At 55.8% G+C, this 133167-nt stretch overlaps 11 protein-coding genes across 18 annotated transcripts in view; 2 read left to right on the top strand and 9 right to left on the bottom strand.

The window, feature by feature from the left end:
* TFCP2 (transcription factor CP2) overlaps positions 1 to 4499 on the bottom strand; it is a 21468-nt gene extending 16969 nt beyond the window's left edge. The window contains exon 1 of one of the 2 annotated variants that reach the window (XM_051641419.1): positions 4049 to 4499. In XM_051641419.1, the coding sequence (XP_051497379.1) occupies positions 4049 to 4170 (122 nt within the window). In that variant the 5' untranslated portion in view covers positions 4171 to 4499. The remainder of the gene's footprint in view (positions 1 to 4048) is intronic. The other variant, XM_051641421.1, reaches the window with a different exon arrangement.
* A 1195-nt stretch (positions 4500 to 5694) lies between these two features.
* POU6F1 (POU class 6 homeobox 1) lies at positions 5695 to 32514 on the bottom strand. Of its 3 annotated transcripts, XM_051641412.1 has the most exons (15): positions 32295 to 32514; positions 31450 to 31586; positions 31290 to 31341; positions 30464 to 30687; positions 17737 to 17824; positions 15053 to 15149; positions 14089 to 14278; positions 10651 to 10772; positions 10041 to 10266; positions 9123 to 9355; positions 8644 to 8772; positions 8267 to 8482; positions 7618 to 7756; positions 7192 to 7366; positions 5695 to 6376 (listed from the first exon to the last, which is right to left on the bottom strand). In XM_051641412.1, exons 6-15 carry the CDS (start codon positions 15104 to 15106, stop codon positions 6031 to 6033), a joined length of 1830 nt encoding a protein of 609 aa, XP_051497372.1. In that variant the 5' UTR covers positions 15107 to 15149; positions 17737 to 17824; positions 30464 to 30687; positions 31290 to 31341; positions 31450 to 31586; positions 32295 to 32514; the 3' UTR covers positions 5695 to 6030. The 3 variants fall into 3 exon arrangements, with proteins under 3 accessions (XP_051497372.1, XP_051497373.1, XP_051497374.1); XM_051641413.1 differs by lacking the exons at positions 30464 to 30687; positions 31290 to 31341; positions 31450 to 31586; positions 32295 to 32514 and adding an exon at positions 25040 to 25156; XM_051641414.1 differs by lacking the exons at positions 30464 to 30687; positions 31290 to 31341; positions 31450 to 31586; positions 32295 to 32514 and adding an exon at positions 24973 to 25022.
* Positions 32515 to 33301: 787 nt separating this feature from the next.
* On the top strand, positions 33302 to 37040 carry DAZAP2 (DAZ associated protein 2). Its single transcript, XM_051641433.1, has 4 exons — positions 33302 to 33380; positions 35229 to 35350; positions 35829 to 36071; positions 36711 to 37040. The coding sequence occupies exons 1-4, from the start codon at positions 33368 to 33370 to the stop codon at positions 36837 to 36839; spliced, it is 507 nt and encodes a 168-aa protein (XP_051497393.1). The 5' UTR covers positions 33302 to 33367; the 3' UTR covers positions 36840 to 37040.
* Positions 37041 to 38850: 1810 nt separating this feature from the next.
* On the bottom strand, positions 38851 to 41728 carry SMAGP (small cell adhesion glycoprotein). 2 transcript variants are annotated; one of them, XM_051641442.1, is made up of 4 exons: positions 41692 to 41728; positions 39391 to 39463; positions 39152 to 39226; positions 38851 to 39050 (listed from the first exon to the last, which is right to left on the bottom strand). In XM_051641442.1, exons 2-4 carry the CDS (start codon positions 39419 to 39421, stop codon positions 38878 to 38880), a joined length of 279 nt encoding a protein of 92 aa, XP_051497402.1. In that variant the 5' UTR covers positions 39422 to 39463; positions 41692 to 41728; the 3' UTR covers positions 38851 to 38877. The 2 variants fall into 2 exon arrangements, with proteins under 2 accessions (XP_051497402.1, XP_051497400.1); XM_051641440.1 differs by lacking the exon at positions 41692 to 41728 and adding an exon at positions 40980 to 41040.
* A 511-nt stretch (positions 41729 to 42239) lies between these two features.
* BIN2 (bridging integrator 2) lies at positions 42240 to 60759 on the bottom strand. Of its 2 annotated transcripts, none has more exons than XM_051641416.1 (12): positions 60658 to 60759; positions 46413 to 46493; positions 46210 to 46264; positions 45896 to 45990; positions 45630 to 45725; positions 45443 to 45550; positions 45269 to 45354; positions 44627 to 44702; positions 43859 to 43941; positions 42827 to 43571; positions 42564 to 42644; positions 42240 to 42437 (listed from the first exon to the last, which is right to left on the bottom strand). In XM_051641416.1, exons 1-12 carry the CDS (start codon positions 60733 to 60735, stop codon positions 42324 to 42326), a joined length of 1698 nt encoding a protein of 565 aa, XP_051497376.1. In that variant the 5' UTR covers positions 60736 to 60759; the 3' UTR covers positions 42240 to 42323. The 2 variants fall into 2 exon arrangements, with proteins under 2 accessions (XP_051497376.1, XP_051497375.1); XM_051641415.1 differs by lacking the exon at positions 60658 to 60759 and adding an exon at positions 47561 to 47676.
* LOC127395038 (chymotrypsin-like elastase family member 1) lies at positions 48317 to 50248 on the bottom strand. The gene is made up of 8 exons (XM_051641444.1): positions 50209 to 50248; positions 50041 to 50123; positions 49841 to 49941; positions 49435 to 49560; positions 49214 to 49350; positions 48799 to 48944; positions 48566 to 48715; positions 48317 to 48453 (listed from the first exon to the last, which is right to left on the bottom strand). Exons 1-8 carry the CDS (start codon positions 50246 to 50248, stop codon positions 48436 to 48438), a joined length of 801 nt encoding a protein of 266 aa, XP_051497404.1. The 3' UTR covers positions 48317 to 48435.
* Positions 60760 to 64258: 3499 nt separating the features above from the next.
* Positions 64259 to 66065, bottom strand: LOC127395009 (chymotrypsin-like elastase family member 1). Its single transcript, XM_051641384.1, has 8 exons — positions 66018 to 66065; positions 65850 to 65932; positions 65650 to 65750; positions 65258 to 65383; positions 65037 to 65173; positions 64622 to 64767; positions 64389 to 64538; positions 64259 to 64276 (listed from the first exon to the last, which is right to left on the bottom strand). Exons 1-8 carry the CDS (start codon positions 66058 to 66060, stop codon positions 64259 to 64261), a joined length of 804 nt encoding a protein of 267 aa, XP_051497344.1. The 5' UTR covers positions 66061 to 66065.
* Positions 66066 to 67853: 1788 nt separating this feature from the next.
* On the bottom strand, positions 67854 to 74265 carry GALNT6 (polypeptide N-acetylgalactosaminyltransferase 6). Its single transcript, XM_051641411.1, has 10 exons — positions 73778 to 74265; positions 72751 to 72923; positions 71857 to 72006; positions 71532 to 71766; positions 70132 to 70249; positions 69841 to 70041; positions 69268 to 69399; positions 68432 to 68533; positions 68164 to 68316; positions 67854 to 68014 (listed from the first exon to the last, which is right to left on the bottom strand). Exons 1-10 carry the CDS (start codon positions 74263 to 74265, stop codon positions 67901 to 67903), a joined length of 1866 nt encoding a protein of 621 aa, XP_051497371.1. The 3' UTR covers positions 67854 to 67900.
* Positions 74266 to 88032: 13767 nt separating this feature from the next.
* SLC4A8 (solute carrier family 4 member 8) lies at positions 88033 to 112084 on the top strand. Its single transcript, XM_051641410.1, has 25 exons — positions 88033 to 88164; positions 93537 to 93618; positions 94817 to 94951; positions 95399 to 95534; positions 95746 to 95906; positions 96827 to 97012; positions 97209 to 97297; positions 97430 to 97587; positions 97944 to 98031; positions 98495 to 98641; positions 98801 to 98892; positions 101008 to 101182; positions 101298 to 101431; positions 102445 to 102690; positions 102783 to 102888; positions 103818 to 103979; positions 104710 to 104823; positions 105178 to 105339; positions 105888 to 106139; positions 106905 to 106973; positions 107506 to 107679; positions 107765 to 107902; positions 108312 to 108409; positions 109034 to 109138; positions 109339 to 112084. Exons 1-24 carry the CDS (start codon positions 88120 to 88122, stop codon positions 109119 to 109121), a joined length of 3237 nt encoding a protein of 1078 aa, XP_051497370.1. The 5' UTR covers positions 88033 to 88119; the 3' UTR covers positions 109122 to 109138; positions 109339 to 112084.
* Positions 112085 to 112771: 687 nt separating this feature from the next.
* LOC127395035 (exendin-3-like) lies at positions 112772 to 115657 on the bottom strand. 3 transcript variants are annotated; one of them, XM_051641437.1, is made up of 5 exons: positions 115623 to 115657; positions 114973 to 115081; positions 114090 to 114245; positions 113895 to 113966; positions 112772 to 113216 (listed from the first exon to the last, which is right to left on the bottom strand). In XM_051641437.1, exons 2-5 carry the CDS (start codon positions 115071 to 115073, stop codon positions 113207 to 113209), a joined length of 339 nt encoding a protein of 112 aa, XP_051497397.1. In that variant the 5' UTR covers positions 115074 to 115081; positions 115623 to 115657; the 3' UTR covers positions 112772 to 113206. The 3 variants fall into 3 exon arrangements, with proteins under 3 accessions (XP_051497397.1, XP_051497399.1, XP_051497398.1); XM_051641439.1 differs by having other exon boundaries at positions 113895 to 113963; XM_051641438.1 differs by having other exon boundaries at positions 114090 to 114242.
* Positions 115658 to 129413: 13756 nt separating this feature from the next.
* Positions 129414 to 132458, bottom strand: AQP5 (aquaporin 5). The gene is made up of 4 exons (XM_051641460.1): positions 132081 to 132458; positions 130529 to 130693; positions 130191 to 130274; positions 129414 to 129624 (listed from the first exon to the last, which is right to left on the bottom strand). The coding sequence occupies exons 1-4, from the start codon at positions 132441 to 132443 to the stop codon at positions 129439 to 129441; spliced, it is 798 nt and encodes a 265-aa protein (XP_051497420.1). The 5' UTR covers positions 132444 to 132458; the 3' UTR covers positions 129414 to 129438.
* Positions 132459 to 133167: the final 709 nt, after the last annotated feature.

Genomic DNA, 133167 nt, shown 5'->3' with positions numbered 1-133167 from the left:
GCCCCTTCCCCAGCTCCACTGCCCCTCTCTGGACACACTCCAGAAACTCAATGTCCTTCTTGTCAAGAGGGGCCAAAAACTGACCCCAGGATTCGAGGCACAGACTCACCAGTGCCAGCACAGGGGAAATCTGCACAGGACACAGGTAAGAGGATCAGCTTTACACACTGCAGAGCACAATAAAAGGTTAAATATTACTAGAGACAGTGTGGTTATAAAACAGCAAGGGAAAGCTCAGCAGGTCCTGGCTCTGGCATCTTCACAGCTGCTCCAGGAGGACAATCTCAGTTGCCTGCAAACAGCAGCCAAACGCTGCAGCCACTGCCACAGCCTGCCAGGAGCACATTGCCCTGTTGCTTCCTACTTGTCTCCCATCCTGCCACCCCTGCCAAGGGCAAGAGAAGCCGTTTTAAGGCTGTTTGGGGAGAGCCAGGAAGCTGTGAGCCCCTCAGGTACCCATGTCCCACCAGCAGCCCCTCGTGACGTCCCCGCGATGCCCAGCGGGGCCCAACCCAGCTGTCAACAGCAGAATTTTCTTTAGACAAACCCACCTGCTCCAAAGGCATCTGGAGCAGCTCCTGCAACTCCTGGGGACACACCTCCCTTGAAAAAACAAGGAATATTTCCCTGTGCCTTTTAACATATTTTGGGGAAAGGCACTTCCCTTAAGGCCTCTGGGTCTGGGGTGGGAGAAAAATCTCCTGGCAAAGATGGAATGAAGAGTCACAGAGCAGCTCTGGGGATGGAAACACTCAGCCAACACCTGATTATCACCCCCAAAGCTACCACCTAATTCCAGGGAACAACAGGAACATGAAAAAGTCCAGTTCATTTACAAACACAAAGCACAATCCTACCATGCAACTCCAAGGAGAAAAAGCTTCCAGCCCCAGCAACAACCCTCCTCATTCCTCCCCACACGCCAGCACTCCTTCCCCAGGCAGCAGAGTCCCTCTGCCATAAGGAGAAGGAATGAAAGAGGAAAACCCCCACCAGGCAAGCACAGAAAAGCCACAAACACACGCAAAAAAAGGTGCCTGTTGAAACCTTTCCCCTCTTCCCACGACACGGGAGAAAACATCAGGGCCAGGAAGGTCGGTGCTCATCTATGGGCACCCGCTCTGTTTACCGGCAGCACCAGTCAGAAGCCTTCTCAAAAGAGCATCGGGTTTCAGCAGTGGAGCAGAGCTCGGGGCGGGGGCAGCAGCAGCACAGCTCCCCCCCTGCTGACACGGAGCTCAGAGCCCCTTGGCACCAGCTCTACCCGCGTGGAAAAGCTGGGCAGGGGGGATCGGGGCAGGGGGGTCGGTCACAGCTCCAGGACACCCAGAGACGTGGCCTTGGGAAACCCCTGCTCGAAGCTCTGGGGTCCAAACCCTGTGCCCAGCTGGGTCAGTAAAAGGTGTGGATGCTGTGAAGCTCGTGGCTGCACCGTTTTCTTGTGCAATTAAAGCTCCAAGTCATGGCTGGTGGGTTTTAGCTTGACAGTCTGTACGTTAAGATGATCCACCACACCTTGGTTGCCCCTCTGAGCACAGCGTTTGCGCACGGGGCCTCTTCCCAACAGGAAGGGGAAAGGGGAGGGAAAGGAGCTTCAAAGCATCATGACTGCCTTGGACATCCCCTGCCCACGTGGAACTGAAAACTCATCCCCTCCATCACCCCATCAAAGGTAACATAGGAGGAATTTCTCCTCCAAAAAGCTGCCAGTTCCAGTGCCCAGTGTTGCCATTGCCAGAGAGCAGTGGGACACGCTCCCCCTGAGCTTGCACACCCCTGGGACACCCATGGATTGAGGGCTTTCTTTCCTCCAAGTGCTGCAATTACACAAACCCCAAAGGCTGTGACAGACCCCAGAGGTGGTCAGGGATAACTCTGTGAAGGTGCCAGGTCTCCTTGTCCCTGAATGCAGCAGACATGGAGGCTGGATGAGAAGAGCTCTTCCAGCTCCTTTGGAAAAGGGCAGCAGCCTGGAAGTTGCCTCCCAGCCTGTTCTACCGTGAGCAATCACCCAATGGATCATTTTTAATCCTGACATTTAGCATTTCCAACTGTAGATCCCTCTGAAAGCTCCAGTTTTGCATCAAGGTGTCCTCTCGCACAGGCAGGAGAGGCCAGGGACACCTCGGAATGTCTATTTGAACTCTTTCTGGAAGTAAAACCAGAGAAACTTCCTCCAGCTCCACCCATTCCCAGCATTCCCAGAGAATCTCAGCTGCCTTCTCTACTTGGCTCCCCAGCACTGCATCTCTCCTGCTTCTTCTCCTGGAGGTCTTAACCTCAGCTTCCATGTCCTTCCCCACCCACCTGTGTGCCCAGCTCCCCCTCAGGGCTGTGGGAAGGGATCCAGCTCACCCTCCCCTCTCACTTTGAGTCGAGGGGGAAGGCAGGGTGAAAACAAGCAGAAAAGAAACAGGGTTTGAATTAAAGCCCTCGCCCCAAACTACTCCCAAGGCAGCTCTTGCAGGCAACACCAGCCTGGGATGGAGCCAATTAATCAAGGGCAGCAGTGGGGAAATGTGTGGCCACACACAGACTTGGCATGTCCCATGTCCAGCCCAACACCTCATGACACCTCATCCAAGAGCTGCCAGAACCAGGTGCCAGGGGAGCAGGACCCGGTGCTGGGGAGTGAGGGAGGCAGCTGGGACCCATCTCTGGGGCACAGGCCACATCCTTGTGCCACAGGGTTTAAACATCCGACACCACCAGGTCCTGATCTCCATCGCTGCACTCGGGATGTTGGAGCCTGTGGGGATCCTGCTTCACACCTTAGCTCCAGGGTTAGCTCAGAGTCAGAAGCACAGCCGAAAAATACACACCAGCTTTCCTCTGGGAGGGTGGTTATTTAGGGCAAAGTGCTGCTCCTTGGCCATGGCTGCAGGCTGCATCAAACCAAAGCAACCAGCCACAGGCTCTTCACGCCAGGACTGGAGAATCACAGAATCACCCTGCTTGGAAGGGGCCTTGAAGATCATCAAGTCCAGCCATAACCTAATTCCCCCTACCATAACCTAATTTACCCGTTCAGTGCTTAAATCATGTCCCTAAGCACGATATCTACATATTTAAATACTTCCAGGGATGGTGACTTCACCACCTCCCTGGGCAGCCTGTTCCACTGTCCAACTGCTCTTTGGGTAAAGAAAATCTGAGGACATCAGGAGGCCAAAGCCCTGAGCAGTGCTGGGCTGGCACAGCCCCCTGCCCTCCTCCCCAAAACAGCTGCCCAGTGAGAGCCCCAGGGACCACGGGCTCTTTGTAGCCCCAGCCCAACCTCAAGTAGCCACCACTATGTCCCAGGGTTGGTACCAGAGCTGAGTGTCCTGTTCCCTCCTGCGTGACACGACGAACGCTGAACCCGCTGCCGAGCAGCACAGCCCCCCCATCTCACAGCACAGCCCCCCCAACTCACAGCACAGGCCCCCCCCAACTCACAGCACAGCACCCCCCCAACTCACAGCACGGTTTCCCCATCTCTCACCTCGGTCCCCCCCAACTCACAGCACGGTCCCCCCCAACTCACACCTCGGTCCCCCCATCTCACAGCACGCCCCCCCCAACTCACAGCACACCCCCCCCCAACTCACAGCACAGCCCATCTCTCACCTCGGTCCCCCCCAACTCACATCTTGGTCCCCCCATCTCACAGCACAGCCCCCCCCCAACTCACAGCATGGTCCCCCCCATCTCTCACCTCAGTCCCCCCCATCTCACAGCACGCCCCCCACAACTCACAGCACGGTCCCCCCCACTCTCACCTCGGTCCCCCCCAACTCACACCTCGGTCCCCTCATCTCACAGCACGGTCCCCCCCCCATCTCTCACCTCGGTCCCCCCCATCTCACAGCACGGTCCTCCCCCATCTCTCACCTCGGTCCCCCCATCTCACCCCTCGGTCCCCCCCATCTCACCCCTCGGTCCCCCCCATCTCACCCCTCGGTCCCCCCCATCTCACCCCTCGGTCCCCCCACCACCCCGAAGCTCCTCAGCCCAGCCCCCCGCCCAGCCGCAGGCCGGGCCCCTCGGGCGGCCGGAGCCCCCCTACCTCATGCTGTAGGCCCCGGCTCCCAGCTCCTGGCCGATGCCCGACAGGCTGGCGTCGAAGTCCTGCACCAGCCCCGACTCGATCACCTCGTCGGCCAGAGGCAGCTTCAGCGCCCAGGCCATGCTCCCCCGCGGGCCGGGCCCCGGGGGGCTCCTCGCCCCTCTCGGGGAGGGCTGAGCCGGCGCGGCTGCTCCCTCCCTCTCCCGGGGGCACTGAGCCCCCTGCCGCCCCTCGGGGTCCCCTCTCCCGGGAGGCTGAGCTGGGGACCCCCCAAACCCACCCCCGAGCCCTCAGGCCCCCAAGGGGCCACACGAGCCCCAAGACCTACACACGCCCCTCGGGGAGGGGGGGGGTGGGGTCTCAACCTCCGGGACCACCCCTTCCCTTAGTGCCCGGAGCAGCCCGGGGGGCTCCGAACCCAACTGACCCCCCAGGGGCTGCAACCCCAGACACCCCCCCCCAGCCCTACGGCCCCTCTCGAGGGGCTGCCCCCCGCGGGGAACCCCCAGGCCCGAGCGCCTGCCGACCCCCAAGCGGCCGCCCGAGCCCCAGACCCCCCTCAAAAGCCAAACCCCAGCAGGGGCTGCCCCGCAGCCACCCCCGGGGCCCCGCCGGCCCCGCTCCCGCCCCGCCCGGGCCGGGACCCCACAAGATGGAGGCGGCGGCGCCGCGGACCCCCCGCCCCCGCCGCCAGTGGGGAAGGCCCCGCCCCTCCGGCGCGTCCAGCCAATGGGAGCCGCGCTCCTCCTGCTGACGCAAGCGAGACACAGCCAATGGAAAGCGGGAATTGGGCTGGGGGGCGGGGCGTGAGGGCGCGGCGAGGGGCTCTGGAGTCCCTGCGGCTCCACCCTGGGGGCCGTGGGTTCGAGTCCCGGCCCCGGCTCATGCGTGCGCTGAGTTGCGCGGGTCTCAGCCGGCGGCGCGCCGAGGGGTGCTTTTGTCTCTCCCGGAGATGCAGGGGGGATGGAGGGAACGAAATGCCATTGGAGACGGCCCAGCTCCATCCTCGGAGCCACTTCCCCGAAAATCCGGGTGCAGGTAGCATGGGGAGCCACGGCAGGGTACCGAGAGCAGCCGCCCCACCCTGTGTCCCTCCGGGTTTAGAACGGGGCAAGACGAGTAGCGACCCCTCCCCCCCCCCCCTTCCTTCCAGAAAAATGGAGAAAGGAAAAGAAAAAAGAAAAATACTGTTTATTTCACACCACTACATCAAGTGCGTCAGTCTGCCGTGTCCCCGGAGAGGTGACCCGGCGTCCCCTCCCCAGCCCCCCCTGCAGCCCTCGCCTCTCCCCATCACTCCCAGGGCAACGGATGGAGCCCCCAACCCACCCAGCCCCCGGGCTCACGAGAGGAGAGGGAGGTGCTGCCTCTGTGATGGGCTTCACCCCCCAAAAAACCCTCTTGGGACGGTGGGGAGACCCTTGGAGCCCCCCCCCCCAGCATTGTCCCCACGGTGGAGGGTCGCACCGTGCAGCCCCTTGTGCGGGTGGGCTGGAGGTGAAGGACCACTCGAATCGAGGGGGGGTGAAATTAAATTGGGGGTCACCCCTAGCGAGCTGTGGTGCCATCTCAGAAACTAGGGAAAACGGCCCAAAAAGGAAAATCACTCTTTTTTTTTTGGGGGGGTGGGGTGGGGGTGGGGGTGGGGGGGTTATGCAACACTTGGGGGGCCAGGACAGGCAGCGTGTACAGGCAGAGGGTCTGTCGCCAGGCACGTCACAGGCGAGAGGAGCCACGAGGCAGGCGTGACACCCGACACGAACATGCTTAGGTCATGTGTGATGCAGAAGAAAAGGGGACAGACGGACACACGGACACACCTACAGGCACGGCGGGAGGGCGGAGACCCCCGCACCCACCGCAGGGCCGGGGGGACAGAGCCGGTGGCAAAAAAAGTGCTGATGGCAGGAGGTTCGGGGTGGGCAGCGGGGGTGAGGGGGGGGGTGGGGCACACACACACATCCCCATCCCTGCCCCCCCCTTCAGGGGATCTGAAAGACGTTGAGTTTACTGGTGTTCTTGAGGGTCTGGCGGCGGTTGCAGAACCAGACGCGAACGACTTCGCGGTCGTAGTTGAGCTCCTTGGCGATCTCGGTGATCTCCTGGCCCGTGGGCAGGGCGTTCTTCTCGAAGTAGGCGTTGAGGGCCTCGATGGCCTGGGGGGTGAAGGAGGTTCGGCGCTTCCTCTTCTTCGAGGGCTCCCCCCCCACGAATTCCATCAGGTTTTGCTGCCCCTCCTGGTTACGGAGCTCGGCTTCGCTCAACCACTTCTCCAGCACCGGTTTCAGCTTCTGGGCGCTCTTGGGGGTGATGTCCAACTTCTCGAACCTGCCGGGGGCACCACGAGACCCTCAGGGATGCAGCAAGGACCAGGGGACACCCTCTGAGGGGGTGTGGGACAAGTGCCACCTTCAGCAGGTGACACCACAGCGGGGAATTGACAAGTTTTGTGGGCAGTGACCGCACCCACCCTCCCTTACTCCCCTTTTCCTCTCTTTCCCTTATTTTCCTCCTTTTCTCCCATTTTTCTCCCTCTTCCCCCATTTTTCTCTCTTCTCCAATTCTCCCCTCTCCCTCCAGCTTTCCTCCCTTTCTCCAGTTTTCCTCCAGTTTCCCCTTTCCTCTAATTTTCCTCCTTTTCTCCCATTTCCCTCCCATATCTTCCTCCTCTTTCCCCACTTCCCACCTTTCCTCCAATTCTCCCCTCTTCCTCCAGCTTTCCTCCCTTTCTCCACTTTTCCTCCAATTTCCCCTTTCCTCTAATTTTCCTCCTTTTCTTCCATATCTTCCTCCTCTTTCCTCACTTCCCACCTTTCCTCTCATTTTTTCTTCCCTTTTCCCTCACATTCTCTAGTTCCTTTTCTCATTTTGCTCCTTTTCTCCCATCCCCCCCCATTTATTCCATTTCCCTTCCTCTGCTTCCATTTCTCTGATTCTCCTGCTTCTCTAACTTCCCTGTTTTTCTCCATTTCCCTTCATTTTCTCCAATATCCTTCCTTTCCTATTTCCCCTCCTTCTCTCCCATTTCCCTCCCTTTCTCTGCGTTTCCTCTGTTCCTTGATTTTTCCTCCCACTCCTGAATTTTCCTCCCCCCCGATTCCCAGCTGCAGTGACCCCGGGGGGCAGCCCCAGCCCCCCCATACCTGCAGATGGCCGACTGGCTGTAGGCAGGTCCCTCGGTGGCCGTCAGGGCCTGTCCCACCTGCGTCTGCGTCAGCCCCAGGGACAAGCGGCGGATCTTGAAGTTCTTGGCGAATTCCCGGATCTCCTCCAGGTTGATCCCGTCCTCCTCCGCGCTGCTGTTGGGAGCTGGGGGCTCTGCCAGCAGAGGGGACACGGGGGCTGCTGTCAAACACCCATGGAGCTGCCTCTCCCCCCCACCATAATGGGCATCCCCTTCGTTAGGCTCCCCAGCCAAGGCCGGGTGCTCGTGGTCGTCCCCAAGGATGCAGGGCGTGGGTGCGCAGCATCCTCCCCCCATCCCCACGGGGATTCCCAGACCACAGAAACCCTCTTCCCAGGGGATCCTAGTCCCTGGTGTCCCCCCAGTACCCCTCGCTGTGACTCACTGGAGACCAGCTGGCTGACCGTGGGGGTCTCGGTGCAGGTGATGGGGACGGGCACGGAGGAGGCCTTGGCCACCGGGGCAGGGTTTGCCATCACCACGGCCGGCTGGGAGAGGGCTGGAGCTGGCTGGATGGGCTGGACCTGGGACAGAGGAGGGGCTCAGCACCCTGAAGTTGGGGCTCCCCCCTTCCAGCACTGCGGCCAGGCTGCTCCCTGCCCACCAGCTCCAGCCCAGGAGAGCGGCCACCACGTTGTCTTTGCTGACAGAGGAGGCGAGAGGTGACATTGGAAACCACCCAGCTCCGTGCTGGCAAGGTGGAGGTGACAGTTCTGCACTGTGTTTGGGGTGTCCCGCCATGCAGGTTTGGGGGTGACCAGCACCTCTGCTCACGCCAAGGTGAGGCTTGGTCCTTCCCATCCCAGCTGGGAAATTTGGAGGACCCAGAGAGCCGGGAGGCTGGTGGGGCAGCAGTGTGAGGCAGCACGGTGGGGCAGACACGTCCCCAGGATGCCCATGGGCTCCCAAAGCAACGTGGCCAGGTCCCAAAGCCACGCAGCTGTGTCCCCCAAAGGTGCCCACACGCCCCCAAAAGAAAGGTGGCCAGGGATGCCCTCTGGCCACTGGGTGTCAGCCTGATGCCCCTCGCTCACCTCGTTCTTGACGGGGGGCTCAGGGGTGCTGGTTTTCTTGACGGTGGCCGCCTGGATGGTGCTGCTGGCCAGCGTGGCGATCACCTGGCCCTGGGCATTAAGCAGCAGCTGCGGCGTCACCGCCTGTACCTGCAGGTTCTGAGCTGGCAGAGCAGCCGGGGCAGGGGCAGCTGCCACCCCGGGGGGGTTCACCACCCACGGCAGGGTCCCAATCACCTGGGTGAAGGGAGGAGAGCCAGGGCTGGGGGGGTGGCTCCCGGCAAACACCCTTCCTCGGGGAGGGGGCTGCACAGCAGCTCCAGCTGCTCCTCCTTCCCCGGGAGAAACAACCCCGGGGGGGTCGTGCAGCCGGGCGGGCGGTGGGCGCGGGCAGGTACCTGGCCCTGGGCGTTGGTCAGGATCTGGCCCGTGATGCCCTGCACGCTGGAGATGGCGTTGGCGATCACGGGGGCGGCCGCCAAGGAGCCGAGGAGCTGGGCTTGGCCCCCCAGGGAGGCCGCGCTGATCTGCAGAGAACCGAAAGCCGGGGGTCAGAGCCGGCCCGGGCCCCCGCGACCCCCCGCGCACGGCCGGACCCCCCTGCCCCGCCGCCCTGAGTCCTGCCCCGCCGGCCCGAGGGGCTGCAGCGCCTCGAGTCCTGAAATCCGTCCTTCCGACTGCGCCGAAGGCAAAGCTGCCTGCTGGGTCAATCCTTGGTCACCGGGGATGGGGAAACTGAGGCTGGGATCTTGCGTGATCCCCCGGGAGGTGACGGCTGAATCAAAGCGCTTGGTCCCCAGGGAAGCCCGACTCCCCAAGCCCCGGGAGGCACCGGGAGCTCTCCCGGCTCCACGGCGCGGGCTGCCAGGCTCCTTACTATGCCGGGGTTAAAGGCAAATCCCGCAGGCTGGACGGTGATCTGGGTCTGCGGCTCCAAGGGCTTGGCCACGGGCGGCGCGGGCGCTGCTGCGGGCTGTGGCAGGATGGGGGGCTGGCCGGGAGCGGCGGGGAAGACGCCGGGGGGCTGGAGGGGGGCCCGGGGCTGGACCGCAGCCTGCAGCGGCGGGGCGGGCGGCACCGGAGCCGCGATGGCCGTGCTGAGCACGGCGGCTGCGGGGGAAAGAGACGGAGAGAGCGTGAGCCGGGGGCGACAGGGGCGACGGCCAGACCCTGAGCTCTGTGCCCAACCCCACTGCCGCTTCACAGAGGGAACCGGATCACCGGGTAATTCGTCTCTGCAGGGTCCCCCCAGCTCCCGTGGAACAGGCAGAGCTGAGACTCCCCAGTCCCAGACTCATCCTGCCCGGCTGGAGTGCTGGGTCCAACCCAAACCTGGTGCTGCCACCACAGAGGGTGAGGGGCACCTCCGGGGTCCCCTCACAGCTACAAATAACTCCTGGGACAGGCTCCTTCCCTCGCTGAAGCACAAGAGGAGACAACTCCCTCTCACAGGGAAGGGCATGAACCCTGCTCTGGCACCACTGGAGAGGCACCAACCCCCCTCTTCTTCCAGGTCTCCTCCTCGCTCAACCTCAGCTGCTGCAACAGGATGCCATATCCAGCCCCCAAATCTCATCCAGGCCTCACATCCCACCCCTGGGCTCTGCCTTCCTCCCCCCCATCCTCCCCCTGCCCTCCTCTCACACTCCTGGCACCTTTAGCACTTGAGGAGCCACAAACAAGTCCCCCAAATTAAAGGCCATTTCAGACCCCTCCTGGAGAGGACAGCCTGGATTTGGCTCGAGCTGGGGGAGGAGGAATTAAGGAGGCTGCAAAGCAGAAGAGCAGCAGTTACCTTGCAAATTGGCTATAGGTGGTTTGAAAATTCCCCCTGTAGGAGAAGCCGCCGTCAATCCGGGAAGGGCAGCGACCGTTGCTGTAGGAAATGTCCACACAGCCAGCCCCTGCTGACCTGCCACTTGACCTGCAATACTGATGGGGATAAGAAGAGGTTGAGTAACTGTCCCTGCTGGAACCATTACTCCTGTCACAACTGTTGCTAAGTTTTCCTGAGTCAAGACCTGCAAAAGCAAACAAGATTTAAAAAAGAACAGAAATCAACGCCACTGCAGACAGCATCAGCGGAGCTAAGTCCCGGGGGTCCCTCCCATCTCAGCAGCTGGGTCGCCAGCTCCGCGGAGCCCCTTCTCCGTGGGGAGATGGGGGGGATCCCCCCCCCATCAAACCACCCTCTGGCAGCTCCTCGGTGGCACGAGGCCCTTGGCGAGGGCGCCAAGCAGAGGGGAAACCGCCTCGGTTCGGGGTGTAGCTCCTACCCCCCGCGCCACCGGCAGCCGTCTCCGCCCTCGGGGTTTGCCTACAGCAAGCGGGTGCCTCCCGGGGGTCCCCAGCGTGTCCCCCACCCCAGCCCTCCCTCATCCCTGCTGCAGCTGCAGGGTAGTTACCTGCGGGGGGGCTTGCACGGCCAGCGGGGCCAAGGTCTGAGGGTGCTGGCTCGTGGGGTGGCTGAAGGTGCCGCCGGAGGGGATGGTGGAGGGGGAGGCTCTGGCTGCTGGTTTGGCTTTGCCTGGGGAAGGGCAGAGGAGACAGGTTGGACAGATGTTGGTGGTTGAGCAGCTCGTCCGCACCAGGGATGGGGGTGAGGGTGGGGGGGCACCCAAAGGATGCACAGCCAGGGGGTGAAACCCTTCCCATGGGTGTCCCAGGGGAGCCGCAGCCCCAGGGAGCTGCTGTGAAGCCCAGCAGGGGGTCCCCAGGGGGGGTCAGTGCCCAGTTACAGGGCACAGGGGAGGGCATGTTTTGGGGAGGAGGAAAAGGAGGTAGAATGGAGAGGTTTGGGTGATTTGGGAAGGAATAAGTGTGGGAAATAGTGGGGTCAGGGGACAAAAAGGAGAGGCTGGGCGTGAGCGGTTCCCTGGGCTGTGGGCACCTCTCTTGGGCTGTTGGATCCTATGGGAGATACTTTCCTCCACCAGCTGCTGGCTCCAAAATTAGCAGCAAGGAAAGTGGTGTCAGCCCCTGAACTGCTCCCCTGGGAAGGGGGAGCTGGAAGGGGAGGGGATCAAGATGGCCTGGCTAGAGGCTGGAAGAGGGGGAATCCCCTGTGGGCTGAGCTTTGTTTGGTGTCTTTTCACCTTCCACCCAAATTCACAGAATATATTCATATTTCTTATATTACCATGAAGATCCAAGCAAGAGGAGTCCTTGCTCCTAATCCATATTTATTACTTGCAAAAGACCTAAGCTTTTTGGGCAATCTCCTTTATTTATTCTGCTCAACTTCTAATAATGGCAACCCTTGAGTATAAAATCCACTTAACTCTCTTCTGTTTTTGTAAGAAGCAAAACTCCCTTTTCCTGCCTTTTCCTTTGGCAGAAAAAAAAAAAAGTTTTACCAAATAAATATTTTCCTCAGCTAAAAAGCAGGTGTTTCTTGGGTTTGGTTCCTTGCCCAGAAAGAACTACAGGTCTGGAAGATACGTAAAAGCCTTTTTTGTTTGTTGTAAACTGCCTCCCAAGCCCCAGCACGGATCACCCCCAGCACAGCCCCAGTTGCAGACCGTGCTACGGGCAGAGGTGCCACCAGGTCCCTGGGGTCTGCACAGCCTGTCCTGCTTTCCCCCTCCCCTCCAGGCCATGGCAGCAGGACCAGAGCACCCCCCAGCATGGAGGGGACACTCAGACAGTCACAGAGTGGTTGGAAGGGACCTCTGAAAATCATCCAGTCCAACCCCCTGCCAGAACAGGGTCACCTACAGTAGATCCCAAAGGAACAAATCCAGGTGGGTTTGGGATGTCTCCAGAGAAGGATCAGCCTGTCCCAGGCCTCTGTCACCCTTACAGGAAAGAAGCTTTTCCTTATGTTTAGCTTGACCCTCCTGTGTTTCAGTTTGTGCCCCTTGCCCCTGGGCACTGCTGGGAAGAGACTGGTCCCATCCTCCTGACACACCTGTAGGCATTGATCAGCACTGATGAGACCCCACCTCAGTCTCGTCCTCTCCAGGCTGAACAGCCCCAGCTCTCTCAGCCTTTCCTCGTAGGGCAGATGGTCCAGTCTCCTCATCATCTTGGTGGTCCTGTGCTAGACTCTCTCCAGTAGTTCCTTATCCTTTATGAACTGGGCAGCCCAGACCTGGGCCCAGTTCTCCAGAGGTGTCCCCCCCAGGGCAGAGCAGAGGGGCAGGAGAACCTCCCTGACCTGCTGCCCACATCCTCCTGATGCCCCCCAAGAGCCCATGGGCCTCCTTGGCCACCAGGGCCCGTTGCTGGTCACCCTGTTGGCCACCAGGACCCCCATCTCCTTGTCCCCAGAGCTGCTCTCCAGCAGGTCCCCCCCACCCTGTGCTGCTCCATGGGCTTGTTCCTCCCCAGATGCAGAACTTTACACTTGCCCCTGTGGACTCATCTCTTCCTTTTACCAACCAGCCTCAAACAAACTAAAATCCTGCCCATTTGTTGTTGGGTTTTTTGGTGGTTTTTTTGTTTTTTTTTTTGGAAAAGCGTAAGAATCTGGTTGTGTCCTGAGCACAGCCCAGAGGTGACAACCAGAGGACAGTGCTGTTAATAAACAAAGCACAAGGGTGGCAGGACGAGGGGACGGGGCAGGGGCCTTGCAGGCAGATTCAGGATGGATCTGCAGAAGGACTGGGGTGCTGGCCAAAGAGCAGTAAGGAATAAAGCAGGATGTCCCCAGAGGCCTGTTTCCAGAGCTGCATTCCCCTGGGAGAAGGGATGCACCCACAGCAAGCTCAGCACCCTGGGGTGAGGAGGGGAGGAAACCCAAGGCCCTGCTCAATGTGGCTGCAGGAAAACCCAGCTCCCCAGCAAAACTGCTCATTGACAAATGTCCTCTCTGTTTCAAGCCCGTGGTTGAGGGCTGTCCTGAATGCAGAAAGCTCTTTCTCATCAGTTCCCAGAGAAGGAACTGGTTTTGTTAACTCCTAAGCTAGGGATGGGGATGCTGCAGAGTGGGGTTTGGGTCTGCCTGCACTGATGGGCACAACTGGTCCCCTTGGCTCCAACCCTGTGGTCCAGAGCCCAACTTGGATGAACAGCCCAGGGCAGCCCAGGGAATGAATCACAGAATCCCAGAATCACCAAGGCTGGAAAAGACCTTAAAGACCATCAAGTCCAGCCTATGACCAACACCCCCACATCTCCAGACCATGGCACCAAGTGCCACCTCCAGCCTTTCCTTGAGCACCTCCAGGGATGGTGCCTCCACCACTGCCCTGGGCAGCCCATCCCAATGTCTGATCACTCTTTCCATGAGGAAGTGCTTCCTGATATTCAACCTAAACCTCCCCTGGAGCAGCTTCAGGCCAGGCCCTCTCCTCCTGTCACTGGTTTCCTGGGAGAAGAGCCCAGACCCCCCTGAGCACAACCTCCCTTCAGGTGGTTGTAGAGAGTGAGAAGGTCCCCTCTGAGTCTACTCTTCTCCAGGCTAAACACCCCCAGCTCCCTCAGCCTCTCCCTGTAAGACTTTCCCTCTGGTCCCTCCACCAGCCTCGTTGTCTCCCCTGAACCTGCTCCAGCACCTCCAGGTCCTTCTTGCAGGGAGGGGCCCAGAACCAGACACAGGACTCGAGCTGAGGCCTCCCCAGTGCTGAGCACAGGGGGGAGTCACATCCCTGCTCCTGCTGGCCACACCACTCCTGACACAAGCCAGGATGCCACTGGCCTTCGTGCTGGCTCATGTTTAACTGGTTGTCAACCAGTGCTCCCAGTTCTCTGCTCTGCTGGGCTGCTCTCCAGCCACTCTTCCCCAGTCTGTAGCACTGTCTGGGGTCCTTGTGACCAAAGTGCAGGACCCTGCACTTGGACTTGTTGAACTTCATCCCGTTGGCCTTGGCCATGAGCCCAGGGGAAGGACAATGTCTTACCAGGCACCTCCTCACTGCAGGGGCTCTGGGTGCTGGGCTCGGGCTCCGCTCTGCCCGCCGGGCTGGGCTCTCCCTGTGCCCCTTCCCCTGGGGGAATCTCCAAGGGTTTCTGGTCCTCCTCGGCGGGGAGCGGGGTGTCCACACCCACCTCCAGCACTCGGATAGTTTCGTGGCTGGACATGACAATAACCTGCAAATATGCCCCAAAATGTCCATCAGCTCCTGGCACCTGAACAACCCCCCCCCAAGCAGTGTCCCCTGGGCCACACAGCCCAGGGCAGAGTGAAGAGGGTGTCCCTGCCCCACGGGACAAAGCAAACCAGCCCCTCCAGCACCTCACTGCTCCAGGTCATCAGCAGTTCTGGGCTCTGGTACCCCCAGCTCTGCCTGTGCCAGCAGGTGACATCTGCAGCACTGCATGGCAGCTCTGGAGGGAGGGCCAGGGGGGAGACCTGGGGTCAGGCACACTCAGGATTTCCTCTGTGTGACATTACTTGGGGACACGGAGGGGTGGGGGGTGGGGGGCGAGTGATGAGCAGAGCTCCCTGCTCCTCCCCCAGCTCTGCCACGGCTGCCGGCAGCCAAAGCCCCGAGCAAAGATCTCTTGGGAGCAGCAGCCACAGCCCCAGCGGGACGAGAGGGCACGAGAGGACGAGAGGAGGAGACCTCCTGCCTGCTCTTCCTCATGAAAAAAGAAACACCCCAAGATGAGGCAGCCAAGCTCCAAAAGATGGAGCTGAACTTCTGTGTGCCCAGGTGTGTGGGCAAACAGGCTGGCTGGGAGTGTGGGGCAGGGACCAGGTGGTTTTCCACCCCAGGTGGTGGGGCAGGGACCAGGTGGTTTTCCACCACAGGTGGTGGGGCAGGGACCAGGTGGTTTTCCACCCCAGGTGGTGGGGCTGAGGCTGTTGCTGAGCCCCAGCTCCTCACTCCTCAGTGGGGATGGGGCCCATGATGCTCGTACCTGCTCGTTGACCGTCAGCGAAGCCTCCTGGGGCTGCACGGCTTCCGCGTCCATGGTGTCCAGGCACAGGTGGGAGAGGCCTCAGACCTTCCACATGCTGCAAGCAGGGGACACAAGGGGGTTTGCCACAGCTCCAGTGAGCAGCTCAGGGGTCACACACTGGCTCCACCCAGGGTGCAGAGCAAACCTGGCCTCTCACACCACCTCCCTGCTCCTCTCTAGCTCAACCACCAACCTCTCCCCCTCTGTGCTGGCCCCAGCTGTGACTCAGGGCAGTGCAGACCTTGCTAATGCCCTCCTGCCCCACACCACAGAGATGTGTCCTCCTCTCTGGGAGGCTGTGGCATCTCAGGTACCTCCCACCACCTCCCACCCTCTTGGCAAAAAGGTCACAACCATGGGGTAGAGTCATTCATGGGGTGAGCATCAAATGTACAAGCAGAGCAAGGAAAGGGTCATTCCAAGGGCCAAGCCCCCTCTTCTCTCCCTTTGGGAGTTGAGGAGACAATTCCTACAGCTGGCTTTGAAACCCCCCCCAAAAAACAGGCAAAGCCCACATGAGACCACCTGTGCTCCCCAGGTGAGGCCCAGAGCAGGTCCCCAAAGTCCCTGCGTGACACTTCACAACTCTTCCAAGCCCCTGACACTGGCCACAAGGAGAGCTGATTTGCTCTTAAATTGGTGGGGATACTTCATAAAGCTGGTGAAATGAGTCTTTCATGGAGGGAAGGGGCTCAGCCCACCTATTGGAAGGCAACTCTTCCTCTTCCAACACCCTTCATTAACTCGTTTGGTCAGGTACTGTCCCCTCACTGCCTTGCAGAGGCATCGTTGCCTTTACAAGAGGCTTATGAATCTTTCATTAGGAACGTCTCGGGGACACATTTAACCAGCCAGCCTGGATGACATTCAAAATGACTCGATGCATGTGTCAAGGTGTCCTTGTTTGTGTAACTGCTCAGGAGCCTGGGGCCTTGCTGGGAGATGCAGCCAGACCCCAGCTCTCCCTGCCTGAGCTGTCCCAAAACCCTGAGCACTGTCTGCTCACCTCAGCTGGTGCCCACCAGCCCTGTCTCTGCCCCACCAGGGCTGCTGGCACCACAGAGACCAGCCAGCTCAGCCCCCACAAGCTCTGCAAATCTGTGTGAAAGAGGCAGAGGTTGGGCAGAGCCTCCCTGGGCTCATAGCTCCTCCAAAAGAGCGTTTCAGTCCCAAACTTGTGTTACTGCATCTCATCCATCAGTTTTAACTGCTGCCAAGGAATCTGGCGTGGTGTGAGCATCCCTCTGCTCCACTCTGAAACATCAGCCCATCGTGTCAGCCCAGGAGGCACTTCCAGAATCCAGAAAACATTCCCCAGTGCTGTTTTACAAGCCCTTCATCATTTCTCTGCATCTCAGAAGCCACCAGGCTCCTGCTGAGGCCACTGAGCATATCCCAAGATGGAGCTGGCATTTGTATGCAATTAGCAAACATAGTTATTCGGATCCTGATGATCCAAGGGGGCCTAAATTGAATTAAGAGCCAAATTCTCATTTGAAACTCAACAGGGGCCGAGCATCTAATTCCCCTTGGCTGGCTTTTGTACACACCACTTGTTATTTATTGTCTGCAGCGAAGTGATGCTTGGGGCCCCAGCAGAGACAGGGGTACCCCCTTCACCAGCCACTCCCTCCAGCTCTCCCCTTGCTTGGCCCTGCCAGGCTCAACCCAAAAATCCACACAGGATCCAGGACTTTGCCCCTTGCCTGACTTTTAGAGCAGCCAGTGACTGATCTCCACTAGCTGCTGTGAATTCTTAGACCTGGCCTTAGCTTCAGAGCAGCCAAACACCTGGGGATGCTGGTGCACAGTTTAATTAACAATTTATTCTAGTGCAACACTGAACAGGGCAAGGGACAAGCGAGTGGCTCACGCAGGCAGCTGGCATTATTAAAAGTTAATGAGGTCTCCAGCAGCCAGAGCCCAGCAAACGGGGAGGAAGCCAGAGCAAGGGATAGTCCTGTTGCCTGTGAGGAGCAGGCAAAGCAAAGCAGCAAAACTGAGGTGCAAAGTGTCCTGCTGCAAGAAGAGCAAGGAAGGGAAGGGAAACGCTCCAGAGAGCAGCTGGCAAGAGGGAAGGATGTTGGGGACACAGGGGGGGGTGCACCCCATGGGGTACAATCCATGTGCTCCAGGTAGCTGCTGTGCATCACTTTATCTCCCCCTCGCACCACCAGACCACACTGGCCCAGATGTGCCCCACACAAGCAGAGCAGCCCTCAGGGCTTTGCTAACAAGGAGCAAACCTCCAGGGTCTCCTGGCAGCTTTTTCCTACACCTGAGCCTGGAAGAGGTGGGAAAGGTTCCTGCTCTCATCCAACCTAGGGATCCCTCCCCAGCTCCCCCTGTGCTTGTCATGTGGGGGTCTGCATTAGAGGGGGCAGCTGAGCCCAAACTGGGATCCCAGACCAGCAGGTGAGGGCACAGTGACCACAGCTGGTAGGGAAGGGGCTGTTTGGTCTGTGGAGACACCCTTCCTGCACACCTGAAACCACCCGTGGAGCCACCACAGAGCAGGGCCCGGAGCAGATGGGGATCACTGGGGCTGCTGCAGGGGGAATAGGGGGCTGAAATCCAGTGGGATCACTGCAGTGCCCTCCAGGGCAGTGTGGGAAGGGGCAGCAGCCCCCCTTCTCACTCACTGTTTGCTCTGGGGTGGAAGGACCCTCCTGGCAGGAGATGGGGCTGGGTTGCTGCGTCCCGCTCCTCGGCTGCGGCTCCGGGGTTGGGCTGTGGGGAAAGAAAAACCAGGCTGAGCTCTGCCTGCTCCTGCACTGCCCCAGAGCACTGAGGATCCCACATGCCAGCTCTGGGAGACAGGGGACAACTCCACAGCATCCCCATCCTTGCAACTTCATTCTCCCTTACTGCTCCTCATCACTGCCAGAGGGCAGAGGAGCTCTGGGAGCTCAAGTTGCTTGGTAAACTGTCCCCAGAGCCTGTGGTACCAAAAAGTTAATGCATGTGTGGGCTTTTCTCAGAGCCTCGGGGTCTGGTGGGGGCTCTGGTGACGTGGGGAGCACTGAACACCTCCCTGTCACACACCCACATCCATGCCCCAAAGTGGGGTCCATTACCACTCTGCAATGAGATATCTGCTTTTAATTCCTAACTGCACAGAGATGGGTGCTGGGGGGCAAGCCCCCAAGCAAGCTCACCCTGCTGAAACACAAGGGGACTCTCCTGGACACAGGAATATGCAGAATTACTTTATCTCTAATTATATGCTATCACTCCTGGACATGATTGGTTTACTAGTTCTTTGCTTCTACTTAAAGTGGCAGCCCTTAAAAATTTCACTACGCACGCCCAAAGGGTTGGGGGCTTTTTTTAGCAGGGGTGCCTCTAGCCTATGGGTGGGTATTTTAGTATGCTAATAGTATGTTAATAAGGCAAGTCCAATTAGTCAGAGTAGTCTATTATTTGCTTCTACTTCACACCAAGATAAGTTGTGGGAGTTCTCCCTCTCATCCCTTTCACCCTTCACGTTGGCCTGTTCTCAAGGACAGGTCATCGATTCCCAGGAACATTCCTTTTCCTCCAGTTCCCCTTATCTTGAGTGGTTTTGCAGATTCTGCTCTTACGCTGGGTGCTTCTGCTCTCTCTTAAGTGATTTTCCCAGCATTTTCCTTCTTTTAATTAGTAGCCTACATCACATCCACCCCAGCTGAAGTTCAGGAGCCTCTCCCAGAACCACAGATTTACTCGAGCGCATCCAAAGGCTGAAGGGGGGATGAGAACCCTGCCCCAACTGCTGCCTCTACCCCCACCTGAGCCACGGGTCCCTCCTGACCTGCCCCGTGGGAGAAGACTCAGATAACACCGAGAGAAGAGGAGAGAGATCTTTTTCTCAGTGCCGTGCAGAGACCAATTAGTGCCCTAGATGATTAAACAGACATTTCATGATGTCAGGCTCAGTGCAGCCGGGCAGCACGCTCGGAGTTGGGGAGGGAGCTGCTCCTCCTCCAGCAGACGTGGGGAGGGTCAGCACCAGCACCAGCATTTCGTACCATTTCCTTTCATTTCTTCACACTTTTCCTTTTTTCTTCTTTTTTTTTTTTTTTTGCAATTAATGGGACAAATAATTTGTCCAGATGGTGGTGTTAAGTGCACGCAGCAAGACGACAGCCATTTCGCAACAGATGGTGGCAAGGAAATGAAATGCACAAAATAATAATATAAAAAAAAAAATAAAAATAAAAGAAGGCGGGGGGGGGGGGGGGGGGGGGGGGGGGAAGGATAATTTAAGATGCTCCGAGTCTCACTGTGAATATAATTGCTGTGTTAATTACAAGTGTTGATGAGTCAGAGATGTAGCCACTTAGATCCCAAGTGGGTGGAAATCTAAGTTTGAACCAACTTGCTACAGGTAAGAAACCCTAAGAGGTTAATTAAAACCTGCTCCATGCAGAAGACACTTTGGACGTGGCTAATTACTTGCCATTGTTATCCTGGATTAATTCCTTTGTATGGACACTCCAATCCAAGGCTGAGGAGTCTGAAGGTGCCATGAGCAGACACCAGCTTCAGGTGGACGAGCTCTAAAAGCTGGTCCTGAGCCCCTGGTTCCTGCCCTGAGGTGGGTTTGAAGTCACAGCCCAACGAGGTGCAGACACCCCGAGACCTCCCAGCAAAGCCACCCCCGATGCAAAGGGGCACAGGTCTGGGCTGTGGCCCCACCTCCTGGGAGTGAAGCATTTGAGGAAGGTTGCAGCCCCAAGCAGCCCTCCCCACCATCTCACCAGCTCCCATGATTTTCTCTTTGCCACGTTCAGAAGGGAAAGATCCAGGGTGGAAATGGTGGCATCGGTGGGAATTACTTTTCAAAGCCTGGTTCCAGGTGTCACAGCAGTGGAGACCTGGACCCAAACACACTCCAGCAGTTTGCAAAGACTTCTCCCACTTCACAAATCAGCTTCCCTCTTCAAATGCCTTTTTACCCTTCTAAACTTGATTGCTTTTGAGACTTTATTGAGTTCACCGCTGGGGAAACCGAGGCAGGGGATGAGATGGGACAAGTTGCCACCAGCAGAGCTCAAAACCACCCACCCCTGGGCCTGCCTGGTGAGCTTCCCTGCACCGAGCTCACCTCCAACAGCCAGGAGGGAAAGGAAATGCAGGTGGGAGAGGAGGACACCCGGCCAGCCCCAGCCTCCAAATCCAGACCTTCACAACTAAGCAGCAAAAGGATGTAAATATAATTTCTACCTCATCGGAGTCCTGATAGACAGTAAATGATCCATGAGCCAGCAAAGGGCCCTTGTGGCCAAGAGGAGTAATGGAATCCTGGGGTGCATAAAGAAGAGTGTGGCCAGTGGGTCCAGGAAGGTCATTCTACCCCTCTGCTCTGCCCTGGTGAGGCCACAGCTGGAGAACTGGGTCCAGTTCTGGGCTCCTCAGTTCAAGAGAGACAGGGAACTGCTGGAGAGAGTCCAGAGGGGGGTGGTGAAGGTGACAGGGGGATTGGAGCATCTGTCTTATGAGGAAAGGCTGAAAGAGCTGGGGCTCTTTAGCCTGGAGATGAGAAGGCTGAGGGGAGACCTTATCAATGTATGCAAGTATCTAAAGGGCGGGTGCCAGGAAGATGGAGACAGGCTCTTCTCAGCAGTTCCCAGGGTCAGAACGAGGCGGAACAGGCACAAGCTGGAACATGGGAAGTTCCATTTAAACCTAAGAAAAAGCTTCTTTCCAATGAGAGTGACAAAGGCCTGGGACAGGCTGCCCAGGGGGGCTGTGGAGTCTCCATCTCTGATATTGAAACCCACCCGGATGCAGCCCTGTGTGAAGTGCTCCAGGTGATCCTGCTTCAGCAGGGGAGTTGCACTAGATGATCTCTAGAGGTCCCTTCCAACTCTTAACAATTCTGTGATTTTTCCCCATTGTTTTTAAAATGCCCCAGCGTGGGAGGGCTTCACATCCAGGCACAGGACTGCAGGCAGGAGATGCAGAGCCCTGCTGAGCACAGCTTTACAGCCAGCTGTGCCTGGGGAGGTCATGGAACAGATCCTCCTAGAAGACATGCTAAGGCACGTGGAGGACAGGGAGGTGATCCAGGACAGCCAGCAGGGCTTTACCAGGGGCAAATCCTGCCTGATTTACCAGGGGCAAAGCCAGCCTAGTGGCTTTCTACAACAAAGTGACTACATCAGTTGACCAGGGAGAAGCAGTGGATGTCATCTGTCTGGACTTCTGCAAGTCCTTTGGCATGGTCCCCCACAACATCCTTCTCACTAAATTGGAGAGATATGGGTTTGATGGGTGGACTGTTCACTGGTTAGATGGTTGTATTCAGAGGGTAGTGGTCAACAGCTCTAAGTCCAGATGGGAAACAGTGACAAATGGTGCCCCTCATGGGTCAGTGCTGGGCCCAGTGTTGTTTAATATCTTCATTAACCAAATTGGCAGTGGCATTGAGAGCACCCTCAGCAATTTGCTGATGACACCAAGCTGGGTGGTGTGGCTGATACACCAGAGGGATGGGATGCCAGCCAGAGGGACCTGGACAAGCTGGAGAAGTGGGCCCAGATGAACCTCATGAGGTTCAACAAGGCCAAGTGCAGGGTCCTGCACCTGGGCCCAGGTAACCCAAGATATGAACACAGGCTGGGGGAGGTCACACTTGAGAGCAGCTGTGTGGAAAAGGACCTGGGGGTCCTAGTGGATCAAGAGCTGGACAAGAGCCACCAATGTGGAGTTCCAGCCCATAAGGCCAACTCCATCCTAGGCTGTATCAACAGAAGCGTGGCCAGAAGATGGAGAGAGGTGATTCTGCCCCTCTACTCTGCCTTGGTGAGACCTCACCTAGAACACTGCATCCAGCTCTGGTGCCCCCAGCACAAGAAAGATGTGGAGCTGTTGGAACGTGTCCAGAGAAGGGCCATGAAAATGATCTGAGGGCTGGAGCAGCTCTCTGATGAGGACAGGCTGAGGGAGCTGGGGGTGTTCAGCCTGGAGAAGAGAAAGCTCTGGGGGGGCCTCATAGTGGCCTTCCAGTACCTGAAGGGGCTACAGGAAAGCTGGGGAGGGTCTTTTTAGAGGGGCTTGCAGTAAGAGGACAAGGGTTAATGGTTTTAAGCTGAAAGAAGAGAGATTTAGGTTAGAGATCAGGCGTAAATTCTTCAGTGTGAGGGTGGTGAGACACTAGAACAGGCTGCCCAGAGATGTTGTGGGGGCTCCATCCCTGGGGGTGTTGAAGGGCAGGTTGGATGGGGCTTGGAGCAGCCTGGGCTGGTGGGAGGTGTCCCTGCCCATGCAGGGGGGTTGGAGCTCAATGATCCTTAAGGTCTCTTCCAAATCCAAAAATTCTGTGATCAGGGCTGCAAAGGAAAGATGGCAGCATCTGTATCACAGGATGGCAAAATCTTTTTCTAGAATTTGTTGTGGTTTGTTTTGGTTTTTTTCCACTGGGGAGGCTTTTTGAGGAGCCATGGCTGCTCCCCAGCATTCCTCACCCACAGTGCTGAGTCAGCTTCATGCCTGGAAAACCCTTTGCCAGGGCTGGGGCAGCCAAATCCCAAAGAAGAGGCCAGGAAAACTCATCTACCAGCCCAACTCATCTCTGAAGGGCAGCAAAAAGGCACAGCTGAGGCCACTCGGGGATGATCACAAATTTTATCAAGCAAACCAAGGGGCTGGGCCTGGACTCATGGCCACGGGGAGCCTGGCAGGACGGGAACCAGCTCGGGAATTTGCATCAATGGAGAACCTGGAGACACAGCAAGAACTTCCCTGCCTGGATTATCGTGCTTGAGGGATGCAAAGACACAAGAGCAGGAGGTGGAGAGGTTGGTTGGCATCAGTTTGGCCCCAGCCTGTGTAAAGCTGCCAGGGATGAGCCCCGGCTCACGCGCAGCTCCCGCCGGCACCTCGATCCCGAGCAGAAAAAAGGGGGAACCCTGAATCCCTTCCACAGAACATCTGCTGCCCCAGCAAGGGAGGGGAAATACCCAGCAGAGAGTCCCGAAACCTGCTTGAAAAATGGGGGGAAAACCTGAAACCAGTTGGGTCCCTGCCAGTTGGGTGGTGTCACTCAGTTATCTGGAAAATCCTCTTTGCACCAGGAAAGAGCCACGTTTTCCTCCAGGCCATGGGGTGTTTGTCATGAACAGGAAGAGGAGCCCAGGGGGCTCCATCCTGGGTTGAGTCTCTTCATCTTTGCTTTGCTTCCCACCTTCACAGGGTTCCTGGGGCAAAAGCCTGATCCCAAATAAAGCCCCCCTGCCTGGGTGGCTGAGGGTGCTGGGGTTCCCCTCTTGGCTGCCTGTTTGCAATGCAAACCCCAGCCAGCTCGTCCCAACAGCCGGATCAGCTTACGGTGACTTCCCAGGAATCTGCTCCTTTCTCAGGACAGACAGGAAAGTATTTTTATTCCCACTCCATGCAGAGGGAGGAGATGACTGGGATTAAGTTGGCCTGCCAAGGTCATGCCAGAGGAGTGTGGCAAAACCAGGAGCAGACTTCAGATCTCTCAAGCTGGTGCAGTCAGAAGTCCCATCTGTCTCCCCTAAACCAGCACCCACAGCATCAATCTCTCTCTGTCCTGCCAGGGTCCTGGGTCTGGAAGCCACCTCAATGGCCCAGGATATCTCAGAGGGACATCACAGTCAGTCTGGGGGGCACAGAACCCTCCCCCACAGAGCCTACAGCCCTGCGAAATTCAATGGAGGGGGCAGTGTCTGCCCCTCGAAGGAGGGTTCATCAGGTGGAGACCAACCCTGACCCCAAGATGGCAGCAGCAGGCGCTGGGGGGGACACCACAGTGCCCCTCCACTCCCCCAGAGAACGAGCAAACGCAGCCCCCGACCCCCGATTGCATTTCTCAGCCCCCCGGGCAGTCGGACCCACTGTCCCCCGTACAGACCCCCCACCCTGCACGCTCGGACCCTGCCAGGCAGGGCTCTGCAGCCCCCCCCCCCCCAAATGCACACAGCAGGGCTCAGAGTGGCTGAGGGAGTTGCCCCCCAGAGCAGTGACCCCCCCCTGCAGGTGTCCACAGCCCCTTCCAAACCCTCACAACACCCCATGCCCTGCCCCACACTGTGTCAGGGTACCCCAAAATGCCTTTGTACCCTCCCAGTCCTACTCTCTACCCAACCCCCAGCTGCAGCAGCGCCCCCCCCCCCCGAAAGCCTGGGCACCCTCATCCCTGCCTGGCACCTGCCCCAACCAACCAGCACCCCCATCCCCGGGGCAGGGACACTCCCTCGCCCCCCACCCCGGCAGGTCCTTTGCCCTCCCCAGGCAGGACCCCAACACTGTCCTCCTCTCCTGCCTCCCGCCCCCCCCCAAGCACTGTTTGTCCCCAGCCTTGTTCCTCCTCTCCCGCACCCCTAAAAACCCATCTCCCACAGTCCCCAATTCCTCCTGCCCCCACCCCCCGAGCCCCCCCCCAGGGCAGTCACCTCCTTTCCCTGCCCCAGCACTTGCCAGCCCCCACTTTCCCCCTTTCCTGGACACCCCCAGCTGCGGAGCCCCCCCAAGGACCCCCATTTAGCCGTGGTCTCCCTCGGCATCCCCTAATCCTAACACCCCCCATTCTGGTGCCCCCGATCCGCATCCCCAATGGGAAAGTGCATTTCCCCCCCCACTTCTTCCTGATTGACCACCCTCCAAAACCCCAGCGACCCCCTTCCAAGTCCCACTCACCCCGTAATCCTGACGCCCCCCCCCCTCCCCAAACCCCATCGACTTGCCTTTCCCCCCCCCCAAAAAAAAAAATAAATTCCAGGCAGCCCCCTCCAAAATCCTGTTCCTCCCCCGCCCCCCCAAAAAGCGCTGCACCCCGCTCTTCAAACGCTTTCCCCTCCGCGCCCGTTCTTCTTCCACCCCCCCCCCCCGCCATCACTCTTTATCATAAATATATAAATTATGCTAATTACGACATTGCATATTCACCGCGGCGGGTCCGCCGCCCCCCGCCCGGCCCCGCTCCGGCCCCGCACTCACCGCGCCGCGGGGCCGGGCGCCCGCCGGGGGTGCGGGGGCAGCGGACGGGGGGTCCGCGCCGCTCCGCGCTGCTCCGCGCTGCTCCGCGCCTTCCCCTCTGCCGGGGAATAATTAAAAATTCATCTCACAGCGGCGGCGGCACAAAGGGGGAGGGAGGCAGGAGGGAGGCGGGAGGCGGGGAGCGGCCCCGGGACCCCCGAGCCGGGGGAGGGGGGGGGGGGGACCCCCTCGTGGGGAAGGTTTTGTTTTGGGGGGGAGGAGGTGCAGGACGGGGGGTTGTGGGGTGGGTTGTTTTGTGTTGATTTTTTATTTTTTTTTTCCGTGGGGTTGAGTGTTGGGTTTGGTGTTGGTTTTATTTTTTTTTTTCCTCCTCCGGGGGGATTTTTTAGCTGCTGCGTCATGAACATAATTTATGCGCAGGCCTTTGCCGCATCCGCGGGGCTGCCGCGCTGCCCGCAGCCACCGGGGGCGCACCGGGCCCCCCCAGCCACGGACCCCCCGAAAAACAGGGACCCCAGCCCCAAGATCCCTCCCAGCTCCGAGACCCGCGAGCTACAGACACCCCTCCTCCCAAACACCAGAGCCCCCAGCCCTGAGATCCCCAAAACCAGGGGCCCACACACACCCCAAAGCCTGAGTTCTCAACCCCCAGGACCCCCAAATCAGAGACTCCACCCCTCCCCCTCCAGCCTTGAGACCCCCTAGCCAGAGCCCCCAGTCCCAAGACCCCCAAATCAGAGTTTCTGAGCACTGTGACCCCCAAACTAGACCGACCTCCAGGCCCCAGCCCTGAGACCCCCAAATCAGAACCCCTCCGGGCCTCAAAGTCAGAGCCTCCTCCCCCGATCCCCAAACCAGGGCTCTTTCCAAACCCCAACATTGGAGCCCTCAAGCTCTGACAACCTGCAACCAGACCCCCTGAAGTCCCCAGGCCCCAAAACCAAGAACTCCCTGAGACCCCAAAAGTCAGAACTCTACAGCTCGGGACTCCCCAAAACCAGAACAGCCCCCCCCGCCAAATCAGAGCCTTCCCAAATCCCAGACTCCCCAAAACAAAAAGTACCCCAAGCCTGTAGATCCCTCAGATTCCCTCCAGCCCAGATACACCCTCAAACCCAGTCTAGAGCCCCCTGTAACAGAAGTACCTCCCAGTTTGGAGACCTCCCAACCCAGGACTGCACAAATCCAGAACACCCCCAAACCCAGACACTCGCCCCCCAACAACCTAGAACTCCCCCAAACTGAGCCAAAATCCCAGACATCTCCACTCCTGTATTTAAAACCCAAAAGCTCCCCAAAGCTGGAGTCCAAATCACTGCCCTCCTCCAAAAGCCAGAGCACCCCCAAATCCCAGACCCCCAGAAGACTCAGATCTCCTAAAACCCAGAGCCATCCAACTCCAGAGTCCCCTAAAAACCCAGACCCCAACGTGCAAGGACACCCCAAACCCCAGAGTTCTTCCACCACCAACATTCCCACAAAGCTCAGACCCCAAAATCCCATACTCCCCCAAACCCCAGCCCCCCAGCTTTGGGGTCACCCTCGCCAGCCCCCAAGCAGCCGTGTCCCCAGGGTGGGTGTCGAGGGGAGCCCCCAAATTCGCATCACCCCACAAGGTCATGCCCGGAGCAGCCCTCCTGACCTCGGCTCCGAGCCAGCTCATCAAAACCCTAGTACAGCATTTCATCATCATAAATTAATACATTAATCATCACATTTACGTGAACCACCCCGGGGCAGCACAAAGGATTTAATTTGTTCCCTTTCACCCCCCCCGCCCCGTTATCCGCTTTCCTCCGGGGCCGCGGGTCGGGATCGAGCCCTGGTGCTGAACCCGGCACCTGCCAGGGCTCGGGGCTCTTTGTGAAGCGATCAAACCGCCCCAAAGCCCTTCCCGAGGCTCTCGAGCCGGGCTGGAGGCAGGAGGCTGGGCGGGCGCAGCGCCTGCCTGTGCCGGGGAAGCCACAGTAATAATTCAAGAGGCTCCATCTTCCCGGCATCGCATTAGCGCCAGATCCAGCCCCCGGCGGAATATGCAGGAGCCTGCGAGCTGCGCTGCACGCCCCGGCGCAGATCCCCGTGTTCCTGGACCCTGTATCCCCGATCCCTGCGGCCCCGGTCCCTGTATCCCTGATTCCCATGTCCCCGATCCCCGATCCCTGCGGCCCCGGTCCCTGTATCCCTGATTCCTGTGTCCCCGATCCCTGTATCCCTGAGTCCCCCATCCCCGTGGCCCCGATCCCTGCGGCCCCGATCCTTGTATCCCTGATTCCTGTGTCCCTGATCCCCATGTCCCCGATCCCTGTATCCCCGATCCCCGTGGCCCGCGATCCCTGTGTCCCTGATTCCTGTGTCCCTGATCCCCGTGGCCCCCAATCCCTGTATCCCCTATCTCTGTGTCCCCGATCCCTGTGTCCCCGATCTCTGTATCCCTGATTCCCATGTCCCCGAACCCCGTGCCCCTGATCCCTGCAGCCCCAATCCCTGTGTCCCCGATCCCCGCGGCTTCGATCCCTGTATCTCTGATCCCTGCGTCCCTGATCCCTGCAGCCCCCCCTGGGGCTCCACATCCCGCAGCCACGGGCTCCTGCCCCCTCTGGGCTCCCAAGAGTCTTGGGGCTTCCGACCCCACACTTAGAGCTGGTTGATTTGTAAGGGGAGCTCACAGCGCCCTGCCCAGCACCCACAGCAACCCGGGACAGCCCTGCAGTGCCAAAGGGGAAGCTGCCCGCAGCCACCAGCCCCTGCCGTGTCCGCAGCAGCACCTTCCTGCAGGGACAACGGGACACAGGGAACGGCAGGGACCGCACCGGCCGCTTGTGGCTGCTCTCAGCGCGGGGCCAAGCTCGGGAGGCTGCCCGGGGGCGAAGCAGGGAACAGTGACAGGGCACAGGACGACGATGTGAAGCACCTCTGGGTGTCTCCAAGAGGGAATATGCTACTGGAGGCCCTCCAGAGCCTCCTGGTAATATTAATTTCCCAGTTTGATGGCACAAGCTCATGCAGGGCTGCTCCAGATTCTTCCTGGTCCCTGGGATGTGCCTGCCAGCTCAGAGGGGCTTTTTTTTGTGGACTGGGTGAAGGAGTGAGGAAGTGGGTGCCACAAAGAGAACTCAGGTGCAACTTTAACCTCGTCACTACATAATTAAAAGAAGGAAGAAAACTATTCCTGTAATTGCAAAGCTCCTTAGAAGTGCAGGTGCAATTCTGTGGCTTTTCAAGCCAACTTATGGACCAATTATAGCTTGTTTGGAATCATTAAAAGGAAAGGAAGCTGATTATACTATTATCTTGCATTCTGTATCTTTTACAATTTTAAAATTGTAGCTTCCGTCTTATGTCCTGGCAGGAAAAAAAGGAGGAAAATAAAGGACAAAAACTCCAACATAACATCTCAGTTATTGGCACCTCTTAAAAACAGGCACGACTTGAACAAGCCAAATTATTTTTGCTCCCATCCCTAGTACCTGGAAAGAACCTCACCATCCAGCTTTACCTGCAGGAAAAGCTAAGGACCTGATTTCAAGCTCTTGCCTCACAACACACCTCCCGTGGAGCTCACCAGAAGACTCACAACCCGCACCCCCAGGGGGGCCCCAGGGGTGCTGGGACCACCAGGAGCGGGGCTGCCCAGGCTGAGCCCACCCCACACCCTCTCCTGCTGCACGGGGAGGTTTCTGGAACTAACGTCACTTAGACAAGCCTGGCCTTAGTCCCAATTTAATATGCTAATATCCAGCGCCGATTAGCACCTCCCCCTGCAGCCTACGCTCAGATCCAGCAGGAATTAAGCCCCGAACGCCGGGCTGAGGTGAACGCCGAGGCACAAACATGAACGAGCACACTGACCACTTTCTCATTAATAATCCAATTAGACACCTTAAAGCATCTTTGCCCAGGTACAGCTGTTACTTGTGACTGCAGCACAATTCTGCTGAGAGCCTGGTGTGCACATGCTGTACTGTGATTATGAATATTTAAATACTTCCATCTAGTTGAATTTCAGGCTCATTTGCATACATTGGCATAATGGTTAATAGAATGCATATGGGGAAAAGGGTGCACGGTGCATTTTTAATTTTTCTTGAAGAGGACTTGATTTTATCAGTGCTGGAAAGCTTTTTTTCTTTAGGAAAAGAACTGGTTTGGAAGAGGATTTTAATTAACCCTTTGACAGGAAGAGCTGGCAAAACTAAAATGCTGCCTGCAAGGATGTGTCTTGCTCTGCCACTCAGAACTCTTGGTAGGTGACAAATGAACATCACAGCTTTCTTGACCATGCATCTTTTGCTGACTTGGCTGCTCTCATCACACACAGCAACAGGTCAGAGTAGGGTCTGCACCTGACCCTGTGGTTTCTGGCCCATCTAATTGCCACAGAAAGATTTCCAGCCTTGCAAGGAACATATATGCCACAAAACAGCTCCTTACACGTGTTCTAAGAACTTAAATAGCTGAAAGTGCAGCAAAAAGGGAGCTGGGACTTTATTTTGGCTCCTGTGCTGCAAAGGACTCTGGTTGCTCACAAACTTCCCTGAACCTGAGCTGAAGTGTGTGTTTTTTGAAGCTGCAGGGGGTTAATGCAGGTTTCTTGGTGCCAGGATAGATCTGACCTCTGTCTCACTTTCCCCCTTGAAGCTGGAAACAGGCTCTAGAATTTCCACAGGATTTTTCAGGCCACTTTGTAGTACTGGGTGAAGCCCAGACCTGGCAAAGCCAAGGACAGAACCCCCTCGATTTCCCTGGTGGCAGAAGGAAGGTGAGCATATTCCCGAGGGGGAAGAGCCCATCCAGTAATTAACAACTGCTTTTTCATTATTTTCATGTAATTATAGCCCTACACCCATAGGGTGCTCAGTGCCTCCAAGTACTTCTCAATTCTGACTCACAAGACCAAAGTTTCACCAACATGTGCCTGCTCTGGAGGTCACAGATACCAGCTGATTTTTTTTTTACTGCTACTTTATTTTTGCTTCCCCTTCCTTCTTGCTACATTAAGTAGCAAACACCGAGTGTGACCCCAGCCAGCTCTGCTCCTCATCAGGGTGCAGTAACTCTGTGTTGTGTAAATAAGAATCACATAATATTAGGGGTTGGAAGAGACCTCTGAAGATCGAGTCCAACCCCCCTGCCAGGGCAGGACCAAAACCAGGGCAGGTCACTCAGAAAGGCATCCAGACAGGTCTTGAAAGTCTTCAGAGATGGAGACTCCACAGCCTCTCTGGGCAGCCTGTCCCAGGGCTCTGTCACCCTCACAGTGAAGAAGTTCTTCCTCATCTTGAGGTGGAACTTCCTGGGCTCCAGTTTGAATCCATTGCCCCTCGTCCTGTCTCAGGGCACAAGTGACAAGAGCTTGTTCCTGCCTCCTTGATGCCCTCATGTATTTATAGACTTAAAAACTTTCAGTGTGGGTCCTTCACTCACCCAAAAATGCAGGCTGGGCCATTTCACCTTTCTCCTGCTCTCTGACGTTGCAGATTGTCCCTCGTGGCTCTTCAGGAGCAAAGTCCAGTGGCCCACAGCCAGGAGCTGCCTGGCCTGCTCCAGGTTGCCCCGCTGGGGACACAAGACGAACTCATGGGCTGATTTTTCAGAGCTTTTGACGTTTACTGGAGGGTTTTTTTCCTCTTGGGGAGTCCCAAGAGGCCCTTAAAGGAGGTAAATCAGTGATAAAAACACAAATAAAACCAATGCCAAGGGATTTGAAGGCAGGTGCCTTCTGAGGAGCCCAGCTCCACCAAACAGAAACCCCCTTCCTGCCTTTCCAACTTGCAGAGCTTTTCCACTCTTCCCTTGCAAGGAAGTTTCTGTGGAATAATAACAGAAGAGTGGAAAAAGGTGGTTTGATTAGAACAAATCAGGGTCTGAAGCCAGGAGCTGCTGACCAGGTTTAACCCTGAGCAGTTCAACTGAGCTCCAGGGCTTTGCGGGGTTTAGTTTCTGAAGACATCTGGGCTCAGTCCTTCTGAAATCACCTTTCCCCTCCCAGAGCTGCTTTCCCCTTCACTTACTTTCCCCCCATTTCACTACACCCCACCTCCCTCCTCATGGGCAGGTTTCAAACCCTCTTTTCTCCCATTTTAAAGGGTAAATATATATATATATATATATATATAATTTTTACTGTTCCTGTACAGTTGCAAGGTGAAGAACATTTTCTAGGCATGAATTATTGATGAAGCCCTCCCAGGCACACCAGCCAGTGTGCATATTCATCAGGCAGGCAGTCCATTATTCATGAGAAACTCACTTAAATAGGGATGAGAACAATGATATTCTTGATTGAGATGCCTGAAAATGAGCTTGAGAAAGAGAGTTGTGCCATTGGACTCTGGCCAAAATGCAGCCAGAAAGTTTTATCAGAATCACAGAAAATAAAGGGGAATTCTACACTCTAAGGGGGTCCTTACCATGGTCCTTTCATTGCCAGCCATATGGCAATGCTATTCTTAAAATAAAACTTGACACAGAATTGCATCACAGCTTCTTCATGCCCAGCTCCAGACCTCTGGCTGCACCTTCTGCTGGGGGATTCAGCAGCCACTACCTGCAACAGATTTATAACAGCATTTAGGCCCCATAGCTCATCCCAGATTCATTGAAGATTACCAGGAGAAACCTCTCTCCTCCTTTAACCACACAGTGTTTTTAGGCCCAGATGCCAGAGCTTTGCTGAACAGAGCTGATACTAAGAGTGGGGACTGCCTGCTTTTGGAAATGCAGCTCTAATTACAAGGCAAAAGAGTGCTGGAATGGAAGAGGGAGTTTATTTCCATAAATCTCCTGAGGTCTCTCTTGTGCTGCTGCTGGATGAAGGGAAATGGGGGCAGAACAAGCCTGAGAGGTGCACATGCCTGATGGCAGCTTCAGCTTCTTGGCAGTGTTTTGGCCAAGGGGAGACCATGGTCACTTTGGAGAGGAACCTGCTCTTTACACACCCCACGTGTGCCAGGGGAGGGAGGCCTTGCTGATGCCAGTGGGTCCCACAGCAGGATGTTGGCCCCCACAAGGAGGGTTTCTGGGGGGTCCCTGCCATGGGGAAGTATGAAAAGGGGTCCTGGGGAAGGCCCCAGGAAGGACTCAAGGCTTGTAACAACAATCACAAGGACACAGTTTAGAAGAACCAACATAACCTGGAGCTCAGGCTGCAGCCACCAACTGTGTTAGCACAGTCACTGTGCTAATGAGTAGCTCTGCCTGCTTCACACAGTCCTTAAGGCTTAATTAAGCTTAACAATATTTGGAGGTTACTAACCATTTCCATTGATCTTTTATGCATGAACTCGGAGGAGGCTTCTTTTGCTGGGTGCAATTCAGGAAGAAGCAGGGAGAGCACCAGGGACTCCCTCGCCCACCAGTTTCCCCAGTGCTGGGGGAAACTCAGCCCTGGGAATGCTCTGGCCTGACTGGGTCACCCCACATTGCCCCTGGGCCTTGCTGTGGGACACCCACCTCACCTATGGGTCTGGAAGGGCACCCCCCCTTGCCTTGGACCCTGCTGAGGATTCCCCTGCTCAGTGCTGTGTGAGAACGTCCCCCACTCCCCACCAGGCCCTGCCCGTGGTCCCCTCTCATGTCTGAAACCCTCATCCCCCTCCCCAGCCCTGCTCAAGGCCCCCTCAGCCCTGAGGCCTCCCTGGGGACCCCACCAGGCCCATGGAGGGACCCCCACCCAGGCCCTGCTCAAGGTCCTCCTCAACCCTTGCTCCTGCGGGTCCCCCCACAGGGCCTGTCCCGGGACCCCCTGGGCCCTGCTCAGGGTCCCCCATCAACTCTCAGCCCTCTCTGCTCCTCACTCCTGCCTGGCTACCCTCCCTCCAACTCCAGGAGGAATTTACCACCAGGAAGTTCCACCTCAAGATGAGGAAGAACTTCTGTCCTGTGAGGGTGGCAGAGCCCTGGGACAGGCTGCCCAGAGAGGCTGTGGAGCCTCCTTCTCTGGAGACTTTCCAGACCTGTCTGGATGCTTTTCTGAGCGACCTGCCCTGGTTTTGGGGCCTGCCCTGGCAGGGGGGTTGGACTCGATGACCTTTGGGGGTCCCTTCCAGCCCGGAACACTCTGGGATTCACCCCCAGGGCCTCCCAAGGACTCCAGGCCCCGCTGGGGACCCTCCCCCCACCCCGGGACCCCCCCCCCAACCCCACCCCCACCTCAGGCTGAGCACCCACCTCCCCACCGGGCCCATCCCTCGCGCGGCCCCTTTAAGAGCGCGCGGCCCCGCGCCTGCGCGCGCCCGCCGCTCCCGCCCCGCCCCCCGCGGTGACACCGAGCAGGAAGCGCGCGGCGCGGGCAGAGCGGGAGCGGCCGCCGGAGCCAGCGCCGCCGCCATGAACGGCAAAGGCAAGGACCGGACCGGACCGGGCCGGACCGGACCGGACCGGACCGGGCGGGGCGGGGCGGGGCTGGGCTGGGCTGGGCTGGGCTGGGCTGGGCTGGGCTGGGCTGGGCTGGGCTGGGCCGGGCGGGACCCCCCGGGACCCCTCGCCCCCCCCCCCCCCCCCCCGGCAGCGCCCCCCGGGACGCGGCGCCTTTAAGGGCGGCGCCGCAGCGCGTGACCGCGCGAGCGGGCCGGGGCCGCGCGGCCAATGGGAGCGTTGGGGGGGGGGGGGGGGTGGGGCGGGAGCGCGGGTCGCCATGGCAACGGGCGCCTCGGCTCGGGCTTAACCCTGTGAGCGCCGGGGAGCGGGACACGGGGCCCGCCCCGTGACGTGGGGGGGAACCCACGCGTGACGTCACGTGTCGTCATTCGGTGCAGGGAGGGCGAGCTGAGGGGGGGGAGATCCCCCCCCCCTGCTGGCGTGTGGGATCCCCCCGGTGGCATAAGGGGCCCCCCGTAGGTTTCAGGGGGAGCTGGAGTGGAAGAGACCCTCCCCCCACGAGGCAAGGAGGACCCCGTTAGATATGGGGGCCGTTCAGGTGGGGGAGACCCCCCCCTTGTGTGACGTAGGGGATCCCTCGGCTGACGTCAGAAGGGACCCATTGTATGGCAGGGTGTGGAGACCCCCTGGGTCATGTAACGGGGGGAACCCCCCCCCCGGGGAGGGGGGGCCTGTGGGGGAGACCCCCTGTGCCACGGGGGGGGACGCTGCTGCTCGTGGGGCAGCGGGGGTGTCCCTGGGGGACGGCAGGGACCCCCTGGGTGACACTGGAGCCCACGGGGGGCGAAACCCCTTCGTTACAGGAGGGGGACCCCGAGGTGGGACCCCCCTGCACTTAGGACTTGGATCAGGGGCACCCCCCGGGGAGACCCCCCGTGGGCAGCCAGAGGGGTTGGGACCCCCAGAAAGGCCCAGGCTGGGGGGGCACGTTGTGGCGGGGGGGGGGGGGATCGTGGGACAAACGCTCCCGGTGCTGCCTCAGTTTGTCCCCAAAACCCCGAGAGGCCCCGGGCGGGGTCGGGTCCGGGGCTGGTTTGTTTTGGTTTCGGTTTAAGAACCGAGGCTCGGGCCTCGCAGCGCCGGGCGCGCGCTTTCCTGCCGGGCACGCGCGTTTTCCTGCCGGGCACGCGCTTTCCTGCCGCCCCGGGGGGTTGGAGCTGCGGGCTCGAGGCCCGAGGGGGTCACTGAAAGGTTTAGAGGTGAAGCCGTATGAGGAGCAGGGCCTGGAGGAGACTGAGGGGAGACCTCATGGCAGCCACTGCTTCCTCGGCAGGGAAGGAGGAGGAGGAGGCACTGACCTCTTCTCTCTGGTGACCAACGATAGGACTCGAGGGAATGGCAGGAAGATGAGCAGGGGGAGGTTCAGGTTGGACATTAGGAAGGGATTCTTCACCCGGAGGGGTGGAGCACTGGAAGAGGCTCCCCAGGAGGCAGGAATGGCACCGGGGTGACAATATTCAAGAAGCCTTTGGACAACACCCTCAGGGACGTGGTGTGAACTTTGGGGTTGTCCCGTTCTGGGGCTGGAGTTGGACTCGGTGATCCAGGCTGTCAGGGGAGGTGGTTGAGCCACCATCCCCGGAGACATCTGGACAGACAGATGTGGTGCCAGGGGACAGGGTTTAGTGGTGGACGTGGCAGAGCTGGGGTGGTGGTTGGACTTGATGATCTTGAAGGTCCTTTCCAACCGGAGCGATCCTGTGAACTGCGCACGGCTCCAGGGGCAGGTACCCCCTTCTGCTCACGTGATAATTAGCAATGGGGGCTTTCCAAAGAGGCCCTGCCAGGGCTGAGCTCTCCTCTCCTGCAGGACAATATCCCACCCAGCCGTCCTTCCCAGTCCAGTCTCCAGCCAACGCCGCCGTCTACCCCCAGACGATGCCGCTTCCGCAGCCTCCGCCCTACACCGACGCACCTCCTGCCTACTCTGAGGTAGGCAGGATGCTTTGCTGAAGGTTTCATTTTCTTCTGGGGTCCCTCCCAAATTAAAAAAAAATCTCCGATGAAGTTGATAGCTGCAGGGTTGTTGTGTTCCTGGAGGTCAGCAGGTCTGTTGGTCAGCAGTGGATCCCCAGATTCTCTTTCCTGAGATCTGCATCATCCACTCAAAGTGGATCATTGTTCAAAGCTTCCCCTTGAGTTCAGGTGACGAATGTTGCTCACCTGCAGCCCTAAGACACAGCTATGACAATGTCTCTGTGTTGAAGTGGGGGAAAACTGTCCCCAGCAGTGGGGAAAAATGTCCTTTCACTGTGTGCCAGCATAAACACTTGGGAGGGGATTCCCTTGTGCGAGCAGGAGGGGGAAAGTCTGCGTTGGGGCTGGTGCTTAGGCAAATAATATGGAATAACCACCTGGGGGCAGGGAATGACAAGTCTCTCAACTGGCTCCCACGGCTTTTCTCCCCCAGCTTTACCGCCCCAGCTTCGTGCCTCTGGGCGCTGCCACCGTTCCCACCATGTCTGCGGCCTACCCGGGCGCCTCCGTCTTCCTGCCCGTGGCCCAGTCGGTGGCCGTGGGCCCCATCGGCTCCTCGGTCCCCATGGCCTATTATCCCGTGGGACCGGTTTATCCCCCGGGCTCGACAGTCCTTGTGGAAGGAGGCTTTGATGCTGGAGCAAGGTTTGGGGCTGGTGGAACCCCCAGCATCCCTGTAAGTATAAACGGATCCTCAGACCCCACGTGCTTCAGCCTCAGAGCTCTGCAGACTGTTGTGGGGGAGAAGTTGTGCTTTGTTTTCTGAGGAAAACGTGTTTCTTACCCAGGGGTCCATCACCTGGGAGCAGAGCGGGCTCTTCCAGGCACGGAGGGTTTGCTGTCCCTGCCTGCCTGTGGCTCTGGGCTGGGCTGGCAGGTGGTTCTGGCTCACAGCAAAACCCCCTGTGAGCCCCGATTCAGCCTGGGGGCCGTGGGGTGACGGGCAGTGGGACTGCTCGGGGACCTGGCCCCAAACACAGCCTTGGCCTCTTCCCATGCTCGGGTGGAGCTGTGGAAGGTTCCTACTTCCCTGGACTTTCCAGGGCCAAGTGAAGACCTTGTTCCCTAGCTCATGGGCTCCCTCTGCACGGGCAAAGAGCCAGGGGGGCTGTGGGCTCTGAGCAGAGAGGGCAGGGACGGGGAACCCAGCATTTCCCATTAGCTCCGGGATCCTCAGGCTTTGCTGGGTGGCAAGGTGACAGGGACATCGACTGGGAGGTTCCTGGGACCCTGCAGCCCCACCGTGGCTTTGTGCCAGCTCCCATCCTGGCACTGCCCTCAGCTAATCCCCCCCATTCTCCCTTCTGTCCTGCAGCCCCCCCCTCCTGGCTGTCCCCCCAACGCTGCCCAGCTGGCTGTCATGCAGGGAGCCAACGTCCTGGTGACGCAGCGGAAGGGAAACTTCTTCCTGGGAGGCTCAGACGGCGGCTACACTATCTGGTGAAGGAGGAAGGCGAGGGGGGGAGAGGGGGGGGCTACCTTTGTGTAAGGACAGACATCACACACTGTCAGCACTTCTCACCATGTCACTGCTTTCGTCCATATTAACCTGAAGCTGCAGCTGAAGCCCACGGTGAGGAGGTGTCTTCCTGGTTTGGTGCCCAGCCCTGCAGGCGCTTCCAAGGGAAACAAGGAACCCTGTTAGTGGCAGGTGCCTCTGCTCAAACTAGGGGGGGGGGGGGGTTAATTCACAAAATGAAGGTGAGCTCAGCAGCCCTGCCTCTTCCTTTCATTTCACTGGAGTAATAAAACCACAGCGCTGAGCTGTTACTAACACCCAGACACTGGCTTGGGGAGGGGGAGGGAGCGGATCTGCTGCCTCCTCCCCAGCCTGACCCAGATCCACAAACCACCCGGGTTCCCCCAGCAGAGGTGCTGGTTAGAGGAGCAAGGCAAACTTTGCCTCCCGGCGTGGGGAGGGCACCTTGGTGTTCTTCTTCCTGACCTCACTCTGGAAGGGATCCCTGGAAGCACTCCGTGCTCACATCCGCCCCTCGTTTTCCCCCAGGAAGGTGTGTAGCTGGTGTGTCTCATGGGCTTTTTTTTTATACACTCCAAGTAATCTTGGATTTCTTTGCACATTAGATCTGATCAAAGCCATGCTTTGGTGCCAGAAACACAATGCAACTCATGTTGGAACATTTCATTTGATGCTAATGAGGCTTTTAGAATGATGCTTAATAAACAAACTTCTCTTTTTTTGGGTGGGTTTTTTTTTTTAAAGTCAGCCTGGTGTCTTGACACCAAAACTCCTTAAGGTTGTTGTTCAAACAGAGCGGCTGGTTCCCATCTGTCCAAGGGTGTGTTTCATCCATCAATCAACACACAAATTAACTTGGTTAATGGGTTGTTTCATGAACACATACTTTAAAAATGACTTGGGTATAATGAAGTCTTATTAGGGTTAAGAAGAATATTTCAGGGATCCTCAATGTTTTGGGTATTTTGTTTTGTTTTATGAAGAAAAAGATCAGATTCAAATATATTTTATCTTGAGGTTTCAGTTTGATCTAAATCTGTGTCTTGTCTATGTTGTGTTTAACCATACAACTGACTGTTAAGTCCAGCATTATGTCTCTCTCTGTATACACTGTGGTGCACTTAACTTGTGGATTTTTTTATACTAAAAAAAAAAAAAAAAAGTAGAATAAAGACTATTTTGAAAATTTGAATAAAGTGGTAAATTTGCGTTAGACCTCAAATAAAACCCCTTGGCTCCTCCCCATCACAAGCCGTAGGGGTTTCTTCGCTTACTTCCTCTTCGCTGCTGGTTTGTCAACTTCCTCCTGGGGGGAGGGTTCTTTTTTTTTTTAGGTTTGATTTAAAGGTGATAGGGGCCAGGAGGGGTGGCTGGAGCTGCTCCTCACCCTGCCCTTGTGCTCGGCAAAAGCAGAGGAGAACTGGGGGCTGTTCCTGTGCTAAACCCGGCTCTGCAGACAGAACAAACCTGCTCCACGTTCCCCCCAGGTCAGGTGCCTCTGGGGGCAGGGATGAGCTTCCTCCCCCCCCCCAACTTCATAGGGTACAATGGGCCTTTTTGTCACTTGCATAAGCTTCTTTTGCATGCACGCTTAACCTTAGCCTCCCAATTACCCATGCTAATTACCCCACCCCTAAATCAGCAGAAGAATAACTGGATTGTTTTGTGCGATAAGGAAGGAAGAAAACAAGAGCGACTTTTCAAGCCTTTGTCACTGGGCTGTATTGGAAAGCACTGGAGGGAGGAGGGGGAGGGGGCAGGGGGCTCGGGCAGCCCTGGGGGGCCCTGCCTGCTCCCCTACACCCTGCCCAGGGTCTGCTCCAGGCAGCGACGGGCCTTAAACCTCTGACACACACCTCTTCAGTTTTTCTTCCATGGTTGGCTTAATAAATTAAGGAGAAAAAAGGAAAGAAAAAAAAAGCAGCTTGTAGGTTCCCAACTCCAGGAGGTTTAGGCTCTGTCGACCTGAGTGCACCAGGTGGTGTGTGAGGGTCCTGCTGGCTCAGATAAAATACTCTTCCTTCTCTTTGGATGGAGCCTCCTCCATCTGCATCGACATGTCGGTCTCTGCTGCCGGCTGCTCATAGGTGAGGTAGCTGCCTTTGTTTCTGTACAGGTAGAAGATGATCACAACCAGGACTGTGAGCAAGGTGAGGAACACCAGGGTGATGACAACTAGTGAGAGAAGACAGAGAGAGGAGCAGGGTTTAGCTCCCAGTAGTTGGTACCAGCCTGTCCTCAGTGAATGGGGTGGATCCAGCAAGGAGAGCCCCTACCTGCAATGACCACAGTGTTGGCATCTTCATGGAGAGGTGGGGTGTGAGCCTTCTTCAGCAGAGGGGTTGTCAGCTCTTCATCAGGCACCAGGAAGAGAGAGAGGAGAAGGTGAGTGTGGCTGGTCCCAGCCCAGCTCTGAGCCAGGCTCAGCTGGCCAGGGCATGTGGTGGCCCCGGGCAAGGTCTTGGCAAGGATTGTTCAGCATGACCAGCCTTGGGAAGCTGTCCCGGGTGCTCACCTGCAGTCCGAGGGGGCTGACCTCCTTCCATCGCATCAGCGCCTTCCAGGGCAAGGTCTGGGTTCCTTCAGAACTATCAAAAAGAGGAATAAGAGTGAGAAATTCACACGGAACACCCTGAAGGGCCGAGCGGTGAGGAGGGGGTGCCGGCAGCGCCCAGTGCTAATCACAGTGAGGAGAGCGCTGGGGAGGGCCAGAGAGAGCAGGGAGAAACCAGGAAAAACCAGGAAAAAGCGGCCATGGGCTCTGCAATTGCCTTTCAGATTTCAGGAGCTTCAAATTGCCTGTAAATCCTTGCACATCCCCCGCTCAGGGGCTGAGGTCGATGCTGCAGCCGTAAAGTTTCACCTGCAAAGAGCAGCGGGAGCAGCAGCAGCTGATCCAGCGCCCGGGGCAGGGGGACAGCCCTGTCACCCCCAAAACCCTCTGCAGCAGCTCTGGGGCCCGAGTGACTCAGCAGCTCCGCAGAGACGTGCCACTAGATGTCAGGAGCAAATAAAATGATATTTTAATTTAATTTAATTTTTAAAGAAGAAGTTGAACCAGGGTGGGAGCCGGGAGCGCGGCCGCGCTGCCAGGAGGCACCTCATGGGGCTGGGGGGCTGCAAACCCCTGCCCACGACCTCCTGGGTTTTGGAGAGCAGGATGAATCTCTCAAGATCCTGCCTTGCCCTGCTTTTCCCCCAGTGCCCTTGTGGGTCAAAGCTCTGTCGGGTGTTTGCAAAACATCCCTCCCAACAGCAGGTCTTGCTGCTGAGAGCAGCCAGAGCGCAAAGCTCCCGGCTCACAGAGTCACAGGAATTTTAGGAAACAATTTCCACCCTTCCCAGCAGTGTGCATGGGGTGTTGTGGGACACACCTCCCCGGCCAGGGACTAGGATTCCAAGTCTCCAGCAGCTCCCCGTGAGCACAACACTGTCCCCCCAGGCCCAAGCTTAGGCTGGCACAAACTGCTGACTCATTGAACCCGGTTTTGCTTTAAACCTGCTTTGCTTTAACCTCATTTAGCTTTAAACACAGCCTTGCTTTAAACTCAGCTTTGCTTTAAAGCTCATTGGGCTCCTCCAGGAGTGATGTCGGGGCGTTGGGAAGCTACCCACACTTCCCAAAGCCAACTACAGCCTTCCCATGGAGCAGCAGTGGATGCTTGGGTGGTTTCGGATTAAAAAAATGGGTAAAATTTCCCCCAAACCATAAGATTAGGATTTAAAGGAGAAGAGAGGGTGCTGCTTCATGGAAAGCAGCTGGTGCAAGGCAGGGGAAAGGGAATGCTTGGGAAGAATTTGTCATTGCCAGTGGGAAACACAAACCAGTTCCGCACCCACAGCACCAACAAAATTGAGTCCTGGAACCCACCACAGGTTTACACCAAATTGCAGCTGAGGGAAAGAGGCTTCAGCATCAAAACATCAGTGCTCATGAAGGCGAAGCTCCCTGAGCTGCATCCCCAGGGAGGGATGCTCTACCCAGTGCCCCCTCACCACTCCTGCCTTGGGATCCCGGGAAGGAACTTGCCAAAATTAAGTGGGAAGCAGCCCTGTGCTCCACGGCAGGGAAAGCCACGGGGTGTTTTGCAGTGCCAGGGTTACCTCGTCAGGCCAGGATCCAGAGGAGACTCCGGTGTCCACAGCGGCTGTGCCGGGGGCTGACGGGGTGGGGGTGACTCATCCCCAGCATGCTGGATCCCTACGGATCTCCATGTGGTTTTTAAAGTGACCCAGGGGTTGTAAAAAACGCAACAACCCCTCATCTTCCTCATTCTTGCTCTTAGACCAAGTTGCTCAAGAGCTGTAGCCACAGTGAAACCCTTCCTGCCCTGCAGTTTTGCTCCTAAAAACTCCACCGAGTGCAGCCTGCTGCCAGGGATGCTCAGCCCCCTGTTCCCGTTCCCATTCCCATTCCCATTCCCATTCCCATTCCCATTCCCATCCCTGGCAGATGGAGGACAGGATGAGCAAAGCCTCCCCACAGCCTGCTCTGCCCCGCTCCTCCTCCCTCTGGGATGGATCCCCTGTTTTGTTCTCTCTGTTCCAGCTTTCCCACTGGGCTCTCTGCTTTCCTGCCTCTCCCCGTGGCAGGATCCAGCCTTTCCCCTTCCTGCCTGAGATCTGACTGGAAAACACCCGGCCAAGAGCCTTCTCCCCACAACCACCTGTGCTTTGGCATCCTTTGTGGCACGACTCTGTTGCCTCCACAAATCCATGTGCCCCATGGAGCCAAACCCCTCCCAGCCCCCCCGGGGCAGTGGGAATTTGGGGGGGGGTCACCCCAGGAGCCACGTCCTCCCACCCCAGCTCTCACCTGCGCCCACTGTGCTGGGGAGAGCGGCTGCCGGCACCATGTGAAGCTGGAGCTGGATCCCAAGGCGTTGCCCTTTTCCTGCCTCACCTTTCCAGTCTGGCGGCAGCTCTGGTGCAACCCCAAAGCTACCCCCTCTGTTAACCCCTCGCTGGCTGAGCCAGCCCATCACCGGGGCATCGGGGCAGCCACAGCAGCTCTTGCACCCAGGCAGCCACTGCCCTTGGGGTTTTGCTTCAACGTGGGGGAATTTTGCAGCATGGAGGGTGGGGGGTGGGGACCCGACTAAAATCTGTTTGGTTTCTCTTTCTTTTTTCTCGTTTTTTGCCTGGCAGCACATTTTTCCAGAGCCAGCAAAACCGGCTCGACGCCTTTTTCCTGAGTCACAGCAGTTGGGTGCTGGGGAAGGGTGACAAATCCCTCCTGCACCCTATTGGGTTGCCCTAAACCTGCAGGTTCAGGTGCTCGTGCCCTCCCTCCCAGTGATGGGCTTTTGCAGGATTTTTTTTCACTCTCCTCTCACAACCTTTATTCCAGATGGGATGGGGGGTGGGAAGCGCGTTACAGCCTCGATGAAACAACATGATTTGCCTGTGGCACCAGAAAACTCCTGTTCCCTGCTCCAGGTGCTGAGCTCACAGGGAGGTGAGGGTCTCAGTGGGGTCCTGGGAAGACTTTGCTGCTGGTGGGGGGTCCTGGCTCATGTCCTGTTTTGTGTTCTGCTCCGGCGTCCCAGGACAGCCTTGCTCCTGGGAGAGACATAGAGGTGACTCTGAGCTGGAGACTTTGCATTTCCATTAAATGGGACCCAGGGAGGATCGAGTCTGGCCGGGGGGTCAGGTCAGTGTCTGTCCCCCTGGCACTGCTGCACCCACCTCGGCTGTGGAGCTGGAGGGGGAACTGCTGTCCCCAGGGCAGCCACTTGATGCCACATCAGGGGTGAGGTCCAGCACCATCTGCCAGCAGAGCAGTGTCACACGGGGCTGGATTTGTCCCATGGACACCCCCAGTCCTGTGTCCCCACATCCTCACAGGATGCCCCCCAGCAAGGGTTGGGGCCCCCAGCAGGCTGGGCATCCCCCTCCCTGCTACCCACACCGTGCTGTATGGTCCCCTCCTGCCACCAGAACTTCCTCACCTGAATTTTGGCCACCTTTGGCTCCATGTCCACCACCTCCACGCTCTCCTCAGAGTCGCTCAGCTCGCCCGCAGCCCTGCTGAGCTGGGGTAGCTCCAGCCCCCCGCCCCGGGACGGACACACCAACGACTCTTCTGTGGGGCTGGGGGCATCCTGGGGGACAGCCGGGGCTGGGGATGGTTCCTGACCCTCCCTGCTGGTGGCCGTGCCGTCCGGCTGGTGGGCATCCCCGGTGGCAGCCGCAGCTTCGCTGTCCCCCAGCCCAGCCGTGGGCTCTTCCAGCTCCAGAGGCGCAGTTTTGGTGGCCTGGGCAATCGCCTTGGAGAGAATCAGGGAGGCCAGGGAGGCAGCGATGGCCTCGGCCCCCTGCTGCTCCCCGCCAGCAGCCCCTGCCAGCTGCAGACCAGCCCCGGGGCAGCGGGTGCCCGGCTCCACGGCTGCCACCCGTGTCCCCTGCCCGTGGGACGGAGCTTCGGCGCTGGGATCAGGCTCCAGGGCCTCCTCGCTGGACACCGACGCCGTCTCTGACAGGGACCCGGCGCTGGCAGGTGAAGCCGGTGGCGGGCTGGGGATGGTGGCATCCAGCTCCCTGCTGGCAACGGTGTCGGCGGCACTGCTGCCCACCCCAGGGGACCCTGCTGTCACCTCTGCCTCCTCCGTGGGCGGCCAGTCTGGCGCCTTCCCTGGGCAGGGGAACATGGCTGGGGGGCTCACGGGTGAGGAGATGACCAGAGAGCGCCGGTTGCTGTGGGGAGGACAGAGGGAGTTAAGCCCAACTCCAGCATGTCCCACAAGTGTTACCCTTGGGGACACACGGCACCACGGTGTCACCACCTCAGCTTGCAGGTGATGTTTCCTCAGCCAGTGGGATTGGTAAATGACCCCAAATTATTAACCCAGCACCCTGAACCCTGCGTCGGGAGCTGCTCGCTCATCCCAGCACTGGGGGCTGCGACACTCACCCACTGGGGTGGGGGAGCAATTTGGCCACTTGGACCCCCCCACCTTGCTGAACCTCACTCACTTCTTTACCTGGAGATGCCTTTAACAATGAAGACTTTGCTGGAGTGCTGCTTGTCCAGTTTGCTCATCACCTCGTAGAGGTCACGGTTGAGCTGCAAGGGGGGGAGAGAAATGCATCCTAGGTGACCACCCTGGTGCCACCCATCACCCAGCAGCACCATAAACATCACAGAATCATAGAACTATTCAGGTTGGAAAAGCCCCTTGGGATCACCGGGTCCGACCATCATCCCTGCTCTACAAAGTTCTCCCCTAACCCATCTCCACCAACACCACATCCAAACAACCCTTAAACACACCCAGGGATGGTGACTCCACCACCTCCCTGGGCAGCCTGTTCCAGTGTCTGACCACTCTTGCTGAGAAAACTTGTCCATCATGTCCAGTCTGAACCTGCCCTGTCACAGCTTGAAGCCCTTCCCTCCTGCTCTGTCACTAATTACCTGTGAGAAGAGACCAGCACCAACCTCTCTACAATGACCTTTCAGGTAGTTGTAGAGACTGATGAGGTCTCCCCTCAGCCTCCTCTTCCTCAAACTAAACATTCCCAGCTCCTTTAAGTGTTCTTCATCAGATTGATTCTCTAGGCCCTTCACCAGCTTCGTTGCCCTCCTCGAGGGCAATCCTCAAGCTGCTGCAAATTATTAAATTAAACTAAGAGCAGTGAGGGTTTGAAGTGGGTGGGTGGCACTGGCACAGGCAGAGCACCTGGGGATGGCTGCAAGACTGCTGGGGGGTGAGGGGAGAGGTGTTGTGGGGTGCTGCCTTTGCCCTCACCTTGCTCATCTCCTTGTAGAAGACATCACGGAGGTTGGAGATGTTCTGGAAGATGGTCACGTAGCAGGCGATGCGGCTGCAGGAGGGAAATCAGGGTGGGAGGTACCTGGGGTGGCTCAGGGGTGCTGACCTGGGGGTTCCCATGCGGTTCTGGGTGCTAAGCACCCAGCCAGGGAGCTCCCAGCCCCTGGGGTCACCGTGGGAAATGGTGAATAAACCCTCAGGGTGTGGACAAAGCGGCCCTGGACATCTGTCCCTGGGGCTGCGTCACTTCAGCGGTGCTGCAGCCTCCTGGCTGCCACAGCCATCTGTGGCCAAGGTCTCCCGGGGCCACCATTGTGTCTCCACCGTGGAGAAAACCCCACTTCACCCCTGCCACAGAAGGGAAAAGAGCTCCCACCCACCAGCGTCTGCACCCAGCGCCTGTCCCGGGGCTCAGTGACCCGTTCTTTGGGACCTTTTTCTCAGAGGATGCTTTCTCAAGGGGACCCTGAAGGGGATGGGAAGGGGCAGCCTTCTCCTTCACCCTTTGCAAGCTGGGGGGACTGTGGTTGCCACCAGCTTCTGGGCAGGACCATCCCTCAGGGCCACCCACACTCCCCAGCCCGTCATGTCCCCCAGCCCCTACGACACCCCTAGTACCTGCCATACAGAACCGGCAGCTCCTCCCGGAGGTCCCTGTTCAGGTCTTCAAACACCGCTTGGGCTTTATTAAACTCTTCCTCAGCCTGTGGGGAGGGAAGGGGGGGCCCGTGGCTTTGCTGGCACGGCTGGGGCACGGGGGCTGCACAGGGGGAGTCCCACGGGAGGCTCAACCTTGGCGATTTTTGCCTCGTCCTTTTTCTTGGCACTTTGCAGAGCTTCCAGGTGATGCCGGGTGCTGTCGTAGTCTACCAGCTTACGGCCCCTCTTGGCGATGCGCTCCTGCACGGGGTGGGGGGCAAAGTGAGCCAGGGTCCAGTGCCGTGCCCCCCTCACCCCCCCCCCCGTGTACAGGGTGCACCTTAAAGTCCCCAAACTGAGCCAGGTAGTTCTCCATCAGCCGCAGGGCTTGGTCGGCCAGCTTCGCCTCGTAGTCATCCCACAGGAGGTCATTGCTCTGTGGGGAGGAAAAATCTGGGTGTAACGCCCCGATTCCCACCCTCTCCCCTCCCCTCCGGTCATACGTGCTGGGCTGCATCCACAGGGACACCCCTGGCTCAACTCGCCAGCCCTGCTGATGCTCGAAGGGGACCCCTGGGGACAGCAGGGGCACGTCAAGGGGCTCACAGCTGCGATGGCTTTTAGCTCCTCGTGACCATCCCAGTCAGGGCTGTAAATCTCCTGCAGCGTCTCAGCCACTTTCCGGGAGCTCTCATGCATCACTGCCAGGGCGGTGCAGAAATGTTATGCATTAGCATACACGATTATCTGTCAGCATGTCTTATATTTTAAATTATTAATTATTTAGTATTATTGTCTTTTTAAAAAAGGAACAAATTATCTTTCTGGGTGAGAAAGCACAGTGATGCTCAGCCCTCTCCCAGCTCCTCCGTGGTGCCCATGGAGTTTTCTCTGCACATTTACAGAGACAGGGAACATACCTCTCACCGCCCCCAGGAAACCCTTGAGATCTTTGTAGAGTTTATTGCCTTCGTTCTGCAAAGCAACACGGTGACAGGACAGGTCAGGGTCGTGCCTGGGATCACGGGGATTTCCACAGGATGGTGGGCCCCCAGGAGACAGGGGGCCAAGTGGTGGTGTTGGGGTGTCCCCGTCCACCCCCACCCCTGCTCCCTGGTGCAACCTGCTGCAGCTGGAAGTTGTACGCGCTCTGCTCAAACTGCTCGTCTTTGGTTTCCACCGTTTTGCCCAATTTTTGCAAAACCTGGGATGGAGAGAGATGGAGACATGGGAAAAGCTGCCGGCCCTGAGCGCGGCACTGCCCACGGGGCTCGACCTGCTGGCCAGGAGCAGGGTCTGCCCCGGGGAAAGCTCCTCTCAGGGTGATGCTGAGGATCCAGCAAAGCCAATGCCGAGCAAGGACATGGATGGGGGATGCAAAATTTTGGCACCTCCCTTGGTGCTTTTATTTTTTAGAAGAAAACAGGGACTTTTTGGGTGCTAACGTATCACCGTACCATGTCAAACCCCGCAGGTGCAGCCCTATGCACACCAGAACATCCTGCACCTGACTCTGTGCAGGCGAAACCCTGGGTGTTGCCTCAAGAGGCACTGGAGACACTGTGCTGGGGATGAGGATGGTCTGCAGCCAAAGGCTGTCCCCAGAACCACCAGTGCAGGAGCACAGCGAGGCCATGGCCGCACCGGAGGGAGCTTTGGGGTGTCCAGGAAGAGCATGACAAGGATGGAGCCTGGCCCTGGCTGATACAGCCACAGGGGAGCTGAATTTAGCTCTGAGGCCCAGACAGGAAACCCGGGAGAAGATGGGTTTGGTGGGAGAAGCCTTTGCATCGCCCCCAGATGTCACTGCTGGATTTTGGAGGCAGAGAAAGGGAAAGAGATGCCCCCGAACAGCCGCAAAACAGCCAAGAGCCACCCCGTTTCTGCCTGCTTCCGGTGCTCTTCTCCCTCACATCCAGTGTGGCCAGTGTGGGCTACGCTGGTGTTCCTGGGACCATCTGTGTGCCAGGTCCTGCTGGGGACTCTCATCTCCAGCCAGCCCGAGGGACCCCCTGCCAGCAGGGCATGGTGCCCCCGTAACCCAGCAGCTGCCAAAGCAGTGTGGGTGGCTTTGGAGAGATGCCATCAAGCCCAAACCCTTGGAGCAATGGTGATGTAGACCTAGAATCGCCCAAATGAACACCCCACGAGCACCCTCGGGTGCTGAGTGGTGCCCGTTGTGCCACCCTGTCAGGACCACAGTGGGAAGAAATCCCAGAGCAAGCGAGGAGAAGGCTGGCTGGGGTTGGCGTGGCGGGCGTGGCGCCGTACCTTCTCCTGCGCCCGGCTGAAGCGTTTCTGGACCTGCTTGGCGAAGAGCCCGGCTCCCCCGCTCCTGCCCTCGGCCATGGCTGCAGTCGGTTCCTGCTGGCAGCCGCGCGGGCGCTGCGGGTTGATGTTTGCTGCGGAGGAAGTTGGGGGCGAGGCAGCTGCCGGCATCCGCCGAGCAGCCGGCACCCCCGGAAAGGCTCCCCTGTGCCCCCAGTGCTGTGGGTGGGCCCAAGGGGGGATGGGGAACCAGCACCTGCCCCTTAATTATTGTGTGAGTGTCTGGCTTGGGGATTGAATTTGGCTTCTTGTGCAATTTTGGTGCTGGTATTTTATCCCTGTGCTGGGCGTGGCACAGTCGGCTCTCCAGGATGCGGCCCCGGGCGAGGTGGTAACAGGCACCAAACCCAACGTCTCTTGTTGCAAAGGAGGTTGCTCTTGGAAGGGAAATGGAGCTTAGCAGCAGGGGAAAATCCCGACTGGATCCCCTGAGTCCCTGTGTATCCCCCCATCCATGAGGAGCTGCGTTGCAGCCCATGAAGGGGATTTGCAGCATTTCGCTCTTTTCCATTATCCCAAGAACTTTCGGGCTGCCCCCAAATCCTGGAGCCCGTTGCTTTTCACTGCCGCTGTTTCCAAAGCAAGGGAAGAGGAGGGATGTGGCCAGAGGGACACCCTGGAAGATGGGAAGGGAAAAGGACGCGGAGAGTTGGGGGAGAAAGGATTGTGAGGCTGTGGGGCAAAGCATCCACCAGCACAGAGAGAGGAACAGATTTTATTGACTCCAACTGTGGGTTTGAAAGCCCCCCGACCTAAACCAAACGGGAAGATGAGGTCCATCGCCCAAGCTGGGGACAGGACGCTTCTCCTGCTGCTGCTCAGTTCTGGGCCATCACCTGGAAGGAGATGAAAGGCAAGGGTTGAGCCCAGCTGGGAAAGAGCTGGTGCGTGGATGCAATGATTGCACCAGGTCTCAGCCCCCAGCCACCCCAGCCCCCACGGCCTTACGTTATAAATCCAGGAGATGTAGTTGGAGACGCGGGTGAAGACGGTGGGTTTGTTCTTGATGTTGCAGCCCTGACTGGAGACGAAGCTGGTGACGCCGTGGACCTGGTACTCCCCGTTCACTGCGCAGTGGAGGGGACCGCCCGAATCGCCCTGTGGGAGCAAGGAACCTGGGTGAGATGGGAGGAGCGGGGGCACCGGGGGATGCGGGGGGAAAGCAGGAAATGCGGCTGTACCTGGCAGCCAGAGCGGACGCCGTCACCACCGGCACAGACCATGGTGCTCCTGACTGTGGAGCCCCAGTAGGAGGGGCTGGAGCAGATCTGGTAGTCCACCACGGGCAGGTAGGCCTGCATCAGGACGCTGGAGAGCTGCCCGTTGGCTGCACACAACCGAGTGCCCGTTAATGCTGCGCAGGCAAAGACCCGCGAGACCCGCGGCCAGAAACACGGCAACCCACCCCGAGCCGAGCAGAGCCAGTGGCCGCCGAGGGTCCCCCCCAAAGCAGCCCCGTTTTGGGCATCTCCCTGCTGGGAGAGAAGCCCTGTCTGATGCCTCTTGGCATCTCCACGGGCTTGAGAAGATCCCCCAGCTCCCCATGCTCCCCCATTTGCTGGTGACTGAGGGCCGGGACGCCCCGTGGGCACTCACTGCGGGTCAGACCCCATCCTGAGATGTAGCAGGGGTAGTTGTTGGGCAGGATGGTTCCCTCCCTGGGCAGCACGGCCAGCTGCACGTAGCTGTTCAGGGTGGCATAGCCAGACAGGCGGAGGAGGGCGATGTCGTAGCTGGTGAGAGGAGGGAGAAGATGTTGCAGGGACACCCCATTCCCAGCCATGCTCCCCCCACATCTCCCTCTCCACGTGCCTTACCCGCCAGCGATGTTGTTGGTGTTGTAGTAGGGATGGATAATGATCTTGCTCACACCGAAGATCTGCTCGCTGCCATCGTTTGCGTTGAGGTTGTGTTCACCAGCCACGACACGGAAGTTCATTTGACTGCCAGAAAGGTGAAAAAACACAAATTCAAGCCACAAATTATTACCATTATTATTAAGTGTGGGCTGGTATGGAAAGGATCCATGCCAGAAGAAGATGCTCCATGGTCTGGGTGAGGGCCATGTGAGGTGGTCCATGTAAACCCTTAATGTAGGACCAGCAAAGACCTTCAAGGACTGTTGCTCTTTGGGCTGGGCCAGTCAACATTTCTCCTTGGAAAGGTTTTTGGCAGAAAACAGCTTTTCCAGAAGAGGAGGGTGGGGTCCCTGCTCCTGCTCACCGAGTCACGCAATGGGCTGCTGTCATCACCCAATTTCTGTCGATGAGGGACCCTCCGCAGGTGTGATACCAGTTGCCACCGGAGGCATACTGGAGGGAGATCTAGGGAGAGGGAGAAGCGAGTCAGGGGGGATCTCCCTGCATGATCCGCGGGGATGAGGCCCCCACGGGATTCACTGGCTGACCCGGAGAAGGACCCACCTGGGAGGGCCAGGCGTGCGAGCGTGCCTCGGTCCCACCGACCACCCGTTGCATCCCATCGAGGTCCTGCTCGGAGCAGCGCCCTGTGGGAGAGAGACTGGGGCTGTGAGTCACAGCCCGGGGGTCGTCCCCAGGGAAGGGGGCCGAGGGCTGCGCCGGAGGACGCACCGCAGAGGGCAAGGGCGGCGAGGAGCACAAGCTGCAGCATCATCCTGGACCACGGCGACGCGTTGTCTGCAGCGGGGCTGCCCCGCCGGCGGCTTTAAAGGGGACGGAGAAGGAGGGATGGGAAGAAAAGCAGGTGCCACGGCCGTATCGAGCAGCCTTGGTGCCTCTTCCAAAACACACATGGCTTTGAAGGTCAGGGCTGAAAACCCCTGGGTGCACTCCATGTCTCCCTTAGCTTTGGACACGCAGCCCAAAGTCCCAGGGGGCAATTCCCTGCTCTTGCATGTTCTGCAGATCTCGGGCAGCGTTGCCATGAGTTTCTCCTGGTCTCGAGCCCCAGGGATGCCCCAGACATGGCTCTGCCATTGCATTTATCTCCAGGATGTCTCCAAGAGCCTTGTCTCACACATGAAGTAATTCACCTCGGGGATGGGGAAATGGAGGCAAATTCAGGGCAAGACCTTCACACCCTCCAGGAAACCCCACCCAGGACAGGTGGCTCTGGAGCAGGGACTGGATGGGACCTACACGGGGCATTCTGAGCTTGAATGAAACATCAGCATGGTGTGTGATAAAAACCTGATTTGTGGCCAAAACAGGTTTATTCCCCCTCCCTCCTCTGAAAAGAAATTGTGGCCGTTTTGGGGGTAAACAGCATTTGTGATAGTGGTGAATATCGATTCACCGAGTTCAGGAAAAAAAAAAAAAGGAAAGAAAAAACCCACCTGCAGCATTTCTGCTCTTATCTCTATGGAAAGCCCAAGATTTTATGAGTAGAATGGTCTCCAAATAAGCACTGAAGTGCTTTATCAGTGCAGAAGGGAACACAGTGAAGGACAGCAGCAAAGCCTCTGCCCTGGCAACACTTCATCCCAAATTTGACGTCTCATTGGAAAAGTGGTTTAGAATCCCCATTTGGGCTGCAAAAGGGAATTTCTAGGTCAGAAGAGGGAAGGAAATGAAAAGAGAGGAGGGGTGGGAGCTTGGAGGAAGCCAGAGACAGGATGTCCGTAAAATAAATCGTCTCTTTATTTGAGGTCAGGTATCCAAAGACAGATTGTCCCACCTCCACACCACTGCCAGGAGGGGTTTTCCGTCCTCACAGTAAATGAAATGGAACAAAAGTGGCAGCTACAGGAGTCTGACTTGGAAATAAAACAGGAGAGGGAGGAGATCCCATGCCTGGGTTCAGGTAGAGCCTCCCCAGGAGCACAGTGGAGGGAGTTTGAGCCGTGCAGTCCTGAGAAGGCCTTTCTCCAGATCAGCACAAGCTGAATCGTCACACCAAGGAATCGTCCTCATAAAATAATTAAAAAAAGGTAAACATCTAATTTCTGCCCCAAATCAAGCCTGGTACCTAAGGCAAACAGACAGGCTTCTCCCATCGCGGTGGCCACGATTCTGGATGCCGTGCTATGGTGGGCAGGGGTGGGTCCCTAGAAGAGCTGGGGGTCCCCCACCCACCCCGGGCCACGACAAGCCACGCTCCACCCTCCCAGGGGACGAGTCACCTGTCCTCATCACTGGCAGGAGTTTGCCCCCAGCTTCCAGGTGTGGGGCGGCACAGCTGTGGTTTTAAATGCCCGATAGGAATTTACGACTCTCTGGCTGGAGCTGGGGAGGAGGAGAAGGAGCAGCAGCCGGTTCCAAAGAGCATCCGCAGGCGCCTCCGTGACCGACGGGTTTTGGGCTCTGCTGGACGAACTCGGCTCTCCAGGCTTCCCCTTTCCAAAGGCACGGGACTGAGTTCAAGGCAACCATGACGTGCAGCATATTTAAGGCTTTTGCTTCTTAAATTCAAAAAGAGAAGTTTTTTTGGATTCTGGTTTCCTGAGCACAGTTGGGGTGGCCGGGGGCTCGGGCTGCTCTGCTCCCCGCCTAGGTGAAGGACCAGAGCTGGTGGGGGTCAGCGCGGTCGCAGAGAACCAGCGCCGGGTGCTTCCCGCGTGCTGTCAAGCACATCCCAGAGGTCGGGTTTTTAATCAGCCCGTCCTGCCGGAAAACAAAGACGGCATCAGCCCAGCAGTCCCGGCGGGATGAAGGGAGGATGCGAGCGAGGGGAAGGGCAGAGAAGCATCACCATGGGAGGCTGGTGCCACCATCCCTTGGGTGATTCCCGGGATGGAGATGCGGCTCCTCACCTGTGCCAGGTCCCACTCCTCGCTGGCCGGCACCCGGCCCGGCTTCCCTCGGTACTGGCAGTCCCCCAGCTCGGCCGAGCCCGAGCCCGCCCGCAGGCAGAGCTCCTTCCCAATGTTGTGCCGCAGCTCCCGCTGGCTCGTGTACTCAAAATACTGGGGGTGAGACCAGAGAGGGGATGTTGTGCTGCTGTGCCCTGAGACAGTCACCCCCAGAGGATGAGCAGGGGGTGTGCGTGAGGGGAAATGCTGGGGGTTGATGAGTGCCCACCTGGTTGCCCCCCATCCCGTGGCAGGGGTACGTGATGAGGGGTTTCCCACCGTGGTTGTTCTCCCCGACGTCCAGGCAGGTCTTGGTGCCCTCGTTTTTTATCTGCAGGGGGGACAAGAGTGGCAGGGGCTGAACTGGGCTCTGAGGTCCCAGGATATGGAGCCGCCTGGTCTTTGGGCTTTGCGGGGCGCTTAGTTATCACTGTACAAACACGATCCCGGTACCAGGTGCTGTGTCCGGGTCCTTGTCCTTTCCAGGACACGAGGAACGCCCTCCGTCCCTCTGAGTCAGAGGCGAGAGCCGTGCGGGACGAGGTTTCAGGAAAGAAAAGGAATGAAAACCTGGCGGGGAGCCAGGGCTCGGCCCTGGCCGCATCCAGCCCAGCCCAGGAGGGTGGCACTCAGCCCCCAGCCCGGCTGTGAGGAAAGGGGCTTTTGTGGCAGCTCCATCCTCGGGGACGGAGCCGGCGCTCCGCGTTCTGCCCGTGCCCAGCTCGGTTCTTGAAGCCCAGCCTGTGCTGCCGAAGCCGGCACGGTGCTCGCGGAAGCTTTCAGCACTTTTGCCCAGTTTACCCAGTGCCATGTCCTTGTGGGTTCTTACCATAGAATCATAGAATGTTTAAGGTTTGAAGGCACCTTAAAGATCATCAGGTTCCAACTTCCCTGCCAGGAGCAGGGAACCCTCCTACCAGACCAGGCTGCACAAGACTCATCCAACCTGCTCTTCAACACCTCCAGGGTTGGGGCAGCCCCAGCCTTCCTGGGTAACCTGTTCCAGTGCCTTCCTGCTCTCATGGTGAAGAATTTCTTCCTGATGTCTAACATAAATCTCCCCTCTTTCAGTTTAAAACCATCACCCCTTATCCTATCACTGCCCTCTCTGATGAAAAGTCCCTCCCCAGCTTTCCTGGACCCCCTTCAGGGACTGCAAGCTGCTCTAAGGTCTCCCTGGAGCCTCTTCTTCTCCTGGCTGGACACCCCAACTGCCTCAGCCTGTCTCCAGAGCAGAGCTGCTCCAGCCCTTTGATCACCTTTGTGACCCTTCTCTGGACTCTCTCCAACAGTTCCATGTCTCTCCTGTGGTGAGGGCTTCAGGGCTGTACATGGTACTCCAGGTGGTATCTCACCAGAGCAGAGTAGAGGGGCAGAATCACCTCCCTGACCCAAGGTTCCAAGGTTTGGTAAATGGAAGTTTTAAAACAACTCTGAGCAAACACAGACACGTTAGCCTGCATTTGATGGAGAAGGTGAAGCCAAAAAGCCATGACAGCTGGTACAGATGGCAGAGCACATTTCTGCCCTCACGTGACCCCACTTGCTGCAGAAAACTTCTTGCCAGCAGCAGGACCAAGGTTCCACTGACACTGGTCAGCCCGGACCTGCAGTTTCAGTGCACCCGCCCCAGCCCCGCTGCTTACCGAGGACGGGGCCCTGCCTGGCCATCAGCTTCTGGAGGAGCTCACCCTGCTTGGTGCACAGGTCCTGCAGCCTGGCCACCTCCTCACACAGCTGGAGGAACAGCTCTTCCATCTCCATTGCACCTGGGCAGGAGAAAAGCAAGAGGAAACCCCTGGCTGGGTGGTACCCAAGGGCAGCGAGGAGCCGCCAGGGTTACCCCGAGCTGTGGGACAGGGAGGCCCAGGCCAGGTGATGCTGCAGGATCCCTGGAGATCCCACGTGCTCGTGTGCCCAGGACTGCAAAGAAAGCAGCACTCCCAGTTCTCTTGCAATTTACACAGAAACTACGAAAGGGAAGTGATTCTGTCCAAGGCAGGGGAAAACTGAAGGGCCCAGCCAGGCTTTTCCACCCCTCAGCTGCTGCGAGCTCGGCTCCAAACAACCAAAATGTCCCAGTTGCTGAAAATTCTACCTGGGAAAAGTTGCATTTCCTATTCCCAAAGCTCTGCAAGCCATCTAGGATGTACATTTCAATTTGGAAGATGTGAGACGCAAACCGGCTCTGCTTCCCGTCAGATTTTCCAGGTTCGCTGCCGCTCAGCTCTGCAAGGTTGTTGAACCTGAGAACACAAAAATCCTGGGAAATCAGACGCTCGGGACCCCCCGGGCGACTCGGAGGGGCAGGACCTGCCTCCAGCCGCCTCCGCCCTCGGTGCCGGGGAACGGGGCTGGTTCAAGGCGATGAAAAGCTCGCTCCCACCCTGTCCCCCGCGATCCAGCCCGGCGGGGACCCCGGGAAGCCAAAAAAGCTCCGTTTCCCACAGGAACGCACTTACTCTGGCGGGGGAGCCTCCTTCCCCCGGCCGGGCGGCTGCGGCGCCGCATCGGGCTCGGCGAGTCGCAGCTGCACAAAACTTGAGCAGCAGCAGCAGCAAAGTTTGGGGTCTCCAGTGGCCCCCGTGTCTCCCGCACCCCAGTCCAGGCCCTGGTGCCCCCCCTGGCCCCTCCAGGCTCGGTCCCGCACCGGCAGCTCGCGCCGCAGCTCGTTGCAAACCCCACCTTTTCTGGGGGTTTTATTTTGGTTTTTGCTTGTTGGGCAGGGACTGGGGAGAATCTGCGTGGCCAGAGCCCCCCGGGAAGCTGCGGCCCCGCTGTTGGGCACTGATCCTGGTGCTGCCCCCGGGGTTATTAACACACTAACGAGCGCGCTTCATTAACGCGGTCATAGCAGCGCGGCAGGAAAGAGACTCTCGGAGACACGAGGAGATACTGGAAATGGGCTTGTCCTCCCCAGAACGGGTTGCTCCTTGCTGCTCCCCTCCTCGCATGGCAGCGCGTTCTGCTGTGCAATGAAGGCGTCAGGGCTCAGGGGCACGGGTGGGCTGGGAGCATCTTTGCTCGGATACCAGCAGAAAACGGAGCGGATTCATTTTTTTTTCTCTCCCGAGAGGGGTCCAAGTTCAAAGGGAAATAGAAGTGGAGCAGGAGTGGGATGTCACAGAGTGTTGGCAGGGCATCGAATGGAGTGAGGGCTGAAAAACACGTGTTTTGTTTTGTTTTTTTCCTAATTTTTGTCCTCTTGGGGTCGGTTTCAATGGCAATGCTAAAAGCCAGCAGTGGCTCTTGGTGTCTCCACATACCTGCTCATGGCCGGGGGGCTCCAGCATCTCCCCCTCCTTCCCCTCCCTCCCTCTTTCATTCCAGCCGCCTCCAGTAATCGGACTTTTTCTTTTCTCAGCCGAGTGGAACAGCCTCAGACCCTGCTGGGGTGGGGGGAGAAGGAAGCAACACAAGCTCCAGAGGTTTCCCCGCCTGCCCTTGAGCCCTGGGCAGTGGGATTAAAGCTGCGCCCCCATCTCCCCCCCACCCATCTCCCCCCCATCTCCCGCCCATCTCCCCCCCACCTCCCCCCCATTTCCCCCTCCATCTCCCCCCCATCTCCCCCCCATCTCCTCGCTATCCCCCCCCAAGCCCCCCCTTCATTTCCCCTCCATCTCCCCCCTTCATTTCCCCCCATCTCTCCCCTTCATTTCCCCTACCAACCCCCCCTCCATCTCCCCCCCATCTCTCCCCCAACATGCCCCCCATCTCCCCCCCATCTCCCCCCATCTCCCCCCAGACCTGCCCCCCTCATTTCCCCCCCATCTCCTCCCTCCATCTCCCTCCCCATCTCCCCCCCATCTCTCCCCCCATCTCCCCCCAGACCTGCCCCCCCATCTCCCCCCAGACCTGCCCCCCCATCTCCCTCCCATCTCCCCCCAATCTCCCTCCCATCTCCCCCCCTCATTTCCCCTCCATCTCCTCCCTCTGTCTCCCGCCCCACCTCCCCCCCATCTCCCCCCACCTCCCCCCCATTTCCCCCCCCATCTCCCCCCATCTCCCCCCATGTCTCCCCCCATGTCCCGCCGGGTTCCGCCGGGCCGCTAGGGGGCGCTCTAGACCGGGGAGCGGCGGCCCAGCCCCCCCCCCGAGGGAGCGCGCGCGGCCCGGCCAAGATGGCGGCGGGCGGGGCGGCCCGGGCCGGGCCCGGCGGAGCCAAAGCCCAGAGCCCTTCGGCACCGACCGGTCTGCAGCCCGGACCGCTCTCTGGGGAAGTCTGCTGCCTCCCTGGGGCCCGGGTACAGAACTCGGGGGAAAACGGGGAGTTTCTGGGCCCCGGCAGGAGGGGCTGGGCCCTCGAGGGGGCGACGAGGACGTCAGGAGGCGGTGCGGGGAGAAAACGGGAAGGGCCAAAGCCCAACGGGAGCTGAGTCTGTTACATGCAACAAGAAATGCTGCTGCAGATGTAGTAGCGACAAACATCCTTTACTAGATGCAGGGGGGAGCGTCGTGATCGAGGATGAGGAGGAGACTGAGGCACTCGAAGCCTTTGCCTCGGGTGCTGCCCAGAGCTGAGCCCCTGAGCTGGCAGGGGGGGGTGGGGATCCAGTTTTCCCCCAGCGGGACAGCCCAGCCCCCGCCAGGAGGCGGCACTGCCACCCAGGCCGTCTCGGACTCCCAGGGCTCATCCCAGCCAGCGCGAGGCCAGCAGCTGGGCGGTGGGGAGCCCCATGGGACCCCCCTTTCTCCTGAGCAGCACCCCCCTTCCCCTCACCCCCCCCGGCACCCCCAGGTCCTAGACCCAGGCTGTGCCGCCGAGCCCCGGCACCAGGAGCTGAACGTCGCGGCAGCACCCCTGGGTTTTCAGCACAGCCAGCGAGGAAACCGGCTTTTCCCCAGCGCAGGCGGCGGGGGGTGTGGGGATGGGGCAGGATTGCTCCCCGCTTCCCACCGCTGGCTTCCTGCAGTCCTGGCTGCTCCCGGCGTCGCCGTCGTGGCCGCCAGCTCAGTGCCACGTGGAGCGCGAGGCCACGTCGGCCGCGGCGCCAGCTCGGCCTTGGTTTGCTTGGATTTATCTTGGATTTTGATGTATCTTCCCCTTTCTCAGGGGCAGCCTCTCTCGGTTCCTGCCTCTCCCAAGATTCTTCCCTCCTGCACCAGGGAAGATGATCTGGCTGCCACCAAATTCCCACCAAACCCTCTTTTCCCCTCTTCCCAACTCGATGGGTGCCTCCGGGTAATTTTGGCGTTGTTTTCCTGGGTGGGTGAGCAGGGCAGGGTGAGCGCCATCCCAGGGTGGGATTTTTGGGACGGGCTGGATGAGACGGAGCAGCGTCGACACCGCGTGTTTGCAGGGCTGGTGGGGGAGAGCACAAGCGTGCTGGGAGCTCCCACTGAAAGTCGTTGCAACGCCTGCCCAGACACCTTTGGGGGAGATTTTTGAGGTTTTGTTTTGCTTTTTGTTTATCTGGGCAGGGGCTGGGGTGGGGGCTCAGTGACGGAGCCCCCTCGGGAGCTGTGGCCCCACTGTTGGGCACTACCCTGTGGCCTCTCCCTGCGTGCCCCAGTGCTGCCCTGGGCTCACTAATGTGCTAACGAGCGTGCTTCATGAAAGTGGTCACGGCAACGTGACTCTTGGGGAGGTGTGGAGAAACTGGAAATGGGATTTTCCTCCCCAGGAGGGGCTGCTTTTTGCTGCTCGCCTCCTTGCGAGGCAGCGGCTTGTGCGCCGCAGGCGTCAGGGCTCGGGGCACAGGTGGGACGGGAGCATCTTTGCTCAGATACGAGCAGAAGCTGGGGCGGCTGCATCTTTTTCCCTTGACTCTGCTTCCCCCCTCCTCCTCCGTGGGGCCGGTGCCGCCCGGTCCCGCCGCGACTCGCAGCCCTTGGCAGCGGAGCGTGGTCCGGCCGCCGGCTTTGATCCCCGCGGCGCTGAGAGCGGTGACCCCGGGACCGCCTCGTCCCTCCTCCTCCAGCAGCCGAAGCCTCCTCGCCCTTGAAGTTGCTGGCAGGTGCCGGGCTCCGCTCTGGGGCCGCCCCATTGCCAAGGCAATCAAAAGCAAAGGCAAAGCGAAAGAAAGGAGGGGGGACCCCGAGGAGGAGGTGGAGATGCCGGTGAATGGCTCCCGCTGAGCTTGTCCATGCTCCGGCGGCAGCGGCTCACAAAGAGCAGCCGCGGGAGGTTTGCGGGCAGTGGGAAAGCCGGGGCGGTCGCGGGGCTTTGGCGGGTCCCGGGGGGGCTTTGCAGCCGGTGCTGAGCTCTCGGTGCTGAGCTCTCGGTGCTGAGCTCTCTGCTCACGTTTTCCTTCCCAGGGACGCTGCAGGCAGGAAAAGCAGCCGGGGAAAGGCTCCTCCCGTGCGGCCAGAAACATTTCGGCCGATGTTGCGGGTTGGTCTCAGCTCCGTGGCACTGGTGGCGGGGCCGGGGCAGGGGCAGCGGGGTCAGTTGCAGCAGAAGCTGCTGGGGATGCCCCGCACGAGGTGGCCGGAGGCAGCACATCCCGCAGCATCTGTCCAACCTCACCTTTTCCTGACATTTTATTTGCTGTGTGGATTTCTGGGGCGGGGGGGAGAGGATTGCAGGAGCCTGGTTTGCAGGGAGTGAACTTTGTATTAATATCTCATTAATATTGTTTGAATATTGAGGGGATGTGCCCGGAGTGCATCCAGTGGGTGAACTGACCTGCGGGTGTTTCTCCTCCGACCCAGGTTAGTGGAGCAGAGCAGATCATAATGAAGCAGCCCAAGACCCTGCTTCCTGATTTCTGCCACAGCGTGAAGTGGGATTTCTGAGAAAACTAAAAAAAAATTGCACATTATTTCAAGGGCCAACTCTCTGTGCAATTCAGTGGTCATGCCAGTCCAGAAAACAACTGGACCCAATATTATGGCTGTGCCCAGTACTGTGATTTTATCAGCCATGCTACAAGCAGCCACACCCCCTCCGTGGCAGCACTGGATGTCAGGGCTCTGTTATGTTCTTTAGGGTCCATTTGCAGCAGGAGGATAAAGAGATGTTTGCTTTCACCTTGGACAGTGGACAGACCTTGAAGGCTCCACGGGGTAATAAACATTCACCTGCTGCTCTTGCTGACCTTTGACACTCTCAAGGTGTGAAACGATACCAATGTGTGGATGATTTTTGAATCGAAGGGACCTCCCTGGAAAAAGTGGGAGAAGCAGCAGCAGAGCAGCAGGCACTGCATAAAGCAGAAGTTCCACCTGAAAAATGTCAAGGACAAAGCAGAGAAGTAAAATTTTGAGGTACTTGGTGGACTGTAGGTAGTGCAGCAATGCCACTGGACACCTGAGGTAAGATAGAGCAATGGCAGATGTCCCAGTCTAGGAAGGAATTACAGCAGCTCGTGGGTGCTTTAGGGTACGGGGGGAAACATGTACCTGGATTTTTGATCCTTGCTCGCCCACTGGACTCACTTTGACAGAAGTGACGACTGTGGAGATGGAGCACAGAGCCAACAAAACCCTTATCAAGAATTAAAGGCCTGTCAGTCCCTGGGGCCAGGACAGCCCCACCACCCTGTTACAGCAGAATGGGGTTACTTACTGCAACCACAGAATTGCTTTTGTTGGAAAAGACCTTTAAGATCATCGAGTCCAGCTGTTAACCCAACTCTACCCAGTCTGGTGCTACACTGTGTCCCTCAGCATCACATCGACACAACTTCTGAACACCTCCAGGGATGAGGATTCAGCCACCTCCTTGGGCAGCCTGTGCCAGTGTTTAATTACCTTTTCCGTGAAGAAGTTTCTTCTAATATCTCATCTAAACCTCCCCTGGAACAACTTGATGTCATTTCCTCTTGTCATGTCAATGTATTCCAGACCAGGCCAAGCAGGCAAAACCGTCCTTGAACGTCTATCCCGGGAAAGAGATGCACCCCAAAACAGCAGAGAATCGCCCGGTTTCTGCCTGCTTCCCATGCCCTTCTCCCTCACATCCAGTGTGGCCAGTGTGGGCTACGCTGGTGTTCCTGGGACCATCTGTGTGCCAGGTCCTACTGGGGACTCTCATCTCCAGCCAGCCCGAGGGACCCCCTGCCAGCAGGGCATGGTGCCCCTGTAACCCAGCAGCTGCCAAAGATGCCACCTTTGGAGAGGAGACTTTGAAGAGATGCCATCAAGCCCAAACCCTTGGAGCAATGGTGATGTAGACCTAGAATCGCCCAAATGAACACCCCACGAGCACCCTTGGGTGCTGAGTGGTGCCCGTTGTGCCACCCTGTCAGGACCACAGTGGGAAGAAATCCCAGAGCAAGCGAGGAGAAGGCTGGTTGGGGTTGGCGTGGCGGGCGTGGCGCCGTACCTTCTCCTGCGCCCGGCTGAAGCGTTTCTGGACCTGCTTGGCGAAGAGCCCGGCTCCCCCGCTCCTGCCCTCGGCCATGGCTGCAGTCGGTTCCTGCTGGCAGCCGCGCGGGCGCTGCGGGTTGATGTTTGCTGCGGAGGAAGTTGGGGGCGAGGCAGCTGCCGGCATCCGCCGAGCAGCCGGCACCCCCGGAAAGGCTCCCCTGTGCCCCCAGTGCCGTGGGTGGGCCCAAGGGGGGATGGGGAACCAGCACCTGCCCCTTGATTATTGTGTGAGTGTCTGGCTGGGGGGCTGAATTTGGCTTTTTGTGCCAAACTTTTGTGGATGGCTCTGTGCTTTTTAGGAAAGATCGGTCGGTGAAGCGAGGTGGTGGAGTTGCTCTTTATGTGAGAGAGCAACTAGAATGTATCGCGTTTTGTGCAGGGGCTGATGAGGGGCAAGTTGAAAGTCTGTGGGTAAGAATTAAAGGGCAGGGTGGTATGGGTGATACAGTTGTGGGGGTCTACTACAGACCTCCTGATCAAGATGAGGAAGTTGATGAGGCTTTTTACAGGCAGCTGAAAGCAGCCTCACAACTACAGTCCTTGGTCCTCATGGGAGATTTTAACTACCCCAATATCTGCTGGAAGACTTACACAGCCAGCCTTGCACAGTCTAGGAGGTTCCTCCAGTGCATTGATGACAACTTCTTAATGCAAATGGTGGACAAGCCGACTAGAAGAGGAGCGCTGCTGGATCTTGTACTCGCCAACAAGGAGGGCCTTGTTGAAGCAGTGGTGGTCAATGGCAGCCTTGGCTGCAGTGACCACGAGATGGTGGAGTTCAGGATCCTGTGTGGGAGGAACAAAATACCCAGCAGGACCAGAACCCTGGACTTCTACAGAGCAAACTTTGGCCTCCTTAATCAATTGTTAAGGGAAGTCCCATGGGACAGGGTGCTAGAAGGTAAAGGGGCTCAAGATAGCTGGTCAACATTCAAGGACCACTTCTTGCAAGCACAGGATCAGAGCATCCCAAGGGTTAGGAAATCTAGTAAGGGAGCTAGGAGACCAGCATGGTTAAAAAAGGAACTGCTGGGCAAACTCAAGTGGAAAAGGAAAATCTATAGATCATGGAAGGAGGGGCTGGTCACTTGGGAGGAATATAGGACTGTTGTCAGAGGATGTAGGGAGGCAACTAGGAAAGCTAAGGCCTCCTTGGAACTTAACCTTGCAAGTCGGGTTAAGGACAATAGAAAGGGCTTTTTCAAATATGTAGCCGACAAAACTAACACCAGAGGCAATATAGGCCCACTGTTGAATGAGGCGGGTGCCCTGGTGACAGAGGATATAAAGAAGGCAGAGGTGCTGAATGCCTTCTTTGCCTCTGTCTTTACTCCTGCAGGCTTTCCCCATGAGCCCCAGATTCATATAGCCCCAGTAGAAGTCAAGATAAAGGAGGAGTTTGCCCAGGTAGATGAGGATTGGGTTAGGGATCAGTTGAGCAATCTGGACATCCATAAATCGATGGGTCTGGACGGAATGCACCCAAGGGTGCTGAGGGAGCTGGCAGAGGTCATTGCTAGTCCACTCTCCATCATCTTCAGTAAGTCATGGGTAACAGAAGAGGTGCCTGAGGACTGGAGGATAGCAAATGTCACTCTAGTTTACAAAAAGGGCAAGAAGGAGGACCCGGGTAACTATAGACCGGTCAGCCTCACCTCCATCCCTGGAAAGGTGATGGAACAACTTGTCCTTGGCACTATCTCTAGACATATCAAGGACATGGGGGTCATCAAGAGTAGTCAACATGGTTTTACCAAGGGTAAGTCATGTTTGACTAACCTTATAGCCTTCTATGAGGAAATTACTAGGTGGATAGATGATGGTAGAGTGGTAGATGTGGTTTATCTTGATTTCAGTAAAGCATTTGACACTGTCTCCCACAGCATCCTTGTAGATAAGTTGATCGAGTACGGGTTTGATGATCAGACAGTGAGGTGGATCAAGAACTGGTTGAAAGGAAGAAGTCAGAGAGTTGTAGTCAATGGGGCAGAATCTAGTTGGAGGCCTGTGACTAGTGGAGTCCCTCAGGGGTCAGTACTGGGACCGGTGTTGTTCAACATCTTCATCAACGACCTGGATGAGGGTACAGAATGTACCCTCAGCAAGTTTGCTGATGACACCAAGCTGGGAGGAGTGGCTGACACACCAGAAGGCTGTGCTGCCATTCAGAGAGACCTAGACAGGCGGGAGACTTGGGCGGGGAAAAACCTGATGAAGTTCAACAAGGGCAAGTGTAGAGTTTTACATTTGGGGAAGAAAAACGCCGTGTACCAGTACAGGTTGGGGGCTGAGCTGCTGGAGAGCAGGGTAGGTGAAAGGGACCTGGGGGTCCTGGTAGACAGGAGGATGACCATGAGCCAGCAATGTGCCCTTGTGGCTAAGAAGGCCAATGGATCCTGGGGTGCATTAGAAAGGGGGTGGTTAGTCGGTCAAGAGAGGTTCTCCTCCCCCTCTATTCTGCCTTGGTGAGGCCACATCTGGAGTATTGTGTCCAGTTCTGGGCCCCTCAGTTCAGGAAGGACAGGGAACTGCTTGAAAGACTCCAGCGCAGAACCACAAAGATGATTAAGGGAGTGGAACATCTCCCTTATGAGGAAAGGCTGAGGGAGCTGGGTCTCTTTAGTTTGGAGAAAAGGAGACTGAGGGGTGACCTCATCAATGTTTACAAATACATAAAGGGTGAGTGTGAAGAAGATGGAGTTAAGCTTTTTTCAGTGATGAACAGTGATAGGACAAGGAGTAATGGTTGCGAATTGGAGCATAGGAGGTTTAAGGTGAATATCAGAATTTTTTTTTTTACTGTGAGAGTGACAGAGCCCTGGAACAGGCTGCCCAGAGAGGTTGTGGAGTCTCCTTCCCTGGAGACATTCAAAACCAGCCTGGACACGTTCTTGTGTGATGTACTCTAGGTGACCCTGCTCTGGCGGGGGGGTTGGACTAGATGATCTTTCGAGGTCCCTTCCAACCCCCAGGATTCTATGATTCTATGATTCTGTGATTTTGGTGCTGGTATTTTATCCCCATGCTGGGCGTGGCACAGTCAGCTCTCCAGGATGCAGCCCCGGGCGAGGTGGTAACAGGCACCAAACCCAACGTCTCTTGTTGCAAAGGAGGTTGCTCTTGGAAGGGAAATGGAGCTTAGCAGCAGGGGAAAATCCCGACTGGATCCCCTGAGTCCCTGTGTATCCCCCCATCCATGAGGAGCTGCGTTGCAGCCCATGAAGGGGATTTGCAGCATTTCGCCCTTTTCCATTATCCCAAGAACTTTCGGGCTGCCCCCAAATCCTGGAGCCCGTTGCTTTTCACTGCCGCTGTTTCCAAAGCAAGGGAAGAGGAGGGATGTGGTCAGAGGGACACCCTGGAAGATGGGAAGGGAAAAGGACGCGGAGAGTTGGGGGAGAAAGGATTGTGGGGCTGCGGGGCAAAGCATCCACCAGCACAGAGAGAGGAACAGATTTTATTGACTCCAACTGTGGGTTTGAAAGCCCCCCGACCTAAACCAAACAGGAAGATGAGGTCTATCGCCCAAGCTGGGGACAGGACGCTTCTGCTGCTGCTCAGTTCTGGGCCATCACCTGGAAGGAGATGAAAGGCAAGGGTTGAGCTGAGCTGGGAAAGAGCCGGTGCATGGATGCAATGATAGCACCAGGTCTCAGCCCCCAGCCACCCCAGCCCCCATGGCCTTACATTCGACATCCAGGAGATGTAGTTGGAGACACGGGTGAAGACGGTGGGTTTGTTCTTGACGTTGCAGCCCTGACTGGAGACGAAGCTGGTGACGCCGTGGACCTGGTACTGCCCGTTCACTGCGCAGTGGAGGGGACCGCCCGAATCGCCCTGTGGGAGCAAGGAACCTGGGTGAGATGGAAGGAGCGGGGGCGCCGGGGGATGCGGGGGGAAAGCAGGAACTGCGGCTGTACCTGGCAGCCAGAGCGGATGCCATCACCACCGGCACAGACCATGGTGCTCCTGACTGTGGAGCCCCAGTAGGAGGGGCTGGAGCAGATCTGGTAGTCCACCACGGGCAGGTAGGCCTGCATCAGGACGCTGGAGAGCTGCCCGTTGGCTGCACACAACCGAGTGCCCGTTAATGCTGCGCAGGCAAAGACCCGCGAGACCCGCGGCCAGAAACGCGGCAACCCACCCCGAGCCGAGCAGAGCCGGCGGCCGCCGAGGGTCCCCCCCAAAGCAGCCCCGTTTTGGGCATCTCCCTGCTGGGAGAGAAGCCCTGTCTGATGCCTCTTGGCATCTCCACGGGCTTGAGAAGATCCCCCAGCTCCCCATGCTCCCCCATTTGCTGGTGACTGAGGGCCGGGACGCCCCGTGGGCACTCACTGCGGGTCAGACCCCATCCTGAGATGTAGCAGGGGTAGTTGTTGGGCAGGATGGTTCCCTCCCTGGGCAGCACGGCCAGCTGCACGTAGCTGTTCAGGGTGGCATAGCCAGACAGGCGGAGGAGGGCGATGTCGTAGCTGGTGAGAGGAGGGAGAAGATGTTGCAGGGACACCCCATTCCCAGCCATGCTCCCCCCACATCTCCCTCTCCACGTGCCTTACCCGCCACCAGGGTTGTTGCTGTTCCAGTAGGGATGGATAATGATCCTGCTCACACCGAAGATCTGCTCGCTGCCATCGTTTGCGTTGAGGTTGTGTTCACCAGCCACGACACGGAAGTTCATTTGACTGCCAGAAAGGTGAAAAAACACAAATTCAAGCCACAAATTATTACCATTATTATTAAGTGTGGGCTGGTATGGAAAGGATCCATGCCAGAAGAAGATGCTCCATGGTCTGGGTGAGGGCCATGTGAGGTGGTCCATGTAAACCCTTAATGTAGGACCAGCAAAGACCTTCAAGGACTGTTGCTCTTTGGGCTGGGCCAGTCAACATTTCTCCTTGGAAGGAAAGCTTTTCCAGAAGAGGAGGGTGGGGTCCCTGCTCCTGCTTACCGATCCACGCAATGGGCTGCTGTCATCACCCAGTTTCTCTGGATGAGGGACCCTCCGCAGGTGTGATACCAGTTGCCACCGGAGGCATACTGGAGGGAGATCTAGGGAGAGGGAGAAGCGAGTCAGGGGGGATCTCCCTGCATGATCCGCGGGGATGAGGCCCCCACGGGATTCACTGGCTGACCCGGAGAAGGACCCACCTGGGAGGGCCAGGCGTGCGAGCGTGCCTCGGTCCCACCGACCACCCGTTGCATCCCATCGAGGTCCTGCTCGGAGCAGCGCCCTGTGGGAGAGAGACTGGGGCTGTGAGTCACAGCCCGGGGGTCGTCCCCAGGGAAGGAGGCCGAGGGCTGCACCGGAGGACGCACCGCAGAGGGCAAGGGCGGCGAGGAGCACAAGCTGCAGCATCATCCTGGACCACGGCGACGCGTTGTCTGCAGCGGGGCTGCCCCACCGGCGGCTTTAAAGGGGACGGAGAAGGAGGGATGGGAAGAAAAGCAGGTGCCACGGCCGTATCGAGCAGCCTTGGTGCCTCTTCCAAAACACACATGGCTTTGAAGGTCAGGGCTGAAAACCCCTGGGTGCACTCCATGTCTCCCTTGGCTTTGGACGCGCAGCCCAAAGTCCCAGGGGGCAATTCCCTGCTCTTGCATGTTCTGCAGATCTCGGGCAGCGTTGTCATGAGTTTCTCCTGGTCTCGAGCCCCAGGGATGCCCCAGACATGGCTCTGCCATTGCATTTATCTCCAGGATGTCTCCAAGAGCCTTGTCTCACACATGAAGTAATTCACCCCGGGGATGGGGAAATGGAGGCAAATGCAGGGCAAGACTTTCACACCCTCCAGGAAACCCCACCCCACCCAGGACAGGTGGCTCTGGAGCAGGGACTGGACGGGACCTACACAGGGCATTCTGAGCTTGAATGAAACATCAGCATGGTGTGTGATAAAAACCTGATTTGTGGCCAAAACAGGTTTATTCCCCCTCCCTCCTCTGAAAAGAAACTGAGGCTGTTTTTGGGGGTAAACAGCATTTGTGATAGTGGTGAATATCGATTCACCGAGTTCAGGAAAAAAAAAAACAAAACCAAAAAACCCACCTGCAGCATTTCTGCTCTTATCTCTATGGAAAGCCCAAGATTTTATGAGTAGAATGGTCTCCAAATAAGCACTGAAGTGCTTTATCAGTGCAGAAGGGAACACAGTGAAGGACAGCAGCAAAGCCTCTGCCCTGGCAACACTTCATCCCAAATTTGACGTCTCATTGGAAAAGTGGTTTAGAATCCCCATTTGGGCTGCAAAAGGGAATTTCTAGGTCAGAAGAGGGAAGGAAATGAAAAGAGAGGAGGGGTGGGAGCTTGGAGGAAGCCAGAGACAGGATGTCCGTAAAATAAATCGTCTCTTTATTTGAGGTCAGGTATCCAAAGACAGATTGTCCCACCTCCACACCACTGCCAGGAGGGGTTTTCCGTCCTCACAGTAAATGAAATGGAACAAAAGTGGCAGCTACAGGAGTCTGACTTGGAAATAAAACAGGAGAGGGAGGAGATCCCATGCCTGGGTTCAGGTAGAGCCTCCCCAGGAGCACAGTGGAGGGAGTTTGAGCCGTGCAGTCCTGAGAAGGCCTTTCTCCAGATCAGCACAAGCTGAATCGTCACACCAAGGAATCGTCCTCATAAAATAATTAAAAAAAAGGTAAACATCTAATTTCTGCCCCAAATCAAGCCTGGTACCTAAGGCAGACAGACAGGCTTCTCCCATCGCGGTGGCCACGATTCTGGATGCCGTGCTATGGTGGGCAGGGGTGGGTCCCTAGAAGAGCCGGGGGTCCCCCACCCACCCCGGGCCATGACAAGCCACGCTCCACCCTCCCAGGGGACGAGTCACCTGTCCTCATCACTGGCAGGAGTTTGCCCCCAGCTTCCAGGTGTGGGGCGGCACAGCTGTGGTTTTAAATGCCCGATAGGAATTTACGAGTCTCTGGCTGGAGCTGGGGAGGAGGAGAAGGAGCAGCAGCCGGTTCCAAAGAGCATCCGCAGGCGCCTCCGTGACCGACGGGTTTTGGGCTCTGCTGGACGAACTCGGCTCTCCAGGCTTCCCCTTTCCAAAGGCACGGGACTGAGTTCAAGGCAACCATGACATGCAGCATATTTAAGGCTTTGCTTCTTAAATTCAAAAAGAGAAGTTTTTTTGGATTCTGGTTTCCTGAGCGCAGTTGGGGTGGCCGGGGGCTCGGGCTGCTCTGCTGCCCGCCTAGGTGAAGGACCAGAGCTGGTGGGGGTCAGCGCGGTCGCAGAGAACCAGCGCCGGGTGCTTCCCGCGTGCTGTCAAGCACATCCCAGAGGTCGGGTTTTTAATCAGCCCGTCCTGCCGGAAAACAAAGACGGCATCAGCCCAGCAGTCCCGGCGGGATGAAGGGAGGATGCGAGCGAGGGGAAGGGCAGAGAAGCATCACCATGGGAGGCTGGTGCCACCATCCCTTGGGTGATTCCCGGGATGGAGATGCGGCTCCTCACCTGTGCCAGGTCCCACTCCTCGCTGGCCGGCACCCGGCCCGGCTTCCCTCGGTACTGGCAGTCCCCCAGCTCGGCCAAGCCCGAGCCCGCCTGCAGGCAGAGCTCCTTCCCAATGTTGTGCCGCAGCTCCCGCTGGCTCGTGTACTCAAAATACTGGGGGTGAGACCAGAGAGGGGATGTTGTGCTGCTGTGCCCTGAGACAGTCACCCCCAGAGGACGAGCAGGGGGTGTGCGTGAGGGGAAACGCTGGGGGTTGATGAGTGCCCACCTGGTTGCCCCCCATCCCGTGGCAGGGGTACATGATGAGGGGTTTCCCACCGTGGTTGTTCTCCCCGACGTCCAGGCAGGTCTTGGTGCCCTCGTTTTTTATCTGCAGGGGGGACAAGAGTGGCAGGGGCTGAACTGGGCTCTGAGGTCCCAGGATATGGAGCCGCCTGGTCTTTGGGCTTTGCGGGGCGCTTAGTTATCACTGTACAAACACGATCCCGGTACCAGGTGCTGTGTCCGGGTCCTTGTCCTTTCCAGGACACGAGGAACGCCCTCCGTCCCTCTGAGTCAGAGGCGAGAGCCGTGCGGGACGAGGTTTCAGGAAAGAAAAGGAATGAAAACCTGGCGGGGAGCCAGGGCTCAGCCCTGGCCGCATCCAGCCCGGCCCAGGAGGGTGGCACTCAGCCCCCAGCCCGGCTGTGAGGAAAGGGGCTTTTGTGGCAGCTCCATCCTCGGGAATGGAGCCGGCGCTCCGCGTTCTGCCCGTGCCCAGCTCGGTTCTTGAAGCCCAGCCTGTGCTGCCAAAGCCGGCACGGTGCTTGCGGAAGCTTTCAGCACTTTTGCCCAGTTTACCCAGTGCCATGTCCTTGCAGTCCCCCACCCCGTAAGTCATCACAAACCAGCTCTGCCAGATTCCAGCTCTTTCACTGTCAGCCCGAGCGCGAGCATGACAGACGTGCTGATGGATGCAGCTGCACCAAAACCCTCCAACACACCCATTCGGGCTCGTTTAAATGCAACGCCCTCCAGACCCAACCTTTTGGGGGCTTCACTGTTGTGGCTGTTTCTAGCCAAGTACCAAGCCCACCAGGATTCTCTGGGCACCCTCGTTCTTACCGCTCCATAAAAAGCTGGGGTCAGGTCAGGGACAAACATCTCCGGGTAGACAGTCTGGAGGTACCAGGTGAAGTTCTTGCAGTGGAGCTGCTCCCTTAGCTTGCGCCGCTCTGTAATGTCACCATACGTCTTCTATCGACAAAGCCACGCGAGAAAATTAAACTAACCTCTGATGCCAGCAAGGAAACAACAAAAACCACCCTCCCCAGCTGGGGCTCAGAGCTGAGGGGTTCTCCTGGGTTTGTCATCCTCCATCACTGTGTGACCAGGACCAAGACTGGTGCTGGGGTCTTGCAAGACACCCCTGGTCCTGGCATGTGCCCTCAGGCTCTGCTGTTCACTGAGCATTTTGGCACAACGTTTGGAGGTGTAAAAGTATTTTTAAAAATTAAATGTGTTTCTACTTGAGAACAGTATGGCCAAATAGAAAAAAGAAAAATAAAGCTTTGACTACATCTTTCCACCTGCATTCACTTTCTGAGCTCCAGGATGAGCCCACCTCCTCCCTCTGCTCAGGCTCCCAGCAGGATCAGAGCCCCAGAAGAACCAGAAGCCCACTGGTGTGGCTGGTACCTCTTTGGCCATCTGTGCAGCTTGCTGGTTCCTTCGGTAGAAGATCTCCTTGTAGTCATCCATCCAGACTTCAGCCAGGCGGACCTGATTCCTGGAGATGACCTGGGTGCCCTTGGGGAAGGTGTGGGGACTCTTGGAGCGGAAGACATGACCCACAACAGAGCAAGGGATGATCTCAACTTGACCCCCACACTGCCAGACCTACGGGGAGGCAATGCCTGAGACATGGGGCTTCAACCCCCCCTGTGCCCCTGAAGATGCCCTTTGAAGATGGCACCAACACATCCTTACCCTGAAGGACATTTCCACATTCTCACCCCCCCAGATCTCCATCTGATCATCATAGGAGCCGATATGCTCAAAGTAGGACCTAGAGATGGCAAAGAGGCCACCGGCGAAGGTCGGGGACCTACAGAGAGGAGGGAAAAGGGAGCAAAATAGCGTTAAAATAAAAAACAAAAAGCAGAAGTCTGAGGTTTGGGGACATCGTGGCCCTCATGGTAGGTGTGAGCACTTTGCAGCTGTGTCCCCCCATCTCCTTGCCCCTCCAGCTGTGCCCCAGATGTGATGGCTTTGGCAGAGGAGCTGGACCCAGGTGCCAGGAGGGGACAGAGGTGGCGATGGCAGGGTGACAATGAGGGGCTTTGCACTCCAAGCTAATGGGGGGTATAGTTACCTATTGCTGAAAAGAAGGGGAGGCAGAGCTCAGTGGCAGGTGCCTGGATCACCCTCCTGGTGTCCCTAATCTTTTCCATCTGATCTTTACAAGAGGCCGAGACAGAAACTTGCTTTTATTCAGGATTTTTTTTTTAAAAAAAAGGTTCACTGAGCTGCTGCGTTCCTGCCGAGCACAGATGAGATGGTGCCGGGAGCCAAGCTGCCAGCTCATGGTAAAAGGGACCTTTATTGGGATGGGGACATCTCCCAGGTGACCTCTGCACAAAGACAGTCCCGCTGCTGGGCAGGGGATGGGATGCAGACAAGCCAGGCAGGGTGTCCGGTATCTCCTGGTGGGAGAAGCCGGTTATTGTGGGGCACCAACAGAGGTGCAGGGGGAAAAACCATTCAGGGTTTCTCTGCATGCAAAATAGGGGGTAAGAATAGGGGGTTGGGTGAAATTTGACCCAAAAGTGACATCCTCTTGCTGTTGTGCCAGCACAGGTGCCCACCCTATGCCCAAGCAGGGGTTATCCAAGAGCAAGATAAAAGCAATTAAACCCTTAACAAGAGACTCTGCAGGAGCAGAGATGGCTGGAGGCGATTCAAAGATGTTTTTGCAAAAGGTTCATGTCCCCAAAGCCAAGGGGAGGTTTCTCCTCTGCTAGCCCCACAGCTCTGACCACGCCCAAGCATTCTCTTCTGGGCACAAACCAACCGAGATAGCTCAAGCCAAGCATTCCAAAAGGGAAGTTCTGCTGGGAAGGGAGAGTATTACCTGCCCGGAAGCACCAAAACCAACAGAGAAAGCACCAACTCGTTTGAAAAAGGACTGAAAACAACTGGATGAAGGGGCAGTTCCCTGGCAGAGGGCACTCAGCTCTTTGCCACCCCTGCCTGTCTCTCCCTAAGCACACTCAGCAGTTCTTTCTGCAGAACTTTGGGTCCAAAAATGGGTTTTCCGGCACTCCTTCATCCTTTGCTACCATCACACCAGCTCCAAAGTGGGTAACCTCACCCCTGCCATGGCTTACTTGATAGGGAAGGTCTCATCCTTCCTCTGCTGCCGCTGCCGGAGTGGGACAGTCTCCCAGCCAAAGGTCAGGCTCCAGTCGAAGTTGCCCCGGCTGTGCTGCTTGCCGTTCTGGACAGGCCTGGAGAACTCGAAGGTGTTGAGATCGATGGTGGCGATGTCGGGGCTCACAACGGCCGTGGGCTCCTCGGCGATGCGGGATAAAAGCGGCTCCAGCCAGCCATGGAAACACTCACCTGGGACACAGGGAAGGGTTGGCCACTGAGTGGAGACAACATCAACCCCCACAGGTCCCTGGGGACCTCTGGGACGAGGCAGGTACTCACAGTGGGCATCCAGGAAGGTCAGGACCTCCCCGCTGGCCACGCTGGCCCCCAGCAGCCGCGCTGTGATCAGCCCCTTCCGCTCCTCCTGCCGCACGACCCGCACGATCTGGAGCTGCTCCAGGTAGCGATCCAGTTCATCCTTCAGGTATTCTGGGAGGAGGAAAGAGCAACCGGCTCTGTTGGAGCAGGGAGAAGCTGGTCCCTGCATCGCCCCAGCCCACCGTGCAGCCCCCACCCCATTCCTGCCCCTCCAGGACCTGCTGCCCAGACCCTGTCCCCAGGCTTGGATCCGGAGACACACAGAGCCTCCTGTCCCCAAACCCAGAAGTGTTGGTGGCTAAAGAAAGGGGGGTTTGCAAAGGAACCGGCCACTTGTCCCGTGTGGAGCCTCAGGAGCTCCCAGCTTGTGTCCCCAAGCTGCTGGGCCATGGGGCCCTTGCACCACCCGAGGCTTCTGCTCCTTGGGAGCCTGTGCAGGCACCGTGGGCAGAAGGGGAACGTTTCTCTGCAGGGTGAAGGGAAAATCTGACCTCTCCAGAACCCCAACACTGAACCCAGCTGCTCTGGGTGAAGCTCATGAGGGCAGCAGCCTGGGGGGCACAGCAGTTTGCAGGATGCAGGAGGTACCCCGGTTTTCTCCAGGGCTGTACTAACACCCCCAGGGTGCTCCCAGGTGGATGCAAAACACGTGAAAGAGCTGTCTGGTGCATCCTGGGCTGCTTGGAGACTCAGCAGCAGCCGCTTCTCCTGTGACAGGCTCAGAACCCGAGGGCTGCTCCAAGGGATGGAAAGATGCTCGGCATGCCCCCACAGCCCACCACAGCCCCCATGCCCCACCACGGCCCCCACGGCCCACCATGGCCCTCACGTCCCACCACAGCCCCCACGGCCCACCATCCGTGCTGGCGTCGTCCACCAGGATGATCTCCTTCAGCAGCAGGGCCGGGGAGCTGTGCAGGACGCTGTACACCGTCCGCAGCAGTGTCGACCAGGCTTCGTTATGGAAGACGATGACGACGCTGGTGGTGGGCAGGGGGGGACACCGCTTGAATTTCTGATCGATGCACCTCCGAGAGGGAAAAGCAGTGGTCTAAGCAAGACAGGGGGCAGGACAGAAAAAAACCAGCCCTCTTCCTCCCCAAACCCCACAGCAGGAGGGCAGCTCCCGGCCTCAGTGGCTCTCGGCTCATCGCAGCTTTGATTTCAATCAATTTCTATGCACCCCCCCCATCCCTGCCGTCTGAGTGAATCACATTCCTGCCTCCCACACGACCCCGTGTCCCCCCATTGTCACTGCTACACCTCCTAAGCACAGAGAATTGCCTGACAGCTGGGGGGGGGGGGGGCTATTTCCGTGCCAACTCTGGGTTTCTAACTCCTAGTCAAGCCTTTTTCCACCCCAGAATCCCCCCCAGGTCTCCTTCAGCCCACCCCCCTCAAGCAGGCAGGGTCTCGGGGTGGGGGGGGTGGGGGTGGCAGCTTTAATCCCACTGCCCAGGGCCCAAGGGCAGGCGGGGAAACCTCTGGAGCTTGTGTTGCTTCCTTCTCCCCCCACCCCAGCAGGGTCTGAGGCTGTTCCACTCGGCTGAGAAAAGAAAAAGTCCGATTACTGGAGGCGGCTGGAATGAAAGAGGGAGGGAGGGGAAGGAGGGGGAGATGCTGGAGCCCCCCGGCCATGAGCAGGTATGTGGAGACACCAAGAGCCACTGCTGGCTTTTAGCATTGCCATTGAAACCGACCCCAAGAGGACAAAAATTAGGAAAAAAACCCCATGAACCCATGCATTTTTCAGCCCTCACTCCATTCGATGCCCTGCCAACACTCCGTGACATCCCACTCCTGCTCTGCTGCTGTTTCCTTTTCAACTTGCCCAACCCGGCAGCGATTGGACCCCGGGGCTCTTTGGGTGAGGGCTCCTTACTCTGGGGGGCGGCTGTCGGGTCCCAGAGCTCGCTGCAGGGAGATGCGGTCACTGGCGAAGGCGTTGAAGCAATGCTTCTCGTAACCTCGCTCCTTCTCCTTCGTCTCCTCAGGCGTCCATTGGTCCTTCTTGAAGGCTTTGCCATCAGCTCCAGGGCTGGCGGGGTCCTGGGGGGGTCTCTCCATCAGCGGTCGCAGCTCCGCTGCCGTGTAGACGCCTGGCAGGCAGGAGCGAGCGCTGGGCAGTGGCTCCTCCTGCCGAACCGGCGCGCCGATCTGCAGCTTTGGCATCGAGTCTCGGATGTTGTTGACCGCCCCCAGCATCAGGTCGAGGACTTGGTCCTTCCCCTGGACAATGTTCTTCAACCATTGTTCCTCCCTTGGGTCCTTTTTCCCCACATCCTTCTGTAGGATGAAGACGAAGAGGACAAAGATGGCACCGGCCAAAGCCACCTTCAAGGGGCTGTAGCGTCTCCGCAAGAGCCTCATTTTTTTCTCTAGGTCGTTTCCAGATGGTCCTCCCAGCCGTGGTGGGTGTTTCAGGGACACGGGGTCTTGGGCTGCTTCATTATGATCTGCTCTGCTCCACTAACCTGGGTCGGAGGAGAAACACCCGCAGGTCAGTTCACCCACTGGATGCACTCCGGGCACATCCCCTCAATATTCAAACAATATTAATGAGATATTAATACAAAGTTCACTCCCTGCAAGCCAGGCTCCTGCAATCCTCTCCCCCCCGCCCCAGAAATCCACACAGCAAATAAAATGTCAGGAAAAGGTGAGGTTGGACAGATGCTGCGGGATGTGCTGCCTCCGGCCACCTCGTGCGGGGCATCCCCAGCAGCTTCTGCTGCAACTGACCCCGCTGCCCCTGCCCCGGCCCCGCCACCAGCGCCACGGAGCTGAGACCAACCCGCAACATCGGCCGAAATGTTTCTGGCCGCACGGGAGGAGCCTTTCCCCGGCTGCTTTTCCTGCCTGCAGCGTCCCTGGGAAGGAAAACGTGAGCAGAGAGCTCAGCACCGAGAGCTCAGCACCGGCTGCAAAGCCCCCCCGGGACCCGCCAAAGCCCCGCGACCGCCCCGGCTTTCCCACTGCCCGCAAACCTCCCGCGGCTGCTCTTTGTGAGCCGCTGCCGCCGGAGCATGGACAAGCTCAGCGGGAGCCATTCACCGGCATCTCCACCTCCTCCTCGGGGTCCCCCCTCCTTTCTTTCGCTTTGCCTTTGCTTTTGATTGCCTTGGCAATGGGGCGGCCCCAGAGCGGAGCCCGGCACCTGCCAGCAACTTCAAGGGCGAGGAGGCTTCGGCTGCTGGAGGAGGAGGGACGAGGCGGTCCCGGGGTCACCGCTCTCAGCGCCGCGGGGATCAAAGCCGGCGGCCGGACCACGCTCCGCTGCCAAGGGCTGCGAGTCGCGGCGGGACCGGGCGGCACCGGCCCCACGGAGGAGGAGGGGGAAAGCAGAGTCAAGGGGGAAAGATGCAGCCGCCCCAGCTTCTGCTCGTATCTGGGCAAAGATGCTCCCGTCCCACCTGTGCCCCTGAGCCCTGACGCTTGCGGCGCACAAGCCGCTGCCTCGCAAGGAGGCGAGCAGCAAAAAGCAGCCCCTCCTGGGGAGGAAAATCCCATTTCCAGTTTCTCCACACCTCCCCAAGAGTCACGTTGCCGTGACCACTTTCATGAAGCACGCTCGTTAGCACATTAGTGAGCCCAGGGCAGCACTGGGGCACGCAGGGAGAGGCCACAGGGTAGTGCCCAACAGTGGGGCCACAGCTCCCGAGGGGGCTCCGTCACTGAGCCCCCACCCCAGCCCCTGCCCAGATAAACAAAAAGCAAAACAAAACCTCAAAAATCTCCCCACAAGGTGTCTGGGCAGGCGCTGCAACGACTTTCAGTGGGAGCTCCCAGCACGCTTGTGCTCTCCCCCACCAGCCCTGCAAACACGCGGTGTCGACGCTGCTCCGTCTCATCCAGCCCGTCCCAAAAATCCCACCCTGGGATGGCGCTCACCCTGCCCTGCTCACCCACCCAGGAAAACAACGCCAAAATTACCCGGAGGCACCCATCGAGTTGGGAAGAGGGGAAAAGAGGGTTTGGTGGGAATTTGGTGGCAGCCAGATCATCTTCCCTGGTGCAGGAGGGAAGAATCTTGGGAGAGGCAGGAACCGAGAGAGGCTGCCCCTGAGAAAGGGGAAGATACATCAAAATCCAAGATAAATCCAAGCAAACCAAGGCCGAGCTGGCGCCGCGGCCGACGTGGCCTCGCGCTCCACGTGGCACTGAGCTGGCGGCCACGACGGCGACGCCGGGAGCAGCCAGGACTGCAGGAAGCCAGCGGTGGGAAGCGAGGAGCAATCCTGCCCCATCCCCACACCCCCCGCCGCCTGCGCTGGGGAAAAGCCGGTTTCCTCGCTGGCTGTGCTGAAAACCCAGGGGTGCTGCCGCGACGTTCAGCTCCTGGTGCCGGGGCTCGGCGGCACAGCCTGGGTCTAGGACCTGGGGGTGCCGGGGGGGGTGAGGGGAAGGGGGGTGCTGCTCAGGAGAAAGGGGGGTCCCATGGGGCTCCCCACCGCCCAGCTGCTGGCCTCGCGCTGGCTGGGATGAGCCCTGGGAGTCCGAGACGGCCTGGGTGGCAGTGCCGCCTCCTGGCGGGGGCTGGGCTGTCCCGTTGGGGGAAAACTGGACCCAGCCCGGGTCCTGCCCACCCCTGTGGGTGCGTGGAGCCCCGCAGCACCGGGGACCCGATGAGCTGCCCCGGGGGGTCCAGCCCAGGACCCCAGACCCTTTTCTCGGAAGGAGGGCGGGACTCCGCCCCGGGACCCTTCTGCCCCCCATTCTTTCGTGGTGTGTGTGGGGGGGAAACGGCACCGGGAACTCCGGCTCCCCCTTCCCCAAGGAACTCGGTCCGTTGATCCCCCGGCCCCTTACCCGAGGGGGCTCCATTCGGCACCTCCGGACCGTGCTCCGCAGCGGGACCCCCCCGACCCCCTTCCCCGGGGCGGGGGAGCTGGGCTGGGTACCGGCCACCACTTCCCCGGGGGCCCCGCACCGGTCCCCACCCCAGCGCGCACGAACCCGCCCGGTGCTGCGGTTCCGCAGCGGGCCCGGGACGGGAGAGACGAGAGAGACCAGAGCACCCAGCCCAGCCCCCCCACTCCGGTAACCCCCCCCTCCCGGTCCCGCTCCCCCCCCTCACCCGCTCCACGGCGGCGCGCGCTGCCCGCAGGTGCCTCCGGGCGGGGCGGGGGGCGGGGCTGGCGCGCGAGGGGGCGGGGCCGGGGGGCGGGGCCTCCGCTGCCACCTGCCGCCCCCCGGGACAGGTGAGTGGGGCGGGCGCCGACCCGGGGGGGGGGGGGTGAGGGGAGGTGGCGGCCGGGTATGGGATTGGGACGGGGGTGTCCTGAGTGGGAGCGGCCTCGGGGGGCTACAGGGACCGGAACCGGCGGGGAGCGGGGTCTGCGGAGACCAGAAGCACCACAGGGGGTACCAGGGCCTGGCACTGGGGTGCTGGAGCCACAAGGCCTGCAGGGGACACCGGGGCCTGATGACAGGTGTGCTGGGGACCTGTCCAGTGCCGGCACTGGGGGTGCTGTCAGGAGCTGCAGGGCTCACACTGCCCAGCTGCCGTGGGAGAAGTTGAGCCCGCTGTGAAGGCCCTTCCTGCTGTGCTTCTGCCTTGGCTCACGCCACATTTGCTGTTATTATTCTTAATTATTCATCGTTCCGTGGGTGCTGCGCAGCCTCCTGAGCTTGCTGGCTCTGGGGGCACCAGTTCCCTGTGGCAGGGAGTTAATTCACTGTCAGTTTTACCAGGATGCCTTCATCACTGCTAATATTTTTTGTGAGTGCACTGGTTGCTATAAATAGACTGTCACCTTGGGAACTTGCTAATTATTCCCATCCCTCTGTGTCATCCCTTATCAGCCTGGATCTTCCCCTCAACCAGCTGATCCCACCAGCTTGCTGCCCTGCACCAGCACCCTGAGCCCACCCCTGGGGCTGCAATCCCCACAGGGACAGACCCCGCTGCCCGTGCCCCATTGCCCCCCTCCTCTAGCACCTGTTTAGCATGAGATGGTGGGATCTTCACGGAGCTTCGGTCTGAGGATCAGCAGCTGCTCGACACAGACACTCCCAGGAAGAGCCAGGTGAGATGGTGGTGGGGTAACAGAGCTGCTCCAAACCCCCTGAGGGATGATGAGACAGGTCCAAGCCCTTCAGCAGGGGATTCCTGCACTTGCAAGGAAGGCCATGAGCAGCCCTCCAGCCCTGGCTTCTCCAGGATAGCAGAGGGATGAGACGTGGGCAGGGCTGAATAGTCCAGCAAAGGGTTTTGCTTTGGCTCCTGCATCCTACGTAGGATTTGGGAGATTTGAGCTGGGACAGAGTGAGTATTAATCTGGATTAATGGGATATTAGCTTGACTATTAGCTGCCTGACAGGGGATAAGTCGGGCAGGGGTGCAGAGCACAGCAGGTGCATAAATACCCAGGAGCCTCCATGTTAAAGCACTAACCGGTCGCTAGAGAAAGGCGGGGGGAAACTGAGTCACAGAGAAGGCAGCTGCCTCCCCCGGCTCGGCACAGAGAGGAGCCAACACTCACCTGCCGTGAGACCTTTGTAACCATCTCCTGCGCTTTTCAGAGCTCAATTTACAGCCTGGGTTTGTGCAGCGGCTGCTGTAACTCACGGCCGCTGTGTTTCCTGCCCTGTCGCCCTGCAGAGGTTTCGCTCTTAGCACGAAAGCTGAAGGGGAAATTCCCTGCCCAAACTTTGCTGCTGCTGCTCAAGTTTTGTGCAGCTGCGACTCGCCGAGCCCGATGCGGCGCCGCAGCCGCCCGGCCGGGGGAAGGAGGCTCCCCCGCCAGAGTAAGTGCGTTCCTGTGGGAAACGGAGCTTTTTTGGCTTCCCGGGGTCCCCGCCGGGCTGGATCGCGGGGGACAGGGTGGGAGCGAGCTTTTCATCGCCTTGAACCAGCCCCCTTCCCCGGCACCGGGGGCGGAGGCGGCTGGAGGCAGGTCCTGCCCCTCCGAGTCGCCCGGGGGGTCCCGAGCGTCTGATTTCCCAGGATTTTTGTGTTCTCAGGTTGCTTCTGCTAATTGCCATTGGGGAGATGCTGTTCAGGTTACACAGGAGATGAAAATCTCCTGGTGCACGGTCCTCCTAGTGTCATGGAGGTAATGTGGGGAAAATGAAGAAGCAGTTGCCTCCTGAAAAAACCAGCAGGGATCACTCAAAGTCAGTACAGGCTTGTTGGGGATGGCAGCTTCGAACCATCCACTTCTTCATAATTACTTGGCATGGTTATATCTAACTCTCAGACAAAATATATCCACTTAATCTTGAATTAGATGTCAGCTATGGATCTAGCTGCTTTGGAGTGTCAGTGGAGCCCAAACAGCCACAAATAGGATGCAGTTACAGTCACAGCTGGTTTGTGGTGTGAGAAGTACAGAAATACCTGCACTGGGAGCAAACCTTACCCCTGGGTCTGCAGTTGTCCTTGCACTGGGTGTGTTTCCCTCGGGCTGGTCAGGATTTCTGCCCTTCATCCCTACTGGGGGATCTGTTCTGCCCTGAGGGTCCGAGGAGGCTCCATTAAACACATCAGCCAAGCCCCTAATTACAGAGTCCGAACTGAAATGTACAGTGCTGAGCAGCAGCAAACCTGGAAAATATGACAGGAAGCAAAGCCCATTTGCATATTTCACATCTTTCAAATTAAAACATACGTTGCAGATAGCTTGAAGAGCTTTGGCTTTTTTTATTATCTTTCAGTCTGGTAGTAATTGGTGCAATATGGTAAAACTGGGAAGTCTGATCCACAACAGAGCTGTTAAAGCAAGGAGAAATGTGTCGGACACAATGCAGAGAGGTTTGTCCTTGCAGTAACAATATTTGGTTACCACCTACTGTGTGGGATGAGCTCGATTTCGATCTGCAGTGTTTGTGAGAGCAGCTCAGGGCTGAGCATCTCAAGAAAGGGGAATTGTACCCCCACGCTTGGATGTCCTTCCCCATTTGAATTTGTTGCTGGCAGTTTGTTTGCTCCCACACCACTGCACAAAAGATTAGATTCCTTGGTACTAAGGGAATGGGAAATGCAACTTTTCCCAGGTAGAATTTTCAGCAACTGGGACATTTTGGTTGTTTGGAGCCGAGCTCGCAGCAGCTGAGGGGTGGAAAAGCCCGGCTGGGCCCTTCAGTTTTCCCCTGCCTTGGACAGAATCACTTCCCTTTCGTAGTTTCTGTGTAAATTGCAAGAGAACTGGGAGTGCTGCTTTCTTTGCAGTCCTGGGCACACGAGCACGTGGGATCTCCAGGGATCCTGCAGCATCACCTGGCCTGGGCCTCCCTGTCCCACAGCTTGGGGTAACCCTGGCGGCTCCTCGCTGCCCTTGGGTACCACCCAGCCAGGGGTTTCCTCTTGCTTTTCTCCTGCCCAGGTGCAATGGAGATGGAAGAGCTGTTCCTCCAGCTGTGTGAGGAGGTGGCCAGGCTGCAGGACCTGTGCACCAAGCAGGGTGAGCTCCTCCAGAAGCTGATGGCCAGGCAGGGCCCCGTCCTCGGTAAGCAGCGGGGCTGGGGCGGGTGCACTGAAACTGCAGGTCCGGGCTGACCAGTGTCAGTGGAACCTTGGTCCTGCTGCTGGCAAGGAGTTTTCTGCAGCAAGTGGGGTCACGTGAGGGCAGAAATGTGCTCTGCCATCTGTACCAGCTGTCATGGCTTTTTGGCTTCACCTTCTCCATCAAATGCAGCGTCTGCTTGGGGTCATGCTAGAAGCCCCGCAGTTGTGCTGCTGCTTGCAGACACATCTTGCCCCTGGGAAGAGGGGGAAGGAGTGTGGGGCAGATGGTCCCCATTGCCTAGAGTGGTTTTGGGGAGCAGGGGTGGTAGTGAAGCTTCCACAGACTGGATTTACCTGAGGAACTGTTCTCGTTCTCCCCAGCAGCCTGCTTGCTTTTCCAGGAAATATCCCTCCTGGTCCCCTGGCTGTGGTCCATGTGCTTCTCTGTGTCCCCCCGCAGTGCCATCACTCCCACAGGGTCTGGCATCCTGTTCCCCACCCTAAAGGCTGTTTCTGTGCTCAGAAGGGACTGTCTGGGGACAGCAGCTGCCCTGTCCTGTGAGCCCAGCTGCTGGCAGGCTCTGGTGCTCCCCAGCCCTGTGTTTGCATCCTTTCCCTGCAGCTCTTCTGTCTGTCTGTCCTTCCTGGGGCTGGTCCAAATCCAAGTCTCCAAATGGGACCCAAACCAGAGCCATCACTGGTGTCAGCCCAGCTCCTGGGGACTCAGCTGTGTCTCAATGTCTCCTCAGGTAGCTAATCCTTCCCTGACTCACATCCCTCTCTGGCTGTCTTTGGATACTCTTTCTTTGCTGGTCCAGCCTGGTATTTAATGGGGTATCAGGGCCAGGTGAGCTTTGCCAGCCAGGAGGCAGTGCCCAGTTGTTTCACAAGTGCAGGAGAAGGAGGCACTGGGAAGGCACAAACACCGTCCCTGGGCCAGGACTGACCACTCTGGCTTGCTTTCTTTCCAAGATATCCCCGTGTCGCTGCCCATCCAGTGCACAGAGGATATGGTCACGGAGGAAGGGCGAGGGCCACGGGACAGTGCCCAGAACAGCTCAGAGGCTGCAGCCCCAGCAGGTTCTGCTCATCCCCTGGCTCAGCTGCTGCCCAGCTCCCACCGCAAGGACCAGCCGAGTGGCACCACCAGCAGCGTCTGCGGCGGCGGAGCTGGAGGAGTGGCCCTGGCTTTGGGCAGCAGCAAGGCAGAGAGGAGCCAGGGGGTAGATGTAGACCCATGGCTGAAAACCTGTCGGATGTTTCCAGCCCTCCAAACCCTGCAGGAAGAAGTGAGAGCTTGCTGCAGCCTGCAGGAGCCTGCAGAGCCAACCCCCGCTGGTGGAGACTCCTTCCCGGCTCTTGTGGAGCTCTGTGAAGCCCCAGAAACCCTTCAGAGAGAAGATGCTCCCAGTGAAAGTGCTTTGCCTGCTGAGGCCAAAGGCCCAGTAGAGATCCGAGGACCCATGAAGGTAAATGATAAGGCTGATGGAGGTTTTTGTCTGTGAGTTGTGTGCTCTTCCCAGTCTAATGACATCTGTCAGGCTTCAGCATCCTGTCCATCAGCCTCACTGTAACTTGTGGGAAGCTGTGGCAGGGTGGAGGTTTAGGGGTATGTCCCAGAAAAGTCTCTAGGCTCCCAAATCTTTGGTTCCCAGGGGAACCAGGTACATAAAAGCCCCTGGGATCTAGCTGCCAAGCAGCACCTGATGCACTTTGGGAGAAATCCCTCCCATGATCCTTACATCTTAAATAGAGATAATCCAACTCTTAAATATTTCCTGTCTTCCCTCGGATTTATATGCCCCCAGGATGATTTCTAAAGACAATCTCAGCTCTGGCCCCTCACTCCTCCTGGGAAGCCTTCACACCAACCCTGCACTTACTGCTGAGGGTCCCTATAGTGCCAAGCCCATTTCCTTTCATTCCTTGCCCCAAATGAGATCCTTAAAGATTATTTCAGGGCTGCCGTGGCTACATATTCATGCAGAGGGCTAATGATTGTCAGCCCGTGCTACATTTAGAAGCTAGCTTCTTTTTAAGAAGAAGAGAAAGAAAGCAAAGCAGTGGAAGGAGACTGTGCCTGATAAAGGCCTAGTGTGCCCTATCAGCACTGAAATGATAATGGCACAAAAAGGAAATGACAGATTCTCTCCAGTGTGCTCCTTACAACAGCTCCTTTCTCCTGCCCTGGCTTGGATAGTGATTGTAGCTCCTGAGGGATGTGGGATGGGGGCTGCTCAGGTGCCATCTGGAGACAGGATCCTCTGGAGGATTTTGGCAAGGATGAAGTGAGGGGGACTTGAGCTCTCCCAGCCTCCAGCCCGGGGGAGCAGCCCTTAGCCCACCATTTCTGGAGGCACAAAGTGCAGTGTGTGCCTGTAGAGGCTGCGCTCCGGCGTGGCAGAGCCCGGGGTGGCAGCTGGATGCAGCTCGGGGTGTGCAAGGAGGCTGTGGCTGCTGCTCCCACTGACCCCTTTTCCTTTTGGCTCCTGGCAGACGTCCTGGACACCGGGCTGGATGCTGGAGGATGGTTCACTTGGGCAAGGCACCCTCCTCACCTCCCAGGATGCTCAGGCTTGTGACATTTGCCAGGAGATCTTCCCATCAGATGCAGCAGGCCAAGAGGACTATTTAAAGCACGTCTTGGCCCATATGAAGTAGGACTTGTCCTCACCACTGGAATCTGCATACCTGCACCTCAACCCATGTGATGGGCTCTGGACCTTCATGAGATCCTGCCATTGGCTTTGAGCAGGACCAGCTCTGGTGGCAGTCCCTGCCATGTGACCCAGTGGCCTCCCATTTTTGTCCCTCAATGGGCTGGTTAAGAGCTCTGGGGGTTTTGGCTTGTTGAGCTTGGTGGGTATCAAAGCAGCTTCTGTCCTGGGGTCTGGACTTGTGTGGGGCTGAGCAGTTGAGCTGTAACTCAATGGGAGATGGAAATTGCTCAAAATTCCCCTTGAACTGAATGGAAATGAATTTTCCATAAACAGATGGAGGTGTTTGAAAAGTCTCATTGGCTTTTTCCACGAACATGGAAGGTTGGGTGAAGGAGTCACAAAGTTTTCATGGTCACTAAAGCTGAATTGGCCTTTTGAGTGGGACTGGATTGCACCTTCCAGGTGAGTCTTGGGAAGGGCAGGACTGAGAGCTCTTCTCACTCCTGTTAAGTGACTGGGGGGATGCAGAGGATGCAGCTTCTGGTTCTGGGGCTGGTTCTTCAGCAAAGCCTGGGTGAATCTCACCAGGCTGTGGTTTGGCCTCAAGCAAGGTTTTGATCTTGCCCTGAGTAAGAGGAGCAAGTTGCCACCCCTGCAACCTGAATTAAGATGATATTCAAACTGACCCTGCGGTTTGAGTGTCCTGTAGCCCTCCCCATCAGTGGGTGTCTGGTGTTTTGCAAAGGAATTCACCTGCAGAGGTGGGGAAACTGAGGCACGAAGCGCCCATTAGCTCTGAATACCCAAATGGGCCTTTTATTTTTTTAAAATCCTCATCTCAGGCCTTTGTGTTTAGCAAGTTTGCAAGTGCAAACACAGGGTTTGGCATTCCCTGTTTGAGGCAGTTTGCACCAAAATCAATAGCTGGGTGCTCCTCTGCTCCCATGGATCGGGACTCACGGGGGTTGTAGCTCCAGCCTCTCTCCTTGGCAGCGCAGGTGATGGTCACCAGTCAAGTCTCTTCCCAGAAATTAAGCCACATTTATGAATTTGCTGCTGCCAAACAAAATCGACATGGTTGGAAAGGACCTCTAAGATCACCTCACCAGCTTGGTAGCTCCTCTGGACACGCTCCAGCACCTCAATGTCCTTCTTATACAGAGGGGCCCAGAACTGATCCCAGTGCAGGCTCACCAGTGCCCAGCACAGGGGCACAATCACCTCCCTACTCCTGCTGGCCACGCTACTCCTGATGCAGGCCAGGATGCTGGTGGCCTTCTTGGCCACCTGAGCACCAGCACTGCTGGCTCATGTTCAATTGGCAACAAGCACTACAGGTTCCTTTTCTGCTGGGCAGCTCTCCAGCCACTCTTCTCCAAGCCTGTAGTGTTGCCTGGGGTTGTTGTGACCAAAATGCAGGACCTGGTGCTTGATCTTATTGACTCTGACACAACTGGCCTTGGCCCATGGATCCAGCCTGTCCAGGACCCTCTCTAGATCCTTCCTACCCTCAAGCAGATCAACACTCTCACCCAATTTGGTGTCATCTGCAAACTGAGTGAGGGTGCACTCTGTCCCCTCATCCAGATCATTGATAAAGGTATTGAACAGAACTGACCCCAACACTGAGCCCTGAGGGACACCCCTGGTGACTGGCCACCAACTAGATTTGACTCTGTTTACCACAACTCTCTGGTAAACATCTGCATGTCCTGAGGTTCTTGTCCTTTCAGGCAGGGCAGGGATGGGTGGTGATGCTCCATGGTCCCTGGCTAACCTGGGCTGTGTGGGGGGCTCCATTCCTCCATGGACTGATTTCAAAGACAAATCCTGCAGCCTCTTCCCTTAGAGCCACAGCTTTGAGCTTGGTTCCTCCATCTGTGCAGATGTTGGACCTTCTTTCTGCCCTGGGCAGAGTCAGGACCTTTATTTTGCTGAAGGTCAAGGTGTGTTTTCTCATGTCACCGTGCAACTTTCCCATTGGCATCTCCATCTCCACGTTTCCCCCTGTGGCTTCTTGAATTAATTAGGCAGTGGATAATTTTAGACTGTTTTGTGCTCTTCTAGAGGGCCTGGAAGAAAATGTCATTTCCCGGCGTGTTGAGTTACTGGAAGTGCCAGATGAGAAAGTGACCTGGAGCAAGAAAACCCATAACTTTATTTGGTATAAAATTGTAGCAGCCATCCAGAATTTGCTGGAAGGAAGAAAACCAGCCCTCTGCTTCTTGCTTTGAGAGCATATCTGGTAAATTTAATTTAAAAATCACAAGCATGGATGGCTTTTCTGCAGAGTCCAAGCAGCTGTGGCACAGCAGTGGCCACAAGTGGCCGTGCTGCATGCACGAGGCTCTGCATTGCCCGAAGCAATGTGAAGAATCACCCCAGGCGTTTTTTGGGGGCACCTGTGCTGAAATTCTGCCCTGATGCTCCATTCCTGGTGCCTCAGGATGATCGAGCAGCTGAAGTTCAACAAACTTAACTTCCCTGCTTGGCCTTTCTCAGCGTGTCTCGTTGTATTTTTAGATGCTGTGTCGCGCGGTGCCGTTAGTCACCCCCTGCCCGGGCAGGTGGCCCACGAGGACACAGGAGCTTCTTTTTTTAATCCAGCACTTTGCATTGGCCTGAATGTGCCTCTGCTTCCTAAATAACCTTAACTACAGGGTGCTTGTCTCAACCGCTGGGAGTGGGTGGGATGTTACTGTTTTTGCCCAGGTTTGGCTCAGCAGTGGGTGTCATTTCGGAAAAGGCAAGAGCTGGGTGAGGGCACCTTCCCGTAAGGAGAAATGGGAAATTCAAGCCTCAATGTGCTGGATTGAACCTGCTTTAATTCTGGCTGCTGGGTGTGTGTGTCGGGCAAACCCAGGAGCACGGTCTCCTCCCTCAGCTCGTTTCAAACCAAGGCTTGAAAAAGCTGGAGCTGGCAATAGTGCTCCTGGTGAGACCCAAGCCTGCAAAAATGCAGCAGAAAAGCGGATTTGGGTGGAAAATGTTCAATTGCTGAGTTTCCTAAGAAAGGATCCTGGGATAGGGCATGGGAGAAAGGGCTGCCCAGGAGCTGGGGGGAGCGTGGTTGTCCTGGCAATGCACACGTGCCCATCCACATGTACGTGCACACGTGCTCTGGGCACCCCCTGTGCAAAAACACCCCCTGCTCCCCTGTCAGAATTGTCTGGGGCCGCATTTTCAGAGGAGCCAAAAGAAAGGGGGATCCCACAGGGCAGAAGGGGGAGATTTAATCTCCCTGCGGGGAGAGTGATGAAACATTCAAATTTCCTGTAGCAAGAACAGTATTTCCTGAAGGAGAAACTCCAGCTGCTGCAGTTGTCCCTGGTCTCTTGATCGTTCTGGGAATGGTTATCGGAACTAAAGGATCATCTCCCTCCCAGGGGCAGCAAGAACCTGTCTGTGCCACCAGCAGAGACAGGGATGCTGGCTCTGTATGTGAGAGCTGACCCTTTAGTTTCATCTGCCAGTAGTGGAAGAGAAATGTTTCTTGATCCTGTTTCATTCAAACACGAGCTTGAGGAGGCTGGAGCTGGAAGCTGGAGCAAAGGATCTCCAATCCCAAGCAATTCCACCATGTTCTAGTGGTGTTGGTAGCAGAGCTGGGGCTGACAGCAAGAGCTTGGGCTGCTGCTTTCGGGAGAGGATTTTATGTTTAATTGAAGATTTTTGCCACAGGCCTTTCTGGGGGAAAAAATGGGCAACTAGGGCTGGTGGGAAGGGCTGAGGGGCGATGGCGGTTGAGGGGCAGCCTCACTGCCCCCCTGGCAGAGCTTGCAGAGGGGTTTTGAGCTCAGTTTCTCTTGAAAATGTTAAATGCATTTGGGGTTGTGGAGGACACACAGTTGGAGCAGTCAGGCCTGTCCAAGTCTCTCAAGTGCTTGGGGCACAGCAGCGTTTCAAGTGTTTGCCAGGACTCTTGTAAAATGTCCCTTGGAGGGGAAACCACATGTGCACACACACACACACACACACACACACACACATCCCATTTCTGACCCTTTCCTGCTGGAGCAAGGGGACCTTTGGAGGAGCCAAGAGCCAGGTTTGGCCTGAGCTGGATGGTGGTGGTGTGGGGAGAACGCGGCTGCAGGGGCAGGTTGGGTGGGAGGAGGCCAGGAGGGGATCAAGAGCCCACAGGATGGGAAGGACATAGAGCTCCCTGTGCGAGTCCAGGGGAGGGTGACATAGATGATGGGAGGGCAGGAGCACCTTCCCTGTGAAGATGGGAGTTGGGGTGGTTCAGCCTGGAGAAGAGGAGGGTCCGTGGTGACCTCAGAGCAACTTTCCAATGTCTGAAGGGGGCCTACAAGAAAGCTGGGGTGGGGCTTTTTACATGGGTGTGTAGTGAGAGGACAAGGAGGAAGGGTTTAAAACTTGAAGAGAGGAGATTTAGGTTAGACATTGGGAGGAAACTCTTTGCTGTGAGGGTGGAGAGACCCTGGCCCAGGTTGCCCAGGGAAGCTGTGGCTGCCCCATCCCTGGGGGTGTTGAAGGGCAGGTTGGATGGGGCTTGGAGCAACCTGGGCTGGTGGGAGGTGTCCCTGCCCATGCAGGGGGGTTGGAAATAGATGATCATTAAGGTCCTTTTCAAAACAAACCTTTCTATGATTCTACGATTCCATGAAGAGGTGCTGGGGAGGGAATTAGAGGGTGCTGTGGGGGAGCTGAGGGGATGCTGGGGGGGGAGCTGGGGGGTTATAGGGTGGTACCTAGCAGGGGAGCTGGGGTGTGCTGGGGTGAGGGGAAGCTGGGGGGCTGCTGGGGAGGACCTGGAGGGGACATGGGAGGGATGGGGATCTGAGGTGATGCTGAGGTAGGATCAGGGGGAGACGCTGGAGGTAATTGGGCCGGGGGGTGAGGACCCTGGGGGGGTCCGGGGGGGGCTGGCGAGGAGGGGCCGTAGGAGGCCGGCCGGGCGCTGCCCCCAGACCCCCCCCCCCGCGACCCCCCGTCCCTGCCTCCTCCCCCCGCCCCCGCCCCCCGGCCTGGGCGGGGTTTGGGCCCCGGCTCCGGGAGATGGAGCCGGTGTGAGCGGGCGCGGGGCTGCAGCGGCGGCGGCCCCCCCTGGCCCCAGCCCCGGGGGGGAGCCCGGGCCCTCCCGGCCCAGCCATGCCCGCCGGCAGCAACGAGCCCGCGGGGCTCCTCAGCTACCAGGTGCGGGCAGCGGCCGCGGGGGGGATGCCCGGGACCCCCGGGCCGGGCGGAGGATGCTCCGTGGCTGCTTCACTGCGGCATTTCCGAGGGCGGGGGGAGCTGGGGGGGGGGGTGGGGGGCTGGGGGAGGCAGGGGGTCTGCAAGGGGGGTGGGGAGGAGCGGCGATAGCAAGAGGGGGGGCGAGGCGGTTGTGAGGGCGTGCGGAGGGGGGTGAAGGGCATCTGCAAGGTGAGAGGGTGGGAGGGAGCGGCAGGTGTCTGTAAAATGGGGTGCGAGGGGGGGGGCCAGGCCTCCGCAGGGGGGTGCGAGGCGTCCGCGGGGCATCCGCAAGGCCGGGGGTCGGGAGCGCAGCGGGGGGCGCGGGGGGCCCGCGGTGGGTGCGGGGGGGGATGCGAGGCAGGGAGGGAGGCACCTGCGCGGTGCCTGTTGGGGGGGTCCCCGCTGCCCCCCCTTTGTCCCCTTCTCCGCATCTCGGTGTGAGCCCTGGTGATGCTGCGGCCCCTCGGAGGGGGCACAAAGGCAGAGCCCCTCGCCAGCCGGGGGGGTGCTCAGCTATTGTCCCCGCCAGGCGTTTGCAGGGATGTGCCCGAGCTGGGTGCGGGCAGGAGGCAGCGGGGTGGTTCCCCCTCTTTCAGCATCTCTTTGCTCCGGGGGGCCTGTCCGACCCCCTGCTGCACCCATCGGCCGCAGGATGGCAACGGGAGGGGGGGAATTACTGACCCTGCCCCGCAGTGAGAGCTCAGGGGAAAGACCAGAAGGAATTTCCATCTCCGCCAGCAAGGGATGACAGTCACAGCCTGGTGGTGCTCGGCCATGACCTGCATCCCGCCTTGCAGCCCCACTTTGTCCTCTCCTGCTGCCAGCAGGGTCCAGTCCCTGTCACAGCTCAACCCCTGGCCCAGGAGCTGGAGGGGTCCCCGTGGGGGGACGATGCTGACCCACCTGATAGTGAAGGACAGAGCTGTGGGGAGAGGGGCTTCGTCTGGGTGGGATGGAGATGATGATGGGCAGGGAGGGGTCTGCTGCTCCACCACCAGAGCAGCTGCCTGGTTTGTCCCCATGCATGCTGTTACCTTCTTCCTGTAGAACATCAGGGTCAATGTTATTAATTGCACTTTGGGTGCGATTAATTACATTAATCCTCCTTCCTGCTGCCAGTGGCTTGTCCTGCTTGTGTGTGAGAGGCCAGGGGGGACAGGACATGAGATTTGCTGCCTTGTACGATGCCTTTGGCCTCCTCCAGTGCCAGGAGGACTCAAAGTCAGAACTGAACCTTTGCTTTGTGTTCTTCCTTGTCCTCAATTACACCAAAGCTTCCCCAAGGAAAATTTTTTTTTACTTAACCAGAGGAGTTGCACTGAGACAAGTGAACTGAGGCAGGACTCTAAAAAATCCTTGCTGGGACAAAAAACAAATGCAGCAAAATAAATTTGGAGCAGTTTTCTGGAGACAGATGCAGGGCAAGGATGCACTGAGCGTGTGCCATGAAGGGGTTCACTGCAGCCATGTCGAAACAGGCTTTACTCCTTTGCTCCAGCAATTTCTGATTTCATTTTTACAAGCAGTAATTACTTTCAGCCTCCTGACAAAACCAGCTTTGAAGCAGCCAGCCGGAGCTTTTTACTTAGAAAATAGCGAAGTGGAACAGCTCTGGCTGCTCCAGCACTCAGAAGTGACTGATGCAAAACTTGGCAGCCCCTTTCCCAGCCCAGTTCCGAGGATTTGATGTTTTCCAGGCTCCTGTTGGCAGCAGAGAAGGACCGAGAGGGGAGGGCAAAGTGTCTGCAAGTGCTGGTGCCCCTCCTGGGATGGGGTAATTCACTTTCCAGCGGCATCTCTCCTTCTGGCTCCATCCCACCCCAAGACCACAGACCCACAAATCCCATAGACCTATTAAATCCTTACATCCTCCTGCAATTTCCTCAGTGAAATAACCACTTGGGTCCATCTCAGTGGCTTAACTGAGACGGAATGAGTGTTGAGTGGTTCCTTCAGTGGCATCTCTGTGCAGGTCTTGCCATGAATTCAGGAATGCTGCAATGGTTGGGAAGGGCAATGGGATGCTTGGAGCATCTTGCTGCAGACCCAGAGGTGCCCACTTGTTCTGTTTCCTCCTGGTTTTGCTCTTGAAGGTTTAATACTGAGTAATAGAAAAGCAGCAGGGATCCTAGCTTGGATGAGGATGGGCTTTTAACTGATGAGACCTCGGTGTCACCTTCCTTCGCTGCATTATTTTACACCCCGTGTCACCTTTCAGGGCAAGCTGGGCAGTTAACCTTTGTGCCCAGCAGCACCAGGGAGGAAGTTCATTAGAGCAAATGAATTTGCAGAGTGGAAATGATGGATGGGCTCAGCTTGGAAAATCAAGCAGAGCTGGAGATTGCTGGAGGAACGGAGGGGGGTAAAAAATGTCATTTCTCTGGACGTGGTCTGGCTAACAAGGATTTATTGATACACCAAAGGGATAGAGACAAAGCAAGACCTTCCTGAAATGCCCTGATTTTTGTAGGAAATGTTGACGAAAATCGGTGCCACCCTGTAACGTTTTCCCAGTGGTTTCCACCTCCCTTGTATTTTGGCAGCTTGTGCTGCCCAAACGCTGCTTATGTCTCTCACCCCACAGGATGTGACATTTCCACCCTGTTTCTCTATCCTGGAGAGCTTTTGCTCAAAGCAGAGCTGGTTTCTCTCCATCCACTAAGTTTTCCAAGCTGGAAGAGTCCTGGGGTGCATGGCTTTAAATAACTGCCTGATTCCATGGCTCAGCGGTTCCATGGCTCAAGGATTCCATGGCTCTGTTGTCACCTTTTGTGTACCTGGCGCTGGTGCACACTGGGTGCCCCTGAGCAATCTGGGTGCCCCTGAGCTCCTGTCAGTGAGGGCTGAATCGGTCCCACTCATTGATCTGGAGGTTCAATTATCCCCCACGAACCAGTGACTGATGTGAGGATTGACCAGAATGCAAGTTCCCAACATAACACTTCTGGGAGAGTGACAGGAAAGATGGCCGAGTCCCAGCGCATCCCCCTGACAGTGAGAACATTTTCCCCCATATCCCCTTGGCGTGCAGCAGGATGGTCCGTGGGACATGATTGGCACCAAGGAGGGCTGTGGGGGCATCACTGGTAGGAGCACGGAGGCAAAATGGTTTATAGAGAGGAGGAGACTTTTCCTATGTGGCCTGAGGGGCTTGGAAAGAAGCGTCTCCCAGATTGCTCCATTTATTCCCACTCCAACCCCTGCCTAACACGCTCGAGCTTGTGATTTTATCTGAGTTGTGATTTTTATCTAAATCATTATTTTATTTAAATTGCAATTTAAAGCAGATTTATTAGCCCTTTCATCTGGCACCTGTGCTGAGGTTGAGGTTTGGGTTGTTTCTGGCAAATCCGGAGGGGAGCAGGATGTGTTGCTAAGAGGGGAGGGAGAGTGGCGGAGGTTGTCACTGGGAAGAGGACGGGGAAGCCACAGGCGCGTGATGACCCGGCTGCCGGGAAACGTGGGCGAGTCCTGGGAGCTGGTGGGGAGGGAGCAACAAGTCGGCTCTGAAATTAGTACTCGGGGAGCAGCAAACTCATTTCCAGACAGGTGTGGTTGTTCCTCTTGCTCATCCAAGGAACTGGTGCCTGGGAGGCATGTGCTTTCCCGAGCATCGGTGGTGCCGCTCAGTCCAACCAGGAATTTGGGGGTTGAAAAGCAGATTTCACCTTAGTGTTTGCAGTTTGAATCATCGTAAGTTCTTTATTCTCTAGTTTTTCAATAAATCTTCATGGTTGATGCAGCATTATTAGGACAAGGGGCTGTGAATGCCAGCACAGCATGGGCAGCTTCACTTGACAGTTACAGCTTTGGTTGTTTTGGGCTGTGTCCCAATGCACAGTGTAGCTCTGGCCTCTTGAATTTCATCCAACAGCCTCTTCCTTCAGGTTTATCAGTATTTTGCTCTTCTTCAAACTTCAGGTTCAGAAATGGAGAAACTGGGCGTGAATCCCAGCGTTGTTCTGATTTTCTGTTTTGTTTTGTTTCTTAACAGTTTTTTGGGTGCTTTGATGACAGCAACGGGCTTGCAAAGAACCTCAGCAATTCAATAGTCCCAAACCATCCCCTTTGTGCCTTTAATAAAGGAATAATTGGAGAACTCATGAAAACTGAAGGGTATTTGGTCACTGCAGAGACTTTCTTTGGGTGGCTGAACAGATTTGGGTTTGCTTGGATGAGTTATTGTCCGTGCATACAAGGAAGGAGAAACCCAGCAGTGCTGATGTATTTTCTTCAGTATTTAAGGCATTCATAGCAATCAAAAGACAAAGTGCAGCCTCAAGAGGGGAAAGAGAGATCAAGTGTCTCGAGGAGGCCCTTTCAAAGCTGCAGTTGTGACTGCAGCATGAGATGTGGTTGGGTTTTTATTTCTTTGAATGCTCCATTCTCCTTCTCCGGCCCTGGTGGCAACGGGAAAAGAGAAATAAAAATATGTATTTCTGTTTGCTCCTGTGGTTCTCCTTTGGCTTTTAAGGCCCAGAGGCTCATCCTGCAGCACTGGCAGTGGCGTTTCAGCTGGGGAGGGCATTAGCTCTCAGCCGTTTGCTTTCCCAAGGGGAAGAATCCCGTTTTCCCTGGAAATCACGCTTGCACCAGGGGCAGCCCGAGCCTGGCTGAAGCCGAAGCTTTGCCCTTGTAGGTTCTTGGGAGCCTTTGGAGGTTGTTGGTGGTCACGTCCTGTGGCCAAGTGCCATCTAGTGAGCCCTGCGGGTATCACGTTTGGAGGCTGAAACTCGTTTGGGTTTTTTTTCAGTTTGGAAATGCCTCCTTTTTCTCTTTCTTTCTTTCTTGCTTGCTTGCTTGCTTGCTTTCCTGCTTTCTTGCTTTCTTGCTTGCTTTCTTGCTTGCTTTCTTGCTTTCTTTCTTGCTTTCTTGCTTTCCTTCTTGCTTTCCTTCTTGCTTTCCTTCTTGCTTGCTTGCTTGCTTGCTTTCTTGCTTCCTTGCTTCCTTGCTTTCTTCCTTGCTTTCTTCCTTGCTTTCTTCCTTCCTTTCTTTCCTTTTTTTTTTTTTAAAGGAACCTCAGGAGCAAAGCAGGAGGCTGCTTTGCTGTTTTGTTTTTTTTTGTCTGAAACACTCAGCTCTCTGCCCCCTGTAGTAAATACTTCTCAACTCCTATTGTATACAATATAGGTGATGCTACAGGCTGTTTTATGTGGATACAGGAGGAAAAAACCTCCTACAAGTGCATGTTTTTAGGGCTGTGCCTGAAGGAGGAGGCACATGGAGGCATGATGCTGGTGGCCTGGTGTGGACATGGGGTGGATGGTGGTCAGGAGGACATAGGGGAGCTCTGTACACCCAACCCCAACTTTCACCTTCTCCTTGCTAACCAGAGACATGATGAGGAGGCTGTGATTGACCGGGGAAGAACAAGCAATGTTGTGAACATTCACTATGAGAAGGAGGAGCTGGAAGGTGAGTCTCTGCTGAGATCTAGGTAGAGGAGCCACCAGCCCCACGCATTTTCCCATCACACAAAGTCCCCACAACATCCCTTGGTCGGTGTCACATCATGTGCAGCAAAATGTGCTGTGCTGCTTCATAAAGCAGCACAGTTAATTTCACATTTTTAATTATTATTAATTATCTTTTAAACAGAGAGGAAGAGACCCTGCAGAGGCCAGGGTGTGAGTTTTAGCCCTGGGGCGGAATAATTCATGCTTGTTTTCTCCAGGAGGCTGCTCCTGGCTCTGGAGAAGTCAGGAGAGTAATTTGATGGGGCTGTTATTTTCCTTTTTTGTTCTGAAGTTCATTATCATGGGACTGATTTGATCCTGTTGCCTCCTACCATTCAAAGATTGTAAAAATAATTGCCTTCTGTCACTGCTTAATGAGCAAGTCTGAGCATTGTCCAGCTGAAGCTGGAACTTGAGAAGAGGTTTGATGCTGTCAGGGGGCACTGTTAGATGACCCAGAGCTGTCACTTGTTGCTCCGTTTTTTGTGAAGTTTGAGTAAAATTGGCTTGGCAACAGAAGGTCCTCACTTGGAGTATTGTGTCCAGTTCTGGGCTCCCCAGTTCAAGAGGGATGGAGATGTACTTGAGAGAGTCCAACTGAGACTACCAGGATGATGGAGGGACTGGAACTCCTGCCTGATGAGGAAAGGCTGAGAGACCTGGGGCTGTTCAGTCTAGAGAGGAGAAGACTGAGGGGGGATCTAATTAATGTCCATAAATACATGAGGGCATCAAGAAGGCAGGACAAGCTCTTGTCACTTGTGCCCTGGGACAGGATGAGGGGCAATGGATCCAAACTGGAGCCCAGGAAGTTCCACCTCAAGATGAGGAAGAACTTCTTGCCTGTGAGGGTGACAGAGCCCTGGGACAGGCTGCCCAGAGAGGCTGTGGAGTCTCCTTCTCTGGAGACTTTCCAGACCTGTCTGGATGCCTTTCTGAGTGACCTGCCCTAGTTGTGTGTGGTTTTTTGGTCCTGCTCTGGCAAGGGGGTTGGACTCGGTGATCTTTGGAGTCCCTTCCAATCCCTAATATTCTGTGATTCTGTGACAACAATGAAGAGAAGTTGGTGTTTCTCCTGGGATTTGGCTCAGGGAGGCCCTGGCCGTGTCACCCGTTGCTGCAGTGCCCCATGTGCTGCACCTGCTGCTTTGTCACAGGCCACCGGACCCTGTACGTGGGCGTGCGGATGCCCCTGGCGCGGCAGAGCCACCGGCACCACCGGCCCCACGGCCAGAGGCATCGGAAGCGGGACCGGGAGAAGGACCCAGCCCCGGCAGAGCAGGGTTATCACTGTAAGTCCCAAATTCCTCGGGGCTCCGTGGGCACTGGGGTCTTCTGCAAGCAGGTCCATGTGGCCAGTTGCAGTGTGTGGGAAACTGTTTAGGCTTATGTGGGGAAGAAGAACAGTTTCCCACAGAGTGACTCGCTGTTCTTGCCAGGGAAAGTGGTGTTATTTAGCAAAACCCCCTTTTCCCAGAATTTCACAGGTTTTAACAGTTTTTTAAGGCATAATGACTTTTGGCTCCTGGCTTTAAGAAAGAAACATAGGGAAGGAAAGCAGCCCGTCCTTGTGCAGAGGTGGAATAGATGCTCTGTGGAAGCCCACACAGAGTCAGGGGAGTGGGGCCAGCCTGATATTTCTGGCTGAACTAGTGCCAGTTGGATGCCCCCTTGGTGTGTGAGTGTGACGGGCCATGTTCAGGCGTGGTAATGGGACAGGGCTTTGTCTTCTGCCCAAGACACCCCGTCCCAGCGGGTGCAGTTCATCCTCGGGATGGAGGAGGACGAGCAGCATGTCCCCCATGACTTGTTCACCCAACTGGATGAGATCTGCATGAAAGACGATGAAGGTGCTGAGTGGAAGGAAACAGCAAGGTAAATCCTGCTTCTGGCTGCAGTGGGAGAGGAGTCCCTACACCAGCAGCACCCTTGGGCTCTGCTTTCCACTCTCTGGGATGTGAAGGTTTAGCATCTGCAGGTGCTGGTCTGAGGAGCCTTCTCCTCTTGGCCCTGTAGCTCTATTAAAGGGGTTGCAGAGCTGGGATGGTTTTCTTGCGATGGGGCTGATCGCGCCCGATTTCCGCAGGTGGCTGAAGTTTGAGGAGGATGTGGAGGATGGTGGCGAGCGCTGGAGCAAACCCTACGTGGCCACCCTGTCCCTGCACAGCCTCTTCGAGCTGCGGAGCTGCATCATCAACGGGATGGTGCTGCTGGATGTCTGTGCCAACAGCATCGAGGAGATCGCAGGTACCGTGAGCGCCGCGGCCCTCGGGATGGGCTGAACTCGCCTCACCACCGTGCCCTTCTCTCCTGAATCACTCCCTACCCCAAAGCGGGGTCCTTTTCCAGAAATCCTGCTGGGATTTGAAGTCGTGAGTTGGTTTGGGGTGTAGGCTGGGCTTGCAACTGTCGCACCAGCTTTTTCTTCTGTGAGCGGATCCTTTAGAAAGAAATCTGTGTCGTTCAAGAAGGGATTAGAGAATATTCTGCAGGCAGAAGGGAGCGTGTGTCAGGGCTTAGCAGGCTCTTAGACAAAATCTGCAGAAGAGCTGAACCTCCTTAAATAAAGCATTTATTACAACCTTTTTCCTCACATTCTTTTTTTTGTTTGTTTTGTCTGAACATGCAGGAGTCAAGACTTTCAAAGGCAGAGTTTGTCTGGCAGATGAGCAAGCAGTGTTTTGGTGGGGAAGATAAGTTAACTGAAAAAGCAGCTTTTGAGAAATGGTCTTTGACTGGCAGGTCTCCATTCAGCCCTTTCAAGAGCTGGAACAGTCAGAGCTGTTCTTAGCATGTTTCTCCCTGGACTCAGCAAGTTGCAGTTGATGAGCCAAGGAAACTCTGGGAAAGTCTCTGCTCTAGATGGCTTCTGATTTGGTTAAAGGTGTAGAGCAGACAGGACAGATGGGGCAAGGAGATTGCCTTCGTTAGAGTGGGGAATAATTATCTTACCGGAGTAATGAATAAACACTTTGATGATGGTGGTTTTTAGCAAAAGAAAAGTCTTGCTTTTGCTGCAAAGGCTGAACTGTATTAAAATGTCTTGTCTAAGCCAGGCTCAGCCCGTGTTAAGTCATCCTGTGTGAAGCAGCCTTTCCCGGGAGCTGCGGGGATCAAACTTGGGGGATTTCTGCTTTGACAGCTTCATTTCCCTCTGTCACCCCCAGACATGATCCTGGGCCAGCAAGAACAGTCTGCAGAGTTTGATGAGCACGTGCGGACCAAAGTCCGAGAAGTTCTTTTGAAGAAGCATCATCACCAGAATGAGAAGAAAAGAAACCTTCTCCCCATCGTCCGCTCGTTTGCTGATGTGAGCAAGAAGCAATCAGACCTGCACCACCTTGACAAGCCAGGTGAGGGTTCCTGCAGGGCTTTGGCACCAAGGGAGGGTTACTGCACAGTTTTAGCACCAGGTAAAGGTTCCTGCAGGGCTTTGGCACCAGGGAAGGGTTCCTGCAGGGCTTGGCCTCTTTAGGCTTGTCCTGGCGAAGGAGAAGGATCCCAGTTGCTCCTTGCCCATCTTTCTGATTGTCATTTTTTTCTTACCAGCCCAAACACTCACCCCTCATCCTTCTCCCACCACCACAGAAGCTAAAAATGGGCTGAACCAGGAAGCTGGTGCAATGGATTTAAGCAAGGTGGGACACTCATCCCGTTCTTAGGCCTTCAGGGCCAGATTTGCTCTTGCAAACTTGGCTGCAGAGCGTGCTGCAAAGTGCTGTGGGCTTTGCTTTTCTGGTAACTGCCTGAAAGTTGCTTGTCCTGCCCAGGCGGAGCTGCACTTCATGAAGAAAATTCCCACCGGAGCCGAAGCTTCCAACGTGCTCGTAGGAGAGCTGGATTTCCTTCACCAGCCCATCGTGGCCTTTGTCCGCCTGACCCCAGCTGTCCTCCTCCCGGGCATGACCGAAGTTCCCATCCCAACAAGGTCCAAATGAGAAGCACAAAGTTTTTATTTCAAAAAAAACCAACAAACCATCAAATTGCATCAGTTTGGCATCCCGAGGGAGCAAGGCCAGTGGGAGCAAGCATGTTTCCTCCACCTTCATCTCCTCACCTTTGCTTCTCCCTTCCCTGCTGTAGCTTTTAAACCCATTGGCCAATTTTAGTGGAAGTTGGCCCAACGTGCCATCAGTTTTGATGAATTTCAAATTCATCAGAGGAGTTGGTGAGCCTGCGTGTTCCCTCTGGATCTGTGCCCTGGGGTGGGAGCTCCTGGGAATTTCCTTGGTGCCCTTCGAGCATGGACATGTTCTTCTCTCTCATTTTGTTTTTCTCGCTCAGGTTCCTGTTTGTTTTGCTTGGACCAGGAGGAAAAGCCCATCAGTACCATGAGATTGGCAGGTCCATGGCTACTATCATGACGGATGAGGTGTGATGAGATAAGAGATCTCTCTGGTCATTGCTGGCTGTCTTCCCCCTCCCTATCTCTGTAGCACTGAGGAGGAGGAGTTGCTGTCCCAGCTGCCTGCAGCTCTCCAAACTGCCCACCCCACCTTCCCCCTCAAAGCAAACACATGGTTTTCCATCACTCCACGTCCTGGGGCCTGAAATCCCACCCGGGTGCATCCTGCTCCGTGTCCTTCTCCCCAGGGTCCCCAGTAGTGGCACTGGAAGGGCCAGTAAAATAATTTCTCTTTAAGCACAGGGTGTGGTGTGTGGTGGGGAATGGGACCTTGTGCAGATGGTTACAAGTACCGTGCTGCACAGATTTTTCTTTTTGGGGCAATATTTCCTGTCAGTTCCAGGAGGAAATTTGGGGAAAATCATCTTGCATTTAGCCCAGAGCTTACTGCACTGCTTGGGAGATCCAAGGTGGGTTGTCCTCTTGGCAGGTGTTCCATGACGTTGCCTATAAAGGCAAGAACCAGGCTGACCTCGTGGCTGGCATCGACGAGTTCCTGGACCAGGTCACAGTGTTGCCACCAGGAGAGTGGGACCCATCGATCCGGATTGAGCCCCCGAAAAACGTCCCCTCACAGGTGGGCGCTGCAGGGGATGGAGGAACCGACAGGGCTGGGACTGCTGCCCAGGGTCCCTCACCTGGTCCCACTTCGACGTCGTCCTGTACCCACAGAGCAGAAGCACAAGCAGCCCCTGGTTGCCAATCCGTGTCTTTGATCTTTTCTCTGTTGGAACAGGAAAAAAGGAAGATGCCGGGAGCTCTGGACGACGGCGCCGCGCACAGGAAGCCCGAGAAGCACAGTGGGCCAGAACTGGAGCGGACGGGAAGGTGTGAGCTTTAAGAGTCTGGGGTTTATTTCTGGTCTGCCTCTGAAAGCTGAGTGTGCACCTTCCCTTCCAGCAGGTTTCTGGGGTGAGTTGGCTCAGGGAAGGGGCTCCACCGAACCAGCTTGGTCCCCGGGGCTGGTGTCGCGGTGGAGGGGACACCACCCAGCCAGGATCAAGCAGGTGTCCACTCACTCATCCCTCCTCCCACTGCAGGGTAGGGGAGGGAACATCCAACTAAAAACTCATGGATGGAGACAAGGACAGGGAGGGTCCACTCACCAGTTATGGTCATGGGCAAAACAGACACAACCTGGGGAGAAAAAAAAATATAATCAATTGAATTTATCAGAAAAGGAGAAAGAGAGAACAAGACCCAATCTTAAATACCTTCCCCCACCCCTCCCTTCTTCCTGGACCCAAATTACTTCATTCCCCATTTCTCCATCTCCTCCCCCCGCAGCACAGGGGGACAGGGAGTGGGGGTTTAGCATCAGTTCATCACACGTTGATTCTGCTGCTCCTTCCTCCTCAGGGGAAGGACTCCTCACAGCCTTCCCCTGCTCCACCACGGGTCCCTCCCATGGGAGAGGGTCCTTCACCAACCCTCTGACATGAGTCCCTCCCACCAGCTGCAGTCCCTCAGGAGATGATCCAGCCTGGGCTGTCCACAGAGTCATGGGCTGCTTTGGGAACAGCCATCTCCCCTGGTGTGGGATCCTTCATGGCTGCAAGTCCATGTGTGCCCCACCATGGTCCTTCATGGGCTGCAGATCCACATCTGCCCCATCATGGTCCTCCATGGGCTGCAGATCCACGTCTGCTCCTTCATGGGCTGCAGGGCACAGCTGCCATGTCACCACGGGCTGCAGGGGAGCTTCTGCTTGGACACCTCCTCCCTCTTCTTCCTCGCTCCCTCGGTATCTCTGCTCAGCACTGCTCTCCCCTGCCCCTCTCCCTCAGGTCTTACAGCAATTCCTTTCCCCTCCTTAAAGGTCTTAACCACAGAGGCACATCCAGCTTCCCTGATGGTCTTGGCCTTGGCCAGAGGTGGGGCAAGAACTGGAGCTGGGAGATCTTCCAACAGCTTCCCACAGGAGCCTCCTCCAAGGGCTGGAGCAGTTCTGCTCTGGAGCCAGGCTGGGAGAGTTGGGGTGTCCAGCCTGGAGAAGAGAAGGCTCCAGGGAGACCTGAGAGCACCTTCCAGTGCCTGAAGGGGCTCCAGGAAAGCTGGGGAGGGGCTTGGGCCAAGGGCAGGAGGGATGGGAGCAGGGGGAAGGGCTTGAAACTGGCAGTGGGGAGATGGAGGTTGGAGATGAGGAGGAACTTGTTGGCTGGGAGGGTGGGGAGAGCCTGGGCCAGGGCAGCTGTGGCTGCCCCATCCCTGGGGGTGTTGAAGGGCAGGTTGGATGGAGCTTGGAGCAGCCTGAGCTGGTGGGAGGTGTCCCTGCCCATGCAGAGGGGTGGGACTGGATGATCTCTAAGATCCTTTCCAACCCAAACCAGTCTGGGATTCTATGATTCTCTGACTTGTTCATGTGCCTTGGTTTCTACTGGCTGTAAAATGGGAGAAGATGTCTTCTTTTCAGCCAGGAAAGCTCTTCTGTTCCAGTGATTGCACTTCTGCAGCAAAGAAAATTCAATGTGCTCTTCCAGGAGAACAGCCTGTGTTTTACCAAGCTGGTGAAAGGCCTGGAGAACAAGTCCTGTGAGGAGAGGCTGAGTGAACTGGGATTGTTTAGTTTGGAGTAGAGGAGGCTGAGGGGAGACCTCATTGTCCTCTACAACTGCCTGAAAGGAGGTTGTAGGGAGGTGGGAGTTGGGCTCTTCTCCCAAGTGAATAATGACAAGAGGAAATGGCCTGAAGCTGCACCAGGGGAGGTTTAGACTGGAGATTAGAAAGAATTTCTTTACCCAAAGAATGGTTGGACAGTGGGACAGGCTGCCCAGGGAAGTGTTTAAAAGAAATGTAGATATCGTGCTTAGGGACATGATTTAAGCACTGAACGGGTAAATTAGGTTATGGTAGGGTTATGGTAGAGTTAGGTTATGGTTGGACTTGATGATCTTCAAGGTCCTTTCCAACCAGGATGATTCAGTGATCCTTTCCTTCCTCCAGGCTCTTTGGAGGTTTGATCCTGGATGTGAAGAGGAAAGCCCCGTGGTTCTGGAGTGACTTTCGGGATGGTCTGAACCTGCAGTGTCTGGCCTCCTTCCTCTTCCTCTACTGTGCCTGCATGTCCCCTGTCATCACCTTTGGGGGGCTGCTGGGGGAGGCGACTGATGGCCACATAGTGAGTGGGGTGGGGGAAAAACACTCCTGCAAAAGTCCTTTCTGAAGTGACTTTGGGTTTTTTTTTTTGCTCCTGATGATTTGTTTACTCACTGTGGCCTCTCTCCCCTGGACAGAGTGCCATGGAGTCACTGCTGGGTGCATCCATGACTGGCGTGGTGTTCTCCCTCTTTGCTGGCCAACCTCTCACCATCCTGGGCAGCACTGGGCCCATCCTTGTGTTTGAGAAGATCCTCTACAAATTCTGCAAGTAAGGCTGGCTGCCATGGCTGGGTGCTGAGAACCTTCAGAAGAAGGCAGGGATGGAGAAAAGATGGGTTTTCTTGTATTTTTTCTTAGTGGTGGTTGTTAAAGTTGTCTTCTGTGTCACAGCCATGGCATGCAGGTGCTTTAGCACGTGATGGTGCAAGAGCTTTTGGTCTCTGAAGGATGGATGGGGCTGTTTGGGGGTTTTAGGGTTAAAGCAAGGAGAAGGAGAAACCAGCAAGGTGTGGATGGCCAAGATAGGCTGCACAAGGAAGATGAGACAAATCCCTGTGGTTTGGGAGTGAGGGAGGTTTTGCTTCCCTCTGAATACCAAACCAGGCCTGAGTTTTGCTGGAAGTGAAAATGCATTTTGCCCAAATAGCCAAGTAGTTTTTTGCTGAAATATTTTGAGTGTTGATGATTTATTTTTTTTAAAGTGGGAGTTTTTCATGTGCAACGGGTATTTTCCATGATAGTCCTTTAGCTGTGATGACTTCGATGTGAGGTGAACCACCCTAATTGCAGTTCAAGTTATTCTTAAGCCCCAACTCGCTGGCAGCAGGTGACTGGCTGCAAAACCAGTTGGTTTGGGTGTGAGGGTGTCAGGGTCATGCAGGAGGACACCATCTGCCACAACAGGGACCTGATCTCAATCAGGTGTCCACACAGAATTCATAGAATCATAGAACGGTTTGGGTTGGAAGGGACCTTAACGATCATCTAGATCCAACCCCCCTGCATGGGCAGGGACACCTCTCGGTAGATCAGGTTGCTCAAGGCCCATCCAACCTGGTCTTGAAGACCTCCAGGGATGGGCCATAATTGTTAAATAATGATAATTAAATAATGGGCCTCTCCTCCTGTGGGCCCCCACCCTGCACCGCAGACCGTTGCAGAGCATGGGAACCGCATTTACCATCCTCAGCCTCCTGGATTGCTCCCAGTTTTCCCCAGAGGAGGGCTGGGCTTGGAGCCTCTTGCTGGCCTTCCCACCCTGTGGTTTGTTTGGCTCCCCAGGGACTACACACTGTCCTATCTCTCTCTGCGGGCGTGCATTGGGCTCTGGACAGCCTTCTTCTGCCTGGTGCTGGTGGCCACGGATGCCAGCTGCTTGGTGTGCTACATCACCCGCTTCACCGAGGAAGCCTTTGCCTCCCTCATCTGCATCATCTTCATCTATGAGGCTCTGGAGAAGCTGATTCACCTGCGAGAGGTCTACCCTGTGCACATGCACAGCAAGCTCGACTTCCTCACCATCTACTAGTGGGTTTTTTTCCTCCTAAAATGCTGCTGCCCCTTGGCAGGGGCTCAGGGCTGCCCTTCCCTTACACCTGGCTTGGCTTCTCTCCTCCCAGCTGTAAGTGTGAGGCCCCCACCCATCCCAGCAACGAAACCCTGAGGTTCTGGGAGAGCAAAAAGATCAACGTGTCTGGCATCACCTGGGAAAACCTCACGGTGACTGTAAGTGCTCCGAGCCACTGCCTCCTCCGCTGCAGCCACGGGGTCCAGGGACATTTGCATGGTGCAAAACTCAGAGCCCTTCAGGGGGTGGTGGGCTTCAAACCCTGCTGGTGCTGCTGTGAAAAGATGCTGCTGAAATCTTATGTGTGGGTTTAACCAGCTTGGTCAGGGGAAGGAGAGTCCACCTTCTCCAGTCCACCTGGTCCCCAACACCTGGGTAGTAGACTGGGTAGTAACTGTCCTCCTCAACCTGGCTGCAGGACAGTACTTGTGACTGGGAGGAAGGTGAAGTGGGTGGTTTGATTGCTGTAGCTGTTGGAGGACTTAAGTTCATGCTTGAAAGTGGTAATTGGCTTCCTTAATGGGTTCCTAATAACTTCAGGCCTTGCTTGCTCACTCAGCGCAGTCTGTAGTGCAGGCAGGAATGTGTATGTGTGAGTAGCCTCTGGGGCTGGAAGCAGAGCCCAAGCATGGGATGGGATGGCACCTAGAGACATCTTCACCCCCTCTTCATCCCCCCTCCTTATCCCCTGGAGGAGTGGAAATGAGTCCTGTGAGACCTCTGCTGGGATGGATGATTTGTCTCCTGTCACATTTGTCTTAGTCCTCCTTCCCCATTGCCTCTTCCTCCATCCCCAAGAGTTCCTAGTCTCTTCTTCCCCTCTGGTGTCTTCTCCAGCCACAGTTACTCACCACTCAAGTGGAGGATGTGCTGTGGTCTTCCCATCACACTTCATCTCTCTGCTCTCCTCTGTGTGGTTCAACGTGTCACTTGTTCAGCTGCTGCTGTTCATTAAATATGAATCTCCAGCAGCAGCAGTGGTCACAAGGTGATGGACCTTGGACCAAGATCCTCAAATCCCCCTGGTTATCCAAGGCTTCCTTGCTGCACATGCTCTGCCTTTGTGTCCTGACCTCTGTTTCTCCAGGAATGTCGGTATTTGCATGGAGAGTTTCAAGGACCTGCCTGTGGACACAATGGCCCCTACACACCTAATGTCCTCTTCTGGTGCTGCATCCTCTTCTTCTCCACCTTTGTCCTGTCGAGCTTATTGAAGAAGTTTAAAACCAGCCGTTACTTCCCAACCAGAGTAGGTAGAAGATGCTGGCCAGCAGCAGACTCCACACTCATTTCCCAAAATGGCTTTCCTGGAGCACTAAGCAGTGTTTGCCATGACTTGGTCAAGCTGGGAAACGTTGACCTTGAAGGCCAAGCTCTCCATCAGCTTGAGTGTCCCTCACTCATTTCCATGAGTGCAAAACGATCAGAGCATTTCCCACCTGCCTCAACACCTGCCCAGAGTGATGTTTTGCTCAGTGGGAAATCAGGTCTTCCAAAGTGTTTGGTTTTTTTTTCCCCCTCCTGTGCATTAAGTTCTCAAGGGGAAAGTTGATTCAAATGAGGAGCTGCCATAGAAAAGGACACAATTTCTTCCTTTTGAGAAACAAATGGTGCCTCAGTCCCATTTTAGCTGAGGTATCATAGAACCATTTGCTTTGGAAAAGACCTTTGAGATCATTGAGTCCAGCCTGTGAATGTGGCTGTCATGGCAGACATTCTGCTTCCTTGGTTTTAAATATTTTTTAAGGTTTGAATTAAACCAGCCCTTTTCCACCTAGTTAAATGTTTTTTTAAGGTCTGACACGAGATCTCACAGGGACAAACACAGCAACAGTATCTAACCAAGGGATTTGGCTGCATTTCCTCAGAGCGATGGGATTTTGTTACCTGGCCCTGATGTTGTTGCTGTCCCTCACTTTCCCATCTCATGTCATGGCCCCGTTTGTGATGCCCCTTTCAGCTCTGGTTTCTTGCCCCAGGTGCGGTCCACAGTAAGTGACTTTGGTGTTTTCCTCACCATTGTCTTCATGGTGCTCATTGACTTAATGATTGGGATCCCATCACCGAAGCTCCAGGTCCCCCATGTGTTCAAGGTAATGGGGGTGTTTGGCCTGGAGTGGGTTTCACCCCATGCTCGTGTTCCTGGTGATGCCTCAAGGTGACACCAGGGCAGGACAGGGCTGAGTCTGGAGGAGATGGTGGTGTGACCATCTCCTCTTCCACTTCCAAGTGCATCGTTTCCCTCTGGAAACTAGAAGCAAGCCCCAAAACTAGGTACCTGTGGGAGAAGTATCTGTAGGTGCTTGCAAGGAGGACGCTGAGTCCTGTGGGAGAGGGTGATGTGAAACCAGGGCTGGATATGCTCTGACACAGGGATGGAGGGGAAAATCAAGGCCAGTGAGGTGGGCGGGCTGGGCAGTGATGCTGCTGTGTGTGCTTTGCTGCAGCCCACCAGAGATGACCGCGGGTGGGTCATCAACCCCATAGGACCCAACCCTTGGTGGACAGTGTTGGCTGCGCTCATCCCAGCCCTGCTCTGCACCATCTTGATATTCATGGACCAGCAGATCACTGCTGTTATTGTGAACAGGAACGAGCACAAACTGAAGGTGAGGGGCCACAAGACATGACCCCATCCCGCAACCCACTCCAGGCTGCAGGTATGGGGAGAAACTCCTACTCCAAATGCTTTCTGGAGCCATTGGTTTGGGGCTGTGTCAGGATGCTGTCCTGGATTACTGAGGACTCAGGGAGCAAATACCAGGGGAGTTCAGATGAGGAGTCTTTCAGAGTAGCAAATTAATCTTAGAGCAGTAGAGAAGTGTGTTTCTGTTTCAAAATGTCAGCAGCAGTTGGGGGAACAAATAATTCGGATGCGCTGCCAGGAGTAACTCAGAGTCACATCCTACTTGCAAGTGGCAAATAGTGGGTTGTTTTTTTTCAGAGAAGCAGGTATCACAAAAAACCCCAAATCCCCTTTGTCTGAACTCCTGACAGATTTTCATGCAAAGTGCTTGCACGAAGACTGGACACATTTCTTTCCAATTCTTGCTTTAAATTGCCAAGACTCACACACAAGTAGGGTTGGATTCTCACTTGTGAGGTGGTCCTCGCTCTTGTGCAGCAGGATGCTCTGTTTCTTGTTTCCTTCCTGCAGAAAGGATGTGGGTACCACCTGGACCTTTTCCTGGTGTCTGTGATGCTGGGCATGTGCTCCGTGATGGGAATGCCCTGGTTTGTGGCTGCCACTGTCCTGTCCATCACCCACGTGAATAGCCTCAAAGTAGAGTCCACATGCTCAGCTCCAGGAGAACAACGCAAGTTTCTGGGGATACGAGAGCAGAGAGTCACTGGCTTTATGATCTTTGTGCTCATGGGCTGCTCTGTCTTCTTCACTTCTGTGCTAAAGGTAAGAGGGAAATGCAAAACACCCAACGAGGGTGAGGTTTCTGGGAGGTTACACAAAAATAGTCTCATCTCTCCAGGCCTGAGTAGTAGTGAGCAGAGGAGGAGGTGATCCCAAACCTTGGGGCTTGACCCACAGTGGGAACCAGGCTTGGTTGCTCTTTCCAGACCCTCAGCCCCCAGTTTGGATGTTTGAGGCAAGTGAGCAACACAACTGCTTGAACCTTCAGGGGTCTGTTGGCTCACCCACATTCATGGGGTTTAATGAAGCATATTCAGACCAGTACAAACTGGCAGCACCTGATCTGTTGCAGTTTGCTCCCCCAAGTGCCTCAGAACAGCCATTCCCAGGAGCTGAACACACTGGAATCATCCCCGTGGGCTTCCTCCCATGTTCCTCCCACAAAGTAATCTCAGCTCTGGGTAGAAGGAGACGTGTCACTTTGTGTGTTGCCACAAGAATGTCTTGAGATGTTTTTCTGCCATTGCAGAACGTGACATAGGGGAGCATGGGTGAAATCACCTCTTTTTCCTCCAGCCTTTCTGGGAAATAGGATTATTCTGATGAAATGTTACTCAAAAGTTCAGCTGAATGCAGAGCATTAAGTCGCTCACACGCGCAAAATCCCTCCTGGTTAAAATCTGACACTTCTCAAACCCTGTGGAAACTTGAAAGCCTTTGGCAGTTTTAGGCAGTGCCTGTAGAAGAGAGTGGTGATCCTGAAAATGCAATTTAAAACCAGAAATGCTGACATTCTTTTTGTTCCAGTTTATCCCCATGCCTGTGCTTTACGGGGTCTTTCTCTACATGGGTGCGTCGTCGCTCAAAGGAATTCAGGTACGGCCTCTTTTCCAGGGTGCAGTGTGTCTGCTCCCTGGTATTTCAGCTCTGTGGAAGCAGGAGCAAAGCAGTGGCGTGGGAAGAAGCCTCTTTGGGAGCAAGAAATGAAAATATTTTGTAGAAGGCAAAGATTGGTGGAGGCACAGGAGGTTTATGGGGCTGGCCACCCAGTGAGCACTCTGTTTCATGGGTTAGGGCAGGTCAGCGTTTGGTTACGTGAGGATGGGGGATTGGGTGTAAATGGAAGGCAGGTTCTGGCACTGGTGGGAATCCTGGCTGGGGGATTCAGTGGGCCAAGAAATGCTGATTATAGAACAATGTGGGGTAATTGCAATTGGGTGGGCAGCACCCACGGGCAAGCTGATTTATAGATGGAGCAATGGGGAAATGGGTGCTGCTCCCCAGGGGAACACAGTGAGATCCAGGATTTCTCATTCCAGCCTGCATCCTGGAAACTCCCTCCACATCTCAACAGGGTCAGAAACCTTCCAGGGGCCCCAGATGGCAACTTTCCACTTTCATTTTGCAGTTCTTTGATCGCTTGAAGCTGTTTTGGATGCCGGCGAAACACCAGCCGGATTTCATCTACCTGCGGCACGTCCCCTTGCGGAAGGTGCATTTCTTCACCATGATCCAGCTGTTCTGCCTCGTCCTGCTCTGGGCCATCAAAGCATCCCGTGCTGCCATCATCTTCCCCATGATGGTAGGAGTTGGTTGGGCAGTGAGATGCTGGGGGGAGATGTAGCATCATCTCAGGCCTCACTGTCTCTTCCCTCTTATGCGTGAAGGTTTTGGCTCTTGTTTTTGTCCGGAAAGTGATGGATTTCTGCTTCTCCAAACGAGAGCTCAGCTTTCTGGATGACCTTATGCCAGAAAGCAAGAAGAAGAAGCTGGATGATGCCAAAAATCAAGCCAAAGAAGAAGAGGTAAAACTTTCTGTGGGCTGGACATCTCCCTCGGGCTGTGAGATTGTCTGTTTCTCTATCACAGTTTGTCTTTAAATGTTGAGGGAAGATCAGATGCTGGTGGCCTAGGTCTCACTTTGTAACCTTTCTTCCCTGAAGTAGCAGTGAGCTTAACACTTGAATAGAAGTATCATTTTTTAAATGGCTCATTTATAATAAAGATAAAGAGGATGATGGAAAGAATTGCTTATACTGGTGTTTTCAACCCCTACAAAAAATGTTGGGAGTGGAAGATCCTTACCTGCTGCAGTAACAGCCAAAGCTGCCATGGGTTAGAAGGAGAGGGCAGCAGCCAATGTTCTTGCTGTGTGTTTAGTTTATCTCTATCTTGATCAAGGACCAAGAACTTGATTTGTCCTTTTTCCATCAGGAGTCCCAGAAGATGATGGAAGCTGCTGCTGCAAATTCAGTTCAGCTGAGGCTGAGGAAGAGCAATGACTTGGATACCCCAAAGCAAAGCAGTGACAGGTAAAGCCTCACCAAGTGCTGGGCCCCAGCAAGATGAGTTATAAAGTGTTTGGCACAATTTTCTCTACTTCAAAGAATCATAGAATGATTTGGGTTGGAAACCTTAAAGATCATCTAGTTCCAACCCCCCTGCATGGGCAGAGACACCTCCCACTAGACCAGGTTGCTCCAAGCCCCATCCAACCTGCCCTCTTTATTGACCATCCCATAGAAACCAGCAGTCAGCTTTGTGGGAGAATCAAGCCTACAGGCAGGGATGCAGGTGTCAGCAGGGCTCTGACCCCAAGCAGATTGGCTGCACAACTCATGTTTGACCCCCAAAACTTGCATCATTAGTGACTTTACAGGAGCTGGAGATCCTCATACTTAAAAATGAGGAGTTGCAGGACTGATCTGTGCCTTAGGAGCCCACTCCAGGGCTACACAACAGCACGAGCCTTTGCATGGAGCTGTAGCTCTGCAGCTCTTTGGATGTCCTCCTAGAACTCTTAATCCAGCAAAACCCCCTGTGCTGATGCTGATCTTTGATGCTCCAGGCCCCCCCTGTTCCTCTTGCTGATGAAAATGCACTTGGGATCATCAGTTCCCACCATCGCAGATTGCTGTGTAACCTCTTTGTTGCAGGGCTGATCCTTCTGACATCAATATCTCAGATGAAATGGCAAAAACAACCGTGTGGAAGGCTCTCACTATGAACACAGAGACCCTCTGAATCTGGGGAGCAAAGAGGTAAAGGATTGCACATGGCCATGGCCCTGCTTCTCTGCAGCCGATGCCTCGAGCTCGTGCCATTCCCTGCTCTGGCTGGCGATGCTGAGCAGCCAGCTCCTCTGTGCCAGGGTGGTGCCACGAATGGGGCTGGGTCAGCAGGACCTGGCAGGTCTTTCATTGATGGGGATCTCCCTCTTTTTGTCTTTTTCTCCCCCCAGTTTTCATGTTTAGGAACCTTGACTTTGAAAGAGAGGAGTGAGAAGGTGACTCAGGGATGTGCCAACGCAGACACGGGGAGAAACCACTTTTGTTCAGCTGGAGGATTCCCATTAAAGCCATGAGATGTTTTCAGTTCCCTCAGTGTGCTTCAGGCATTTGGTATCTCTAGACCAGCAAACTGAGGTGCACGTCCCAGGCAGTGGGAGCTGGGTGTTGTGAAGCCTCCGTGTGTACGTGCGTGTGTTGTTGCGGTTCTGTCGTGGCAGAGGGGCTGCGGCCGCCTTAGCGTTCAGTGCTGGCTTTTCAATCTCTAATTCCTCCTCTCCTTTTTCTTTTTCCCAAATATAAACTCTGAATGTACAACATTATTTTCTGTTATATTTGATGCATTCTCCACTTTCTTCTTCATCACGACCAGGTATTTTTTTTGGCCTGGTCTGGGGCCCTGGCTTGAACCCACTCGCGGTGTCTCACTGGTACCAGGGGTGCCCTCCGTGGTGAGGCAGCATCTGAGCAGTTGGGCTAAGGAGAAGGAGAAACATTTGCTCCCTGCACTCCAGTTTTACAGCACTTTTTATTTTTTGTTTTGGCTCTGCCATCAGCCTGGGAGCTGCAAAATGCAGAATTGCCACCTTTGTGTCCCCTCCCTTGTTCTTCCACTTTCCTTCCTCTTACCTCCCTGAGACTCTGGGCAGTTTATTCTTCACCCCGTCCTTGCCAAGTCTTTTCTCTCACAGGGTGGGGATGAGCCAGGAGGAAAGTAGGAGGATGCCTTGTCCTCCTTGCTTCCCCTGCTGCTTTGCAGGAAGAAGCTGGTAAGCAGAGATGGTTTTCAGGCTCTCTTCACATTCTGGGGGGTTGCTGGGCTGCTGTGTCACCCTGGGCACATGCGGTTGGGTCAGGTGGCTGCAGAGCCTAGTGGAGAGAACAACCCAGAAGAAAAAGGCCTCTTGCAGCCTTCCACCTTGCTGTGGGCTCAGCACCTGCTCCAGGCTCTTGGTGTCTGCAGCCCTGTGCCCCCTGCCTGGCTAGGACATGCACAGGGATCCTCCTGCTGTTGGCTCATCCCAGCCCCTGCAGGAGCATTTTCTTGTGTTAAACCAACCCAAAATGATGAGGGCAAATTGTTGCTCCTTGCAAACAGGTGGGGAAAAGATGAAGTTGCTGTGTAAGGATGGAAGTGGCACATCACCAGGCAGGGCCGAAATCCAGTGGCTTTTTGGGACTGGCATTTGACTGTTGCCAGCATGATGTGGTGACTGTTGGAGGGGGAGGAAACTGGTTTAGCTCTTCAGAGGAAGGGGGGGCAAAAAGCAAAAGGCTTGGAGGAAAGGGAGGGTTCAGAGCCTGGGTTTTCTTGCTGCTGTGATGGCCAAGCACGTCCTGTCGATGCTGCCTTCCTTCCTTAGTGCCCCCAGAGCTGGTGTTTGTGGTACCAGTCCCGTTGCTGCCCTGCCTCTGAGATGGAGTTATTCTAATTCTGCTCTTCCTTTTTCATTTTCCTCTGTGTAAGAGGAGAGAGCTGGGCTGGACTCTGCTCCCTCCTGGCAGGGACCAGGGCCAGAGGGTGGGGTTGTTTTTGGCACATGCCTGGCATCTCTGCAGCGTCAGGAAGGGAGAAAGAAACTCCCTGTGGCTGGTGAGGAGCAGGCAGGGTCCATCTCCCCCGGGTCCACATCTCCCCAGGCTTTGGGGGCTGCAAAGCTTTGGCAGTTCCTTATTTAAAAAGCAGACCAGGCTCCCTCGGCGTTGCCCCAGCACAGCTGTCTGCTCCATTGGAAGCTTTGTTTTTGCTATTTACAGGGCTAGGCTTTTTTCTTTCATTATTAGTATTTTTTTAAATTCAATGAGAACCAAGTTCTTGCCTGACCAGAGTCACAGGACTCTGGGCCTTCAAAAAATGTGGTTGGAACCCCCCAGACTGGCTGTGAGACCCTGTGCTGTGGCTGCCTTTCCCTTTGTACACCAGAGACAAAACCATATTTTGGGAGGATTTAATATTTCCCTGTACAAGGAAAATTATATGGCGGGGTTGGAGGGGGGGGAAGGAAAAACCTCTCAAAAGTTTTCCTGGATTTGCTTTAGCACTTAAAAAAAATCATCATTGGAGTGACCCACAATGCTTTAGTTGGCAGCAAAGCCCCTCCCCATTGATGTGGGATGGGTGCTGGCTGTTTTCCTCTTCTTTGGTGCCTTAAAACAGCTCCTGAATCCCCCGTCAGACCCTTCAAAAGAAGTTTCCTAAAATTAAGTGGGTGGAAAGTGGGAGGGGGAATGATGGACAAAGGTAAGAAATAAGGTGCTGGCACTTTTTTTTAAATTGTTATCATTTTATTTTTCCCCCTGCTATGTTTTATCCCCAGCACACTACATGTAGAAATACAGAAACTATTTTTGTTTCGGAGACGCTGAAATAATATTTATTTTATTGTAAGAGATGATCTAGTTTGGAAACGCTCTGTGTTGTAAATAAAACTGAGGGGGGGGGGGGGGGGGGGGGGGAGGGGGAGGAAAACCGTCCGCCAAGCGAATCTGTTACGATCACTTTGAATCTCTGTGTGTTTGTGTCTTGTTTCTTTTTTAAATCGGATTTCTTCGGGGTTCCTTCTGTGGAGCTTCCATCAGGACCCCGCGTCGCCGTCTCGTGTGTCTCGTCTGGGAAGTGTTGCTGCCTCTGTCGCTGGTTTTTCTCTTGTTGACCACTGAATGTAATGGGAAAACAACACAATAAAAGGCTTGATTGTCTCCCTGTGCCACTCGGGTGCTTTTTGCAGGGTGGGGGGAGTCAGAGGCATCTCTGGAGCTTTTTAAGGGGGTTTTGGTGGTGGTGGGGGGAATGGGTAGAGCTGATCTGGTTGGGGGATCCATCTCCCTGGTGCTTTGGGTCAGGAAGCAGCTGGGTGGGGAAAGATTTGCAATGAGGGGGTTGTGGGGTTTGGGTTGTCTCTTTTAAAAAATGAGCTTTAATTTTAAAATGTGTCAGTAAAAAAAACCCTAATTATTAGTAATGTGATGATAATAATTTAATAATTTAATGATAATTCAATGGTAATCAATGTTTTTAATTTTTCTCTGCAAGTAATTGCAGTGAGCACTGTGTTGCAGGAAGGAGGGAACATGTCACCTCTCCCAGACCCTGGGGTGTGCAGGGAGTTCTGGAATGGGACTGAGGGGATGAAGGTGCTGGCAGAAGGGAGAAGTTGCCCCATCCAGAGTGAGCAGTTCCTCCTCCCTGTGTTTTACAGGGTTTTTTTCAGACCATTTGCTATACAATTAATCAGAATTAAATCCAAAGAGGCACTAGTTATCTTTCATATATATATTTCAATTTATTTCAAAATCCCCACTGTACAGGCCTGGGAGGTCAAGCAGGCACCCTAGTGCCCTTTTACCTAAAACTCAAGGAATTGAGAGCAAAACAGGGCACATAAGCCAAGCTGTGGGGCAAAGCACAGGAATCAAAAATCTCCCAGGACCAGCAGCACATGGGATCCCAACTGGATGCCTGGAAAGCTTTGAGGCATCAGGAATCAAAGCAAAGGTTTTATTAAAGATGTCAGGAAAGCCCCAGGATCTGCAGCACTGCAGGAGCCGTTACAGAGAAGATGAAGCTGGAGAAGTCCAGGTTTGAAGGGAGAGCTGATCCCCCTGTTACAGAGAAAAGGAAGCTGGAGAAGTCCAGGTTTGAAGGGAAAGCTGATCCACAGGTGAGGATTTGAGGAGGAGGTGACTGGCAACACCGAAGGGTTAACACGGCTGCGTGGGATGGATAAATCCTTCCCGTGGAGCATCCAGTAGCTGCAGCCATGGAGGGATCCAACATCCCTGGGCTGATGCTGCTGGAAAACCCAGGCCTTGATCTCCCATTTAATTGTACCTTAAAAAGCAAAGAAACATCAAACAGCTTAATGGAATAGAAATTCCTCCTAGAATCAGTTTAGGAGCTTTGAGACTGCGGTGGTGAGGTTTTTGTTTGCAAAGGAGCAACAGTCTTGGAGAGGGGAGATTGAGGTGAGACATGAGGAGGAAATTCTTTAGTGTGAGGGTGGTGAGACCCTGGCCCAGGTTGCCCAGGGAAGCTGTGGCTGCCCCATCCCTGGCAGTGTTGAAGGGCAGGTTGGATGGGGCTTGGAGCAGCCTGGGCTGGTGGGAGGTGTCCCTGCCCATGCAGGGGGTGGATCTGGATGATCTTTAAGGTCCTTTCCAACCCAAACCGTTCTATGATTGCTTTGCTTTGAGGAGCACAAAGTGTTATAATATGTCTTATAAATGCAGATGATCCCACTACCATAATGTTGAAATGAAGTGCAAAGCATGGTGAGAAAAACCACCTCATCCCTTCAGAAATTATTAACTTCCCCCTGGAAATAGCTTAATTTTCCTTGTTTTATGACAGGTAAACATCAGGGAATCCAGCTGAGTCAGCAAAAATGAGCAGCAGTGCCAGGCCTAGGGAGCTGCTCTCTGCACCAAACCTGCTTCTTTGTACCCATGTTTTGAAATGATTCATTTGTCCAGTTTTCATTCACAGTGTTTGCCATTTGGGATGACTTACGTGAGTGGTGGGAACACGGCTGGGAAGGGGTTGCTGTGGGGCTCCTCCTTCATGTACCTCTTTGAGGAGCTGCTGAAAATAGGAAAACACATGGAGAGAAAACTTCCAAAAGCGAATTTTCCACTGGGTTATGGCACTTGAAGCATGGTGGGAGGTTCTTTCCCAGCCTGGTCCAATTGCCCTCCCCTTTGGTACCTGTACTGCTTGGTGTTGATGAGCCAGTGCACGAAGTCCTTGGCCTTCATCTTGTCCAGGTAGCGGGTGAAGTCACTGGTGAATGTCCCTTCCGAGTGTCGCTTGATGTTGGACATGAAGCTTTGGGCACTTTGGGATTCATATTCCTGCCATCTGCTTGGGAGGAAAAGGATGGGGCAAGAATATATGGTTTAATGCACTTTGTGGCATCCTGCATCCTCCCTGCAGGAGGTGCCCAGAGGTTGTGTGCTGTAAAGTACTTTACTGTGTGGAGCAGCCTCCAGAAAAGCTATAATAATACATAAAATTATGTTCAGTTTCAGGGTGTTCTGCCTTGCCTGGCCAGGGTTGTTCCTGATGACATGCATTAGATATGTAATATCCTGGCCTGTGTTGTCTGCTCCGGGTCTTGCTCAGCTGCTGTGGGTTTGTGCCTCCACCTGAGTCCCTGGGGGCTGTTCTGGGAGGGCACGAGGGGCTGCCCCGAGGTTTAGATCAACTTCTGCCAGCTCCAGGAAGAGCTGATGTTGGTGTCCCCTCCCTTACCTTCACCTGGCAGAAGGACCCCAAAGGGTTTTCCTCCCACCAGCCACAGGTGCAGGGTTCAGTCCCACGGGCAGAGCATCGCCCATCCTGGCTCTGCCCCACCATGTCCCTATGCCTGTCCCTGGTCTGACACAGATGAGAAATCCTGGGGGGCACACGACAACATCCCTGTGTGGGCTGCTGGAGAGCTGGGGGGCAGCTCAGCTGGATAAATACAAAGGAGGCACAGGGCAGCAGTGGGGAGGCCCCAGAGCTGGGAGGGGACTTGCAGCAGCAGGAACAGGAGGGCTGAGCTCCAACAGCCCCTGCCCAGGCCAGTTCTGCCAACACCTCCTACCTGGACGTGTCAGCTGAGTCCTCGGGGCCCACCTGCCACCCGGTGGGGATCAGCAGGGCGAGCACCAGCCCCGAGAGGCACAGCCACCCCGCGCTCAGCATCCGGCTTCCTGGAGAGGTCAAGATAGAAACACTGGGGGCTGCAGTCACCACTGGACCCCCCCAGCCTGTGCACAGAACAAATCCAGCATGAGTCAACCTCCTTCCCAGTGTCTTGGCAGCGTTTTGATGGTACCTATGAAAACTGGATCTTCACAATCACTTGTCAGCACATCTACCGTGGCTTAGGTGCAGGCACACACAGCCACAAGAACAGGCTTGTATCACCCAAAGATATAACTCGTTGCAATAAACTTGATCCCAAACCTCCCCTTTTCTATCTAGGAGCACTATTTCTAGCTTCAGCTTATCACCAGAGTGCTGGAGAACTTTCCCAGCAAAGCGGCAGCAACTCCCAAGAGTTGATTAATTAGAGTTTCACTTTTCTTACCTTTGCTGGATGCATTTGCAGTTCAGGGGGAGTAAAACGCCAACCCCCTTGCTTTATTTCCTGAAAATCAGACTTGAGGTTGCCTGTCCCCCAGCACTTCCATTCCTCTGGTTTAATTTCTTCAGAGATTGGTAGTAAAGAAGAGAGGAAAAGGCACTTACCTTCTGCACAGCCAAGCGATCCGCTAAAAGCAAGATCCTATTTTCTTCCTTCAAGCTGGTTGTGGCTGAACCCAACTCCTTCCCAGGGCTTTTAAGCTTGTTAGCAGGATGCTAAAAGCTGACAGGTAGGTCACTGGTGCTCCTGTTTTCAGTTGGATGGGTCATCATGAATCATTATAGGATTTTTTAAGTGGGGCTGTTGCAAAAAATACAGTAGTTGCCACATTTTTCAGCTTATGCCTTTGGTGTAAGGGTTTTTTTTGGTTGTTGATGCCATTTCTCTGATCTTTTCTGTTTTTTCCCCACTTCTTGGGCCAAAGGAATGACCTGTTGGTTTCCTTCTTTCAGGTGATGTGGCCCCTTATTGCCACAGTGCCTCCTGCATGGAGAAATGATGTCTCTGCCCTTTCAAACACCTTTGGTTTGACTTGAAAAACATTAAGAAAAAACAAACAACAAAAAAAAAGTCAAGCATTTGGGTATCCAAGCACTTGCTGCTGCTTTCTGCAGTGGGAGGTTCAGGACACAGCTTCTCAGCTGGACAGATACATGGTGATCCAAGCCTGAGCTTGGTCCCCATGGCCAGATCCAAAACTGGGGCCATTCACCATAATTTCTTCCACCTGGGGGTGACAGGAGGCACTGTGGGCAGCTGCAGATCTGGGTCAGTGCTTTTCCCCATGGGACATAAAGGCTCATCCCAAGAGCTGGAGGAACATCTGGAACTCATCAGGCCAAGGACAATAGTTTTGCAGGGGTGTCTCCTGGGAACTTCCCTCATTTTTTAAAATCCTCGAGTCCAGCAAAGGAAAAAAGGCTTGAGAAGAACAAAACTGGGGGTAGACTTGAAGGCCCAGAACTGGCCCTGGAGGGGAAGGTGCTGACAGCTCCAGATGGACATGGAACAAAGCCCTCATCTCCCTGAAGATGCTGGGAGGTCAGATGAGCTTTTGAGGGCTGCTTATTCGGAGGATTGATGGCAGGCTGCATTTCTGGGGCAGTTTTGAGATACTTGGGAAGCTCTTGGCTAAGGAATGCCTATAGTTCAGTGCTCGGGGGGCTAAATGTGCCCTTTTCACAAGTGGATGGTCAATAGGCAGAGAAGAGTTCAGGAAACTGGGCCGTGGTTCTCCCTCACCCAACACAAGCTGCCAGAAGAGATGTGGGCTCCAAGTCCTAGGTGCTCCACCACTTACTGTCCTCTCCTCCTGGGACCTTTCTTCTTGCAGTTGGGTACTTACTATTATTCCACCAAAGAGATTTTCTGTAATTATTGTCACTGTCAAAATATGGCTGGTGTTCAGGGGATGCTCATGTTGAAGAGCCTTTTAATTAGGGCCAACAATGGCCTAATGAGAAAGCCTGACATCAGAGAAGGAAGGTAGGAGATTAATTAGCTCAACCTTCAGAGGAGAGGTCCAGGTCTCCTACTCATCACTTGGATGGGATATTTCTTAATGCCAACAAATTAGCTGCCAATGCCATAGTATGAAATATTCCTGTGGCCCAGGAAGGCACATCAGTGACCCACAGTGGTGGAGAGCTCTGGAGAAGACAAATGCAGTTCAGCCAGCACAGTGCATGTCATGTTGCTTCGTCATTTTCTTAATCATGCCCCCCAGTGCTGGAGTGGGTTGATGTGTCCCACAGGACACTTTCTCTGCTGTCCACGGGTGGTTTTCACAGGCCCATTGGGATGCAATGATCTTCCCTTCCTAAGGGTCCTCTGTGGTCTTTCTCTTTCCACCTGGTTTGAGTTGCTGGTGGGTCTCCCAGCCCTGGGTGACAGCACGGTGGGTGCATGGACCTGTGTTTTAATATGTACGGGCAGATCTGGAATTTGTTCCATTTAGGACTTGGAGAGGTTTTTATGGACAGCAGGTGGCAGCCTCCCTCTGCCTGTCCTCCCTCTGCGTCTTCCTCTGCCTCCCTCTGCCCATCCTTCCTCTGTCCGTCCTGGTCCTGCCCTCCGGTGCCTCGCAGCCTTCTCCTCGTTGCTCAGCAGGTCCCCAAACCTCGTCCGTCCCTGCAAAGACCAAAGCAATGTGATGTCCTGCCCTGCGGGGGTGGAAGACCCCAGGCTGAGAGATGCTGTGGGTGGCAGCACAGTGATGCCCCAGCTAGTTTGGTTGGTTTGGGTTCAAAACCTTGCTCTGTAAACTTGTAAAACTGGAAGAGGGGAGATTTAGGTTGGACATCAGGAAGAAATTCTTCACTATGAGGGTGGTGAGACCTTGGTCCAGGTTGCCCAGGGAAGCTGTGGCTGCCCCATCCCTGGCAGTGTTGAAGGGCAGGTTGGATGGGGCTTGGAGCAACCTGGGCTGGTGGGAGGTGTCCCTGCCCATGCAGAGGGGGTGGGACTGGATGGTCTCTAAGGTCCCTTCCAACCCAAACCATCAATTATGCATCTTTAGAGAAGCACCTTTGAAGATAAAAGAGCATCCTGCACTGATGGAGCAGGGGCCAAAGAAAGTGATAAGGGAAAACTCCTGGACCACCAACCCTTAGATCAACTCATCCATAACCCATCCAGCCTGTGCTGCACTTTCCCTTTAGGTCCCCCCAGGACTGGCCATGTGTTTGATTTACCCATCTCTGCCAGTCTTGGTCTCTGCAACCATGGGGAGAGGGAGGAGGAGCCAGGCTGCTCTGATGGGGATGGTGGGATGTGGCCCTGCTGGCTTGTCCAAGATCAGGCTGGAAACAAGGTGAGTTTGCACTTAAACCTGCTCTTAAATCACAACACAGACCTTCCCAGCCTCCTTCTGCCACCAGTCAGCTCCTGCTCTGGGGCTCAGTTTCCCTGCCTGGAGTGACGGGGTCAGGCTGACATGCTTTGGTGCCTTGATTCTCCATGCAACAGCCTGAAGGCAACCACAAAGTCACCTGAGATACATCTAACTGCTCCACTAGTACTGGTCTGTAGCTGCAGATGCAGTTAAACCAAGAGCTGGTTAAATTTAGAGGGGTTTGCTGCAAGCAAGAAGGAATAAAGGCTTTGACTTCACCTTCTTGGATCCTCTGCAAAGAGACCTTTGTTTCCCACAGGAGTGCATTTCAGGTCCAACCCAGGAGAGCAGGGGATAGAAAAACCTTCCAATGTGTCCCTCAGGCCTGTAGTTCGGAGCCAGGTACCCTGTGAATCAGTGCTCTCAACTCTCACTTTCCCCACAGCTGCAGGTGTTTGTGGTCTCCTCCCTCCCCACCACAATTAGAGGCAATTTTATACTGGTGTGTCCCAGCACGCTGCTTCTCACTGGCTGTGGCTGCTGCCCAGGCACAAATGGGCAAAGAAAGACCTTCTGGGGTTGGTGGTTTAGCCTGACTCTCCTCCTTTGGGGTAATGCTGAGTTTTGGTTTCAGCAGCTTTGAGGCTTTTTCCTTGTGTTTTGCTTTACAGATGTTCTCTAAGAGGACAGGGGGGTGGGGGCATTACAGAAGGATATTCTGCGTTCCCAGCAGGGTGTTTTGGCAGCTCTGAAGAAACAGGGATTATTGTCCTGCCTCCTTTCCCCTTTGGGCACACTTTTAAAAGGTAAGAACAGTATGTGCCTTTGATGCTGCAGTGGAGGGTCTGCAGTCTCCTGCCTTGAGCCTGGGGCTGACCCTTGATGCCAGGGAGGAAGAGTGGGGTGGGATTCAGTTCTGGTGCCCTCAGCACAAAAAGGATATAGACCTGTTGGAGAAGGTCCAGAAAAGGGCCACCAAGATGATCCAAGGGCTGGAGCAGCTCTGCTCTGCAGCCAGGCTGGGAGAGTTGGGGTGTCCAGCCTGGAGAAGAGAAGGCTCCAGGGAGACCTTGGAGCAGCTTCCAGTGCCTGAAGGGGCTCCAGGAAAGCTGGGGAGGGACTTTTCACCAGAGAAGATGGTGAGAGGACAAGGGGTGATGGTTTTAAACTGAGAGAGGGGAGATTGAGGTGAGATACTAGGAAGAAATTCTTTGCTCTAAGGGTGGTGAGGAACTGGGATGGGTTGCTCAGGGAGGTTGTTGGTGCCCCAGCCCTGGAGGTTTTTAAGGCCAGGTTGGAGGAGGTTTTGTGCAACCTGGTCTGCTGGGAGGGTTCCCTGCTCGTGGCAGGGGGGTTGGAACCTGATGGTCTTTAAGGTCCCTTCCAACATTAATGATTCTATGATACAAAGATGGTGTTGGGCCTCATGACAGGCTGTGAGGGGCTGACTTGGAGTTATGAGCCCTTAATGCCATGAGCCCTTCCCAAAATCAAGCTCAGGCTGTATCTACCCTCTGGTGGGCCTTCATTGTTGATGATTTTTTCTCTCTTTGCTGTTCACAAAGCAGAAGGAAATTGGGGGAGATCTCTCCTGCCCCCAGCACCCGTCACTCCCCTGACCCTGAGCACCTTTTATGACCTCTGAATGTCCATGATACATGGATGGTGAGGAAAGGCTTTGGGTGCTCCAGCCAAGGTGCTACAGCCATGCTGCCACATGGGAAAGGTGAATGTGAGAGCCTGGAGAAGTGGAACAGGTTTTGTTATTGGATAGTTGGATGAGAAACCAGCTTGAACCACTACTGGACTGGGAGATGGGAAAGCTATGGGGAATTGCAGGCAGAATGACTTGGGGTCAAGCATAGAACCATAGAATAACTTTTAGTTGGAAAAGACCTTTAAGATCATCGAGTCCAACTGATAACCCAGCCCTGCCCAGGCCACCACAGACCCATGTCCCTCAGCACCACATCTACACAACTTTGAAACCCCTCCAGGGATGGTGATTCCACCACTGCTCTGGGCAGCCTTTGCCAGGGCCTGACAACCCTTTCCATGAGGTAATTATTCCCAAGATCCAACCTAAGTGTCCCTGACACAGCCTGGGAGCTGGATGCCTGGTGGGGATGCAGCTGCAGTGACACTGCTGCAAGAGTGTCCCAGGTCTGCTTCATCAGGGAGAGCTGCTGGTCCTTGGGGATCACCTGAAGTTTAGAGGCTTTTGCCCTTGCACCTGGGTGAATTGGTGCATTTTTCTTCCTTTGGCTAAAACCCCAGGAACCAGCCCCAGCAGGACATGGGGCTGAGCCCAGGCTGCCAGCACTACTGGGTGCTCAGCTCCTCCAGGGCCCACAGCCCTGCAGCCCCCCAGGTGGGTACTTCCCACCTCCCCTGGGAGGAGCAGGGTAGCTGTGAGCTGTGGCACAGTTGGGTGGTTCTGGGCAAGCAGTGGGTGCTCTGAGCAGGCTGGGTCCCTCAGGCACCCTGGCCCAGTGATCACTGGTTCATGCTGGGGTGCTGCGGGAGGTGAATGGGGGCAGCTCCAGGCAAGCAAAGCTGGGAGTGTGTGGGGAGCTCCTGGGGTGATACTGGGAGGGCTGGGTGGCTGTGGGGAGGTTTGGCTCAACGCCTTGGGGGTTGTGTGCCTGCAGCCTGCCAAAAGCCTCTCTGGGGTTTTCTTAAACGCTCTTCTTTATCTGAGACCAAGGGAGATGGTGATTAATGGTTTATTTCTGGTGAACATTCTCTGTACTTTGAAACGTGGAAAGCTTGGTCAGGTTTCTTTTTTTACCTGCCTCTTCTTCCTGCCCATAATGCTATAATAATCTAATGAGACAAGCTACTGCTGTGCATGGGCTGAAGAGTCCTCAGCAGAGTTTGGAGCAAACATGGCACAGGTTTTAATTTCACCCTCTTGATTTCTGTGGGCCCTTAGCAGGCTTGTGTGTGATTAATTAACCCTTGACTCCCCAGCTTTGCAAAAACTCCCCAATGAGAGACCTTCTTGGGCTGTTTGCACTGGCTTTTATCTAGGCAGCAATCATTGGTAAGTAGCTGATGAAACCTGATCGAGCCATAAATCAAAACTTCTTTGCATTCAAATGCAACAATTAATGCTGGGTGTGTTGGTGTAATTAGATGACAAATTATGCCTCAAGATTCACTTGCTTGTTTATATAGAGAAGCTGTGTTTGCTCAGCCTGGATGTTTGGCCATGGTTTTCAATCTCCCCCAGGGGATGTTGAACGATAAACTTGGGGAGCTGTTGCATCTGCAGAATTCAGACCCTTTGACCTCAGCTCCTTCACCAGGAGCCTTTTTGTCTGCTCACTTGCACCCACTGTTTTCAGCAATTTTGAGTTGTCTAAGCCCTCCTTTCTCCAAGATGTTAATGCAGAATTTATTCCCGCAATGGTCCAGGCTTGCTCAGGAGGATTTGAGCCCCACCAGCCCAGGGCAGGGGCTGCCTTCAGATCTGCAAATCCCATGCCCAGCTGGAAAAGCTCCTTGCAGTCATGGGTACCTGGACACTCTGTTTTAGTTTTGAGACTGTAGGGCTGGAGCTAAACAGCAATGACACAAGCCGAAGACCTGGCAGCTAATCTGCTGCTGGATGTTTGTTCCTGGTGATCCTGGTGCCACAGGATGTCTCATTTACAGCCTTGGAGTGTGCCTTGATGAGGATGAACGCACCCTGAGATGGGCAAGAGTCTTAGTAACTCAACTAGGTCTTGTTTTGCTTGAGTCTCTGAAAATTTGGGGTGGCTGCTGGAGCAAAGGGGTGTTCAGAGAATCACAGATTTGTCTGAGTTGGAAGGGACCTCTAGAGATCACCCAGTCCAACTGTCCCACTGAAGCAGGATCACCTGGAGCACGTTACACGGGACTGCATCTGGGCAGGTTTTGAATATCTCCAGAGAAGGGCACTCAGATGCGTTGCTGTTTCCGTGAAAAAAATGAGTATTGGGGGTTGAATGATGCAGAAGGGATGAGTCAACTCGAGCACAGGCTCTCATCCTTGCAGAGATGCTGCTTGCAGGGGGGGAGAGCCCAGGATGTTCAGCTGCAGTTCATCGCTCCAACCCCAAAGGTAAAACCGAAGGCAGACAGTGTGGCACAAAGCCAGGACAAAGCTCTACAGATAAAAGGCTGCTGATGTCACTAGCGCTAGTTGGTGCCTGTTTACACAACTTAAGAAGGTTTTATCCACTGATTAACTGTTCTTACAGGATTTCTTTGTCAAAGACCCATAGATGTTCTCTTATCTACTTGGAACAAAACAAGCCGACAGCTTTTTATTTCCCTTTCCCTTATGATGGTAATTGGTGCTGATAACAACTATCATATGGACTCTGATCTCTAAGTGAGGGGCCACAACTCTCGGGGACAAAGGAATTGACTGTTTGCATAAACAGCTTAAAAAATAAGGAATTTTTAAAAAAGAGTGGAGAAGGGGCTAATTTTCCCCAACTGATGCTACTTTGGCAGGAAAACAGCTGCCCTGTCACCAAATAAATCCAGCTCCTGGCAAGAGAAATATCTCAACTGGTAAAAGTTGAAAGAGTTGTTGGGAAGGGAATTGATTTTTCTTTATTTGTGGCTTTTTTTAAAAAAAAAGACAAATTGTGTAGGAACTTGAAGTTTGTTGTCAGCCACTTTTTTCCGGGCTGCACAAGAGGACATTCTATCAACCTGCAGCTGCACCCTGCTTGTGGGCAAAAGAGCTCCTGCTGTCTTGCCAAACAGGATTAATGGCAAGTTGGCAGAGAAGGGCCTGTGTCCTGGAGGATACACGCCAGGGGACTGGTTTTATTTTGTTGGTTATTGGTTACTTTTTAGGGTTGTGTTTTTTCTTTTTCTTGATCTGAACCAGTGCCCAGTCCTGCAGCTTGGGAAGGGTCCTCGAGGACTCTCTCCTGTGCATCCTGATGCTGGTTGGAGGCAAAGAGCTTGGGGACCTCCTGTTTTGGAGTAAACCAGCCCAAATCCTGAGTGTGCATCTTCCCTGGGTGGGTGCTCAGGCAGTCCAGAGGCCTCCACTGGCCTGTGGGTCAGCAAAGCTGCATTTAATCCCCTCCTTGCTTGCTAAATCCTTGTGTTCTCCTTGCTCTTGGCTGCTGTGCCTGGGAAACCCTGCCAGTTCTGGAGCTGACCTTTTCCAACAAAGCACCTTTGTTGGGCAGACCTCAAGGCTATGGACTTGCTCTTTTATTTTCCCTTCTTTACTTACTACTGGTTTTTGTTGTTTTTGTGTTTTTTTGTGTTGGTTTTTTTTTTAATTGATGTCACCACCCAGCAGCACAAGGATCCATTATTGAGCTGCTGTTGGACTTTGCTTGTTTGCAGGAGGGTAAGAGCCAAGGGGCACTGGCCGGGCTGCATCCTGGAAAGTGGAGACCAGAAGTTGGAGCAAGAGGAAACTTGGCAGGAGAAGCAGAGCCCTGATCCAGCAGTGCTGAGCCCGCCGGCCCCACGTGCCAGGGAGGGAGCTCTGGTCACTGATGGGGTCCTGTGGCTGATCTTTGGGGCAGGCTGGGTGGAAGCAAGAGTGGGTTTTTCCCCTCAGTGGACCTGTTATGGTGAAGGCTTTCCTGGTCCTCTGTCTGCTCTCCATGGGGCATCCCAGCAGAGAGCAGCAGGGTGTGCCCCAGGGAGCCCGTCGCTCTCCCATGGGTGCTGCTCCAGGGAACCATGCTTGGTGCCAGTGCAGGCTGACCCCTGTCCCCCTCTGGTCCCCCACCTTAGGGCACCTGATAAAAGCTCCCAACTCTGCCAGCCTTTGAAGAGGCATTTTTGGTGCCATGGGAGAGTGTTGAGGTGGGAACAGACTCGCTGCAGAGCTACTCTTGCCCTCCAGAGGAGGCCCTGGAGATGATGGGAGGGCTGGAGCAGCTCTGCTCTGGAGCCAGGCTGGGAGAGTTGGGGTGTCCAGCCTGGAGAGGAGAAGGCTCCAGGGAGACCTTGGAGCAGCTTCCAGTGCCTGAAGGGGCTCCAGGAAAGCTGGGGAGGGGCTTGGGCCAAGGGCAGGGAGGGAGAGGACAAGGGGGAATGGATTAGAACTGGAAGAGGGGAGTTTCAGGTTAGACATTAGGAGGAAATTCTTCACTATGAGGGTGGTGAGAGACTGCAACAGGAAGGTTGTTGATGCCCCGTCCCTGGAAATACTCAAGGGCAGGTTGGATGGGCCTTGAGCAACCTGATCTGGTGGGAGGTGTCCCTGCCCATGCAGGGGTTTGGATTTAGGTGATCTTTAAGGTCCCTTCCAACCCACACTGTTGTATGATTTTATGATGATTCTTCTCTTTAACTGCATGGTTTATCTGGGGCAATGGTCGCCTGACCCTGTGTTTGTGTTCTACTGCTGCAGCTCCCCGTGGCTGCCTGTGCTCACCGCGGGCTCTTGGTCCCTGCAGTGACACTGAAGCCAGGGCCAAGCAGGGCACTGGTGGCTTCACTCCCACGGGAGCCTGGCAGCTTGTCCCAAGGGTGCCCATTGCTGGTGGGTGCCAAAGCCTGACCCAAGGTGCTGCTGCCCCCAACCTTGAACCATGGACGGGACGAGCCAGTGAGCGGAACACAAACCAGGGCAGCTGCTCCTTCCCACAGCAGGAAGGGTGGCTGCTGGCCTCCCATGGCCCTGTGAGCTGCTTCCTGGCTCCTTGTGAGTTGGTGGCAGCAGACATAGGTTGGGCAGAGGCTGAGTAGGAGGGGGAAGGCTCGGAGATCCTGCTCAAGGAGGTGGGTGCTGGCACAGCCTGTCCCATGACTAACGCCAACACCCAGACAAGCCTCTGCTCTGGCTCTGTGCAGAAGCTTCTCCTCTCTCAGCAGTGGTTCTGCCCAACAGTGCTGGCTGATGTGCTGGAAATGTCTTTATTTGCAAGCCTTGCACATCTCCCAGGGTGTGTGGAGCTACCTGCAGAGGAAGGGCCTCTCTAGGTGGGCTGCTTTGTGGCTCACCTTGCCTCTCAGTTGGTCCCTGGCTGTTTGGGACTCTAGCAAAGTGGTGGAAAAATTCCTGGAGGGGGGTTTGCTTCCCTGTGCTGCACAGACTCCCCAGCAGCCCTGGGTGGGCTGCACTGCCCCTCTGCAATGCTCTTCCACCTTCCCTGGTGTTTGCCTGGGTTCCTTTTTCATCTCTTGCTTTCCGTGTGGAGTCAGAAACCGCAGCTTGAAGCAAAGCACTCAGGGTTGCAAAATAATCTGGGCTGGTAGCAGGGTAGAAGGGAGGTGCTCCCAAATCAGAGAGTATTATCCTGTCTGGCTGAGGGGCAGAGTGGTGGAGAGAGCTGGGCCTGACTCTTTGCAAGGGACTGATGCAAAGAGGCACCCTCAACCTGCTGAAAAAGCTTTATTTAATTTGCCTGTTGCCACTGAGTCTTGTTTCTCTTCAAGTGTCTGGTTTCTTCCCTTGTCTCTGCAAGTTTGTGTTTTGGGGGCTTTAAATGAGACAAAACAGCTACGAGAGACCTCCCTTAAGTCGGCTGGAAGCCCTTTGGTGCATAGAGACTTAGAAGGTTCATGGATTGTTACAAGAGGTGAAAATATTTGGCTTCTCCTCCATGCCAGCAGAAAAAAAAAATTAAACTGTGCAATAATTACCTGCTAATGGAGAAGATACTCAAGAACGAGGAATTGTGAAATCCTCTTTGTGCAAAGAAATTGCTAGTAGGCATGTGTAGAAAATAAGCACATCCCTTCTGCTGTCTTAATTACAGCAAATATGCACAAGAATGGAAAGCTGAGGTGTAATAGTTTCACCTCTAAAATAGGGAAGCAAAGCTGGTAGTACAAAGCACCAATATAATTCACTTTTTTATAAGCAACAGGCTGCAGGATCTGTACAGCTGTGAGGACGGGGAGGTGGCAGCCTGGGGGTGTGGGAGGAGGGGGGATGCTGTGCCAAAAGAGGAGCTCTTGTTTTGGGGGAGAAACTGGGAAAATGTTCCTCTATTCAGCTCTATAATCATAGCTTAGGGGAGACCTTATTGCCATGTTTCAGTACTTAAAGGGTGGCTACCAAGAAGGTGGAGATTCCTCTTTCACAAGGAGTGACATGGAAAAGATGAAGGGCAACGGGTGCAAGTTACTCCTGTGGAGATCCTGATGACCAGAATAAAATTTTTCACTGTGAGAACAGTTGGGCATTGGAATAAACTCCCCAGGGAAGTGGTGGATTCCCCAGCACTGGAGACTTTGAAGACTCAGCTGGACAGGGTGCTGGGCCATCTCATGTAAATGTTGTTTCTGCCTAGAAAGGTTGGACCAGCTAATCCTTGAGGTTCCTTCCAACCTGGTATTCCATGAAAATGAGGGTGGTGCAGCCGTGACTGCAGGTAGGTCTGGTTGGAATGGGCAGGGATTGTACCAGCTGTGTCTGCTGAATTAATGGTGGGTTTTCTGTGAAACGGCCGTTTCTGCCGCGGGAGCGTTGCCAGGCTGGAGCAATCTCATGGGGCTGAAGAGGCTGGAATGTTGTTTTTTTTTAAAAAAATTAAAATCCTTATTTGCTTTTAAGTGCTGTTCTCGTCTCTGGGCAGGTGAGGACAGGCAGGAGGACCACAGGGTTCCCCAGCCACAGCTTGGGCTCTGCCCCGTCCCTGTGACGAGGAGGTCACGGCGCGTGTTTGGGCTTGGTCTGGATGAAATGCAACACCTCATCCTGGATTAACTGCAGGACAGACCAGTGAGCAGCTGGGTGGGGAAGGTGTGCTGAGCCTCAGGCTGAGCACCAGGGCTCAGCACCACGGGGGACGATGCTGGCCTGGCTGGGGGCTCACCAGGCTCCAGCCTGCATTTGCCCCACGGTTCAGGCTCTGTCCCTGCTTGTGCATTGGGGGTGGGAATGAAAGGCCTGTGCCCTGTATTCTGCTGACCCCAGCCCTGCCTGGGGCCACCCTGCGGGGTCCTGGAGCCAGGCCCTGGATGTTTTTTGTGCTGTCTCAACGCTGCTGCAGCAGGATCCTCTGATTCATCCTGCTGACATCCCCCTGAGGCCTCACACCAGGGCTGCTCCTCCTGCTGAGTGCTGGTGTGGGCTGGGATCCCCGTGGGGTGCTGCAGTGGCTCCTGATTCCTGTGTGGGAAGGGGTGTGGGGTGTGCTGGGACTCCTGGCTCCCTTCTCAGGTGCAGGGTGGATGGGGCTTAGAGCAGCAAAGCCTGGGGGTGCCCAGGGTTCCCTGCTTGGCAAGGTCTGGACACCCCCTTTGTGTGCACCTTTGGGTGCATCTTCAGGGTCTGGGTTGCAGTGGAAGGTGACTGTGGGATGCAGCTTCTGGGGATGCTGACCTGCCCCAGTCCCAGGTTTCCTTGTGGATCCCTCCAAGGGCATCTCTGGGATCTGGAGATGCTTTAATATTTCCCTGGAACTGGGGTCTGTAGAGCATCTCCCATGCTATGTCTGACCATGCTGACCTTTCCCAGTGAGAAAGGGGCTTCATATTCTTCTTGCTTACAAAAAGGGAAACTGAGGCACAGGAGGCTGATAGATCTCAGCCCATCTCTGAGGAGGGGTGAGGTGGAATGGTTAAGATAGGGGGCAAGATTGAATTTTTAGCTTTCTAGCTCTGCTGCTGACATGGAAGACTTAAACTCAAGGCTTTTCCGCCTCCTTTTCTGCCCCTGCTGGTCACCAGCCTCTTCTGCTGGAAGCTGATGAAGCAAAGGAAAATGAGGGGACAATGATATGGAACTGTCCAGACTTCTGCAGTGCCACAGCCTGGATCTGTTTGGGCATGCTGAGCCATGGTGCCCATCCCTCCTGGCACTGCTGTGCCAAGGCAGCGTAACCCGTCTGAGCAGGATCGGGTTGCACCTGGGAGTGGAGAGGTCCCAGGCCAGGGTCTGCCACCTCCTTGGGGGTCTGGGATGAGTGGAAACCTCATCTTTGCAGCAAGAAGAGGGGCTGTGCTGGTGGAGCTTTGCACGGGGGTGGATTTTGGGAGCTGGTGGAAGGGACAGATGAGACAGTGCCAGCGTGTAGTGTCCCCGTGCCCAGGTCAGGGGCGATATGCTTTGGCAGAAAGTTGTGGCAGAACTGGAAGAGCAGGGCTCCAGCAGAAGGCCAGGGCCAAGGTGTGGGCTTGGCACCCGGTGAGAAGGCCAGCGAGTGTTGTGGGTCAGCTTTTGAGGGCACCTGTGGAGCTGTCTGGGAGAACTGGTCTGGCAGAAAGCTGTGCCTGAGTCAAGCCAGCACCGTGTGCTGAGGGTTGCAGGCAGCTCCTCCCTGCACCTGCTGCCCTCTGAGATGGTCTTCAAACTGCCCTGGGTCTGTGAGGCACCTCCTGCTCTCACCCCACTCCAACACTTGTGCCTATTTCTCCTTCTCAAGGGTGATGACTGTCACGTCTCAAACCAGCTGCTTGTGGTACCACTGCCAGGAGATTTGGGGTCCAAGCACATGCTCTTGCCCTGGCTCTTTGGGATGGCTTTGCATCCATCTTAACTCAGTTTTGCTCCAAAAGTTTGATACCCAAGCAAATTTGCACCCATGACTTTTTAAATTTTTCCTTTATTAACAATAAATAATACACTATATTACAAGGATCTCAACACAATATCCATAAATCATCTTTTTTCTGCAGCCACAAATAAATAGGACTCACCAGCTAATGCATCTATGAGCAGTGTGGGACCCAGGGCAGGGAGAAATCAGGGGGAGTTTTGCTGCACCCACTTGCCCAAAGCAACTGTTCTTTGCTGGCACCTGCATGGTGTCTCCATCCCCTAGGCCATCAGAACCAGGGGTGAAATCCAGAATGTGTGGTCTCAGGCTTCTGGAAATCGTGCAAACCCACACCCAGGAGGGCCGGGGGTGTCAGACCCCAGCTGAGATGCTGCCCTGGGCTGAGGCTCCCATGCTGGGCTGAGCTGGCTGCACTTACAGGAGAGGTTCTAGTGCTCATACTCATGTAGAGGGATTATATACATGGACACTGCAATGCTCCTTGGTCACAGGTGGTCTTTGAGTTATGAGACCTTTGCTTAAGAGTCTACTGTAGCTGGATGTGTTCATTGCCTGGTTTTGGTGCACACATGAGACCATGTGTAGAGCTTCTCCTTTTGCTTGTTTTTTTCCCAACTATTCCTACGGTGGGGTCAACTCCATGGACTTCTTCCTCTCCTCTCTCTGCTCTTCCCACTCCTCCTCTGACTCGTAAGTGCCCTTGATGATGGCAACCCTATCTGACATGTTCATGCAGTATGGTACAAGGATGTAGAAGTAGAGCAGAGCAGCCAAGCAAGCCCCGAGGATGGGTCCAACCCAGAACACCTAGAAAGAAAAAAGGGAGAGGGTGAGAGCAGGTCTGGAAGGCTGGTGCACCAGGTCCAGCCATCACAACAGCATCCCTCACTGCTCCATGTCTCCTAGTGGATGGAAAGGTCCAAATACCCCCTCCAGTAGACCTTTCGGGCTGAAATCCCCTCAAGCATTGTGTGCTGAAGACAAAGCTCTTCATGAGAGCAGAGATGTGGTGTGGTGGGAAGGAGGCACTGACCCTGCTCTGCAGGCTGGGTCTGAGCTTGCAGGCAGTGCTGGGCAAGTGGAAAGCCTAAGCTGGGCTTATCTGGGGGCTTTAATTGACCTCAGAGGATGCCCTGGCTCAGCGTGCACCATTGCATGGGGGTTTATGCCTGTCCCCTTGCTGTGCCATGGGGACACCCTCTTCCCCATGCATCAAGGGGGACAACCTCCCTTGTTCTTCAGCCCCCTTTTATCCCTTCAAGCCTGGGATGGGTTCTGAGCCATCCTGCCCTGTGATCCCCAGGGCCGTGGCTGCCCTCCCCAGCCCTGCCTGCCCCTGGGCCAGCCCGCCCTGCTGTGTGGCCACCACTCACCCAGTGTGCGGGGCTGAACCTCTGCACGATGACCGCGGGCCCGAAGGACCGGGCGGGATTCATGGAGCAGCCAGTGAAGTAGATCTGTGAGTGCAGAAAGGAGAGCAGATTAAGATGTATCATATTGATACAACCAGCTTTTCAGAAGGAGGGACTGGAACAGTCCCCAGTGCTGTTTCTCTTGCAGAGTGGTGTGGGCCCCCCATTGTCACGGAGAAGACGACCCCTTGTGTCCCATGTTGGCTCTCCCAGTGCAGCTTTGCCTGGGACCATCTGCACTTTTGGGGAGCTTCGTCCTAGCAGGACCTTCTGCCCTGTCCTCCTGCCTGGACACTCACCCCCACCAAGTGGCCCACGGCGACAGAGAGGCCGATGGACAGTGCTGGGGAGCCCACGTTGCCGTTCCTCCGGTTGTCTGTGGATGCAAAGATGCATGCAGCCAGCTGGAAGGTGAGTATGATTTCCACCACGAGAGCCTGGCCTGGAGTAGTGTTGTTGTTGAGCTGCAAACCATCAAGGGCAAAAATAATTAACCATCCCTGGGGCTTGGCATTACTGGGAGGGCTCTTAGGTGCTTTGCTGGTGGATTTGGGTTCTCCAAAGCCTGGGAGAAGCCCCCCAGGTCCCCTGCCCAGCCCTGGGGCACAAGGTGAAGCCATGGCCACTGCTCAGGTTCACTGCTCCTTTCTTTGAAAGGAAAGATATTAATTTTATTTCAGTTTAATGCTCCAAAATCTGTCTCTCCCCCATCCCCTCCCTTCCTGGGGCTCTCCACATCTCTCCATTTGCTTTTCTCTGCAGCACTCTGTGCTTTCCCATGAAGTCTAACACCTATTTGTCCCTTTTTTCCTTGCATTTCTCTCCCCCTTGCTCACTGCAAGTGGTCAGATCCTGACTCTTATCCCCTCCAATTTGTGGAGCACCTCTCCAAGAGCCTGGGAAGCAGCTGGAAGCCACTGTGGAAGGGCATGGGATGAAGGATGAGGATAGGGATGAAGGTTGGAGATGTTCATGGGGTTAAGATGGGCTCTTGCTGCCCCAGTGCCTCTGCACTAACCACTTGGGACTCTCAGGTGAACTCAACCCCACAGGACAAAGAGACTCAAGCCATGGCAGCTTGATTTTTTAGGTAAAGCTGACTGGTTTGAGACATGGAGCATGTGGGAATAAGGTGCATTGCAGCACCTCACCCTAATGATCAAACCCTCAGCAACATGTCTGTGCTGCTCCAAGGGGTCCTGACCTGGCCATGGTGGCAGTGGTAGCTCCACTGCCCCATCTCAGCTGGTTCCCTAGCACTGCCCCAAGAGTAGGAGACCTGCTCCTTGTTCCTGCTTATCTCAGAGGGTCCCGCTGTCTCCTCTCCTCCTCCAAGCCCTTGCCCCTTGCAGCCTCCCCGTTCCCTCTCATGCCTTGCTCCTTCTTCATCTCTTCTCCTCTACCTCTCTCCATCCCCCTCTGTTTCCTGGCTCCTCCAGTGCAATGGTTACAGTGGGCTTCTGCTCCCTCTGCCCCTACTGGTTTGACTGGGCTCTCCTCCCTGCCCTCCCTCCTCCGTCCTGGCACGGCTCCTATTCCAGCATTAATCTCCAGGTGGAGAGGCTGCACTCAAGAACATCTCACAGGTGCAGTGACTCACGCAGTCCCTTTGGATAAAGGAAGCGCTTATTAAAGAAGGAAAAACACATGCCATTCATTGCCCCACACAACGAAGCTGTCATGGCAGATCCCTGCTGCTCGCTCCTGTCCCGTTCCCAACCCTCTGCGCACGCAGCACGATGTGCCAAGACCAACCATCCTGACGGATGCGGCACCGGCACCAGCTCCTCTGTCTCAAGGAAAGGGGAACCCGTGCAGCCGGGGGAGGCCCCTCCGGGCAGGGGGACTCACCGCGTTGATGGCCAGGTTGCCACGGGTGTTGGCTGGCGTCACCCCGTAGAGGATGCCGGCCCCGGCGATGGCCCCGACCAGCTGGGCGATCACGTAGAAGAGCGTCCGGAGGAAGGAGATCTGGTTCCCCACGAAGAAGGCGATGGTCACGGCCGGGTTGATGTGGGCGCCGCTGATGTGGCCAAACGCCTGCACCAGCGTCCCGATGGCCAGGCCGAAGGCCAGAGAGATCTGCAGGATGCTGGGCAGCGCTGACGGCCACTTCAAGGCTGAGCCCAGGCCGATGAAGACGAAGATGAGTGTGGAGATAAACTCAACAAAGACGGAGCGAGCAAAGGCCAGAGTCAGTATTTCCCTCTTCATGGTGGGAGTGGGTGGAGGGCAGCGAGGAAGGAAGAAAGTTTAGGTTTCCTCTGTCTCCAGGCTCTTCTGCCTGCACGCAGCTGTAGGGCCATACCTATCTATATATGCAAGAGCAGCAGGGAGCTGTGTTACAAGGCGGTGGGTGGAGCCGAGGAATTAGCCAGGCCTCCCAAATTATCATGTGAAACTGGAAAAGTTTCCATCTGAAAATAACTTGAGAGCCTCTTGGTGAACCAGTGACTCAGATGTTGGTGGCATTTCTTTCTTCTTCCCTTTGCAAACAAACAGCCCCTATAGAGTCTCTGTGGTCGTTAGATAACGCGGTTGCATAACGATGCTGTGATCCCTTCTTCTTTTCCCTTTTACTACCTCTCACCAGGTGCTGGGCGTTTCGTTAGCAGAGGTGTAGTTAATATTCCCTTCCTCCATGTGTTTGCAGGCTGGAAAGGATTGTATTTTGTTTCTAAAGTCTCCTTGCTGGTGTGGGGCTGGCGGAGCTCTCCTGGGACAGGGCTCCCTGTGCATTTGATTTACATGGGATGTTGCGATGTAAAGCAAAGTGAACTACCTGGAGCTGCTCCCAGGCTTTCAAGACAGCTCAGCTGGAGGAGGCAAGCAGCTTGCAGGTGTCCTGGAAGCAGGGCAGGGTTTGAGGGATGCTTTGCCTAGCCAGGGAGCCATAGGAAAGCTGGAGCTTCCTGGAGGAGCCTGGATGGAGGCTGAA

Source organism: Apus apus, chromosome 28 (genome assembly GCF_020740795.1).
Source record: "Apus apus isolate bApuApu2 chromosome 28, bApuApu2.pri.cur, whole genome shotgun sequence".
In the NCBI taxonomy this organism is placed as follows: Eukaryota; Metazoa; Chordata; class Aves; order Apodiformes; family Apodidae; genus Apus; species Apus apus.
Note: the sequence above shows the minus strand (reverse complement) of the source record. Positions and strands in the feature narration are given on the sequence as shown.

Bases quoted from the DNA above. Each gene is read 5' to 3' on its own strand.
- POU6F1 (XM_051641412.1), bottom strand. From the start codon at position 15,106: ATGGACGCGGAAGCCGTGCAGCCCCAGGAGGCTTCGCTGACGGTCAAC. The intron at 14,279-15,052 runs GTACGAGCATCA...GCATATTTGCAG, and splicing joins CGCTGACGGTCAACGAGCAG to GTTATTGTCATGTCCAGCCA. The intron at 9,356-10,040 runs GTAACTGCTGCT...TTTCCCCCGCAG, and splicing joins ACCTATAGCCAATTTGCAAG to CCGCCGTGCTCAGCACGGCC.
- DAZAP2 (XM_051641433.1), top strand. The intron at 35,351-35,828 runs GTAGGCAGGATG...TTTCTCCCCCAG, and splicing joins CACCTCCTGCCTACTCTGAG to CTTTACCGCCCCAGCTTCGT. The intron at 36,072-36,710 runs GTAAGTATAAAC...TCTGTCCTGCAG, and splicing joins GTGGAACCCCCAGCATCCCT to CCCCCCCCTCCTGGCTGTCC.
- SMAGP (XM_051641442.1), bottom strand. From the start codon at position 39,421: ATGGAAGGAGGTCAGCCCCCTCGGACTGCAG. The intron at 39,227-39,390 runs GTGAGCACCCGG...TGCCTGATGAAG, and splicing joins TCAGCCCCCTCGGACTGCAG to AGCTGACAACCCCTCTGCTG. The intron at 39,051-39,151 runs GTAGGGGCTCTC...TTCTCTCACTAG, and splicing joins CAACACTGTGGTCATTGCAG to TTGTCATCACCCTGGTGTTC.
- LOC127395038 (XM_051641444.1), bottom strand. From the start codon at position 50,248: ATGCTGCAGCTTGTGCTCCTCGCCGCCCTTGCCCTCTGCG. The intron at 49,561-49,840 runs GTGAGCAGGAGC...CCTTTCTGGCAG, and splicing joins GCAGCCCATTGCGTGACTCG to TCAAATGAACTTCCGTGTCG. The intron at 48,716-48,798 runs GTACAGCCGCAT...TTGCTCCCACAG, and splicing joins GCGTCCGCTCTGGCTGCCAG to GGCGATTCGGGCGGTCCCCT.
- BIN2 (XM_051641416.1), bottom strand. From the start codon at position 60,735: ATGGCCGAGGGCAGGAGCGGGGGAGCCGGGCTCTTCGCCAAGCAGGTC. The intron at 46,494-60,657 runs GTACGGCGCCAC...TCTCCATCCCAG, and splicing joins TCAGCCGGGCGCAGGAGAAG to GTTTTGCAAAAATTGGGCAA. The intron at 45,991-46,209 runs GTATGTTCCCTG...CCGCCCTGGCAG, and splicing joins TTTCCTGGGGGCGGTGAGAG to TGATGCATGAGAGCTCCCGG.
- LOC127395009 (XM_051641384.1), bottom strand. From the start codon at position 66,060: ATGATGCTGCAGCTTGTGCTCCTCGCCGCCCTTGCCCTCTGCG. The intron at 65,384-65,649 runs GTAAGCAGGAGC...CCTTTCTGGCAG, and splicing joins GCAGCCCATTGCGTGGATCG to TCAAATGAACTTCCGTGTCG. The intron at 64,768-65,036 runs GTGAGTGCCCAC...GGTTGTGTGCAG, and splicing joins AGGATGGGGTCTGACCCGCA to CCAACGGGCAGCTCTCCAGC.
- GALNT6 (XM_051641411.1), bottom strand. From the start codon at position 74,265: ATGAGGCTCTTGCGGAGACGCTACAGCCCCTTGAAGGTGGCTTTGGCC. The intron at 72,007-72,750 runs GTGGGCCGTGGG...TCCTCCTCCCAG, and splicing joins GGACGACGCCAGCACGGATG to AATACCTGAAGGATGAACTG. The intron at 68,015-68,163 runs GTGAGGAGCCGC...GTTTTCCGGCAG, and splicing joins AGGAGTGGGACCTGGCACAG to GACGGGCTGATTAAAAACCC.
- SLC4A8 (XM_051641410.1), top strand. From the start codon at position 88,120: ATGCCCGCCGGCAGCAACGAGCCCGCGGGGCTCCTCAGCTACCAG. The intron at 95,907-96,826 runs GTACCGTGAGCG...TGTCACCCCCAG, and splicing joins CAGCATCGAGGAGATCGCAG to ACATGATCCTGGGCCAGCAA. The intron at 108,410-109,033 runs GTAAAGCCTCAC...TCTTTGTTGCAG, and splicing joins CCAAAGCAAAGCAGTGACAG to GGCTGATCCTTCTGACATCA.
- LOC127395035 (XM_051641437.1), bottom strand. From the start codon at position 115,073: ATGCTGAGCGCGGGGTGGCTGTGCCTCTCGGGGCTGGTGCTCGCCCTG. The intron at 114,246-114,972 runs GTAGGAGGTGTT...TTTCCTCCCAAG, and splicing joins GACTCAGCTGACACGTCCAG to CAGATGGCAGGAATATGAAT. The intron at 113,967-114,089 runs GTACCAAAGGGG...TCCTATTTTCAG, and splicing joins ATCAACACCAAGCAGTACAG to CAGCTCCTCAAAGAGGTACA.
- AQP5 (XM_051641460.1), bottom strand. From the start codon at position 132,443: ATGAAGAGGGAAATACTGACTCTGGCCTTTGCTCGCTCCGTCTTTGTT. The intron at 130,275-130,528 runs GTGAGTGTCCAG...CTGCACTCACAG, and splicing joins CCGTGGGCCACTTGGTGGGG to ATCTACTTCACTGGCTGCTC. The intron at 129,625-130,190 runs GTGAGTGGTGGC...TTTTCTTTCTAG, and splicing joins GGTTCAGCCCCGCACACTGG to GTGTTCTGGGTTGGACCCAT.